Genomic DNA, 111,040 nt, shown 5'->3' on the forward strand with positions numbered 1-111,040 from the left:
CATTTTGAACTTCCTCATTCTCCTCGACTGGTCACCTCTCCCAGCCTGCTCATCTGCCTCTCATCAGCTTGCAGTAGATCTACCCCGACCCTTCGACCATTACTCGCCAGGTTGTTATGTCAACCAAAGTGGTAGTTACACTTCCAGGCCAACTTTGTTTATATCTCTAGTGATTCAATATCTTTGTGTTCAGTGTGACTAACCTGTCCCCCTTGTTTCAGGGATCATCACCCACCTCTCCTGTCCTCCATTAACTCCATTCCTCCCTCCTGGATTTATGACTCCCTCCCAGTAGCCTCTCATCCAGATCCTCCTCTAGAATATAAACTCTTTTCTTATCACCACCACCCTGTCTGTGTCCTGTAGTGGGTCCCTCCTGTGTTTACAACAGGTTGATCATGAGGGCATGAGCCTACTCATCATGGATGAAAAGTCCATACTTTAATCTGAAACTTCATACAAGTACTGAATGTATTACATCACCAGTCGACTGAGCACAAGAATAAAATTTAGATATCAAACTTCAAGCAACATGATCACCAACAGCTTTAACAGCTGGTGCTTACAGCACATGACACCCAGAGGATTTCATAAAGGCAGGGGCTGTCGACACATCTCTTCTGTTGTCAGTACACACACCTGAACCAGGCAGAGGAGAATAGTTTATGACACACAGGCTGCAGTACAAGTGAAAACTGAACTGAGCAATCTGAACTTTGGGATTAAATAACTATCTGGAATCATGATTTAAGAGGACACATACATTTCTTACTGAGGATCAAAATCATCCTTGCATAAGACACATTTGATAGTAAACAGGATCTGATGTAACTTTCCTGTTAAGAGATCCTCGTCGGAGGTGATTATGTAAAAGGCTTCTGTTTTGTAGCTCATGTGACAAGTTTCAAGTCTGTGATTCATTGTTGTATTCTTAGCAACTATTTGATCTCATGAAGTAGGAAATGAATTTAAAAACTGTTGCAAAGCTTTTGCAAATTGATCTAAAAATATGTTTTCAGCTAAATCCTAAAATAGAGACATGGGTCAAAGTCAGCCTGAAACTAAAAGTTGAGCAGAGGGAACAGATGGCAGCAGTAATCACATTATCAAAGTCGGTAACATGAGCTTTTTGTTGGCTCTGGGGATTAAAGCATCATTTTGTCCTTCTCGTTCCCAACGCAACATCCTCATATTACTAAACACCATAATCCCTGTTTTTTTTTAGTCCCATTACAACACTGTCATTAGCCTGTTTTTCAACATTAACTGTTCTACAACAGTCAGTCCTGCTCATCAGATCAAACTGAATGTCTCTGTGGTATGATTTCATTTTATGGTTTTGAATTTTCTTTTGGTGCAGACTGTTACTAAGTACTGCATCGGAAATGAACTTCTAAAATCCCTCCGGTTAACCATTTTCCTACAGTGGAGGAGAGAGCTCAAGGAATGTTGCAAATGAATAAACACAAGCAAATTGCGAAGCACTGATCAATTTGACGTGACATTTTTAGGAAGGAATGATGAAAGAAAACCTCTGAGAACTCACTGGGTCACAGAAGCTAGTGGAACACTAACAAACTACAGGAGGAGATGATAAAACGTTGGCATGAGGGGGCTCAGGTAGTCTCTGTCCTTTTCTCCTACAGTATAACATCATTGTACAGGACTGACAGTTCAAAATGAAGTCAGTGATCCATGTGCATCATGAGCGTGTGAAACTACAACAATAAAGGCTCCACCCTAGATATACAGGAATTGAAGAGGTCACTGGGGTTGATATGTCTTGTACACCAGTCGTTAGGGGACTCATCTACTCCGCTCTTTCATAAAAGACACAAGACAGGGTTTATTAAAATTGTATTGATGAAAAACAAATGTCCCAGACAAATGAACAACCTCCCCCTACTTTCATTTGACTCAAGGAAATTGCTTTTTTAATGGCATTTGGAAAAAAATGATCAATCTCAAAAGAAAGCAGTCCATCTCTGATAAGAATCAGAGCGGCTAATGCTGCGAGACCTCGTTAACTGTCCACCATGACGGCTGTCTGACTGTTTGATTATTGTTATTGTTTGTAGCAGCAGCAGCAGCAACAGACGTCGTAGAGGCTGGTCTTTAAGTGGTAGTAGTTAATGTTTTTGTTGTTGTAGGTCTGATGCTGTGAGGAGAAAGAAAAGGCAGAACAAACAGGGGTTGTAACAGCACCACTGTCACCAAGAAGGTATGACCTGTGAGTCATACTGTGTGACCACTTCCATGTCTTTACTCTTATTTTTACAGCATATCCAGTGGAGCAGGTTGTAACAAACTTCTTGTATTTGACATCATACTAATAAATTCTGTGGTATTGTTGAAGTTGGAAACATTGCTATTTGTAATAGACAAATAAGACTACTTTGTGCCAAAATTTAAGAGCTCTAACACAGAAATTCTGCGAGTCACAGGTGCTAAGACAAAAAGTGTTACAACCATACCCAATAAGAAATCAGAGATGTTGTCTTTCAAACATATGTGTTGATGTCATGTGACCTCATAAGAAGAGATCATCCTTTGGGAGAGACTTTTGAGCCATCGCCTCCTCTCACCACATGCTGGCAGCAGAGCGCAACAAACAGATACTGTAAATTCAGTTTGTCTGACAGGTTTAAAATGTGTCTCAAAGTCTGTCTTTTCTGAATCCACTAATCACATTTTTGTTACTTAAGTTTTTAGTCGTCAGAAACAATACTTGAAAATTAGTATTTGAATAGGAAGGTAAGAAGAATAATTCATTTTTGTTTGATGCTGTTTCATTGTATGACAACGCTTGATATGTTTTGGTATCCAGTTTCCCCATGAGATCAGCAAATTCTGCAATTCCACCAGCTTAAAAATGGAGTATCAAACACACATCTTATATTACAAGCTGCACACACACACACACAAGTGCTGTCTGCTGCATAAGCAGACATTTTGACTTTTGCTCTGACTCTGCAGATGCATATGATCCTGTCTTCTTAATTAACATGTCAACAATTCTTTCATGTTTTGCAAAGTGATTTATGCACGTTCCAACAATTCAGACTATGCACAAGAATTAAGCTACATGTTCAAATGTGTGATTCAAGTGAACTATTGAATCTAGGATGATGTGTGTAATCTGGTTTGTCCTCATCTACTGCACAGTTCTTGTATATCCTATTAGAGATAGTGGAGAAAAGACCGGCTTAATTCCACTGTAAGTTTAAACCAGTCTTGTGTTTTCATTGATAATGTTGCTGTAAGTCCACAAGGAGTCTGTGTGCATTAGAAGATGCTGATGTCCAGTGTCACTGTAAATGAAAGTGTCAGCCAGTCCAGCGTCACTCATTTCCTGGTACAACCTCCGCTACATTACATTATATTCATTTGGCAGATGCTTTTTGTGCATGCAGCCGTCAGCATTATACTGTTTTTCATTATACACTTCTTTCCTCCTGTTTAGTTTAGACGATAAAATCATGGCTGGCTTGGCTGAGTCAGAACTTCTCAAGATGAACGAACATGTGCACTGATAAATGTGCTAACTGGCCTTGAACTGTATGTGCAGTCAATGACGAGACATCAGTCAGCCTTAAAATGGACAGAGTTGATGCTATTAGCACTTGTCACACATCAGAAACAAACATAGCCTCTGTGACTATGGTTTTTATTTTTAATTATATGGGAAAACACATAGCAGACATACAAAATGAAACGATATTGAGATGTAAACCTCTGTGCTTCATTAAAGGCACAAGCATCTTGAGAAGAGTCAAGTGAATAGTAAATCATCACACTGTATCTGTGGTATAAAAATGGTTGAGATCAGTCTTTTAGGTCCAAGGCAAAAACATGGCACTGTGGTTTTAAATATAAGCAGTGGATTCAGAAGTGACACATGAGCTAATTGTTTGGCTTTTTGGCTGTTTTCACCCTTTTTTAACAGCTGGGTGAGGACAGGCTGTGATGTCTCCTAATTTAATATAATCCAGGCAGAGAGATGTGAACATGCAACATTATACCTTATTTGACTCCTGCCCAATCCAACCATCTGCTCTTCCTGTGGGATAAAGTGTCAGTGCACCACATATTGACATGTGTAAAATCAAATGAAAAACATGAGGCCTTTTTTAGTGCAGCATTCTCTGAACCCTAAAAAAAAAAGTCTTCTCCGTAATTCAATCACAGACGAACGCTCACATGTTGTTATTTATAGTGTTTCCCACAATAAATTGGATTTTGTTTGCTTTCATTTCACAGTGTATGCTTCAGGATTAAGAGGAATATGATCCTGAGAAATCATTTTAGATTTGCTCAGCAGAACAGACCTATGTAAGTGGAAATAACGAGAGAAGCAGAACAAATTTAGATACAAAAACATAATAGCCTTGAGAGCTCACTCAGCTGTTTGTCATCTCTAAAGTCATACTCAAGACAAAACAATAATGAATACTTCTGCAGATCTGGGCACACAATGCTATTGGACTCAATGAAACAAAACAAGTTTCATAAAGGATGACTTAAGATTTAGTGAAATGTAGATTTGGGTTTTAGTTTAAAAGATGATAAGTAGCCAAGCAGCAAGGAGACACTACGGGTGGAAATGTTTCATGCACGGGCCAATTTTGGCTATTTTGCCTCCATAACATGTCTCCTTTCAGACTGGTGGAAAGAAAACATCCAAAATAAACATTTAGCTTTATTTTAGTTCAGATTTGTGTTCAAGAAGTTTATGCAAATAGGAAACCAGCGGTGGGTGCACCCTGGACAGGTCACCAGACTATCAAAGGGCTGACATATAGAAACAGACAACCATTCACACTCACATGCAAACCTACGGCCAGTTTAGAGTCACCAATTAACCTGCATGTCTTTGGACTGTGGGAGGAAGCCAGAGTACCCAGAGAAAACCTGCACTGACACGGGGAGAATAGAGGGGCTTCCCCACCCCGGGGTTCAAACCCTCAACCCCTGGCTTTCGAACCAAGAACCCTCTTGCTGTGAGGTGACAATGCTAACCAGTGCGTAGGAGAAACAGATCAGAGTTTATTGATCTCCAAATAAGAAAATGATTTATTTCTGATGAGACAAAAAAACAACAAAATTTTCCTCAGGGACACTGTATGTAAAAACATGTATGCAACCGTATCAGATTCTGTTTTATCTTGTGTATCACAGGCGTCATGTAGGCAGCCTCCCTGTCAGCCTACTGTAACCAAAAGGTTGCAAGAAGCAATTTGTATTCTTGCTTAAAAACAAAACAAAAACATAGCAACACAATGTAAAACCAGACACGAGGCAACAACACAAAAGGTTAACTGTCTGAGTCAGACAAAAGTCACCTGAGACTATGTGCTAATGGGCAGATTGAGTCTACCAGATCAGAACACCCATCACATTAAAGGCTTCATACTCTGCTGCAGAGGAATATAAGTTTGTGATGTCAGTTTTACACAGTAGTAGGTGCATCTCAGCTGCATGCCATGTGTGTGTCTGATAAGTGTTGTCTCAGTCTCACACAGAGGCAAAAGCTAAGAGCTTAAATTCATCATGTGATTGGCATACTGTTCTGGTTCTATAGATCTCATCGCTGTCTGCTTTTGTAATGCACAGTGTGATACCTGGTTTGCACTTGAAACCTGCTCATGTCAAATAGTACTTTGGTGGAAACTCTCTGTCCAGCCTTTAAAACACTGCAACCACGCCATCTGTCAGGAATGAGATACACAACGGGAACATTTTTTTTTTTTTTTATCCAAGGCGCATCGACATGTTGAGACTTTGGTTTTCAAGGAAAAAATTTGTCTCAAAAAGACTTTCTCTGGCAACTAGGATCAGATAATGACCAAACTTTTGTTATTGTCTGTCAAAGTCACGCTGGTGAGAACTGTGTGGCTGTAAAATAGCCTATAAGAGACTGAATCACGTGGTTATCTGATCAAAAACTAGTCAAAACAGTCTTATGACTAGATGCTTTTGTCCACAGCTGGGCCTACAGACTTGTAGTCATCTCACTGTTTGCCTTTTTCTCATTTAACTGCCAAAATATGTTTTAATGTGTTGTTTTAATTCAGTTATGTGATCTGTAAATCCCAGTATCTGTATGTCTCATTAAATCACTTTTAACACCTAGTCATATACTTGTGTTTCCTCTGTCAAGTTTATAACTAGAGTAAGATGGAGAAAGATGCCCACACCTCTTAAATTCCTCTCCTAACCAATATATGGCATTGCTAGTTGTCTTGAATGAATTAGCCATTAGTCAGAGGACATCCTGAAGTAATAAACAATTAGCCTCAAAGAAAGGCTGCAAGGCCTATAGACCAGGGGTGCCAAACTCATTTTAGTTAATGGGCCTTATTCAGCCGTATTTGATCTGAAGTGGGACGGACCGGTAAAAGCACTGTAGAATAACCTCGAAATAATGACAACCTTCACATTTTTCATTTTCTTTGAGTGTAAAGCACAAGTACATTTTAAAAACATTAATCTATTTAATAACAGATGATGAACAGCCTGAGATATCTTTAGAAAAGAAGTGCAGTTTCAACAATATGTCTCAGTTCTTCCACATTGAGTCTACGACTCGCCGTCATTACATTTTTCTGTACATTTCCACTCCTGTGTGGTAATGCCAGCATCAGCACACCAAACTAACGTGGAAGCTATTAAGAAAGCAGGTTAAGTTATCTGCGCCTCACAAACCATTTACATATCTTAAGTTTTGGCAGTACCTTAGCTGTAGGGTTCAGCCTAATGTGTTTTAAAATAAAAGTCTGAGACAGATTATTTTGCATTGAAGTTGCTGGTTGACAATATTTTGCACAATGTTCAATATCTTTAAAAAAGACAACAATAAGTATTTATTGTTTTTTCAGAGAGCTGTTTTCAGGTCAGAGTGGTAAAGCCTCTGAAGCAGCTTCTTACATGAAACAGGATACTCATTTAATTTGCTCCTGACAGCTGCACCTCTCAGCCTTCACAACTGCTTCAGTATTAGGTGTGCAAAGTCATCTAGCAGACCAGATTGGACACTTTGGAGGGCCGGTTCTGGCCCTCGGGCATATGTTTGACACCCCTGTTCTAGATAGTCCATTAATGGGTCAGGGTTGGAATTTTAGTGTTTTTTTTAAATTAAGTTAGTGAGATTGTTTTGAGCTTGAGAGCTTCTTGCCCCTAAATATGAGTTTCCTTTTTTTTGCTAGACTATAACAACAAAGTTGGTCACTCTACGGATTTATTTGTCTTGACAGTGTGTTGGATTATGCATCATCATCCTGCACATGCCCAAATCATATCCAAATCATTTTAATTTTACAGGAAATTGACTTTGTTCTTAAGGGGTCATCTTCCCCCATCTTACCCTGCAGTTTTTAGTTTTGCTACATAGTTGACAAATAATTGCCTGCATGGACAGCAATGTTCACAATATCATTTTGTGTAAGCCTCAATGACACTCATCAGTTAACTGTCATCTGTTTTATTAATCTCCCTGTGCTTGTTTGTGTTTGTATGGGACATGTGGTCGTGGTGACGTAAACGCCGACCGGCCGATCTTCCGGTAACGATCCCTGTCAGATGGTGAGCAGACTCCGCCCACCCGGCGCACCCGCACCACAGGCGTACACAGGTGTGCTAACCGTGCAGTAATTAGGGACACATTATATCGCCCTTGCCTTTTGCGGCTTACTTTGCGCCCAGATTATGTGCCGTTTAACTAGTAAAAGTGGAGTTAGACACTCCGTCAATGCACTTTAGACCATGCACTGCAGACAGTTGAAACAGGGCCCAGGTGAATCCAGGTGAAACTGATTAAACAGTAATTATCAAACAGCTGTGGTCACTGTCACCATACTGTGAACGGACAAGACTCTTGGAATTAAACTGTCAAGTTAAGTGTCGCACTTCGGCCTGGCAGAAGCTGAATTCATGTTAACATTTGGATACATGTTAGCTGGCCAAGATGGAGGGAGATGCCCCCCAGTCAACAGGTGCAGTGAGACTAATGCGTGGGACCAGTTCACCACCATGAAGAAGAAAAAAGTGGCCTTTACATCAAATGTGGTGAGTCAGATACATTTTTCTGTCTTTGCTGGTGTCTTTCATGATGATGAAATGTCTCTTTATGGGTTCATGTATGTATTTCACTCCTTGCTTTGTTTTTGGTGATGTTATGGAGGGTTTAGCAACTTCTGTACTGCAGCTTGTTTGTCTGGATACAGATATGTACACTGTTAAAGGGACATTAGTAATGAAATATCATTTGTTGGTTGTTTAGTTTTTTGTTGATCAGTGATTTGTGAATGAGCCTGTGCAGAAGGTCTGCCAGCTGGGTGTGTATTTTCCAGTCTGTTAACTAGACTACTTTAACTTAGGCCTTCTAGACTGTTTTTGTTTCTCATGCATAGACATAAAGGTGTGTAAGTCATGTGTTTGATATGTGCATTAATAACGTATAAATTTTAAAAGCTGTGGATGTTTTTAGTCTTCTGTCTCTTTCAGTACTGATCTGTGTTGTGCTGGAGTTTTGTAGGCTGTATATGTCAGTAGGGGTGTCAAAAATATGGCCCGGGGGCCAGAACCGGCCCGCCAAAGGGTCCAATCCGGTCCACTGGATGACCTTGCACACCTAATAGTGATGTATTTTTGAAGGGTAAGAGGTGCCAGGTTTCAGGAGCAAGTTAAGTTAGCAAGTTTTTTTCATGTAAAATGCTGTTTTATGTGAAAGGCTTTTCTATCCCGACCAGAATACAGTTCTTTTCTTTCACTTAAGTCCGGTGTGGTGATGTCATGTTTACTACACAGGGGTGGAAGTGTATAGAAAAATGCACATGTAATGACAGTGAGTAGTCGACTGACTGAATGTGGAAAAACTAAGAAATATTGTTGAAATTGCATTTATTCTTCTGGAGACATCACAGACTGTTTGTCATCTGCTTTGTAATTGGATTAGCATTTTAAAATGTGCTTCTTTAAACAAAAAAGGGAAAAAAATTGGGGGTTTTGTTACTTATTGGACATTATGCAGTGGTTTTACTGGTCTGGCCCACCTGCGATCTAATCGGACTGTATGTGGCCCGCGAACTAAAATGAATTTGACACCACTGGTTTAAAGGATTAATCCATCAACAGAAAATGAATCCGCAACTATTCCGACAATGGTTTAAGTCAATTTTTCAAGCAACAATATCAAACATTGCTGGTTCCAGCTGCTCAAGTATTGTGAAGATGTGCTGATATTCTTTACCAACTTTTTGGATGTCGGACAAATGGCTGGACGGAACAAGCAATTTTAAGATATCAACATGGGCTCTGGAGTTATAATGGACACTTTCCATTTTACTGACAAACTGATTAAATGTTTACTTGAGAGAATAATTTGCAGATGAAATTAAACAGTGGTCACAGACTTATTTTTGTATGTTAAAATAAGATGTAACATATAAGCCATGTATCTGTGATATGTGCATTGTTTCGTTCTTTTAATGTCAACATTTCATATCGAGTTTGCAACTGGACTTTGTTGGTCACATGACACATGGTCTTACCTTTATACCTTAGGTCTTTAGGTGACCCGTCTGACTTGGCTTCTGCACTCGCTAAAAAGAGTGCTTAGTCTCAGAGTTTATGTTTTCAGTGGTTTAAATATGTCAGAACTGTCACACTGCTTCTTCTTTGAATATGACCTCCTGTAATTTAACCTTTGGTCCCCAATTTAAAAAAAATTACAGTGCACTTATGAAAACAGTCTCCAAAAAATTAAGAGCCCACATTAATACATTTGAAAGAAAACACAAAGGTAAAATGAATCTAATGTTTCTAAGTAGACTCTCTCAGCACTTTAAGAGTCTAGTTTGGTCTGTGTTTGGGTTCCCACAGATGTCCAGATGACTGGTTTTCATGACAACACTCCTTTTCACCTCAGAATAGGCCCCACCTTTTGTCGTATCAGGGAGGTTTGCACTTGAGTGTCAAGAGTGCTCTCCTGCCTGCACATATTGATCCGGCAGACATTCCTTATTCTTTATTTGCACACTGAGTAAAATGAGGACGACTCTCGCAGCATTTATAATTCGTCCTTGGAAAAACAATCTCAGACAAAGCTTTCATTTTAAGTGTAGTTCTTTTTATGTTTCTAAAAGTGATCCTATAATGGATGTGTGCTTTCTCCGAGTACAAACAAACAATAAGGAATTTCATCAGGAAAAGAAAGAAACTAAGAGGCTGGCTGCTGTATCTGTATTCACAGCTGTGTGTCTCACCACACAGCGAGTAGAGACCTCACTTCAGAGTCTGGACATATGATCTTTGATGAGGTGTCTTTGATCAGCGCCATGTCTGGAGTTATTTTCTGAGTGATCTAAAAGAGGAAAACCAAACTGCTGTATTAGTGTGGTTCTGTAGCTGGAGTATCTCCTGAGATAGAGTACAATGATTTCTGTGCTTCTCTGTCTGTGGAATAGTGTGCAACAGCGTAAAACTCTGGGAAAGGATTGTGGTTTGGGTGAGGAAGGAGAGGGCTTTGAAAGAAAATTGCATTTTGAGGTTTTATCCCTAGCAAGGCTCCATCTGTCTCCTCCATATCTACTTGTACTTGAGTCGCTATGTTAGACTTTTCTGGACTGTAGAGACCACTGATACAAAGTTTTAAGAGGTTATATTTTGACTTTATGCTCTAATTTTTTACTTGCAGTGCCTCCCTGCTCATTCTAGTGTGTGGTTTGTTAATGGGAATGTTCATTGCAGTTGTTGGTGTGGTAATGCACAGAGAGAAAATCAGCTAAAACAATCAAGGACTCTGTCTCCTCCAGAAAACACCACCATCTGTCATTGATTCAAATGCCTGAGATCACCTTTTATTATGTTTTGCTGCAAAGTGTCTGACCTTAACAGTGGAGATCAGTCGCATCTCAGCTACCTACAGTCGGCATTAGTTTATTATAACTATGAGCACGATTTTTCTAAACATTATGATGAAATTTTCTTCTAATAGTCAAATGTGTTGTTTTTGAAGGCATTAACAAACAGTATATTTCATCTCTTAATTAGATTTAAGGGAGGTGTTCAAGGTTTAAACACCTGCGAAAGATGGCAGCACAGGAAAAGTGATGTCACTCCAGGTTTCAAAGGGTTAAAATGGCCATAGAAATACACAATTTTTACTGTGTTTAATTTGAACTTGTTGGTCAGTTTTACAATGAACATTCTGACCTGACGAGAGACTTATTGCTGAGGTCGAGAAATCCCACGATCCTTTCATTATAAAGATATTATAAAGCAAAAAGATATTGCCTGGCAAGTCATAGCTCTGGAGGTTGGCACTTCAGTTGAGAAATCAAGTTTAGCTTAACTGGCAATCCTGCATAGTATACCTTTTACTAAATTCTTAATTAAAAATAAGTGGACTTGCCTCTCAGGAATGTGTTGAGCAATTTAAGAAGCAAACTTTGAAAATTAGGCTTGTCAGGTTGCATTGAACTAGCCAGGCGTGTCCAGACCCAATTCACAAAACGCGAATGGGTCTGGACACGGAGTGTACATTTCCTCTATTCCCGAGGGACGGTATCAACGGCTGTCACTCAAAGTGCCCCTTCATGCAATTGGAAAGACGGAAAACCAATCAGAGTAAACGAAATATGTGACGTAGGCTAGTACAACGCCACTGTAAACAGACCAGCAAGCAAGTGCAGCGTGCAGCGTGCAGCATGCAACGGAGATGAGCTGTGATGATGTCTGGGAAAGAGTGTTGCCGTCTTTGCAGATATCCTCCTCACTGTGGACTCTGAGTTGCATGGCTGTGATTCCCAGCTTGGTCGCTTCCCTGACCTGCTCCTCCATGAGAGCAGCTAGCGGAGAAACAACAATAGCCACTGGGTTTTCACTGAGCCCCCTCTTTTTTCCAATCAACGGAGCCAGGTGGTAAATTAAACTTTTACCAAACCCCGTAGGAAGGACGGCAAACACATCCGTTTTTTTCAATAAAAGCTTTAAGTGCTTTTAAAGAAAATATACATTACAAATTACTCAACACATTTACCATCGCAATTTCAAAATCAGTAGCCATGTTGGTTGTTTATGAAATGCATTCACTCCGCTCCTTGTCCCCCCTATTCTGATGATGTGCCTGCCCCAAAGTAATGAACGGTTGTGATTGGCCCGATAAGCTTTAACCGATGCCAGAATGCGCCTTAATGATTGCGTGGCCAGACTGATCTGCGGAGTGAAATCGAATATGAGCTTGTGAGATCAGGATGGTTTCACCAGGCTAGCAGTGAACACCAGACCAAAATAAATCAAGCTGGGTTTGTGTTAATGTTGTGTAGATTGATTTTTTTTTAACAAGCATTACAAATTGAATTAATCTACATGAATCTCATTCATTCATATTCTAAAACTGTGAATACCATAATACCAGTCAACATGCGTACTATTTGAAATATGAGGCAGTGACAAATTAAGTAAAAGCACAAACCAAATTTGTCATACACACTTGGTGTCAACTTACAGCAGTTATTTGTGTTTAACATGTCTTCTTAAGTAGCAAGCCGCAGCTCCATCTTCCCAGCCAATTTATCCAGGAGGAGCAGAGCTTCATGATTATGAGGAGATGCTAAGAATGTGCACATATGTTAATTATACTCAGTAATAAGGGACAAGAGGCCTCCACCCTCCCAGCCATGCAGTATACATTTTAGATGTGACCCCACTGCTGTTAAAGAGCTTTCAGCCCTCCTTTCTAAAGACTGAGAGTATTTCTGTATGACTGAATTCTGTTGTGGGCTCCTGTCAGCTGTTTCTAAATGCTAATCAGCATGCCTGTTATTCAGGCCAGACCATCTGTGGAGCTCCACCAGTCACAGCACGGACTTGTACTTGTTGCCTCTTCTACTACTTTGCTGAGCCAGTGAGCACAAAAGAAATTCATTAAAGCTTCAGTCCAGCATGAATTACTTTTTTTTATATAATCTGTATGAAAGCTTTCACCCTTTCAGCAGTAATTTTTAACAGTTCTAGTTTTTACATCACGATTTTAATGTTAAATTTTAGCTTCAGTGCCTCCGCTTATGTCCCTTACAATGTCTGACCTCCACTGTACTGCCTTGTATCTGTGCAAGTGTTTCACATTCATCTACTGAAGGAGGCGATGTCTCTGTACTTCGCTAAAATCTGAGATTAAAAGCAACAAACTAGATTAGGTATGTCACAAATACGAAAGCCAATCGGCGCCAATTGACGTCTAATACAGGCAACACGTATCGCCAGGGGAACAGACTTTGACACAACACCAGCAAAGACACCTGAATCCTCCAGTGCGGAACGGCATTGTCAGAGAGCGAGTTTGCATTGGCACAGTCAGAGTTTGAGTGTTCAGTTTTTGGGTGTAAACTGGACCATTGTGAACACAATATAACATCGTAGTATTTATTATTGTATGTTTCACAACCACTCACACTGTGTCAGCCACTTTCAGTTAGCTGCCAAGCTAACAAACCATATCAGCAAATTAAAGATGCTAACAAAACTTAGTATTCTGATATGTCTGCTGATAGCCGATTTTGATTCACAACAGATTCCTCATCTGAGTTTTGGGTTTCACTGAAGCGAAAACATGTATGGCTGGATCTCTCTAATGTTTCCTCTAATGCTATCGCTACCCATCTTGATGCACACTGCTCTTTCATTGGTCAACCAGTCACCAAACTAGCCCAGGTAGCGCTGTAACGGCGCTGGTGAAGGCGGAGAGTAAAAGCGGAATCTACTGAAGCAGCCCTCAGGATCCAGAATTTCTCAATCTGCTTTTAGAACCTATCAGAGTTTTTACTTTTTATTTAATATTTTATACGTTTTATGTTGGAAGACCATAAAGGAGTTTTTTATACACTTTAAAGTTTGTCTGGAGGGGCTCTTTAAACCTGACTCATAATTTTGCAAATAGAGAATTTGGCATGAATACACAGTTTTCCAGTGTCTGCACAAAGTTATTGAGCATTATCTTCACTGAGAGATGTAATTTCACTGATTATCTACAGCGTCTGGGTTAAACCTGCACACTGCCCTAAGTGGCGCCAATGACGAGGAGGAGCTGATAAGATGAGCAGTGATAGAGCTGACAGTGGCTGAACTGATTGACAACCTTTAAACTTTCCTTTCCTGGTGATAATCAGCTTTTACTGTCCCAGTATTAATCTACACTGAATGAGTATATGATCAGCGCCCTGTTGCAAACCCAAACAAATAATAATATGAGTAAAAAAAACTTATAATCTCACATCTATTTAGTAGTTCATTGTGATAGTGAAAGTGATAATGCTCATTGAAAACTATCAGTTCAGTTTATTTAATTAGGGTCCGGGCAGCTAAACTGCCAGGACACTATTGTAATCCTAGGTAGTCTTCTTCTTTCTTCTTCCGAGGAAATCATACTTCCCATGGGTGAAAACTGACCAAACTTTGCACAAAGGTCCAGTCTCATGCCAGATATCCTCAGCTGTAAACTCAAGCCAGTAGTCCTGATGGTGGCACTACAGCAAGCGTCTAAAGTTCAAAACTTTGAAAATTCATAACAAATCAACCATACGTGCTACAACTTCACAACTTTCATCAAACTGTAGCCCCAATACTGTTTTCAAAAACTGTAAAAACTTCTTAAAACTATCTCCTCCCTCAATTTTTGCTCAGTTGATACCAAACTTGCTACAGAGCATCTTCAGACTGTCCTACAAAAACTACGTTTCTCAGATTTGTGATTTATCAAAAATTGAGCCTACAGTGCATCAAAATGTTTGACTGTAAACGGTACTGTAAACATATACATGCAAATTCTTGCTCAATAAATCTTCAGTGTTCATGAAAAAAGGACAAAATTCTAGACTCATGGTAGATGATGTGTGGCAAATTTCAGAATTTTATCTCAGAAACTGAATTTTTGACAGCATTTTGAATTTTGCTCTAATGTGAACAATTGGAGTCAATGTAAAAATGGCAATTTTAAACATCAGTTTTTCACTTACAGAGCAAATCAGTCATTGTTACAAACAAATTACCAACATATCCATGCTGTCTAGATGCAATATGTGTATTTTCAGATTTTTGTCTTAATAGCTGAATTTTTTACAGTGGTTTCAAATCTGCCTTTCCATGCACGGATGGCTGCTTTCCTACAGTGAATGGCTTACTCAATTTGTGAAGCCACCGCTACTTGCCAATAAGCTCAGAGCGGTAGATGACCGTCTTAGGTTCCAGAGGTTGTGGGTTCGAGCCTCAACTGGTGCAGAATCCACATTGTAATGTAATCATCTTCTTGTGCTCCAGCTTATTGCTTAAAACTGCCTGAGCGTGACTCATCACTGTGCAGCATCTTCAAGTCTTTTTTCTGCTAGAAAATCTGCCTTCATGAAAATAAACCAAACTTTGCACAAAAATCCAGTGTCAATACTTTAGTGTGAAACCATCTGAGGCTTCTCACTTTGCACATAGCTCAACTAGTTAAACATCAGTTTTTCACTTATGAAGCAAATCAATCATTGTTAAAATAAATTACCAACATCTCCATGCTGTCTAGATGCAATATGTGTATTTTCAGATTTTTGTTTCGATAACTGAATTTTTTACAGTGGTTTGAAATCTGCTTTTCCATGCATGGATGGCTGCGAAACCTGCACGTCTGGCTTAGTCAATTTGTGAAGCTACACATGAATTGTCAATGGCTAATTAGCTCAGTGAGATAGAAATTGATTCTTAGTCTCAGAGGTTGTGAGTTCAAGCCTCAGCTGATGCAAAAGGCAAATTGTGTTGCTAAATTCCTAAATGTTTTCCAATTCTTCTGCTTGTTGCTCAGAATTGCCTAAAAATGCCCGGACCCGACCCATCACTGCGCAGCAGCTATAATCTTCTTATTGTCCTTCAAGCAGAGTTTTTCCATCAGGGCACCTTTTTCTAAACTATAAAAACACAAACAATGACACAATATAAGACGTTTGTAAACTACACACTCTGTATAGAATATAGGAAGAAAAAAGTGACTGTGAAAGGCCTTTTGTGGTATATTTGAAATGAGTGTATATATTTCATTTAGAATAAATAAAGATGGTCCCGATGGGCTCATATAGATTTTGGATTTTTGTGTGATTTGTCAGCCTGAAGTTTCTGACAAAGGAAGGTTGCTGCTTACCAACAGTTTTACAGCGATGTTGCTCCATGATGAATTTTGTACATTTACACATTTTCAGGACTCCTGTATCTGTTATCTGACAACGTAAGCTGTAAAGATTAAGAGTCTCTGTGTGTAAGGTGACGTTAACAAAACGGGCTTTAATCAGTTTCCAGACATGTGAAAGGACTTTTTATTGAGCTCAGTGATTGTGTGGTTTTCCACGCTTCCAGACACCAGACAGTTGTTTATTTTTTTGTTTGAGAGATCACTGACAGAAAGTAAGTTCCATTCAGTGAGAAAGCAGCATGTTGCAGTGAGTGTTGTGTCTTTAGTACAGTATCTAAACAACCAAAAACAAAACCACACTTGTATTGCAACATTTTTTTGAGAGTGTACAATTTCAATGGTTTGGACTTCAGTCCAATCTGTAAATGTCAGACATGTTTCCTGCTCCCTCCAAACTTTGTTGTCAATCGCTATTATTTACTGTTTTGTTTAAAGATCAGTTTTGTGAAAATCAGAAGGTCTGGACAAATCTGTAAAATGAGGCCAGGCCTGTGTCCTTCTCTTCATCACTCATTCACTGTTTCCTAAATGACAGACACTTTTATATTGAGAAATCAGACACTAATAATAATCATCTTTTTTGCATAGTCACTGTCAGGGACAGAGTTGACAGAAGTGTCAGTATGGGACTATTAAAAGTGACTCAGCCATGGAAACTGTTTTTGCTCCACTGTAATTGTTGAGGGCACTAATGGATAAATGTCACACTCAGAATTTGGACACTCAAATAAAATGTCAGTCAGTCAGTCAGTCAGTCTTGTGCTATATAGTGATTAGGCAGTGATTTCAGACACTGCCCTGGTGTACACATATTTGGCTTGATTGTCACAGTGCTGTGATGAAAAGGAAAGACTTGAGTGTATTGTAGCTCTTATTGTTCGACCATCAACACGCACAGATAAGCTGCACCAAGTATTTTTTTTTTTTTTTTTTTTTTTTTTTAAATTTTCTTTTTATTTGGAAAAGCAAATATTTACAGTTTCATTTACAACATTGCAATCATTCCCTGGACCCCAAAAGTGTCATTTCCCTTGGTTTGTCCGCCCCATTCCCCTTGGTAATTGGGTAGGGTGAAGTCCAAGTGTCCTTTCCATGCTGCTCTTCCAAGTTATTTTAAAGTCATTCACGTATTATATCCAGTGAACAGAACCAGGGGAGCTCACTTCCTGAGGCATCTCAGTTTCACACACAGTGAAAACAAATAAAACAAACAGAAAAAAAAAAAAATCTTAAATAGAATACTTATTCAAATGGTACACACAAAAGTATTTTAAATGAAGAGTGGATAGTCACAAATTACAAACAGCCTCAAGTGAAATCAGATCTTACAGGTTTTGTGTACTCAGTCCTGCACCAAGTATTTTTGATGATGTTGCATCGGAACAATGCTACCGGACATAAAACGTGATTAATGTAAACTGAAAACATGTTTACAATTGAAAAATATACCCATAGATAGCGCAGTGTTTGTGTCCGAATGAAGCATTTTCCGATTAAGACGTGGGATATGTCGGTATTACTCAGGTTTAGGCGCATTCTTTGGGCTTGTATACAGCACATTCAGATTATGCATCTTAGTTGGGGTTTTTACTGCAGTTTGTGACACACAGCCTCTTGCCTCTTTACAGGGAGCTCTGTGCGTTGTCATGGAAACATCGTACACAAACCAACTCTCCAACAGTTTGAAAGACTGGAATAGAGATGTATGCTCAAAAGAAAGTCCCATATTTCTGGTCGGAAGGAGAAACATACCTACATTTCAACATTATGAAAGACTTAGATATTGAGGTATGCACAAATATCTAAACAGAGACCTTTTTTTAAGAAGGTGTTTGAAAGAGTGAAAGAGTGAGGTTGTGTTTGCAAGGTGGAAGAAGTTACCATCGTGTGCAAGTATGCATGTAAACATAGTCCTTGATGTCAGTAGTTACACCTGTGCATTACCTGCTGACATGACATATCAAAATGTCTTCAGTGGAAAAGGACTATGACTGGTTATTGCAGGGTTTTCTGCAGGGAGTTTTTCAGTGATTGAATTAGCAGATTTAAGACTCTATATAATGTTTTTGTTGCATCTTCATTGATGCAGGTGGATTTTTAGACAGTCGGCAAATATTGCCCAAAGATATTTTAAGATCTTTCTGAGATTTGAAGCCTTTTGTATTGACAATCTTTACTGTGTATGTACATAACACAAGTTAAAGGGGTAAATGTCCCTCATTAAATGTGCTCATTAAGAACAGCTCCTGTCATATGTAAATGCCCCTTGCATTGGACAGGAGCAACAAAATCACAAACTTGCTGTTTTGATTGTACTCCAGTCTCCGCTGTACACTGTGTGTGTGTGTGTGTGTGTGTGTGTGTGTGTGTGTGTTTCAAAAGGAGAAATGGTGTGACCCACAAAAGTACTGCAACACAATCCATCCCATTGTATGTGAAACCAAACTTTCCCATTAGGTGATAAGGAGAGGGGGGATACGGCGATTGTTCCGAAGAAAAGATCCTGTGATTTTTGCCTGAAGCAGAAAGCATTCATTTTTATTGAGAGGAAGATAATTCAGTGAATTTCACAAACACCTGATCTCATCTTCATGAGTTTTTCTGTAACTGATACACCAAGCACACCCATGAAACCCTCTATGATGCACGATAAGAGAGTGTCTGTGTGTTGTTGGAGGAGATGGCTGTAATATACATACTTAGAGCTCTCATTTCATCACTTGTGGGTGTGGCAGCTTTTTCCACAGATGACCTGAAGCTGTTAAACACTTGTAAGATGTTATACGGTGTATCATTCCACTAAAAAACTGAACACAGTGCCACCAAGGGAAGCCAGGCAGGGAGCTATGGAGAGCCAACTGAGAAGAGTTTGTCTAAAAGGGAGTGTAACTAGAGCTCCTTTTGGCAAACTGAATACCCACTGACTTTGATCCAGATTAATTTATCTCCACAACTGTTGTTGGACTGACAAGACATTTTGCACAGACATTTATGGTCCCTTCAGGAAGAATTTATATGACTTTAGTGATTCCCTGCCTTTTCGTCTAGCATCACCAGGTCATAATTTAAATGTGTCTACGAACAAACCAGCAACAGTCCCATGAGTCTCAGCTGTGCTTTGCAATTAGCTCAACCATGTTAGCATGCTATAGTTAACATTAGCTCAAAGCACTGCTGTGCATCTGCATAAAGTCACTAGCATGTCTGAAAACTCCTGTTACTGTGAAGACCATTTTCTTAATGTTACTTTTTTGCCCAATTCAGATGTATTGCTGCAAACTGTGGTCCAAGACTGCAAATGTAGTGACGTGGTTATCAAAACGTCAAATGCATTACTTGAACTTTAAATTATTTTGGGTTCCCGTTGCACAATTGTCTTCACTTTTTGCACGACTGACATAGTAAGCACATAGGCTTAAAGTTGTCGTGCTCAGTGAGGTTGTCGATTGTGTTGAACATCTTTGCGGAGGCCTGCAAAGGTCAAATTTGTAACACAATGATTCCAAGGTGATGAAATGTTGGAAAAAATATGGAGTACTTTTCTCCTATTTGATGTCTTGAGTGTGGACTTTTTGTTATTTTTGTTGATGATATGAAACGTTTTGAGAGCACAACACAGTTTTGTTGTATCACCCATTCTCAAAAGCGGGTCTCTCGTTTCTAACAAAGCATCTGAACAATGGAGGAAGACTGTAACCTAGACGTCTAGACATCTTTTGTCGATGAAACACCCCCCTAGACAGCTGGGATTATGTCGATCACTTTACAGTTTTGTCCACTCCAGTGCTGATAAGTGACCAATTTTCTGCCATGAAAACTTGAAATCTACATTTGAATCTACTGTGACTGTTATACAAGTTGGCCACCTTGCCAAAGGGTGTCCAGGGGTGCCATGGCCAGCCTGATACAATTGCTGGTCTTCTCACAAAAATAATAAAAAGATAACCGGAGGCCTCTTTGCGGTGTTACGTCTGCAGGCTTGCTGCCAGTAAATGTTTTGTTCCTTACAATCTATGTATTCCTTCAAATTAAAGCCGTATATTTGTCTTTTTAAGGAAAAGGACAACTAGCCTATCGGAAGAACAATGAATCAGAAGTGAATCACACAAAAAACAGCTGATTCCTTGTGAATGACTTTAAATGGCTCATTCGGATTAGATAGATTAGATATCTACAACACCAGTCATGATGTGGATTTATGAGATTTGGTAAAGAAAAGCCCTAAACACTCTGTCACTCTACTAGTTGTGACTTAGCTCCTCTGATGAAGGTTACTGGAGGGTAATGAGCCCTTTGGTGACAGATCTGGGCTGCATCAGCTCCTACAGGAGGTGACAGGCCTTGAAAACACTCGGAAAGAGGTTGTACAGTATCCCACAGGCGAGGTCCCGGGGTCAGCACCCAGCCTTACAGGATTAACACACCTGCCACCAGCACAATGAGTTCTAATGAGCGCACACTGGCGGCTCCAGTCTGTTAGCAGCAGGCTAAGTGCTCTCTGAGTGGCTCACACCTCAGCGCCGGTATTGAAGTCCTGGCTCTCGAGTCAATACCTTCATTAGTGACTTCATGGCAGATCACTCTCTGAGGCCGAACAAAGGAACAACAGGAACACAAAGTGACACATTCCTGGGATTAGAGAACTCCAGCAGGTCGTGCCATTAAAAGAAGTTCTTCTTTTTTCTTGACGTGCGAGGAATTTGCTTTGACAACAGCAAAACTAATAAATTTCAGTGTAATTACTTTGAAGAGTTTGATGTAGTTTGAAGTAGTGTTGACATATTTCAACATATTTGAGTCATTTTTGTGCTCAACACATCTTAAAAGTTGAAAGTTCACATAACACTGGCAGAAAATGGAAAATTTGCTTTGTGTGTTTTGGATATACTGCTGTTTTCTCCAGGACATGATGCTTTATTATTCATAGCTTTCACCATTAGCAGGGTCTCTGAGGTTGTTACTGTCCATTAGCTACGTGACTTAAGAATCACTATTAATTTTAGCTGGTACAAAATACTACGTTTCATCTTACCCAATCAATTGGTCGATGGACTTTTTAGGAAATAGCAAATAGCGAGCTGTCAGCCAAATCCATCCATCCAACAAAAGTCTTTGGCCCCTCAACAAAAGCCAAAGTGCATCAAATTATAGATCACCCATTGAATTTTAAACTAAATTCACAGTCCCAAAAAATCTTGTGATCATCATTCACTTGCAGATACGACCAAGCCGTTTTGAATCTTCAACCTGGTGGGTTGCTTCAAATTCATCACCAATGTGGCTGACATGGACTTTTTTTTTTCAGACCCATCGGCCACAAATTTTTAGTTAGAATCTGTAATGATTCACTAGTATTTGAAGTACTGGCTTCAGCAGGACCAACAGGTGATTAGTCTGAATTTTTATTTGCAGCCATGTTGGTGTTATGTTGGCTTACCAGTTGCCGTAAATCCTGCTGTAAAACGAGCATTGTTAAATGTTGCAAGAGTGAACAACGCTCACGTTCAAGTTCATGAGTTACAAACGTGTGTGTTCAATTCATTGTTCCCCAAAAATATGAACACAGTCATGCACAACACTGTAGTCAGCTGTCGACATGGAACACTGTTAAGAAAGTTGATTTAAGGCAACAATAAGAACAGCATTTTCATTCAACCATAACTGTTACAGGTTACTGTTTATTGAGTGTGGATAACCTAATGATTACAATTGAAGCCTCATAGTGCAGCTGCTGTCTCTCTGTTAGTGCTCACAAACTAAAAGAATATGACAACTGCCCTCAATTAAAACCCAAAAACAACATGTTTTATAAATCTGTTTTATTCTTAAAAGAAATAAAACGTTAAAAACAAAATGCATTACAGCATTTGGCTGCATCCTGACTGCATCTTTAAAATCTATGTTTGCCTCCCATTGAATAATGCTGAAAAAAACTGGCCCACTATTGAACCTAATTACTGATCAAGGGTATATGTTAAGGGCAGCATGGTGGTGCAGCAGTTAGCATTGTCACCTCACATTAAAAGGGTTCCTGGTTGGAACCAGGGGGTTGGGGAGTCCATCTGTGTGTTGCGTGTTCTTTCTGTGTCAGCATGGGTTTTCTGCGGATACTCCGGTCTCCTCCCACAGTCCAAAGACATGCAGGTTAGGTTAGTTGATGACTCTAAATTGGCTGTAGGTTTGAATGTGAGCATGAATAGTTTTCTGTTGCTGTGTGTTAGTCCTGTGATAGTCTGGCGACCTGTCCAGGGTGTGCCCTGCCTCTCCCCCAGTGTCAGCAGTGTTTAGGAAAAAGTTGCGGATTCCAAAAAAACACTGGGCTTTGAGTGGCACAAATGCTGTAACAGATGTTATTGTCTGATGGTCTAAAACACCAGTCTCCAGAGTCAGTGTCTGGTGTTTCGATGGGCCCATTTACCTCCCCTCGTGCCTTCCCTTAGCAGACGTCCATGCTCTTTAACTATGTCAGTTGCTCTAATAGAGCATCTAATAATGAGGTGGATGGGTTTACATTGGAGTTGGTGGAAAGCTGGGTGCATCGCACACAGATGCTTAACAGATGCTTATCCCTGATATGGCTCAAGAATTTTTCAGATTTCTCTCAGAAATTGGAGAAACTCAGATTTCTTTCGGATTAATGAACTCAGATTAATCCTTGCTGAGCAGTAACCGAGGTTTCTTTCTGCGCTTCCTTTGATTTTGACCTGCTGCTACTAAGATAACTCATTGGAATATTGCCCTAATCAGGTTATAATTGAATTATCAGCCTTTGTGTAAACACAGCACCTGCCGACATGTGAAAATCTCCTCTGAAGAAGATATTCTTCAGGCTGTCTTTTCATCATTTAGACAGATTTGAGGCATGGAGAGAGTCCCACAGCTCTTTATGGCGTTAACTGAGGTGACATAATGATTTAGTGGCTGTGCAGAGACCTCTGGTCTCCTGCTGTTCTCGCACCACCACATGAAACCCTCCACTCTGTCCATGAAGAGCTAGAGTAAAGTGTGCTTCCTTCACTGGCTCCTACCTCCCTACTGTTCACCTTCATGACCTCCCAGCAGAAAGAGTCAGATGGCAGCGAAGCTTCAGTAACTTTAACCTCTGATAAGATGACCCGTGAACCCTGTGATGACCCCAGAACAAAGACTGTGACATTTTCTTTGTTTGCGTCTGGCATGTTTTTGTTAGGATGCACAGGGATGTTTATGCACATGCCAGGAAGTTATAATAAAGGGCCAAATTTTGGATATACTTGTGTGATAAGGGAGACAAAGAGGCTATCAGACAGGCTGCAGGAAGCTCTGACCATAGACACAAATGTTTAAAATTAGGAGTAACATTCCTCAAAACCTTTTTGTCTTTTTAATCATGCCAGCTCAGCGAAAAGCTTCAGAGAGGGACACTTGAGATTCCTGAATTTCCTCTTGAGTGGCTCCAGAGTTCGGGGACACTCCTCCACACAGTCAGAAGTAGACATTTATGCAGCTCCCATTCAGCGATGTGGGAAACACTCCAGACTTCACCTCAGCTCTGAAACAAAGGACGAGGAATGTGCTCATGTTTTCCTCTGAGAATACTGTACGTAGTATTACATTCACACTCATCACAGGTCACACAAAGGGTTTTCTTCTATCAGGTCAGGCTAATTTATGTTCCTCTGTCTAACAAAGTGGCAAATGAAAAGAGAGCCATATGAGAGAGGAGAGTGCTGCTGTGTGTCAAGAGGCAGGAAGGCTGCCATTCACAGGGCATGTAATACAGTACTTCCCCTTGTTTGACAATGATGCTGTCCTAAATTCAAAGGACAAAGACACTTGAGATGGCTGTGTGTGTGTGTGTGTGTGTGTGTGTGTGTGTGTGTGTGTGTGTGTGTGTGTGTGTGTGTGTGTGTGTGTGTGTGTGTGTTCTTGTACTTCCATCTTTGTAAGGACCAGTTTGAGTTTCAGACCTTGACACTGAGGACATTTTTAGGAAACTGAGGATATTTTGGCCTCACTGCTACAAAGAGCTGTTTGAGGGTTGAGACCAGGGTTGGAATGATTACAAAATTCACGGTTCACTCGAATACAACATGGTGGTGTCATGGTGGGATGCATTTTCTATACAGTAACAAGTATAAATGCCAGAGAAATTTGCTTGATTTTTACCATTTTTATTAAACATCCATCGTAAAGTATTATGTTTATAACCATGAACAATGATGGAGTTATACCTGCGTTACTCATCTTGTGGGGTGTCTTCTTAGCAGCATACAAAACGAAAACTGTTCAACATAAAAAATAAAAAGTAGTATTATAGTTATAAATATGTACAAACAAAAAAGGCAGTTCTGTTTCTGAATTGTTCCTTGTTTTTTTTTTTTAAATTTTCAAACGTTTTAAAACTAACATTAAAATTTGGGCTTACTACTGGCTGAAATGGGAATAGTGAACATTACATACACTACATACATTACATTCAGCATGTTTGTAAAGCCTGCGTTTTCCACCACAGACTCTGGTCATATCTGCGACTATAAATGTAACATTACCAATCATAGCAATGATTTCTTTTGCTCTGTTTGTATCGGCTGGGAATGGCTGCCTAATTGTATGGGGATAACTTTAGCATGTAGCCTGTGTTGCTCGTTGTTTTCGTCTACTTGTAGCTGTTGACACACTGGGTGCAGCAGGAGTAAGTGAGTTGACATGCTAGTTTTAAGAATCACTCGGTTTGTGATGCGTGCCAAACCAAAAACCTTGTATCAAATGGTTCAGTATAAATACAGGTCTTGTTAGAGCCCTACTTAAGACAGTGAAAACAGTGCTGTGATTAATGTGCAGTTAGGTGTAGGCCCATAACCATGTAGTTATGCTAAGGTAAAGATTATGTTTTGGCTTAAAATACAGGGTTTTTTGGGGCACAATCCCCACTGGAAAAGCAGTGACATCTCTATAGAAAACAACCGATTTTCGTATCACTATCTAGGCAGTAAATGCAGCATCATTATAGCGCTGTCCCTGCCGACGGGTCACTCCAAGACACTCACTTTGGAGCCTAAAAGCTGATTGAAACACAGCAATGAGTCTTTAAAACATAGCCTTCTTCTGCCCTCCACCTCCTGATGACAGAGTCAGCTCATATACTACGTATCTTTATAAGGGTTGATTTGATCCGTATAAATCGTGCAGGAGTGCAGAAACGTACAATGCCAACATTTTCTTCTGGTAACTGGGTTGTTAATATACAACATTCATCTGAAATACCAGTCCCAACTGACTATTTGTTAGTTCACTGTCTTGTAGAGTTTGTATCAGAATCTCAAAGCACATTAAAGACAATATGAGCTGTGTCATAAATGTAAAACCTGTGTTAAAGTCTCTGTGATCAACAGGTAACATCTTCATGCAGCGCACAATAAAACAGGAGCTGTGAGCAGTAAAATCTTTCTAATTGCTTTTCCAAACTGATTTGGAGAAAGAGATTTACCTTTGTTTGATCTGTCGAGGGCTAAAAACCATCACTTTGACGGTAGGTGGTTACAAACTGCTGACAGGATGGAGAGATGTGCCTGGCCTTGGAGGTAGTAATGTAAATCCTGCTGTGTGGAGCTGCTGGGTTTCTGTCAGTCACATCTGCTGCTCTGGCAGCGGATTAACACAGCAGGTTGTTTGGTCTGTGAGTTATGGACATTATCTGTGGTAACATGGCTTGACTAATTAACAAGTGGTCATTTTTTGGGTGGAGTACTCCTTTGTTTTGTTTTGCTAATAATTTGAGTAGGAACTTAAAACACGTCTGGATTGCTGGATAATGAGACATTGCCTGTCAATAATTTGAGATAAACACTAATGAAAATATGATTGTGATACTAAACAACGCCAAACCCACACTGCTATGTAACACAGCACACTGGGAACACACACTTTACCCCAAATGATCCTCCAGTATTCATACATATTGACAGTTATGTAACAGTTTGTTTGCTCCGTCACTGTATATACTGAGAAATCACTTTTAACATCCTGTTTTCTTCCTGTGGTTTTCAATAATTCAATACACCTTTTATTTAGTAGGCATACAGCTCCTGGGACACAGGTAGTAATGTAGACTTCAGTGTTGTCTTGTGTATCACTGTGTATTCAGGTATAAAGCAGCACATGGGCGGGTTTATCAAGGGTGGACACTCTATACCCTATACTGCTTCTAATCCTGCTTTAATGTTTTTTGTTCTGTAGCACCAAGCCTGACAGTCTTTAAATGACTTTAAAGAAATGAGCAGTAGTATCATATTTTCTGTCTTAACTCCAGATGGAGGGTGTTTTTCAGTGGCTGCAGCAGGGAAGTCACAGATTGTACCATACTGAGTATAAACAAAGCCTTTTTGTTTATGTAAAAAGGCCTTGGACAGTGTCTCAGGGCTACAAATCATATTCAAAGCTTTGTCGTCAGTAGGTCACAGAGTTCATATATGTGCAGCAGCACCACGATACAAAGCTGAAATCACACTGAACCCTTTTGACAACATGTAGGTCTGCATTTGATGTGGCTCAGTGTCATCGTGGCTGATGCCTGATCCACCAGGGCCATTGTCTGCGTCAATACCAACCTGGCATCAATAGTTATCAATGTCCTAAGTTTGCACACTAATTTTCCACTATTATTCCGAATATTACAGTACTCTGAATTTGATAGGGGTCGTGTAAACAGCATATTTGATTTGGATATTTAGAATTTGGCCTTTTTCTGAATGAAGCATTTTCTGATTAAGACATGGGATATGCTGGTATTATTCCATTTTAAGGAGCATTGTTTAAACTTGTTTACAGCACATTTAGAGTATGCATTTCAACTGGGGTTTGTTCCACAGTTTGCGACACGCAGGCTTTTGTCTGTTTATGGTAGACTCACAAGTCAGTCTTTAGACGCTTTGCTTAACTAAAGACTGATGACTTTCTCCCTGATTTTGCGTTTAGATGGGCGGATACAATTTCAGAGTTTAAAAAAACTCCCTACGTTGCAGAACCAATAGTAAATCTGCAGGGCGGTCCTTCGGTGGCTCGCTGAACTCTTGTGCTTGTAAACATAGTCCCACTAGAAACAGGTGTAGCGGTACAAAATGGCTCAGCGTGCTCGCAGAAAACGCCATCAAAGTTAGTGGATGTTTGTCGCGTTTGCAGTGACACATTCTCGCCAACTAAAAGAAACAAACATAATCTTTTACAAGGCCATGACTCATCCGTCCAGCTGGACTATAGAGGGAATCGCCTTGTTGTTTACAAATACTTCCGGGTAGAAAACCAGCAGAGCTTTTAGCTATATATATATAGCCTATATATCACATTTTTCACATCACTGTATCACCGTTTGGACTAATCCGAAGTTTGTAAAGTCTATAAACACAAAGATTGAACAAACATTACTATTTCTGTGTGCACGTTTAGCTGGGCTAACCATTAGCTGTTAGCCCTGTTAGCCGTTAGCGGTGTCTGTAATAGGTAATAACTCATTAAACGGTCCGTGAAAAAAATATCTTTTCCAGCGGATATTTTAGTTACAACATGATTGAGCTAGCAAAGCAGTTTTGTGTTGCTATGTGTGGTATTTATTCAGTTTTGGGAAATCACGATGTCTAGAAAGCATCAGTGGCTGCAGCTGACAGGGACAGCTAACACTAGTAGCAAAGCTAACATCAGGACGTCATCTGTTAAAAGCCTCCCGTTGTCGGATACGACATGAAACTACTCCAGTTAGCTCAATAATATTGTAACTAAGACATCCGCTGGAAAAAATATTTTCTTCACGGATGAGCACACGTTTGATAAAACGGAGTTAAATCTCTCGGCATCCATTTTGTGTGTTTGTTTCCTTGCGGACGAGAAAAGGGGGAGCTCACATTTCCGAGAAGGCGTGTCCTTTTCAAAAATGCAAGAGGCGTTGCTTTGTTGCCAGCCGTTTTCGCTGGTGTGTTAAACACACTTCAGAAAGGAGTGTCCCCAGACTATCAGAAGGCGGAGATCTCTGATTGCCTGGTGGCGAGACTATGTTTATGGTTGTTTCTGTGCATTGTAATGAAAGCGTTGTACAGAAACCAACAGTTTGCAAAGCTGTGGGGTAGAGATGCATACCCAAGAGAGAAGCCAACATTTCTGGTCGGAAGAATAAACACAACTTCTTTTAAATATTATGAAAGACTTGAATATCAACAGGTTTGAATATGTGCAAAAATCTCAATACCAACCTTTTCAAGCAGGTGGTTGATGTAGTGAGAGGGATGTTTTTGGCTTTAACATCTAGCCCAGGGACTGCAGCTGAAAACTAGCAACCTTGCTAATGCTGGCATACTTACAGTTTTATGCATGTTTTACTGTCCGTCACTGTCGATTAGTACGCATTGTCCCTACTCAGATAAACTCAAAGTAAAGGCTGTGTTTGCACGATTGAAAGTCTGCCACTGGTGGAAAACTTACAAGTGACTCCAGCCCTTTCTATATTTTGACGTGGTAAACATGCTAGGGCACATAACTTGGAGTATGCACAGCTGCATGTAAATGGGAATATCCGTGGAATTTGCATTGTCATCAGCCATGTGAACAGCTTAGTGTGAATATTGTCTTTTTCAGAATAGAAGGAAAAAATTGAATATTTAGTTGTGGAGCGTGAGGAAATGAAAAGTGAAGGGGGGGGGGGGGGGGGGGGGCAAGAGAGAAATTATTTTTTTTGACCTCATAAAGTTACAGTCACTGGGTCTTATCAAATGTAAATTATTCTCTCACTAAATCAGGGATCAAAACACTTCCGAACACACATCTGTTAACTGCAACAAAGTTTTCCTGCGATAAAAGTTTTTTTCTGATTCTTTGTGTGTTTGAAGATGTTGTTGTCGGCACAGCTGTGTTTGACTTAGGAAAAGGCAGGGGGACTGTGCTGGTGATTCATAAGACATCAAAGACCTAAACCAGCCTGTACTGTGTTTTCATTTGGGTAAATGAAGGATGAAGCCTCTCTTGTTTATCAGCAGCTGGCAGATGAAAAGTGGATGTTGTGTGCTGCTGTCCCAAAACTTTAATGGCGCATGTAAAATACACGAATAGCTGAATTCAGCTGTGAGACGATTTTCTCTCAATATAGCTCAACAGCAATCATTCTGCGTCAGGACACATAATCATCTGGAGAGTACAGCTCTCACAGTGTGTGTCTCTATCAGACTGTCTGTGTAAAAAATGTCTTATCATCTGTCAGAGGTCATTTCTGCTTGTGAGTCGTCCAGGACACAGAGCAGAGCAGCTTTCTGTTTTGACTTCAGATTTTATTATCACTTTATGATTCACAGCAAAGAGGTTGTCTTTATCAGTCAGCGTCTGGGTCACAGTGAAAGCTGAGATGTTGTTTACAATCTTGCAGAATAATCCTAAAGACCTTTGACTTTGTGTTTTGGCTGCATCGCCCTGCTGTCTCAGAGGTGTGTCTTAACAGGGCAGAGGTTGTGGAAATCGTCTGCTTTTGGCACAGTTTGTGAGTTTGGCTTATTTCATACCGTCATCTCATGTCATGTCTTAACTGTGCACCCTGCAGTCCTGACTCAAACATCCAACAGGTTTTAAATGTCACGTTTGTTTTCAGCTTGTGGGTCATTGCAAACAGAAAGAAAGGGAGCAAATGAAGTCAAGCTTAAAAACAGGATTTATTTGTATGTCAAACAACTTTCTTTGTGAGATTAAAATGTATTACCCCAACAAATAAAGACTAATAGTTCTTAAACCAGTTTAAGGAGGATGTCATAGAAATATATGAATATGTGTGTAAAATAAATGCAGTTTTTATCAATGTGGAAATATTATCACAAACTTTAGTTTACTTCAGAGTAAATGTGATCCCTGAGACTGTAGGTCTTTTTCAGTCAGAAAAGCAAGCTTCCTGGTAAAATCCTAAACCAGTGACTCCCACACAGGGTGGCTGTCTGAGTCCTGGCTGTGCAGAGAACTTAAGCCAGTGTCTGAGTCGTCGTCGTTCCCACTGTGAGCTTTGGACAGACCCCTGGCCTGCTCCACCCACTCACTCTTCCTCTCCAAAGTGCTCATCATCCCCATCTTATCATCTGTCCCGTGGCTACATCTCTCCTCACTGACTGTCCCTTCCTCTATGTCCAAAGTGTTCACTTTCTCCAGCAAATCCCTCATCTCCTTCTCCCTCGCCCCGCAAATCTCCTGGGTCAGCTCTAAATCACTCCTAATAGCTTCTAAATCCGCGTTGAGGCGCAGACCGATGTACAAACTCGCATCTAGCTGTGTCCTGATCCTCTCCTCTTCCAAAAGCAGCTCGTTTTCCGGTGCTGTGTCTGCCCCCGTGCCGGGGAGGGACGGTGCGCCCTCGCCGGGCTCTGCGTCTTTGCTCTGCAGCTCCTCTTTCCTCCGCTGCATCCAGCGGTGGTTCAGCTCCTCCTGGATCTGCACCGTGAAAATGTCTATAAGGGCTTCCTGCTCCCACAGCTCCTCTTGTAGTCTAACCACCTCCTCACACTGCCGGACATACTCTTCAAACTTGGCAAGAGTCTCTGGTGAACCCACTGTGTCTCTCTCCCGGCTGCACGCCGCAACAGCATCCACTAAATACGTGTCCTGCACATAATTAACACCGTGTCTTTGAATTCTGTCCAAATGCACTTTAGCCTCGCACCTCTCGATGTCTGCGTCCAGCTCTGTGAGCCTCTGGATCTGCTGGCGGATTGTATGATCCTGAGAAATCACCAGGTGAACCAAAGTTTCCATCTTTTCAGCAGAGGACGCGTCTCTCTGCGCCCTCTTCTTGTTGATCTTCTCCAACTTTCTGAAAGCTTTCCGGACGATCCGACGCTGTTTCTCAGGTGAGATGCCACCCATGGGAGACCGCCCGGCGGTCCCCTTGGTGACACAGGGGCTGTGTTTGCTGGGCACCACACGCGCCTCTGCGCTCCGGGCTCCGTGGTTCGCCAAAGACGCCTCACTTCTCACCAACACAAACTTCACATTTCTCTGCTCCTCTCCCCACGCCAGCCACAGCCGTAAAATCTTGGTTTTGTTTGGTAAAATCCTCTCGAATCCTCTCCACTTCTCCACGATGCAGTAAGACTGTGGGCATGACGCTGTGGAGAGGCCGTGCTGTGATTTCTGCTCCTCCAGAAGAACTTGGACAACATCAGCGCAGGTTGTGCGCTTTGACAAGCCGAAGACAAGCTTCTCCTCTCGGCAGACCCACACTGATATCTTACTCTCCTCCCGCTCCATCATGAATGTCTGCTAAACTGTGTTACTTATAAACAGAAATAAAATTTTAAAATAGATTTAAATCCGCATGTCCGGAGAAAAGCGCAGCCGTGTCCATGCTCATCTCTGTGTGCATGCGCGCTGCGCCCCAGACCCATGTGAGGAGTTGCTGATGGAGCTGCAGGTCTAGAGCTTCATGCGTCCTCCTGTGCACTTTGCTGAGGCCAAGTCAAGGAAGGAAACACTCCGGGTGCGTTTATGCTGCGTCCTCACGAGACTGCCTCTGCTGTGGTCACATGACTGCCACCAGCAAGCGTCAGTAACCAGATGCTGTGATTTCTGAGGCAGGTTGGGAGTTCATGAGGGTCCTTGTGCTCTTGAAACGGTAACTTCAGTGTACATCATGAAAATATTTAAATAAAAGATGATTTATTGTGATTCATGTGTTCAGATTTAAATGAATGGACACATGATTATGAATCATATATTAAAGAACATAATTATTTAGCAGTAAATGAAAAGCACTACTAAACCTGAATATTATTGTGTCAAATGGCAGTGAAAGTTCAAAATATAGAAACTTATTTTTTAAAGGTAGGCCTACAGTATGTAATTCTGGAAAAAGATCAACCCAGTCTCATTCTGAAGTCGTTGAAATCCAGCACTTGGGCAGTGACTTGTGGCATCAGACACTGATGAACAAAAGCTATCAGGTATGCACCTGCTCTATCCACTAAGCCACTGACACCCCTCAATGACATGTTTTTGTTGCCTAAACCCAACCACGTGTGTTAATTTTTTGAAGGAACAAAAATGCCAGTTTGCGGTGTTGTACTGAAGTAGTGCTTTTATTTTGAAAGAGACTGTAAATTTCCTGTGAAAACCGAAGTGTATTTTGAAAGAAGACAGGCAGAACTTGACAGGGGGTCCCAGAAAGTCAACAACCATTGCACCCAGGGTACCTTTCATGTCGTATCTAGATGTAGAAAGTCCATGACGAGGTCAGAGTGAGAATGTGTTGAAAAGATAAGTGTATGTTGAGTCTCATTCCCAGATCGTCAAATACCGATGGTTTGGCAGTTCAGTCCCACTACCAACCCAAGGTCATCAGCATTGAGTCCATCAGGAATGAGTTCTAAATCCCAGAAACGAGTTGGCATATTACCACTCCTGGTTCCCTCGTCTCAAAGTCAACGGGGTTTTGGTTTAGATGAAATAAAGGTCTGTGGTCAACACAAGCTTAAGAGACTTTAATGTTTTGTTATGTGTCTTAAAAACATGGTTGTAATAATCCAATGGGAAAATCTCATTGGCTATCTCATGAGGGAACCAGTGCAATGCTAACTTCCTGTCTGCCTACAGAAAAACGTCATACCTGGAGCACTCTATTTGACGACCTGGGAATGAGACTCAACAATCACCTGTCTTTCTTCAGAATGACATACTGCGCCTTTTAAGCTGCATACAAGTGATTTTGTGATGATTATTATTATTATCATTTGTAATTCACTAGCATTTCAGCTTTGGTTTATTCTGCCAACTAATGAGAGAAACATCTGGCTCAGCTTGTTTCGACTGTTCATTTGCAAACAGTGAACATGCAGACACTACAGAGCTGCTAACAAGCTATAAATAATAATAAATCTCATATAGCACCTTTTTAAATCAGTGTCTCACCTGGAACTCCTTCCTGTAGACGCCTCTCTGTTTTCCTCTTATCTCTGTACACTCATGAAGTTATTAAAAATTTTTCAACTGACAGTTTCACCTCATTTCACATCTGTTTGTGTCCTCTCATCTTTCTATTGACTTTATATGCAGACATGTCACCTTTTAAAAGACACGCCCTGTAAAGCTGCACAGAGACATGACGTGTGATGATGTTAACATTAAACAGATATTGTTTAATGAGGCTCTAAGTGTTTTAAGATAACGTTATTTCACCCTTACATTTTGACCTTACGCAGCAGCAGTTTGTGATTCTGCACATTGTAACATCCCAGTGCCATATTCAAATAATGAATATCCATCATGTAACTTCAGACAGGAGCCAAAAAAAATAATTTTTTTTGCAGTACAAGGCTGTGTAGCAGAGACACAAAGAATCTTACGATCGAACTCATTCAGAGATGTGAGTGAAGCAGCGATGACCTCTCTTCTGTTGGATTTCACTTTGTGTTCAGTGATCTGAATATTCAGGGCCAGTTTGCTTTTGTCGACATGAGTGAGAGGGGACAGGTATTAGACTGTGTAAATGTCACCTTCAGATTCGGGTGAAGATATCTGAAGGGTTGGAAACATTTAAGTATGAAAGAAGGAGAGTGGCTGAGTATTAATGCTGTACAAGTGTCAGCTAAGACTGTCAAGCTTTAATTGGTTGTCCTTGATACTCAGCAGTGATGTGTTTAAAGGCAGCTGATGTTATTTTACAATGGTTTAGCCTAATTCATCGTTCTTGACCCTGTTCGTTTTTAATTTACCTTTTTTCTTTCTCACTGACAGCTTTCAGATTTCAGCCTTGGTGAGTCTTGAATGCATGAGCTTGTATTTCAAAACAAACAGCTGCTCACTTTGTCTTCAAGAAAGGCCTGTACGAGGTGTGTTGGGTTGTCGATGCTGCTGCATGTGCTCCCGCAAGAGGCAATCGTATCCTAAGATATTATAGTGCAGCTTAGTCGTAAGGAGAAAATGTCGGCATTTTATCTTTCTGCAAACCACAAATACATTACATTTGCACGTTTCATATGTTTCAGAAGTGACATAGCAGTTTACATGAGCTGACTTGTCATCTGAAGTTGGAGGAGAGGGTGGACAGCATGACATCTAGACCTGCCAAACTGTTGACCAGTGTTCGAGATCAACAAGCCACAAAATTGGTTGTTTTTTGGTGACCTTTCGCTGTGTTTTTTCTGTAGCTTTTTAGCCCCCAAATGTGGGTGTTTTTAGGGAACTGTTGCTATGTTTTAGCCCCCAGATGTGGGTGTGTTTTAGTGACCCATCACTGTGTTTCCAGCTCGGATATGCCCCCAGCGCTGGGTATTTTAATCCAAAACATGATCTTCTCTGAACCATAAACCAAGCGGTATTTGTGCCTCTACCTAACCACACATTAACCACTGTGTTGTTAAACATAAAGTTTCAACGTATCTGCCATATAATAACGTAGCTACGGTTTGGAGAAATGTACAATGCCAACATTTTTTCTGGTGATAGCACTTTGGGCTGTATAACTAACATCTATAGCCAAAACCTTTGTGTAAGACGTGTGCCAGTTTTGCACTAGCATCTTGTGGTGGTACTGTGTAAGATTTTGTTTTTAAGACTTTGGTGGATTAGTTAGTTAGTTAGTGTGTGTGCGTGCGTGCGTGTGTACACAAGTTTCAAGTCAAGTCCAAAGTCCTTAAGTTTTAGTTTCAAGTCCTGAACAAGTCAAGACGTGCTCTTCACAAAATATAACACAATTTTAACAACAGCTGACTAACATTAGCATAGCATTAGCTTGCCAATGATGTTTACATTAGCCTTGACTGACCGTTCTTTGTGCACCTTCAAATGTTGCGTGTTCGTCTTGTCATTTCTTATCATTTTATTTGATTTTATTTCTGAGTGCCGCAGCTTTTTTTTTTTTTTTTTTTTTTATTGACCACCTGTAGTGTTTGTATGAGAACAAAATTTTCTTTGCTATCATTTTTTCCAACTGGTGCTCAGTAATGTTACAAAAGTTCTTCCTGGTTCTCTCCTGCAGCTTGATTGGATGCTGTCAGATTGGTTCAAACAAAATTGACCATCTGGGGAATTAATTGTTGTCTTGCTGGAGATGAACAGCGTTAATAGAAGATGATTCAGGAAATGAAGGGTAATGAATAGATTCATGGCACATATTCTAAGTTTTCTTTACTTTATAATCTCAGGGCTTAGGAAGGTTTCAAGTGTTGTTAAGTCAAAGGCTCAAGTCCATGTGATGTCATGAGTCATTTGTGTTGAAGTCCAAGTCATGTTACAACTTTTTTTTATTATTTCGAGTCGAAATTAATCAAATTTGTGACTCGGTCCACACCTCAGCCATTCAGACAGAGCCTTTCCCGCCTCCTAAGATTTACTTGAGAACCGCAGGAAGAAGCTGATATAATTCCCAAATTATCTGAAAGTTGTTTTAAAACAGGGGCTTTAAATTGACAACCAAATCAAGGTTGTTGTCGTTGTTGTTTTGTTTTCATGAATGTTTGTGAACTCAGCAGGAAAACAGGCTTCATTATTATTAATATTATTATTATTATTATATTGTATTTTAGTTGACAAGCACATTATCCAGTGATACCTGTAGTTCAGATGGTCTGCATAATTATTGGTTATTTTATCTCTTAACTATTTCTGCTTTCACGATACTTTGATAGCAGTGCGAGAGGTTTGCTTTAAATATCTCATGTGACTGCACTTAAATTACACAATATATAATACAGCTTACTGTTGCCTAAACTCAATGGGTTCAACTCAGAACAGGGATCATGATGCATTTGCCTTTAATTGAACAATGTCTCCCTCTGGTGATGGTTTCTGTTACTACAGTGATGTACATTAAAATATGCTGCCTTTATGTGAAACAGGGGCATGGACAGTTAAATATAAAGCGAGGGACACGCTCCATCTGCTGTTGATGTGAGGTTTCTGCAGTTAAAGAGTTAAATGGAGCCTCAGTCTGCACACCATCACCTAACACTGCTTTTCTGATTGAATAATCAAACTGCGCTGATTGCTTCAGCGCCATAATTGCGTAAAACTGAAGTGACAACAGAGGGCAATATATTTTCAGATTTATTTAACTTCAATATTGCATACATACAAAGTATCTAGAAAGCTACAAAATATCTACTATTATCAAGAAGGCATCATAATGTTACGGAGCAAAGACAAGACCATATGCAGAACACAGAAACATAGCAGAGCTTCTTTTCTCTCCTTTGCTCCAACACTTTGCTGTCATGGATACGAAAAGATATCACACATCTGTACCAAGAAAAGCTAAGATATATAATTTTGTACAAAGCACCTTTTTACAAAAAACTGCACACAAAACCCAAATGTGTGTATGACAACTATATGTGAACTATGTGAAAAATCACTTTAAAGCCACCATCTGAAAATGGTCATAAAACAAAAAGGTACCAGTACCTACTCTTTCGACAGAATTACAAATAACAAGAGCTAAACTGCTGATATGTTTGTAGCATGATTCCTTGACTTTTTTTTTTTTTTTTTTTAATGTGTCCATTTTCTCTTCAAATGGTCCACCAGACATTCGTGCCACTGAAGGCATCAGTCCTGCTGTTTTTAGCGTTGAAACGACATGTCAAAATGTACCAGCAGTGCAGCAGCAACATCATTACCATCTTATTGGGCTTGCAATATACAGACAATGTCATCACAAAACCAAGTACAACTGTATACAAGTACAATAAGAAAACATCTAAGTAATCAATAAATGTGAACAGATACACAGGGTAAACGTAAGAGGGAAAAAAAGCCTATTAAACTCCACAGCGTCCACAGGACTGTGGCAAAATACTGAATGATTGAACTTTATCTGCATCCACCAGAGACATTGTCTGCAATTATTTAGAGCTTCTTCCATTAAAATATTTTAGATGATTACAATTTTTTTTGTAAGAAACAGTAAATGTTTGAGTAGCTATGGTCCTCACGGTGAAAAGTATTAACCTCGACGGCCTCGTCCACTCTAGCAGTTGTGAAAAATGTGTTTCTGAAACGGCGTCTCGCACAGGGTTTCAGATTCACCCAAGCTGTTTTAGGATTTGTAGTGTAGAATCACTATTAAATAAACTTTCACTTTTCGTCCTGAAAGATAAATTATAAAAGCTTGTGTCGGTCTCTCGTCAACATCACAGCTGCGTCTGCATCATCAAAGGTAACATTGTGATGTTTTCTGTGGTTTTCACACCGTGCGACGCGAGGTCGCAGGAAAGAGGAAACCATAATGTTTTCAAAAACCTTTTTTTTTTTTTTTTTAATACAAAAAAACACTTGAACCTGCAAGTGTGCACAAAGCAGACAGCTGCAGCGTTCATTCATACGAGCTAACATCCTGCATGCAGTCAGCGGCTGTACGTTATCAGCAGGTCTATCAGTCTTTGACCTCAAGCAAAGAAATAAAGGTTCTTCAAATACATCATTTGTGAAATCAATTTACAATGCCATAAAAATTAATATATCATTTCTTTAATTCACCTGTAACCAGCTTTCCTCCCGCTGTCATTACTATCCTTTAAAAAAAGGCAATGTGGTGATTAGTTTCACTTAGCCTATGTCTCATTTTTTGGTCTAGCAACATTTAAATTTTTAATTTCTGTTTGATCTTTTTGAAGCTGGAAATTTTTAAACCAAAGGCACTTCCTTGCTACCATGCAGGACAAAAGATTGACTGTATCTCTGTATTTTTGGTCTTTTACGACAGGAAAGGCAGTCAGTCTGTGTTTATAGTACACTCTGAGAAAGAAGGCTGATATTTTAGGAACACGTAGCGTCAGAGAAAAATAAACCTGTGTTGTAACTGTCTGAGCTTAAATTTGCTTTATTTAACATAAGTGTACTGCCTCTTAACAACAATAGAAAACTGTATTTCTTGGATTGTACCAATCATACAAAACATAATTTCTCAGATGTGAAGATGTACCAGGTGATATAGCGGTAAGTTATTTTTGCCTGATTGATCCACAAGACTGATTTTAGACTTAAAACAAAGCGACGGGTAATGTTAGAGTGTATTCTAAGGCACTGTACATCTACACTTTGGCAGATAGTATTGTGTTTTTCTCACACAATCACGCAAACATATAAAGAGTCTTCCCGCGTAGAGATCACAGTTTAAGTGGCATCTTTTGGAGTTCTCACAGCTATAACATGTTTAAGGCTCGGGATCGGTGTAGGCCACAGAAACATGTGAACGTAGTGTGAAGGCAGCAACACTCTGGTTTGGAGTTTCTCCCAGAGGGGAGAGATATTCTGAGTCTTTCAAGGGGGGGCAAAGCCACAGCACACTAAACAAGGCCTGCTGTCTACACATGATTTATAGTGTTGTGAGTATTTAAAGTGTTATTCTAAAACCACAGATCTAATGAGAAAAAAAAGTGAGCATCACTAAGGCAAGTCCAGGAAGGGGGACAAAGTGCTTTTGGACAAGATGGGAGTCTGGTTTGGGTTAATTTTCGCAGTAATTTCACCCGACCTAAATCTAACAAATTCTCCTATCGGCTGTCACAGAGAAAGGTTTGCAGCACGGAAATGCTTAGCAGATGGTAAGACTTCCTACACGTATGGAGCTGATGCAGGCAAAATGTTTGTGGTATTTTCACAGTGCATTCATTCTGTTGTTAGTGTCTAAGACTTGGAGTGCGTCACCAGGGATAATAAATATACTACTGAAAGTTCTCTTTAAAGAAATAGTTGCAGTATACACAACCACTTGCTTCCAACTGTCTATGTACTGTTAGTTTAGTTTCTTTGGAAAATCTATTGGCTGTGGGTGCACGTCTGTATATCTACAGTGTGTACGTTCATGAACAACAGACACACGAAACACACTCAAACATATTACACAGACCACATCAGGCTGCTGAAAGAAAAGGCCAGCATCCTTTTTTTTTTCTTAGTCTACATAACAAAGCAGAAGAAGACGACACACACATTTCCATTTACCAAAATGAGCCTAGTAAATTCTTTAAAAACGGCCACATTTAAACCCAACAGAGACCAACTCAGCATATTTTTTAAAACGAGAATTCCCGCATTTAAAACATAAAACAACTGTACCGCAATTCACAGCTGCAGTCAAATAACAAATACTTTATATTAAAACAAATTTTTAACAACTGACTTCACCCGATACCATGACCAAAAAGCATTGTAGGTGTGACTTTCAGATAGAGGCACTGCCACTTGTCTTGAGGTTGGTTAAGTCCATGAAAGAGAGGGGGGAGGGATTAGGGGAGGGGGGAAGCTCGGAGCCTCTCATTCCTTTACCAGTCTGTAGATATGATGCTGGGCGCCGTGCTCACTGTTTGAAACCTCAAACACACACGCCATACATAGCAGCGTCTCCTGGGTGTCCCTATTCGTCACCACCTGCAAGAGAAGAGTCGTTATTTTAGTTTCTGGTTCGAAGTATTGAAGGAGATGCTGTAATGATACATGCAACAATTCTGCCACACAGCCTGTCTATTTATTACATCTTGCTTTTATTTTTTACTGCTTACAATCAATGACTCAGGTGTACTATCAGTGTTGTTAAACTGTGCAATATCTATATTTCCATCAGTCAATAATGTAAAATCAGTCAGTCTGCTTCTTATTATATTGCTTTGTGTTTTTATGCTGTTTGCTTATTGTTCTGCTCTTACAGTTTACTTACTTTACATCTTTACATATTGCTTTGTATTTTATTTTTTTCTACTGATGCTTCCTGTTTGCACTCTCCTTTGCTGCTGCCATGTTGCAGATTTCCCAGCTGTGGGCTCAGGGTCTTATTTCCCCAAAACAAATAATCTTATATAAGTTTACAGTGTTATTTTAAGTGCTTTTCTTCAAACATCTTTACGCATTTCTCAAAGTGGTATGAGTTTCTTAAAGGGACAGTTCACCTCAAAACCAAAAATAACACATTTTTCGTCTTACCTATAGTGCTATCTATCAATCGATATAGTTTTGGTGTGAGTTGCCGAGTGTTGGGAATATCAGCTGGAGAGATGTCTGCCTTCTCTCCAACATAATGGAAGTAGTTGGCACTCATCTTGTGGTGCTCAAAGTGCCAAAAATACATTTGATAAACTCAACAGCAATGTCTCTTTCCAGGAATCATGACCTGGTTACTCGAACTACACCTGCCATCCCTATCACTGCACAGAAGGAAGCGTGCATCTACTCATGGATGAGAGGTTTGTGCTTGTGACAGTGCAAGATGTAAACATTAATGGCTTCCTCCTAATCTGAGCTGTGACGTTTGCTCAGTGGTGCTAGGTGAGCTAGCATAGATGCACACTTTCTTCTGCACAGTGATTGGCAGGTGTAGTTTGGTAGAAAGAAAATAGTTCCAACGTGAAACAGCTCACAAGGTCTGTGGATTATCTTGAGTAACCAGGTCATGATGTCTCGAACAAGACATTGCTGTTGAGTTTTTAAAATGTATTTTAAGACGAGTGCTTTCTAGTTCCATCATATTAGAGAGAAGGCAGGCATCTCTATGACCACTATCTTAACTTGGCTACTTACTCCAAAGTAATCTAGACTAATTATGATTACACTTAAAAGTAACTTAACTGTTTGTAAGGCCACACTGTATTAAAAATGCATAAATACCAAAAACATAACTGTGGTAAACGATACAAAAGAAATGTTTTATATGTAGAATCCTTCAGTATGAAAATGTAGCTTAATGAGCAGTTAGTAGTTGCTGCTGTTCAGGACAATAACCTTTTACCATGTATTAAACCTAAAATCTAGCAGTGATGTCCTCACAATATTAATGAATATGCACTTCATCATTTCTGTATTAAGCTTCATAAGCTAATAGTAAAAAGCATATACACCCTGGAATTAAAAAAAAGATATAAACACTGGAATCAGATCATGAGGAAAATGCCATTTCAGCTACAAGAGATTAACATATTATTAGACTGTATGTAAAGTTCCTTTATTCTGACACTGTGATCATTATTTTCTGGGTGAAGGCAGCCTTTTATTCAAATCAATAGTTGTTCAATTCATTTTTTAAATTTAGTTTGTTTTTCCTTTTTTCCCCAAATGTTAACACAAACAATAAAACTTAACTGATGTGCATCATTTTTGGTTCTTGCTGCAGATTTCAGAGCTTTTTTAGGACGCTCTCAACCTTCTACAAATAGACAGGAGGCTCTCATTAATAATCTATGATCATCTTTAACATGACGGTTTGGGAAATACCTCTTAGGGCTAGGATGAGTATAAATCTTACAAACCCTTTTAAGCTGAGGATTCCTCTGGGCCCTGGTTGCTATTTTGAGTGCACATCCCCATGTAAAGATCTATGCCTGTCTTTTTGTGTATTTCTTGCTCTCTCAGTGGTGCTGAATGACACTTTAAGACCCCATGTGATGGCTAATAACGGGGGTTCCTGCCCCCTCTTATCCTCCCTTTTCCCCTGCAGATAATGAGGCTCCTCACACTGTGTTTCATCCCCTGTGGAATGAGAGCAATGTAAAACCAGCGAGAGGATCTCATCTCAAGGTCCAGTCAATCCCCCCACACACCCCCCTTTTTTTATAAAGCCAGCTGGAGCCACCAACACACCCTAACAGCAAAGAGAAGAAGAAGAATGGGAGCCCTGGTGAGGGATCTCGCCCGCTCAGGTCAGTGTGGTGATTACCAATAAGATAGTGAAGTTCTCCAGCACGCTGTTCATCATATATTTCTCTGGCAGATGTTTTAGTTTGTGGATGAAGTTGATCATGTATTCACACATCGGAGACCGGCTTATCCGGTAGACAAAGCGTCCATTCTCAAACCGTGCATATTCAGTCTGAGGAAAAGGTGGACAAAAATGAATTAATAAAAGTAGTGTGTAGCCTAAAAACACAAAGGTACAGTGTAGTTAGGTTTTAATTCATTAGCCACTGTTCTGATCCATAGGATGACAAGATTTGATTTCTTACCTCAACTTTCTCGACCACCTGCTTGCCAAAGGAGCAGACCTTCGTTGAACACGTAATGGTCATGTTCTCCGAGCTCTCATACTGACTCGTGACTCCATAGAAAGATCCAGTATCATCTTGGATGTTGCAGTTCAAGTCAGCCTGAGGGCCAGAGAAATAAGACAGCATTCAGTGGCAATTAATATTTGTATTTATGGTTCAGTTTACAGCAATAAATACACACAACCATATTAAAAGAGGTAAATACAGTGTGTGGAAGTGGTGAAATAAAATAGTGACACTGGCAATATTCTTGCCATTTTTTTGCACACCAGACAGGAGAATAAGTGATGAGGCAACACTTTAACTACAGCGAAACTGATTATGTTGCAGTCAGCGGCTAATTCTGTTTTGATACAGCAACTTTGTCAAGTATTTCATATAACAAGTAACAACAGGCCTGTCTATATAATCATTCTTTGTTAGAGTGAAAAACAAATTTAAAACAATTAACAAAAAGATCAAAGAACAAATTGAATTAAGACCCATTCATGTACATTATCTGTAACATACCCAATTAAACTTTTAAGATATCAGTAATCGCCCACAGATATCAGTCTGTAGGCGATGTTTTGATTAAACCCCCCAAAAAGAAGAAGAAAATAAATTCATAAAATGCCATTTGATAACATGATTCAGATCTCAACCCAACAGTGCAACGAATCACTGTGTCAGCACTCATTGGCCTGCTCAAAAAGATTACATGTGCTAGAGGGTATAGCTATAACTATATTGGCTGATGGTAATATTTTAAACCAAAACACATTACATAAACAAACTACCTTGATATATATATATATATATATATATATATATATATATATATATATATATATATATATATAAAACTTGGGGGGGGGGGGGCAGTAGAAACAAGTTGTGAACACAACATTAACATATCATCACCTATGAAGTTAGCTATGAAGATATGGTGTTCATGTTAGCAGTTCATGTTAAAAGTTGCTTATTTACACATCCAATAATCATGGAGCAACATTATCAATCATTTAGAGTTTTGTTTGTGTCCACCTGATGAGTGTAAGTCCAATATTCACTTTCTTTTAGCTCTGTTTTTGGTCTCTACCAACTGCTACCTTCTTAAAAAAAAAAAAACCCTGCAAAGATGAGTTTATAATACATACTGTGTACATTTACTTTGTGTTTACTTGGCCTTTCAGAAGAAGTAAGAATTTGTTTTAAATGTGGTATTTACAACTTAGTTCACACGTACATGGGTAAATTTAAAAAAAAAAAAAGGCAGACAAACTGTGTTTTTGGTCACTGAAAAAGGATCTTTTTTTAAAACCCCTTTTCAGGGTGAAGATGTTCAGAAAAGTTTTTGGCTTTAGATGTCAGAGTGTGCGCTGTTATCTCCTTTGTGAGCCATCACAAATGAGGCTACATTACGTGCAATGGCGAACAACGCCAAAGTAGTGCTGGCTCTAACCTTGCTAACAGGACGTTATACATGCTTATGCATAAATGTACATTCACTCTTCCACTAAATTGAGGAACAGAGGAGTCAGAATGCACGACAGAGGTCACTGCTCCAGGTAGCCTTCCTGTAATAGCTTTTTTTCAGGCTTCTGATTGGCTAACATCTTCTTATTCTTATTTGCAAGATTAGGTTATATCACCACCTGATGGTTTGGCATGCTCTAGACAGCGCTTCAATTATCTGTGTGATCAAGTACCCATACTACCATACTATATGTCCTAAAGCATAGTTAGGTCAAATGCAGTATGCCAAAAATACCAAGATGTTCTACTACATCCTGTCACATTTTGCAGTATGCAAGCTAGCATGCTTTTCTGTCTATTCTGACCTACAGTCCTCAGCGCAGCAGAAAAAAACACCACATTGGCTGAGCTGCAAATAGACGACTTGACAGCTCATTGACGGCTGATTGACAGCTGTTAGATGTGGCAATGATAGATGACGGCACATTTAAGTGACTGTCGAGTAGTAGCCTAATAATAGAAATATTAATGTTTGAGTGAACAAAATAATCATAAGGTTACCAACAACAAAAGGTCATAACTAGACATACATATGTAATTACACTGTTGTGACTTTAATAGTTAGAATCTGCAATGTATGTAGTTATTACTGAAAAGTTAAAACTACACACACTGCAAAGTAACAACAGCAGAGCTCTCTGGGTTGACCTACATCCCTAGTGAGGTAAATGGCGTTTTGATTTATATCCGAGGATGTATTAGCAGCAGGGTCAAAGTTCAGGGCGTAACGTTATGAGTAAAGCAGTATGTCCCAGTTGTGTGCATAGTGCATGCAACAGTACATACTTTTTAAGGGCAGCTGCTGTACCTACTAAAAGTAAAAAGAAAAAGTATGTGATTCAGAACGCACCCTGTGTTTTTGTGACTTCATTTGGATGGAGATTTTCTGAAACGGTGCTTCTGTGAATGGCATTATTTTTGAGAATGAAGGAAGGATGAGAGGAAAACCACTTTTTCAAAAATACCCTTGTACATGTGGACAAAAATGTTAATTAAACCCTGCATTAAGACTTTCTTTGTCACTGTCTAATCAAGAGCTGTCGAGATTAAACATGTACATCACATATCAAATTAGAGGATCTGGGCCACTTCTGAATAAGCATGTAAATGTGTCCATATTGGAAACGAGATTCTAAAAAGGATTAAATGAAGTTACGTTAAAGGACTGATTTACAAGGTTGAACTGGTCTGCTCCCGGAGGGCAACCTTTCTATGCCCTGAACATCCTGTTCATTATGGATACAAAAAGAGGAGACATCCTCCTACAACATTCTCCTCCTTCATTAAGCAAAGCAGTTATACATTCATTATTGTGCAGATTCTGTCTTTCATTTGAAATTTAGATTGGTCGGTCACTTCAAAAGGAATTTGAGGGGATTTGGTCCAAGTGCATACGACCCTACTTTGTTGGCTGCCGCTAGTTAGCATTTTGCATCAGGGAGGAAATACATGCAATGTTTAAACAGCCATTAGGAGTGCAACCAGGTCACTCCATTGTTTGGAGATATTACATTGAATTAGTGAGTGCTTTGATCAAAAGCTCTCCTGCTATGCAAGTCCAAATATAGCAGAGTGCATTCTGCAAACATTAAGAGAGCAATCTTCTCTGTGTAGACTGATTACACCCAATCACTGAAGACGAACCTGAGCACACTGCTACTGATTCTGCCATCAAACATTTCACAGTGATATTAACACTGATGTGTCTAAAACGCAATCCTGCTGCAACACTGCCATTTTATATAATACTTATTAATCTTGTTAATGTGGCCGACAAACAGCACTCACCCAGAATTTTATAAGGAAGAAGGAATTCTGGGGACCTTTTCCGTACAGCTCCTTCAGCCCTCCTTTCTTCTCTGGGAATTTGTCATAAATCTGACGGATGTCTACCGACTCCAGCAGGGCGTCACTGTAGGAATGATTTGTCTGTCCAATATGTACAAATAGGTGCTTGTTGTACTGAAAGAGAAAATAAGAAGTATTAGAAGCATGTACATATACAGCATGGTGCTCTATTTCAGGTTGTATCAAAAATAATCTGTAAAAGTAAAACATCAGTATCCAGAGAACATAGAAAGACAAACAACAACCACAATGAACAAAAGGCAGCTAGAATTAGATTGGTAACAATACACCCTCATGATGATAACCCTACGCATCATTGCTTTTTATTTGGCTGTCTGCATGCTTTTATGATGTACAAATTAGGAAATCTCATTCTGCTCCACTTAAGCCAAAAACACACTGATCCCCACATTTGTATTAAACCAAGCTGGGGACGCCCGACTGCCTCAGCCAAATTCTATAAGCTCATAAGTTGTGAATTTATTACAGGCAAGAAAGCCGTGAAACCACAAATCTAGATCTATCTGACAAAGATAGGGCTATAGCTGTGTGTTAAATTAGGCAAACTCATAGGCTACGCTCAGACTGCCGTCATATTAAATTTGTTTCTCAAATCGAATTTTAATACAGACTGTTCACACTGATATTTGCAGGTGATCAGATCGGCTTTGTGTGTCCAGACAACACCAACCTATTTGCATGGGTTGCTGTCTTTACGATGTGGTTTATAGTAACGCTGGTGATTCGGCTCTCCAATGCAGAAGCATGAGACAACAATGACTGTTTTCAACACAGAAAATATGGATAAATAATGGGAAGGCATTTAGTGTCGGATTTATTAAATGGATTTATTTTACAAGGACTCCAGAAAGTCACTGCAGGTAAAGGCTGGACTACAAATTCTATAAAAGGGATATGATTACACCAGGACCCTCGTTGGAGAGATTCATAACGTTAGTAACTATATACAGTACAGGCCAAAAGTTTGGACACACCTTCTCATTCAATGCGTTTTCTTTATTTTCATGACTATTTACATTGTAGATTCTCAGGCAGGCAGGCAGGCATCAAAACTATGAATGAACACGTGGAGTTATGTACTTAACAAAAAAAGGTGAAATAACTGAAAACGTTTTATATTCTAGTTTCTTCAAAATAGCCACCCTTTGCTCTGATTACTGCTTTGCACACTCTTGGCATTCTCTCGATGAGCTTCAAGAGGTAGTCACCTGAAATGGTTTCCACTTCACAGGTGTGCCTTATCAGGGTTAATTAGTGGAATTTCTTGCTTTATCAATGGGGTTGGGACCATCAGTTGTGTTGTGCAGAAGCCAGGTTAATACACAGCCGACAGCCCTATTGGACAACTGTTAAAATTCATATTATGGCAAGAACCAATCAGCTAACTAAAGAAAAACGAGTGGCCATCATTACTTTAAGAAATGAAGGTCAGTCAGTCCGGAAAATTGCAAAAACTTTAAATGTGTCCCCAAGTGGAGTCGCAAAAACCATCAAGCGCTACAACCAAACTGGCACACATGAGGACCGACCCAGGAAAGGAAGACCAAGAGTCACCTCTGCTTCTGAGGATAAGTTCATCCGAGTCACCAGCCTCAGAAATGGCAAGTTAACAGCAGCTCAGATCAGAGACCAGATGAATGCCACACAGAGTTCTAGCAGCAGACCCATCTCTAGAACAACTGTTAAGAGGAGACTGCGCCAATCAGGCCTTCATGGTCAAATAGCTGCTAGGAAACCACTGCTAAGGAGAGGCAACAAGCAGAAGAGATTCGTTTGGGCCAAGAAACACAAGGAATGGACATTAGACCAGTGGAAATCTGTGCTTTGGTCTGATGAGTCCAAATTTGAGATCTTTGGTTCCAACCGCCGTGTCTTTGTGAGACGCAGAAAAAGTGAACGGATGGATTCCACATGCCTGGTTCCCTCTGTGAAGCATGGAGGAGGAGGTGTGATGGTGTGGGGGTGTTTTGATGGTGACACTGTTGGGGATTTATTCAAAATTGAAGGCACACTGAACCAGCATGGCTACCACAGCATCCTGCAGCGACATGCCATCCCATCCGGTTTGCGTTTAGTTGGACGATCATTTATTTTTCAACAGGACAATGACCCCAAACACACCTCCAGGCTGTGTAAGGGCTATTTGACCAAGAAGGAGAGTGATGGAGTGCTGCGGCAGATGACCTGGCCTCCACAGTCACCGGACCTGAACCCAATCGAGATGGTTTGGGGTGAGCTGGACCGCAGAGTGAAGGCAAAGGGGCCAACAAGTGCTAAACACCTCTGGGAACTCCTTCAAGACTGTTGGAAAACCATTTCAGGTGACTACCTCTTGAAGCTCATGGAGAGAATGCCAAGAGTGTGCAAAGCAGTAATCAGAGCAAAGGGTGGCTATTTTGAAGAAACTAGAATATAAAACATGTTTTCAGTTATTTCACCTTTTTTTGTTAAGTACATAACTCCACATGTGTTCATTCATAGTTTTGATGCCTTCAGTGAGAATCTACAATGTAAATAGTCATGAAAATAAAAAAAACGCATTGAATGAGAAGGTGTGTCCAATATTATATACAATACTGTATATCATATCATATAAGACAAAGTCAACCCCGGGTTAACTTCTATAGTGTCCAGTATGTCAGATATTTCTCATTAGTTCAGCGCTTGATGGTGAAACAGACTGGCAAACGCAGCTCAGCTGAAAAAGCTCTGCATCAGCGATAAAGTAACGTTACACAAGAGACACTCTGAAATCCAATTTAAGCAGCTACAGCATCTGGACTGAGAAGCATCTGTAGAAATCTGATTGTAATCATGTTTCAAACCACCTCCAAATGTGATTTGGAACTAATTTGCAAATACTGCATTTGACACTTATTTATTTATTTATTTATTTTTTTTCTTCTTTTTTTTTGCTGTCCAGACTTTCCATCAATCTGGATACAATGTGGATATGTCAAAAACAGATTTGGGCTGGCAGTCTGAACAAGGCCACAGAGTAAAATTATTTATTTTCTCTAAGGCTAATGATAGATGAGCAGAATCCAGTCCTGACACACATGAAAAGCAACATTTCTGCATCAAAGGCATCTACAATCAACCTAAATTCATGAAAGGTGAGTGTTTTATTCTATTTTTTTAAAAAATATGTTTGCTCTATTTCTTTAACTTTTCAACAGAGAATATTTGGATTTGGTTTTACAAAGTGGATAAAAATTGTGGTCTGTTGAACCACAAACCCACAATGCATCACAATAAACACAAAAAGGAGCAAATCAGAGAATAACATTGGATTTTCAGAGGTTCGTTGCCCTCGTCGTGACTGTATGAAACCCTGTCATGTGGCGCTGCACTCACGGGGCAACCTCACTGTCATGTAGCCTTTTGGGCAAATGCTTCAATTTTAAGCATTAAGATAAATATAAGATTTAAGACTGTTGCCACTTGGTGTTAATACCAAAATAAAGCACAGTAGAAAATGTGGAGTAACACTTAAAAAATTGCTAAAGCAAACAAGAAACGTGAGACTAGAAGCTGCTGATGTGTCAGCTCACACTCAGCGAGTCTGTGGATCGTCTTGCTGAGCTGAAGTCTGCAGCATAAATATAGTTCTGGCATGCCTTTTAAGGAACTGATTAATATACAGTCCTTCATTATTTCTGCAGGTTTTCATGCTGTGTGTCCCTACAGGCCAGGCTTCTCCCCTCTCAGCTTGTTTTGGCCTCCGCTCAGCTGACTCTCTGCCTGGGAAAATGTCCCAGTGTATTCATAGAGGAAAGGACTGGATGATAAGAGGTGGGAATGAACACCATGAGATAGTGATTATTTCACGCTTTAGTATTACTCTCCACTCACTGAGTCTGGGTCTCTCTGTTGCTCTAGGAAGGCAGAGAACTCCACCAGTCGGAGTTTAGATGTACCGATGGAGCGGCCCTGCCATGCTGGTGCCGTGGGAGCTGGAGCTGCTGTGGGCTCGTAACCTGCAGTAACACAACAATAAGAGAAGAATTACCCCAGACTGTGGGCTCTCTTTACACCACAGCAAGATTATGATCATTTATATAACAAAAAGAAAACCTCTGTGTTGTCTGAGAGGCTTCAGGACCAAGTTGTCCTGATGTTACTGGCTACAGGCCTCTTTACTTCACAAAACATTTACCAGTAATTCACAAACTGTACAACCAAAATTAAATAAATATTTACATGTAAATTACAACTGCACCTGCCCTTTAGGTCACAACAGTGCAATACATTGGGGACGTCTCTCAGGAGAAATTTGTATGAACAGATTTGCTCTTAACCTGTGAATGAATTTCTTTATTTCTAATATTTCTATATGTAAGAATAAAATACACAACTGGTCAGAGCCTTGGTCAAATATTTATATTGTTTGGGCAAGTTCTAGGCAAGCAATGAAAGATTAACAACTGAAACTGGAAAAATACCAATTATAAAAGTTTTGTTTTTTCAACATTTTTTTTTTTATCACAAGTGTTCTAGTGTAAGAACAAAAAATAGTCACACTGTGTTTAAAAAAAAAAGTCTCCAACGTCTCCATGAAATTTGTATCCACGGCTGACAGATGGTTTGCTTTCTAACTTGGAAACAGAACGTTTCTATTTTTACTTTGACACAGGAGTACCCATCTGAATTACAGACAGCCCTAAATCATAGCAAACTTTACACAGGTAAGAATAAATCAGTGATCTGTGCACATTGTTTGAATTTGTTTGGGTTTTCTTGATTATCTTTATTTTTATTTAATCTATATGAGCAAGATTAAGGTTAAAATAACTTTACGAAAGTGATTGAGTGCTAAATAAGAAAAAATATTGCAAAAATTTGGGTAAAATAAAATATAAAATCTATATATACCCTTTGCCTATACAGATAATGTATGTCCATGATTGATAACTGCACAGGACAATCGCAATACACACAGTGTGCAGCCTTTTTACTTAAAAAATACAGAATTATATAAATATTATGGGGCTATATATGCTGCATGACAGGATTTTCTGCAGTTTTATTCATTTCTGCCTTCCAATAATAACATTTTAACAATATTTCATGCTTAAATTCTAATGATTAAAAACTGCTAAGAAAACTTAATTGATAAAAACTGCAGTTGCTGAGATGATTTTGATTTTAGTCTCAAGGCAGATCCTCAAATCCCAACATTTACTGTCCTCCTCCCTCCTGGAGCTGCACTGTAGATAAGGTCATCTGGGGGGAAATGTAGGTGGGTTCAAAGTATCAAATCCCGCCTTTATTGTTGCTGCTATCTCCCGAGCGCTAACCTCACTCTATCAACACGTTTGTTTTACAGCGAGACAGTCTGCCAATTGTCACAGCGAGATGAAAGGAACAGATTTAAGTGCTCAGAAGTTTCTGAAATGCACATGTGGAGATGAGTGAGCCTGAATACAGGAAATAGCTAGCACATTTAGCTATGTTGTGCACATTGTTGGTGCTTTGTCCAATAATGGAAATGTGAATTTGCTTTTCAAATTTAGCAGTTGTAAAAAGTTTAATGTACATTTTGGGTCATTTTTCCTTGATAGTGTTTAGGGTAAAGTCTTACTTGAAATGGCTGTTGTGACTGGCTGGATGGGATAGGCTTGCTGGGTGAAAGGCTTAATACTGGAACAGAGAATGACAGACCCATTAGAAAAAACATGACTATAGCACACTAGATTCTTGTAAATCAAAGTTCTCTTTTTCTGAAGTGTGATACTTACTCCTGTGAGGATCCTGGCTGACCAGCCGATATCATACCCTGCCATAACTGGAGAATAACGTTCATTAATAGACACCAAACAACAAAGAGTATACAATTGTGAGCAGCTGTTAGCAACAAGATCAAAATGGATCTGAGCTCCGTGTTCAGTGGATGCAGTTATCTTCACTACCACTCCTTTTGATCATGTGCTTATCTGATAGGGGCAGTTGTGCAAAGCTGTGGTGTGTAATGTGATTTGGCCCGGGTGTCGGTGCAGTTGGCCCCATGGCTGCCCTGGGTGAAGCTGGACAGGATGGATCAATAGCGGGGTGCCGACAAGGCTCTTACCCCTGCTCCAGGGAAGGCTGGGCGCGGGATGCCTGGCAGGCCCAGCTTGTTGTGAATAGCCGTGGCAGAGACGATCTGAGCCGAGGACATGGAGGCCATGCTCTGGAGGGCTTTGTCCTTCACGGCCTGGTCCTTTAACAGCAGTCACAAAAGGCTTAGCACTCACACAGAAGGGGGAGGTGGGGCGTGTTGCAGAGGTAGCAACAAACAACACACTAAAAGCACCATCGACCTTTCTCACAACAGTAAACAGCAGGCGGGTTAAAAGGAGATACATGTGCATCACTATTTAAGTGTAGGCTTTTTTTTATAGGAATGTGCCAAACAATGGCAATTGAATTCCAGTATACAATGCAATAGCAGTGGTATGCACTTAAATGAAAGTTTGCTTGTTTTAAAAAAAAAACTAATTCAGCAGCACTTCTATCAAGGTTGCATTTGTCTGCATGTCAAAACACATCTGAACATTGTAAAGAATTTCTCAAGTTAAACTAAAGGACACCAACCCCACTTGGTTAGAGGATAAAGAGGATAAAGATGGACAACATTATAGCTTCCTCAAAGTGAAGCCAAAACATCTTGACTGCCCCCTGGTGGCTGGCTGCAGTACAGGTCATAAACCCCGCCCCCTCTATGTTAGCAGATTGGACATTTGCCAAATTAAAATATCAAAGTACTCATTAAATTAAAATTTTCACATTAATGTATATTTAAGTGTTAACTTTTCTTCTAAGTTGAGTTGTAATTACTTATTAATGCTATAAAAAAGGTCACAATCAGTGGGGCTGCTCACGATTGGTTGGAAAGGTGCACAGGCAGGAACTCGATGACGTGGAGATCACTACTGCGTGGACTCTAGCTCCAAATGACGTCACCAGCACAAGATAGCAGCGGCCATATTTGGGATATTTTAGCTTCATTTCGTACAGTAGCAAGAAGTAAAGACATGTTGTCGATTTTTATGTACAGTCACTGGAGCTACACTGGCTTATGTTAGCTAAGAAATAGAGTCCGCTAACGTCAACAAACAACGGGCACCCTCCACTACACAGAGTACACACATGCTGTATTTCCATTATATACATTTTGCAGCAGCAGCCCGGAGATGGACCGGTTTACTTTTGTCTCCATCCAGTCTTGATACATTGAACATCGCACATGTGCAAGCTGCAGCAGTTCAGCGAGGTAACAGTCAACGCGCTGTTTGCACCGGCAGTGTGGCCCCGGGCTTATCAATAGTAGCAGTCATTTAAACTTACTGCACTGCTGCTAGCATTACGCCATGCTTGATTTAACATTGCTGTTCAGCCATTTTATATTTTCTGATCACTTTAACGGACATACATGAGTGATAAAAACTGCTCAATCCAATGTTACAGTCTGTTGTTATGGTCTGTAAATCGTTGCAGTTATTTTATTTGCCCCACACTGATGCAAAAATACATTTGCCAGTAATTATCTACACTGCATATCACTCCAGTGATGAAATAAATCCATGTCATATTTATTTTAGATTTTATGTCAAGTACAGTAAAATACTGATTTCCCAGTTCAAGGAAATGGCTGCTATGGCATACAGTGGTTAAATTAATGCATGTTCCACAGCAATCCTTTTGAATTTGTTCAGGCATCTGAGAAATAGGGTATTTTCTTGTTGTTATTATTATTAATACTATTACACAGCACTGAAGTGGAAAATAGACTAATTTAAAAAATGTATTATCATTTTTAAGAGAAGATGATTGAATAAAATTATTTAAATATCATTAAGTCAAGTTTTTGATATCACTTTGGGGTAAATTCATTGTTATATTAACAGAGTATTAAAATTATCTTAATAATTGATAAAATGGTCATTAGATTAATCAACTAATTTAAAAAATAGTCTTTACATTAACTGCCCACATTAGTACCATGGATCCACTGGTGCAGATTTCAATTTAGAATAACATTACAGATAGTAATGTTATTCTAAATATGATCATAATTCATTTTCCAGCCTTCTATAAACATGACGGCCGTCAAACATGATCAGTATGTTATGTCACCGTTTTTACTGATATCCATGTGCTCACTTGTGCCTGCCAGGCCCACAGGACGTGTGCTGGGCTTTGATGCAACTTTTCGTAATGGCCAAACAATGGAATTGTAACTTCCTGGTTGAGCACGTGATGCCATTTGGACCCAAAAGACTTTCTCCTATATACTTTTTTAAGTAGTTAAAACCCCCGACTTGAACACTGTATCCAGTTCTCTACATCCATGGTGACTGATGAGTGTTAGCATGAGGAACAGAATCCTGACTGCAGGTCACAGCCACCGTTCTCATTATTAACAAGGATTTTCTGAGTTACATACAGAACCTTATTGGATTAGTAATTCATAGATCAACAGAAGCAAATGCAAAAGTGCACTGTATGTTGTGTTGGACATAGTTCTTTGTTAACGTGCATTCACAAAGTTATTTAAAGTCCTACTGAACCTTCTGAATTCAGTGAAAATGCTGCAGCAGAGTGCACACTGGGGCAACCCATACACACTAGCAAACCCATGCAGACTCACTGGTGGCAGAAGCTAAAGGTAAGCATGCTGGCAACAGATGCTGGTGGAGCGGAGTCAAGCTACAGGATGATAATAGTATGATGACACAAAGAGACACCAATAAACTGGGAAAACACTGGGCAGCAGCTATTGTACCACTATGGCAGGAGCACAAATGCAAAACTAGCAGCTGAAGGAGGCAGGCCCTAATAAAAGCAGAAACAGCATCACAAACAGAAGATAAATACTTACCATACTTGTAACCTAAATGCAAACAAACCAGGGTTTTATTGTGAGTACATTAACACCTTTAAACTGTTTAAGTCTGCATGAAAAGTCCAAACATCAAAAGAAAAAAACACTCTAATTTGAGAACGTCCAGCCTTCTTCACACAACACAACACCAATGTGTAATGAACACTTAATAACAAAGGATTATGAAATTTGTATTTACAAATTATTCTTGGTCTCTGTGGCGAATGTCTTGCTCTCTATAATTTTCACAATCTGATCAGTAGTCATCACTCGAGACAAAACAACAGAACAGTAATGTAATGACTGTAATTTTAGACAAGACCAGAAACAGCAGGTTTTCACTGATGCCCCCTGAAATGAAGGGCACACTTGTATTTCTTTTTGCCCCTGAACTCTAATTTGCTTTAAATGAGAAAAGACAGGGATTCATACAAAAGCTGTCTGTTTTTCTTCAGACAGCCGCCTGTGCCCTTGAAAGACCAGGCATTCGTGTGGCTAGTTGCCTGTCTGACTCTTTCTGTCTCTCAACACACACACACAAGCACACACTAACACACTTGCACACACACAGATTAATGAGGGGTCATTAATTCGTGTTGAATACTGGGAGTGGAGCAAAGTGTGAAAGTCAAAATGTATAGTCGGCTCCCCAAGAAAAGAAGAAAATGGCACATGGCTGGGCTGTCCTTTGATATACAAGCATTACTACATAAAATACCTTAAATTACAGGTCAATATTATTCAAGATGACTTCTTTCACAATGCTTTTCTCCCATTTTAATCTGCTATTGTGAAAAGCTTTCTGCAGTGATTTTAACAGAATTCACCATTGCTGAAATAAGTGACAAGAACGCTCTGAAATGACGACATCTGAACTGGGAGGAAGGAAGGAAAGCGACTGACAGCCAAGGCATTGTGAGAGTCTGGAGTTATCAACAGATTGAAGGAGGAACAAGGAGGCAGAGAGAGCATTTCAGAAAGAGTCAGCCATCAGACCGATTGCCTCGGACCCTCAGCTCTCAGCCACTCACCAACAGCCAATGCCAGCATGCTTCCCGACATTTTGGATTTTACTTTTTTAATTATTACAAATTTGCACAAATTAGAAATCAGCGCCTGACCAGTAAGTAAACCAAGCCAATATACTGGGTGGTATGTGGGTCAAGAAAATTTCTGTACAAAACTGCAGAAAATATTTTAAACATGCAGAAAGTGTCATGATAATTAAGTTTTTTACCACCAGAGAGCTCTGACATTTTTTTTTTTTTTACTTTATTTTTAGGAGCTTCAGGGAAGGTCCACCACTTTGGTCCAAATAGAAATACCTAAAAAAATCCTAGATGGACTGCTATGAAACTTTGTACAAATGTTCATGGTCCTCAGAGGATCAATCTTTAGAATAAGACTTTTTTCCTAGCGCCACCATGAGGTTCATATTTGTGGTTTGTCAGTGAATTGTAAATAGATGGTCATGAAATTTGGTCTAAACACTTATGTCCCCCTCAGGATGAATTGTGGTGACTTTGGTAATCCCTGGCTTTTCATTTAGCGTCACCATCAGGTAAAAATCAGTCCAATACTATAGTATATTACCAAAAAAAAAAAAAAAAAAACCATGCCAAACTAAAGACATTCCAATCATGATCAGCTGCACATTTTGATTAGGGCTGATGAGCTAATGTTTGCATGCTAACAGACTAAGCTCAGATGGTGAATCTGATAAATGTATCTGCAATACATCAGCATGTTAGCATTGTTTTTGTGAGCATGTTTGCATGATGACGTTAGCATTTATCTCAAAGCACTGATGTACAGCCTCACAGAGTCACTAACATGGCTGAAGACTTGTGGTCTTTGCACACCAAGTCCGTATTCGTCACGTGTGTTTTTTAACCTGTCATCTCATAAAAACAGTTACGCAAAGAAGTCCGGTGTGTTTTATTGTTCTATTCAACGTAAAAATGCGCAATATGACACGAAATGGAGTCGTTAAACGGCGAGGATTATCTTGTGGTCTTTTCACGTCTTGAAAGTAGAAAAACAAAAAACAAAATATTGCCTCCAGACTATCCCGAAAAGAGATCCAGGGCATGGATAATTTTACCTGCTGATAAAAGGAGCTGCAGAATTATGTTGGTTGTGTTATTGTTTCCAGGTGACTTTTTTTTAGAATTTCAGAAGTCCAGTTTAATACGCAGCTAGTAATACCAGAATCACACATTCAGAAGAAGACCACCAATCTCTGCGATCCAATTGATCCAGAACAGCAGCTGGTAGTATGTCAGGCAGACACACTAATGCACACACAAAGATGGATGCAAGAAATGCAGTAATCTAACCTGTTCCAAAAACCGTAACTTGAGACGAACGTTTTCAAGTCACTGTGTAAATGTGATTGGCACAACGTGAGGTTATATTGATTCCTAAATGTGCGCCGATTTCGAACGAAAAATACAGACTTGGTGTCCAAAGGCCTTTACTCTTGTTCTGGCCACAATTCTTTCAGAAACAAAATTCAGGGGATGTAGACCAAAAATGTTTGTGTGTTACGTGTCATCAGATTTGTTTTTAATCAGCCTCAAAAATCCAGTATCATTCAGGCTCTTGTAAAATTATAAAACTAAAATATAAACTACTAGGTACTATTTGCGTCAAAGTGCTTGATATTAATCCTTTCAATAATTGTCATACTAAGTCATGGATATGATGAGCAAAGGCCCGTAAAGAAAAGTGAATAAATGTAGAGGAAACCAAGAGGACAGGACAGTGACAGCATGTCTGAGTGAGGATAAGAGAGATGGACTGAGAAGGTGGGGGGTGGGGGTTGGGGGGGTTAGAAAATGTGAACAGGCCACAGTCGGCAGAAGATTTGGGTTAGAGGGAATCAGAGCACCAGGCATTCACTCTGTCACCACGGGAAACAGGAAGTTAAGACTCACAGCAACCAACAAGCCCAAAAGCAGAAAAGCGCATACCTTTAGCTTGGAATGAAACTCACGAGATTTCCTTCTGGCAAGAACCTGAATGTGACTAGACACCTGCGGGGTAGGGGAGGGGAGGAAAACAAAGGAAGAGCCTGTAACCATGGCAATGAAAAGCCCCCTGCAACTGGGCAAAGCCAGACGTACCTTAATGGCAGCTTGGATTTCTCGAACTTTCTTTCTTGCTAAGACCTGTATGTGACTAGACACCTCCATTAAAAAAAACAGAGAAAATGGGAAAAATAAAAAAAACAAGAAAAAAAAGTACAAAGTGATTTATACATTTCTTTGTTTTAAAGACACTTGAGGGAGAAAAGGTGCATAATAGAATCATCTCCAAACCACACACCAAGCTAACAGCCAATAAAGCGTTATGCTGTGTGTTGTCGTCACTTAAGTGAACTGATTAAGGAGGATGCAGGCCCCTTTAGCACATATTAAGAGCACCCAGATGTGATCTGCTGTGTGTTGAATGAGAATTGGCTAGTCTAGTATTCTTAAGGGAGCTGGGCAAGGCATTTCACCGGCCAAGTTTACCTTCCAACGTTCACACAGTGCAAAATTATTTAATATTCTCACATGAAACATTCAGCAGTGCAAGCAGCAGTTAGACAGAGAAGTAATGTGTGTTGATGACAGGTTTGAGGGGTGTCTCTGACACTATTCACGCAGATCACACCCAAGGTGAGTTTTCTGGCAGGAGTGAGGTGATTTAACAGATTATAATCAAGTGCTTTCACTGCAGATAAATATTGACGTGATTTAAAATCTGGCATTTTCTTGCTATTCAGGCTGACACAAAAACGAAAGGTGAAACTACTAGTCATTAGTTGATGAAGACAAAATTCATCAGCTCTATTTTCCTCACTTTTCAGGGAAAAGTTTCAAACATTCTCTGGTTGTAGCTTCTCCATGTAAGGGTTTTCTGTGATTCTTGGCATTATAAATTCAACATCTTTGGGTTTCGGACTGTTGGTTGGAATAAATTAGTCATTTTAAGACAGTTTTCACTATTTTCTGGCATTTCATTAATAAAACAATCAACAAAATAATCAGCAGATTAACTAATAATGAAGCTTAGGGCTGCCACTAATGTTTATTTTCATTTTATTTTAAACTTACAAATCTGGTTTTCATCAATAGTACAAAACAATGACTGTCTACTTAACTTTATATATAGGAGCCCATGGTATAGGATGGCAATCTGAAAACATCTGATGCACTCTAAGTGAAAATTCTTTATTAATTTATGTACTAATATATTATTTTTACTTACTATCATGGCCTTCTACATTAAAATTGTTCTCTCAAATGAACTCAAGACAATATCCTGAGAATCAGGTCCTGACATTGTCTGGAGTTTCCCTTTCACACATGTAGCACACAACAGGTGTCAGAAGTGTTCTCACCTACTGGAAATACTCTGGTTTAGGCGCCTGGGTAGAGTGTGCAGAAGGCAGGACATAATGCAGATTAAACCGCAATCACATTGCTGGTTCATAATCTGATCATAAATAACAGAGCATTCTGATGTTCCTTTAATTTGTCTGACGATTTCAGCTTTGGCCCTCACCAACAGAAGTTCTCGACATTCTTGTTGCCGTCTTTGTGTAAATGACCTCGTCTTTACCCTTCGATGTTTATTTATTTTTCTGGTTTTGCATATGCCACATGACAAAGATGTCATTAACACCCCCACTCACTTTCTCTGGACTGTTGCCTGCTCTTTTCACACGTGTTCAATGGGACATTACACAGACTTTGTACTAAGGAGCTGGCAGGGTAAAGTGGCCGATCCAACTGATTCGGACATTTGCGTTCTCACGTGAAGCTACTCTGAGTAATGTCTACATCAGTGGTTCCCAACTGGTCCAGCCACAGGGTCCAGATTTCTCCTTAGCCATTAGTTCAAGGTCCACACAGTTTAATACATTCAGTGTCATACTTGTGTTTCGCCATGTCATCGAGCTAGTTCGCTGTCTCTGTCAAGTAGCTGTCCGTTATGCACTCACTCTATGGCAGGAAACTTTGAAATAAAAACGCTGTTCCAGAAATACACTGTACTTAAAAATAAAGTTTGTTTTCTACATGTGAACTGTGACCCACCAGTTGGGAACCACTGGTCTAGATAGTTTCAGGTTTGCAGTGCATGTGTGAACGGTACTTTAGTTAGCTGGACAGTCATTGTTTTTTTATTCTTTTTCAGCTACTCGCCCTGTTCTTAACAAGCACTGGATTATTTTTTGCAATCACCAACATCTGATTTCTTGACCCAGTGCAGCACTCCCTATTTTTTTCTTTATTATCAATATGTTTTTTGTTAATTGATTTGTTATTTAGGCAAGAAAATGTCAGACAATATCAAAAAGTGTTTCCTAAAGCCTAAGCTGACATATTCAAACCGCTTGATTTGTCCAACCAACAGTCCAAAAATTTGCATCACTAAAACATTTGCTTAAAAATCAACAAACGATAATTCACATATCAAAACTGCTGCTGATTAGTTAAATCTCGATGGACTTACCAATCAGCTCTAATGAGAATTTGTTCGTTGCAGCTTTAACATAAACAACACAGCACTTACACACATGCATCATGCATTTAAACTAACCATAGAAACAGATGTGTGTTTCTCCCCGTAGCTGTAAACAACTCCCTTGTTCTGATTCTGTGTCGAGGTGACTCGTCACAGAGAAAGAAACCAAACGCCTCTCTGCCCCAGACTGATCAATTCACACAGTGATCAAATGTCACTGTAGACATTGGTTTGTTTATCATTGTCATTCAAGTCAGTGGTCATACAGGGGATTTCCTGTTTAGAGGGAAGATCAGTCTGTGGGTTTCATACTGGTACTGAAGCACCATCAGAGCTGCTCATTATCTGCTCATTTGAAGACAAGAATCAGCTGTAAGCTCTGGTTTATTTTAGTACTACAAATCCCATGAGTACAATCAAGACCCTGAATTCTATATTGTCTGTATTACATATGACATACTACAGCACAGACTAATGAAGTCATCACAGCTCGATTCAGAAATCTGAACTGTGGTTAGAGTCTGCAGTGCACACAGTGTGTTGCAGAAGACAGGATGCACTTTCAGCAAATACTCTCTTTGATCAGAGATGATCCCAATCTATTAAGGCTCCCACCTTCCTATTAATACAGGCTTCTACGCTGACCAAGTGCACGACCTCCATGGTTTAGTCATGAGGCAGAACACTTGCCCTGTTAAGCTTTTCAAATGCTCATAAATTTATCGTAGCTACTTTACAGTGGGAGATGAAAAGCTGCATTTTAAGATATTAGCTTTTAACACTACTACTGCTACAGTTCTTTTAGAGTAGCCGTACTTAAGCGTGACAATTTTGGGAATGTCAATGCAGAGACATCTGTTCATGCAACACAGCAGTGACAGGGGACTTGTCAGCCTCAGAAGTCCCCTCGACAGCTTAGCATTGTGTTATTTTCTTACGGGAAACAAAGGCAACAGTCTGCACACATTCAGATTTGACAGCCCTCTGACACTCATGCAACAGAGACGTCTCCTCTCTTGTCTTACCTGCTTCCGAGTCCTCGTCTTCCCGGTCCGGAGCTTGATGTATCTGGCTATCAGTTCATTTCGACCTGTGTGAAGGGAAACATGAGAAATTTGCTTAATGAAAAAAATACAAAATATCTCCAACAAAAACCATTAAACATTTGAAATATTATATTAATTAATTAATAATATATATATTAATTTGAAAATTAAATATCAAGGCAGGAGTGAAATATTTTTGCAAGAAATTTAGAAAAACATACAGAAAAACCACATCATAGCAGCAAACACTGCTGTGACGTAAACTCATGTAGTCTGTAGGCTTGTTTGAGCTTCGGTTTGACAGCAAACACCACACTAAAACATCAACCGTAAACAAAATAAAAACAGATAAGTGAGTTTATGGCTGGAATCTGTCACCACCTGAAAAACAGCACTGCTGTTTTATGCCCGTCACACTAACTACTTTTGTTGGACGACATATTTTCCTTGAAATAAATGTCATAAATGACATTATTGTCATTTGACGTCAGTGATATAATGATAATATAATGGGATAATAATACAAGTACACCCTTTAAAAGAGCAATTAACTTTTAATTAGACAGGAAATGACAGGAAAACATGTCTCAGCATAGTTTTTTCTCTTTGTTCAGCTTTGGCGATGTGAAACAGTCACAGCGTCCACATTATAATGGTTGGGAAAAATCCTGCTGTTTATTCTGGTATCATTTAAAATGTTGGTGACATTTTTATGCAAACGAACACATGTAAACACAACAGCAAAACCATACGATATATGGACATTACCTAGATTGTTTTTGTTGAGTCATAATTATTGTGACATGCCCAGTGCTGCTTCTTCTTTCCTTGGTGGGATGGTATGTGATTTTTTTCTTATGATAACAGTCGATTTTGTCTTCCTGTGAAAATTTTAACTGACTGATTGTAAAATGTCAGATGTGCTCTGAGTGCAACAGCTATGTTGGTTTTAAATTTAAGATGAAATCATGGCTAAAATCAACCCAATCATGTACCCATCACACAAACATCAGACCCTTGATCTAACGCTGTGAAATCTTGTTATATCTTAGTGTTGTAGTTTTATTGTTGTTGCTACTTTTATTGTTGCGATAATTTGTTGTTGTGTTGTCTTACTATTGTTATTGCTGAAGCTGTTGTGTCATGAATATGTTCTACTTTGTAACTGTATTTCTTATATAATAGTGTCTTTAAGCTGAGCTATTATTCTCTGTTTCCTGCCCAGGGACTACAGATGAAAATTAGCTTATAACTAACTCTGGTGCAGCCAAGTAGCTGTACACTGTCCCTGTTAAATAAATAAAGTCATTTATAACCAAAGGTCAATAAATACCTTTAAATATATACATTTTTAATAATGAATATGTATAGGTGACCTATTAATGAGTGGCTTTAACCATAATATTCATTATATAGGCTAGGTCATTCCATAGAAACTTATCAACACCTCTCAGTTTATGTCAGGGATTTTCTTGAAAAAAAAAATCATGTGAAAACTTTTTATTTCAGAGCCCCATACATACAGAGCAGCTTTTCTCCTATGGAGTCCACCATGTTGTTCTATAGCAACCCAGAATGGACAAATCAAACAGTGGCTCTAGTTACAGCCATTCGCATTTTCGTATGGGCCACTGTAGTTCTCCTGCACACTTGGTTTCAGTTTTGCAGCCTCAACACTGCCACTAAATCCCACAAACTGGGCCTGTAAATTCACTGAACCTTACAAAATCCTTTAGCTCTACTTAAATGCTTTTTTTAGCTTAAAAAATTAAAAATGTCAAACTTCAAAGTGTTTGAGGTTGAGCTGTAGGATTTTGCAAGGTTCAGTGAATTTAATAGAAGTTTTTAGATCTTTTTTTTCCAAGAAATGCATGACATGAACTAGGAGGTCTCAGTGAGTTGATACGAAATGACCAATAAATTAATTCATAAGTTACGACTTATCTAGGAAGTAGCTATAGAACCACACACAAAGCTATAAAGCAAACCATGAGGTTTATAACCATATTTCGAGTGTATGCAAATCAGACGGTATGTGCATCTCCTAAACAAACCAGATCCAGCTTCCCTGTGAGAACACCATGTGACATTAGCATGAAAAAAACTCGCAGCAGCACAGCCTTTCAAATTAATCTAATTCAATCTCATTCTCTTCAAAGCCTGACGCTTTGAAAGGAAACAGACCTAGCTGTTCATACTATTACAGAAAATAATGGCAACTGAATATATTGGGTTTAAAACAGTGCAGCTCTGACTAAATTATAATTAAAGCATAGCTTTGTAGAGATTTCCAATTAACAACGGCTCCAAACATTCTTCTGCCCTCAGCTCTGCTCTAATTGCTGCAGCAATGCACATGACCCCTGTTTAGCCCTTTCATATGGTAATAACATGCCGCCAACCAAAACTATTACACAAATTATAGGTAAGGAGGCATTCTAATTATGTGTCCAGCTGTAGCCAACCAATACCACGGATCTGCTGTGCTCCTCTATGAAATGCACCAAATCCTCAATATAATGAAACATTTTTCTACATTCACATCGTTATCAATTAAAGACCTTACTTTTGTAATGACACAATGAGACCACAATGTCCCGCACATGTGCTAATGAGCTGTATCTTAGGTAATCAGGAGAAAAGGCATTCTCCATCAATGGCAGCCCATCACGGTTTTCAACAGATCACAAGAGCACATCTCAAAAGGTAGAAAAGAGCAGGATGTAGGAGACATGTTGCATGAAAAGACAAGACAAGAAAACACTGATAGATGTTTCTATCTGCTTGTTTTCTGTATAATGGAAACAAAAGGCGGCCAGTGGGAGCATCATCTTGTGATGTTCAGGGCTCTTGTGTGCTCATCAAGTGTGCTAAATGAAAGACATGTTGGTCTGGGTATAGCAGCTTCAAATACAACCCCCAAAATGCATTCATGTCCATATGGTAAAGCTTCAACTTGTGATTATTCAAGGCTTGTAGTGTGGTCCATAAAACATGAGCAAATACTGAAAATGGCAACTGCTCATTAGTTCATTATGACTCCAAACCCAACACTCGGAAACACAAACATATTCAGGTTTTTCAGAAGATCAGAAAATGTTTACATTAGCGAATCAAGAACCAGTGAATTTTTGCCAGTTTTGTCTGATAATTGATCAATCTCTTGATATCTTCATAAAGTTTTCATAGTTGTCTTTGTTGTTATTTTTTGCCTATAAACCAACAGGGTTCCCAAACATTTTTAATAATGAATTTTCAAAATGTTTCCATAACATTTTACCCCATTTCCATGACTTTATTTAAGTAGTTGGAAATATATAGAGAGATACAGCCACACATTTATAAAAACTTACTTCCCAGGCATTTGCAGATAAGCAAACTGCTCATCACTAGGGGTGGAGGAAAAAAATCGATACAGCAGAGTATCACAATATTTTTGTGTGGCAATATTGTATCGTCACACAGTATGGATTTTTTTAATTACATAAATTGTGAATATTAAAAATACAAATTAAAATGTAGGTAGCCGCCTACAATAATACAATGAGGGTTTTTTTTAGTCCACTAGATACATTTTGGACAAAAATGGCTGAAGTGAGATGAACAGACTGAAAACTTTATCCTATTAGATAATATAGATATTGACAAAGTTTTCCTTTGGGGACATAATTTACAGTTGAAAATCGCAATATATCACAAAATATTTTTTTTGCAATGCTCAGTATATCGCAACATATTTAAAATCGCAATAATATTGTATTGTGACTTAAGTATCGTGATAATATCGTATCGCAATCCTCTGGTGATTCCCACTCCCACTAAACACCACCTTTACTCACTCGTTAAACAACTAGCTGCATATGCCAACAGACTGAGTGGCACATACACAAAACGCACCTTTTTATGGGGAAGAGATAACTGATCATATAGATCTCAATGCATTTTGTGTTTAGATTATAATTTTGACAAGTTTGTATGTATTTACTTCTTGTTAAACAAACATTTTTTGTGGACATGTCTACAAATTGTTCTGCAATCCTGCCTGAAACTGAGCGCTCCTGATAACTCAATCAATTAAGATTAAGCGTTGTCATGTCTCTTAAGGCATTTGAGCAACAGTAGTTTTTACATTAATAATGGATGTATTATGCCACACATTTGACATGTTTTGGTATTTTTATGAAAATATTTCAAATAACAGCCGAAATAATGTGTTTCAAAACTTTTCCAAACATTCTGTTGATTCCACATCATCTCCAAGCCTAGAAAAGTTTTTAATTTCATAACTTTTACAAGAATTTCATGCTTGGGGAAAGCCTGAACTATTAAATTTATCAACTATTTCAGTTCTACCACACTGATTCCTTCATATCACCTCTCCTCTGAAGCTAAAAGTCGACTTCACGAATTAAACCACTTCAAAAAATATGCTAATTCTAATCATGAAGAAGTTACTAAAATTGTCTTTAGTACAGCAATTTTTCAGGCTGATGTAGTATTTTAAAGGCTCCTGCCCAGTAAAAGGTAAAAATCTTTCATCAAAGCTCTGAGGCTTTAAATAAAAACAGGGTAAAAACTTGTCAACAACGTGAGATCTTTGATACCTGCAGCACCTGGCTGCGTGCCACACCTACACATTTTGTTGTTCCACTGAGCACAGAGGGGGGAGGGGGGGTTGGCTTTGTCGTTAAGCTGCAGTTTGTTAAAGGTTGACCCCGAAGCTGTTTTCACACTGAACATGTAGGCAAGGCCAGCCTGACTGAACCCAGCCACGTGACCTCACAGGACAAATAAACAACATCTGGGGATTTACAATGCCAGCCTGCCTGTCCACAGCGCCTGCAGTGTAAACTTTACCAGATGAAGCGGGGGCCTGCACTATTTTCAATCATTCACACACACTGTGGAAACATAAGATGACAATACAGGCATTCATGCAAACTCCTGATTCCTAGATCAAAGCACACAAATGGCCAGCTGAAAGCTTGCTTACTGTTGAATAATTCATTCTTTTCACCAGGCTGGGAAAAAAAAGCTCAGTGGGTCCTGGCTGGCCTGCATTTCTTTTTTTCTTGCCTGTGTTTGCACTGCAAAACAACAATTGGTGAAAAAAATTGTGACTGTCCACATGCAAGACTAAAAATGCTGAAGACACACCTCTGCTTTTCCCACCTGAAATTCATGAGGTGCAACATTTTCCCACCAACTAATAAAGAAATTGTCTTCCACAAATAAAACGGTAGTTTTTTGTTGTTTTTGTCTTTGTGGCACATAAAATCTTGATATGCTGATTTTATAATTTACAATATTAACTTTAAATCTAAATCTGCTTTCCCAAACTAGTTATCAAACTTTAACTGTTTCCAGAAAAGAAAACCAGATCAGGACCAGTTTTATTCTCATTTATGTTTGGTTCAAAGTTCTATGATGCAGAGACATTTCAGGTTCTGACATTTTTGTTTGATGGAAGTCTTCTTACTTTACTTCCATGAGTTCACATGCATTAAGGAAAGTTTGTGCACTTGTCATTTTATCAAATCCTTGTCTGAAAATTAAGATCTCTCCTTAACTCTGCAGTAACAGCAGCACATATGAAAATGCTCATAATAACGGTCACCAGCACTGCTGATTAATTTAACATCTTACTGTTCGTTTGTTGGAGATTTTGGTGTCAACAATACATCAGAAATCCTGATTGTTTTACAGGAAGGGATCCTGGACCTGCAGCCAGGTGGAGCCACAAACACCATCAGTGGATACTGAGTTTAGTAGAGAGAACTCTAATGTGATATAAAAAGTAAATTTGTGTAACCTTGTAGAGTACGATGCAAGCAGCAAAGTTTTCAGAGCTTTTAAGTTTTACTTAAAGTCTCTGACCGCTTAAAGGGACAGTTCACCCCAAAATCACAAATACATAATTTTCCTATCTGTAGTGCTACTTATCAGTCCAGACTGAGTTGCTGAGCTTTGGCGATATCGGCCATAGAGATGTCTGCCTTCTCTCAGACATAATGGAACTAGATGGTGCTTGGCTTGTGCTGTTTAAGCACCAAAAACATACGTTCAACAGCAATGTCTCTTTCCAGAAATCATGACCCAGTTCCTCAAGATAATCCACAGACCTTGTTGTGAGCAGTTTCATGTAGGAACTATTTTCTTTCTACCAAACTACTCCCACCAACTGTATCACTGCTCAGAAGGAAGCGTGCATCTACTGCGAGCTTACCTAGCACCACTAAGCTAGCTAACATTACAGCTCAACTGAGGGGGACGCAATCAATGTTTACATTTGGCGCTGTCACAAGCACGAGCCTGTCATCCATGAGTAGATGCACGCTTCCTTATGTGCAGTGATACAGTTAGCAGGTGTAGTCCGGTAGAAAGAAAATAGTTCCTTTAGCTCTATAGGTAAGAAGGAAAATGTGTATTTTTGATTTTGGGCTGAACTGTACCTTTAACACAGCTATTGATTAACTGTATTTAATGTCAGATTCATCACATGAAAAATGGACAGTCAGTATATTAAATTAAGTTTTCCTGCAAAAATAAATTAAAGCATTAATGCCTTTTTATTTTATAACATTTTCATTAACTTTAGCTAGATTACATTGTCTGTAGTGTCCGTCAGCAAAACCTGACTTAAACTGACTAGTTTTTTTTACACTTTGTGATTGGCTTAAAGATTACACGTTCATGCAATGCAATATGTCACTGGTATAATTTTAATAGGTTTTTCAGGAAAAACAAAACAGTGCAAAGCTGAACATCTAAACTTTGAATGTGAAGAGAGATCTTACAGTCCGTCCTGTCTACTTTTTGCCTCGATGGTTTTTTCTTGCATTAGTTTGCATTACAACTGAGCCCGTTTGTGAATGTTAAGTGAAGTCCTGCAGTTGCAACGAGCCCTGGAGAGGGCTGTGAAAATTAACTCTTTCTGGGGTGTTCCTGTCACTCAAAGCAGCAGGAAAAGGATTAAATATTTATAGTGTGACCCCTGAGCAGACCCGTGCTGTTAAGCAGCTGGAGGAACCCTCCACCTGGCCAGACTGAACTCTCCTCTGAATCTCAATGACTCTGGAGGATCTGCGACTTGTGAAAGGCACTCCAGCAGCAACCCCACAAAGAAATGGTGGCTTAACCCTCTCTAGACTGTCCCCAAGTAGCTGGTTCCTCATTCAGTCAGAAATCCAATTTGGCCCTCAGCATCCTTCCTCCAAGGAACCTGGGACAGGCTCCCTCTGTTGTGAATAACAATGGAGTGTATTGTGGACCAACCTCAGAGATACCACACCCAGAAATAATTTCCCATAACCTCCCGAAAGACCTCCAGAGTCTAAAACAACTTTTTGTGAACTTAACTGTACAACTGTAACAAAATGGCTCCCTGAATGCCGGTTACACCAGTGTGACACTTCGGCAAGTTGACTCCACTGACAGTATTCCTCACATCATTTGGAATATTCAGAAAAACAATGGTGTTTCATTACTGTTATTTACTATTAAATAATTCTAATGAAAAATTATACCAAACTAGTTAACAGGTTCTTTTATTGAGAATTTCTCCTTGTTAAAGCAAGTTTAATTATTTGGAACAAAGTTTTTTCTGTTAAACCACATCTCAAAATTGATGAAAAACTGAAATTTTAGACCAGGTACCCAAAGTATGTAGAATGTATCAGACATTTAATTTAATGCTTTTTAAAAATTAAATGGTTTTTAAAACCCGTTCAAGACACCTTTTAACCAAATTTAGGACAGATTTTTGAACAAATCACTTATGTTTACTTATGTTTTTGCTACTAAGGACCTGTGGACACCCTGTAATATGTAGGTTTATTTTCACATTTCAACCCTTTATATTTAACTAAACCAAATTTGCAGCATATCATCGACCCATTTATTAAAAATCTTATTGTGTGAATATTTTGTGAAGGCACTAATACTCAACCCTTCAATATTGTCACAATATCAATATTGGGGTATTTAGTCAAAAATTTCTTAGATTTTCTCCGACGTCTAACCCTGAACTCTGAGTTGATCAACTCTCAGATTTCTGTAGCAGAACTGCTGATCAGAATTTGTTCAATCAACTCTGAATTAAACTTGTGCGCCGTGAATGAAAGAGCCATCATCAATGGAGCGCCAATACGATGATTCACCATGGTAACAGGTAAATAAAAGGCATTGTCTTCATTTTAAGCCAGTGGATGTAGAGACAGACTTTTAATGCACGTATATGCAGACTGTGCTCATTTATCTTTAAAAGAGTCTAAGTCAGAGTGGGGGAAAGTGTCAACGAGTTAACAAAATAACATTTAATTCAGTGTTCCATTAATTCATCATTAAGCCCTAGCCTTCATTAAGATTTAGATATAGGCTATTTGTTCAGCTTTAATCTGATCCAGACAAAACACAGGGACCAGCAGCTGAAGACGAACAAAGTAGAAGATTTAAAAAACATATCAATCAAAGACGTAGAGAATTGATTGTGAGGTCACAGTCTGATCCAGGAATAATGTGGCTGGTTATTGTGGTTGGTGACAGTAGATTCTAACTTTAAGACATCTATTTGGATCTTTGGCTCAGATACAATAAGTGACTTTATTTCAGCTACTTCAACTTGAACATAGTCACTACTATGCTGTTAAAACATGTTCAGACTTTTAAAATTCTCAATTTCAAACCACACTCTGCAGCTGCACCACGATCCTGCTCACTCAGAAATAGTGACATATAGTCTTCAATGTTGAAGGAATTATGTTCCATCAGTGCGACCAATCGCATCATGAGTGACAGAGATAGTTATTCACTGACCCAACATGCTAAAAGTTCATACTGATTTTAACAGTTTAAACTGAAATTACACATTAGGCCTATGTGAAATAAACATTTAAGTGGAACTGCGCTAACAAACTGAAAACTGTCTGCAGAAAAAAGCAGAGGTTTTAAACAATGGCAGATAAAGCCAGAACTGGATTTGGATTATGACAATTTGTGGATTTGCATTTTTATAGAGGTATTTTGAGTGTATGATGTCATTTATTTATTTGTCTTTTTGTGTTTCTTATTGCTACGCTGGGTATAATGTTGATTTGCCTACAGTATGTGCAATTTCTTACTCTGTGGGACAATTAACTTAATCTTGATCTTCAATGTAAAACCCAGAGTTTCCTTCAGCTCAGGATTAACTAACTCACGAGTTTCACTAAACCTGCTTTCTGGAATACACCCCTAGTCTCTCTCTACCTGATAGTAACTGAGTAACAGAGTGGCTACGTAAGCTCAAAAACAGGTTGCCACATACGTCCAATATTTACCAACTGCAAATGACTTTACTTCATACACAGAAATCCCATTCAGACTGTCTTTCTACAATTTAACTGCACGTATGTCAATTATCATTCACAATTGGGGGCCACTCAAAAAACCTGGTGGAATCCAAGTAATGGCACCACGATTTGGACATTTACTGAGTTGGTCCACTCTGAAGACATCCATCCAAAGCACAACAAAAAGATTTTCTCATCCTTGACTTCTCCCCTTCTTCACTACCAACTCCAGATGGAAAAAGTGCAATCATTTTCTCCGCTGATAAAGATGTGATTCACTGGAGTTATTTGTAAAATGCATTTATACCCTAAAATCCTGGAACAACTGTGTTCAAGAAATAGTCAGTTCAACTGTAAGAGCTATTAGAGCCACTACAGGCGTTCTTTTTACATTGTTGTAATTTTCTCCCTCGTTCACCCTGTGGATGTGAGCTGCCTCACAGTAACACAGACATGTACAAAAGAATGAGTGTTTTCCAGTAAAAGAAAGTGAGAGTCTCACTGTTTAATCTCAGCACAACATATGTGGTGCACTCTGGTTTCTTAAGGTTTCTCCCAGTGAAGAAACTGGTGCATCCGTCTGTGCACAAATCAGAATTAGAGCTGCAACTTCTGATTATTTTCATTGTTGATTCATCTTTTGATTGTTTTCTCAATTAATGGATTAGTTGTTTGATCTATAAAATGCCAGAAAATGGTGAAAATGTCAGTCAGTGTTTCCCAAAGCCCAAAGTGATGTACTCAAATGTCCACAACCCAAAAATATTTCATTCAATGTCATAGAGAAGGAAAGAAACCAGAAAATATTCACATCTAAGATGCTGGAATCAGAGAATAGTAACGTTTTTTCTTTAAAAAAAAAAAAAAAAAAATACTCAAAAGATTATCAATTATCAAACTAGTTGGCAATTAATTTAGTTGACAACTAATCATTACAGCTCTCATCGGGATTTACAAACATTTGAAGTTTCTGTGTGGTAAATAACATTAAATAATACTATGGCAAAGTTTCCATCCTATGTTAATCATTTGGTTGATATGATATCAGAAAACTGTGAAAAATTAAATGTATTTGAAAGTCTTTTTTTTATTTGAATACCCAAAAATGTTCCGTTTACCATCTTATATGACAAAAAAATGCAGCTAACTCTTACTTATGTTAAGCTGGACCCAGTAAATGTTTACTAAAACAATTATCCAAATAGTTGCAGATTAATTTTCTGCTGCGTGACTACTCTTTGCAGGTGTAAAAGGGATATTTGCAAAGCTTTATCAAATCAAGTTGAAAGGTATGAGGGGCTGTGATTACAATCCTTGTAATTTAAGTAATATACATTTTTTGAAACATCTTCTAGCTTTTAGACATATTAAATGTGCTAGAATCGCTAAAAAGATCATTTCAAGGCCATCAGACACAGAATAAGAAAAACTAAATCCAGCTTTAATCTGCATGTCCCCCTTCACCCCACTATTTCATCTGTGCATTAACAGACTTTGTGAAATCAATACAGAATAAAATAAAAGAAAATCACATAGCACAGATGAATTTTACATTAGCAAAGTCTAAATTTCCATGATAACAGTAAAGCAGCATTGAATCAAACACAAAGGTCTGTCATTGAATTCGCGAGCAGAGCCTTTATGCACCTGTGCAACATAAACACTGAGGCTAATTTAAGTAATGGCATATTAAACAATTTAACTGGCTTGGTTTTCGTCCTTTGAGCAGCAAGAACAATACTTTACTGCTCTGCTCCAGTTTTTTTTCTTTTCCTCTTTTTAAAAGCATCCATTTCCTGTAACAGCACTTTTTACTAATGCAGGCACAACCACAGTCACATCTGGCCCAGCACTCTGCCATGAGACGGCGCTAGGCCTGGCCGAGAATCAGTCGGCAGATTGCCTACATGTGTGTGGCTTCCACCGCTCGGCTGTCTCTCTCTCTGCAGGGCCTGAGAGGGCAGCCTCGCAGAACAGAGAGTACACATGTGACACTGCCCAGACTGTAAGGACTGATCTATCATTAACCCTTCATTCAACTCCTCATTTTCTAATCAACACTTATTACAGAATGATTAAACAGTTCATGTGATGGAAATGTTTTATTGCAACAGGTTGGACTAATATTTGTGACCTGGTAACAGCCATGCTTTACTATCACATGTTATTTAATGTAATGATTTCTAGCTAAGCTATAGTTTAAGATCATTCATGGACAGTTTGGAGAGATAAAGTTATCCACTGTTATTTCTTTTAATATTTTGACACTGCACACTAAAGCTGCAACGATTCGCCTGATTAATCGATTAGTTGAAAATTAATCTGCAACTATTCTGACAGTCGACCAAGGTAATTTGTTTACCTAAAGAATCCTGCAAGCATTTCAATTTGATTTATTTTTCACTGATATAGCCAAATGTTAATTCCTTTGCTCTAATTGCACAAAAAGTAGTGCTGTAATATTGGATGTTACAGCGACTGTAATAAATACAAATGCAGATCCCAGTGTTCTGATTCCATAAAAAATGCATATGGTGATGTGTTCTTTATACTATGACACTGTCTTTATAAAATTAGATTGAAGAAATAACAAAACACAGTATATAACCTAGCCTGCAGTATCACAATATATTGAATCATAACTTCTGTATCGTGCTACATATCGTATTGCCAGATTCTTGCCGATACACATACCTATTGTAAAGTAACTATTTTGGGAAAACTCAGGAAACTCCAAGGTACTCTTTTTGGAAAAAATAAAAAGCCTTTATTGTTATGGCTTGGTCATCTTAAACCTTTAAAAACTGCGTTTCAGCATACAAGCCTCCGTCAGGGAGTCAAACAACTATTACTATGACTATTTTGGGGGGTTGGATTGTGGTAAGACAAAACAAGACATCTGATAACATCACCTTATAATTTAGGAATTAGGTAGGCATTTTATAGACCGAGCATTAAATCAAGAAAACATCTGGCAGATCAGACAGCTATAAAAATAATCATTAGTAGCAGCCCTACTATATGTCACTAAATCCTCAACAATACTCATTTTAAAGTGAGCAACTGATATGTACTGCTGAAACAATCAAATAATCATTTAGTCAACTGACATAAGTGTCAACAATTTTTACAAGGAAAAATACCAAATATTTGCTGTTTCAGGCCTCCCAAAGATGAGTTTTTGTACTTTTTATAACATCAAGATGTTACCTTGAGCTCCAAAAACTCATGATAGGCGTCTGTCACTATTTTTCACAGTTATTTACAGCAGGGATGGGCAAGAGTGCCCAAGCACTTAGTTTGGATGTCAGTATTCATTGAATGTACCGAGTATTCACCGCTCAACCTCCCACATGTGAACATGATTTTTACAAAAAAAAAATTGCCATTTAGTTGGGTAAAATATTATTTCCTGGTAGAACTGCTTGCATCCCGCTGTTGCTTTCTCTGTATTTCATGAGATTACCGCTGCAGGAATGTGAGCTCTGCACTGGGAGTTCGCCCGCAACACGCACACACAAAGTGATGGGGCTAACTGTCACATGGCTAACATTAGAGTCGAGCCATTACGGTATCCATGTGAGTTTGTTGGAATAATAAATGGCTTGGTGTCGGATGTTAGCCTCTGCTGCTGTGTAGCTCGTGCTAACTGGGCAGAGGGACAGCGACAGTCCTTCAGTACTGCATCTAACATGGCAGCAACAGAACATTTGCTGATTTTTCTTATGTTAACTTTGAATGTATGGATAAATAAGCTAAATGACGCCTGGATGTTCAATAAATTAGTTTAAAATTGCACTTGTTTTCGGTTGTTGGCCTATTTGCATTCCTATTCTTACATTAGACCTTTTTTTGTGAGTATTCGAGCACTCTATAATAATTTAACAAGAGTTCTGGAATATGGAAGTTATTTAAAAAGTACATCCCTAATTTATAGAGAAAATAATAGTAAATCTATCAAAATATGATCAACAAATGAGTTGATATTTATAATAGTATGCAGCCCTCATCAAATCACCTCAAACTGTTCATAATGACACGAGGAATCTTCCTGCAAGATCATTTCTCAATTTTTAATAAAAATTTGACTCAGTCTGTTGGTTGAACCTTTCTATTCAGTTTCTTTCACTTTAAAGTTATGTAGACCAGAGCCCAGTAAGTGTTTGTTTCTGTGTGTGTGTGTGTGTGTGTGTGTGTGTGTGTGTGTGGTAGGCCAACACAATGGCCCCAGCTTTCCTGTCATCCGTGATAGATGACTCAAGGGTCTCAGGCAGACATTAGCATCACAATAGGCTAAACCAACAATATGAAGGCATTCGTCCCAGGTTTTGGGAATAGCAGGCAAGGGCAGGAAGCCTTTTACTTGCAACATCAATGGGAAACCACCGCTTGCCAAGTGGAGGAGAACCTGTGACTTGTGGCTCGAAGGAAAATTGACAGTGCCCTCTTTTTGGGGGGGTGGACACACCATGCTATCAGTTTAGCATTGTGTTGGCCCTGGCTGAGAGGCCAAAGGCTATGTTGACGACCACTTTCCTTCATGGGAATGAATAAAGCATTGCTGCTATGGTGAGAACACAACATGTCGGTCATGTAAGCTTAACAATTACAACTAAATATAAAAAGGTCTGCAGCCGGCCAGACCCTGCAGGTGTTTCCTGAAATGCAGTGCCAATGTGTTTGTTTTAAGCGTGTTTACAAGTCTTTTCTCTCCGTTTAGGGATAATGCAGGTCAGAGCGACAGAGCACTCGGGAGCCCTTTAGCAATGAAATGTCTTGTGGAAGTCAAAAGATAAGATAATATCTGCTGATCATAACATCTGACTCCAGTCCACCAGCTGCTTGTTAAAAGAGCTTTACCGTATTGTCGGACCCTCGCACTGGAAGCGTGGGTCCCTAAGAAAGACTTCAAGGCCAGATGTCTCGTGTGACGCCACAACGATCACAAACACTTAACCTATTCTGTGAGACACAATGGAAATCCCTCTTCCTCTCTCTCGCACGCACACAAACACAAACACACAAGCACGCACACACAAACCCAATGCCTGCGGGCTAAAACGGAAAAGTTGAAGCAAATAAAAACTGGTTCTGCATTTATGTATCAAGTATTTGATTCAGTCCCCAGTCATGTAAATGTAATACCCAGGCAGTACAATGTACACACACAGTATGATTTTGGCTTTTAACTTGTCAGGAATTCACACATTCTAGATTCAGTGAAAGGTGATTATTATGGTAATCTCTTAACATGCTCTAATTTACACACATAGCAGTGTTTTTAATGTCTCGTAAAATTCTCACAAGCTCTTTCAGTTCTGGCCTCGCATGTACATGGGTGTTCCTCCCATATCCACAGGAAACAACTCTATTCAGTCCTCATTTAGACAAGAAAAGCAGGGACATATAAACAAGAAAGCCTACAATTAAGAGCACTCCATTTATTCTCCAGCCTGAGAATTTCTGAACTGAAGACGGATAGAAAAAAAGACACTGTGTGGGGTTTGCTATTTTGTGTGAATCTATTTTTACTCTTGACAATACATTTTCCATACACTGTGATTTTAAAAACCTGACTCTAGTTCATGACCACGGAAGCACTGCCTGGGGGGTTTTATTCTTTGTCCTATGTGCTTTTATTTGCACAGAAGGCCACTGTCTTTTCATCTAATAAAACATCTGTCTGGTGAACAAAGAGCTTGTTCAATCAACTTGTATCGGTTTCCTAAACATAAAATGGTACTACAGAGCCCAAATCTGCAAATAAATTTACAAAAATTTCAGCCAGTTCTCATTCCCAGGGCGTCAAATACAGATGCTTTGTCACACCCCTTTGGCGTGGTATTGTGCCAAAGGCAGGCTTTGGTGTCATTATAAGACACCCTGGGCTGTCAAGTAACTCCACTGTAAACATCCATGGCATTACCTGACACTGAGAGCAACTGATGTAGTATAAAGAGAGAGAAGTCTGCATAAGACAGAAGGGAGTGGAGATGAATGGATCAAACAAAATAGGACTTTCATCCAGGAGACTACAGTTTGTGTCCTGTGTGACACCAAAAGTCAATGATGCTTTAATGTAATGTCACACAATTTCGTGTGATGTTATAAAATTCACATAGTGTCGTCACACACTGATGTTACCTTACAAACAAACTTTTTTAACCCAAATCATGATGTTTTTTCTAAACCTAACTAAGTAGTTTTGATGCCTTAACCTAACCGCAATCGTTGACAATGTGTCACGTGTATTTGACGACCTGGGAATGAGAACGGGCTGGTCATTTTGTTTCATTGACCAAGTTTCTGTCCAAATTTATCACAAAAGAATTCACAAATTTCTAGAAAATTAGAAAAAGAAAATGCTAATTAACGCGTGATTTCCATCCACTACTGTTGCACATATTAGGAGTTAGGTGAACTAAGATAAATAGTTGGTGGCGCTAATTCTCCAGTTGCATGCCCTAAAACCACCTCAAAAAAGAGGGCACAACGAGATGGCATAATTAAGGAAGTGCCGGTCAAAAGTAAAATGATGCGAAAAATGTGATGGAAATATTTAGGTTTGTTTCATGTATCAATTGGAGAAAAACGTTATAGCCTTAGACTTTAAGTAAATAAGTACCATTCAGGATTTAAAAATCCAGCCGCAACACATTTGAGTTCTCTACATAATGCAGTGTGCAACTGTAATTAACAGCTCTTTAAAAATCCATTTTTTTTTTCTCTGGACACCAAAAGAAATCAATACTTAACTTCAAATGACCTTATTGAGCTGGATAAAAGGCTTTATTGCAGGGGCTGGGTCAGGAGCGGTTGAGCTAATGTGTTGGTTGAACAGTGGGGGCTTAAAGGTGAGGTGTTCTCTCAAAATCTTACAAGACATCACAAAGCAGCAGGTCACTAACCTGAGCCTTCCTGGAGACACTGAGAGGATTACAGCAGCCAACCTCTGCTGAACTGTGGCTGTATTCAGACGGGGCTGAGGAGGCAAAGACAGCCTCTTTATCACTCAGCAGGTCCAGCCCATTCTATTTCCTCTCTCCCCACTCTACACCTCTCAAACGAGGCCAGAGCTGAAACCCGCTAGTCCCAACTCTGTGCAATATACTCACAGGGGACCAATTTGCACAGGCAGCCCTTGTCTGAATCACTCTATCAATTAGAAGCCACTGTGTTTATCATCACATACATTATTGTAGAGGCTGGCCTGGCCATTGTGTTGAGGTGTGCCTCTCAGGAGAGGGAAAGGGATGAAATAAACGACCAGGGAGTGAAGCCACAGTTGGACAGGCTGCTGGACTAATCTGAAAGGACGGCTGTAATTATGAGTCTCCCGAGGAACTGGTTGTGTGGCGAGTCCAATGTGTGAACATGGCGCTAACAGTCAGGAAGGTGCACTGCCCCCCTTCTCCACAACAAAGTAAGACACTGAGTCAAATCAATATTTTCAATCTCTCAGGATCAATTCAGCATCTGAGCACAAAGGAAGACATGTCGGCTGTGACCAATATGTATAAATGAAAAGTCAAACTTTGTGGTCATGATGGGCTCTTCTGTCTAACGTTCTTTTGTAACCATGAGCACAAGCTGAGGGAGTCTCGGCTGAAAGTTGTAATTGAATCCAAGTTTGGAAAGAGGCAAGGCTCAAAATAGTTAATGGAAATACCCCTGATAGTCACGACATAATAAACATGCACTTACGCTTACATTACAAGGATAATACAGCACTGAGTATGATAATTTTATGGCTATGGTTACAGTCTTCCTTTGTTTCCAGGGATGCTGTTCAGTGTTGAGAGACCTTTCTCTATTCCACAAACAGCAGAGAAAGAGATGACTGTCTCTGTTAGCGCTGGAGTGAAGTCCCTGTGCTCTAGATGAGAGAATAACACTGGCATTCAGATTCCATTCATATGTTGATTACACAAAATGGTCCCATCAGTATGAGATGATCTCATCAGAATAAAAGTGTTTCATCAATGGAATATGATGTAATCAGCACGAAACAGATGATTTCTTGAAGAGAGCACTAAAGTGACACTGCATCTTTAAGAAACCCAGAGTCTCACTGTGTTTTAGTCAAACAAAAGCAGCCAATTGGGAACGTGCAACCTGAAACCAGAAGCCCGCCTCAGAGGGCCTCACACAGACCTCAGAGCAGGGACACACCCCATGTACTCCTGATTCAGGCAGGCAGAGAGCCACGGCCTGCTATCCAACCATTCAGTGCAAACACTTCCACACAGACGGTCAGAAAATCACAAACATGGACTCACTGATCATTTTGTCTTGCTTCTTTCCAGCAATGCAGTTCTGGAAATACATACAGTGAAAAAAATACTCAGACTATGTATCTAAAGTATTGAAACATAATCAAAAAATGTTAATTTGGGCTACACATTTGCATTCAGCAGCATTTTGATGATGACTGGACATGCTGTGTCAATTATAAAGCCCCTTTTATGCTGCCTGTTGAAGGCAGAAATGTCACACCGTTATTCTTTATAAAAAGTACAATTGCAGAATGGAGGGACAGAGTTGTCTCGCCATGGACAGGACGGGATGGGTGTGACATTCTGATGACGAGTTATGTGTGCAACCCAGTGCTGGGAGATCGATGAAGCAGCTAAAGGCAGTTAGCGGCTAACTCAAAGAAGCAGAACAGCAGCTAAGTCCTCAACTCTCAGCCTGTGAAGAGATGCAGCATCACAGATTTCCAACCTAATAATCTCAGTGCCTGAGGACTCATTGCTCCAGTAGTTAAGTGTGATATGTTTAATTTGAAAAGAGACCGCAGGGGTGTTGAGAAGGACATCATGTGGGTGGGTGTTTGTGGGCAGGTATGTGTGTCGAGGGTGGGAGACAGACTGTTCACAACATTTGATACCTCTTCAGTACCAGTAATATAACTGTTTTGAATGAATAGTGCTGATAAAAACTGATCAGGAAAAAAAAGAAATAGAAGAATAACAGCACTGAAAATGTACGCAAAGAGGTCTGAGAGCTCCTTCCTGTCAGAGCAGAGGATGAGATCAGCCTCCATATAACAGAGATGCTAAATTATTGTTACTGCCATGTCATGCCATTGTTATTGTTTATAAAGTGCTGCCGATGCATGTGTTATATGTCACATTAGAGGCCAATGCTGCTGTGTTACAGCTCACACCCGTGACGCCTCTTTTGCATTCGGAATGCTGATGTGCCATCTAAAATCACACACAAAGGGAATTCATAACGGTCCTATAGCACAATCTCTGTATAAAAGGGCTTAGAGGGAAACATTGTCAAAATGAAAATTTCCAATTCCTTATTTCCATGGCCTTGAAAAGTTTAATTAATATTTGCGAACATGAACTACTCTCTGTCAAGGCCAAAGCGGGAGAGGTGAGTCTCAAACTTTTGCAGTCATCAAGTATAAAGTCTGGAGCTGCTCCGTAGACAATTTATGGGAGCCTGATTTTGTGGATCCACAGAATTTGTTTTCTTTTTTATACTCATATGAATTTTATTCTATTGTGGTGTTCTCAGTTCTGAAGAGCCCGGTCATTAAAAAATCCAGCACTTGGGCGGTGACTTGCGGCATCAGAAACCAACAAAAGGCATCCTTTAACGCCAGCATGATACGCGGCTGGTTGCTGTTATAGTTTTAGAGGGGAAAACGCAGCGGAAGTCCAACTGGGGCGGGTGGGAGCAATGGTGGATGAGTCCAACAAACACCGACTTTTACCCAAGAGAGCACTGTTCGCATCCTGTCAGATTCTACAGCAAAACCCTATTCTTTTTTCCAAAACCTAACCATGTGCTTTTGTTGAAAAAAATATCAATATGTGATGAGATCGGAGTGAGAATGTGTTGTTCTGAAACAGAAAATGAACCCATATACTCAGAACATTCCCCTGGGTTCGCTTAGTGTCATCTATGACATCCTTCCCAATTCTGTCTATGGAGCAGCTCAAGACTTTATACTCTGACATCACCTATTTGACTTCTAGCACTCTAGTTGTTGGATTTGGAAAAGAGTTGTTCATGTTTTCTGGTATTTTTGGACAGTCTTGGACCATAGGAATAACATGTATGAATACTGAAAATGGACGTAGTTCCTCTTAAAGTCTACAAACTTGCCATTTCAGATTTGTGCTGCAAATTTTCCCTACATGATAAACATGGGAAGAGCATATCCACTATGCAAAGCAAAATACAGAATTTCTGCCTCAGAGAGTAATCTTTTTTGTAACATCAAATCCTTTCCCAATAACATCTCTTCACAGTCTGCTCTGCATCAGCCCTGCTTACACCTTGAGCCCCTCCATCACCACTGTACATGGTAAGCACCCCTGCGAGGCTGTGGGCTGGATCTCACACGAGCCACAACATGTTATGCTTGGTCACCACAACATGGACATGAGTAAGAGCTGAAATCTGGCCGTCTGAACAGACTGCCATGAAATAATATGCACTTCAAAATCAATTCTGCTGCTCAGCAACGGGGGAGCTTCTAAATGTAGATCCATTTTGGGGCTGAGTCTCATTAATTGCACTTTCTCAGAGCCACAGACACACACATGGGTCATAAGCTAAAGATACTATGTAGGAATCAAACAAAACAAGCACAGTGAAATCAACCAGATCTCAAATCATCTATTACCAGGCTGTTTCTGTCGGCTGTTGTCCAAATATCCTGACTAGCGTCCACTGGGCATTTTAGACCCATGTGTGCAACTCATTTGCAGTGCAAAACAACAGGTGCAGAAGGACTGTCAACCAAAAAGGTTTATCCAAAGAGACCTGAAGAGATCCCATGAAAACATACATTATTTGAGTCACACAGGTCAGCTGTTGTGTGCGCCTTGAGCCCTGAATAATGCATCAGCCCAAATTAAAGAGTGTTTTACACCAGTGGAGAGACAGGAAGACAAACTGATGCACCTTTCATATTTTGTGTATGACACTCTCTGGTGAACATGCTTTCAAATGATGTGGACCATTCATATGAGACGGCTGTCACTGGTTAATCTGGAAGTCTGTAGTTTCCATACACATCACTGCTGAATGGCAGAATTACATAAATCAGATCAAACAAAACTGAGTTTCTGTTTAGTTTCTATCTCTGACATGCTCTCGCTCATCGGCTCTGTCTCTTCTCATAAACAACATATTAACATCAATAGCATTAAACTAAAGTCCTATTTGTAAACAACCCACTGGCCAGAGAAAATGTTGGCCTTGGACATTTCTGCAAACCATGGATATACATACCAAAACACTGTGGTTGTTGTGTGGTTCACTTCAGGCCAGAAAACCATTTGGTTATGGATGGGAAGAGATCGTGTTTTGGCTTAAAATGCCTAGTTTGGGGGGATACAATCCCAGCAGGAAAAGCAGCAATGTATCTGTAAAAAATAACGGCTTTTTGTGGCACTATTCCCGTCAGGTCACTACATAACTCCCATGAACCTAACAAGCTGGCGGAAACATGGGTTGCTACAACACCCCACGGCTGGAGCCTAAAAAGGCAGACAGAAACAGCAATGACTCGCCAAAACACAACCATATTTGTTGTTTGCTGGTTTCAAACAGTAGTCCACGGTAGTTTACAGCTTGGCAGCCATCCATCCCCTCCATACATCGCTTTAGAAATACTGATGTGATAAGTATAAAACGTGCAATGTGACGTATTCATGGTTTGCAGACACGTACAATTCTAACATTTTCTTCTAGCGACCGTGTTGCTGTAATAGAAACACCTGCTGAGTAGAGAAGTGTCAGATGTGTGTTCCACCCTGTTAGGTAGAAGAGTCACAAAACCAGGTCGATTCGTGCTTGTTGACCCATTCGCTTCAACTGTAGCTGCATGTTCGATCCCTGTCACTGTGTCATGTTGAAAGACATCTCCATAGCGACCCAGGTTGAATAAATAACCAGTCTGTCACAACCCAATCCTTAAAAATCATATTCAAAATGACTTCTTCCCTACCTCATCATACCTGCATCAATACTATTTACACTTGCGACAGTTACTCCTTTTGAGGAAGACATAAAATAATTGGACTTTTTTCACTACCATGTGTGTGAAAACACGGTAGTCTTGCACTGACAATGGCAGGGGAACAAATGAGGGATTATTCTGGAGGTGTGTGATGCCTCTCCTGCAATGAAGTTCCTCACACTCCATTCTGCGTGAATGTAGGTGACTCGGAGAGCCTGAGCTGATCCCAGAATTCCTCATTATCTGCCCAGCGGGGAGGATCAGGTCCGCTCGCTCTGTCTCAGAGCATGCTCGGCCCGGTGAGACGAGCCCCAGAGGAGCACAGTGCTGGGCCATCGGGGGCAAGCCAGGTCTGCTCATTATATCTAACTCATCCTTGGCATCTCTGCAAACCAAGTGCCACTTAGTTCCCACAGGAGGGGTCTGGGCTGGATCACTGACGAGATGGCAGAGCAAACAGCAGAGTGGTAAAAGGAAAAGCTTTACATCAAACGACAACACATGCGGACAGGCGCATACTGTCCAGCACTCCACATACGACGTGAATATTACAACATATGGGGATATCACACTTACTTGGCGCCAGCGTTTATTTTCAGGATAATATGTAATTAATGGTAATAATGCTGCTGTTTGTCAGAACCAGGTTAATACCAGGTATAGTGACACAGTATAAAAAGTACGTTAAGATTTCCATGCCTCTGCCATAAGTGTTTGAAAAGGCAACAGACTGCATCATATACAGCAGGCGGACTCGCCTCTTCAGCAGCAGAAACAAGACAAACACAACATGGGTGTGGTATAGCCTTCAAGTAGAGTATGTATTTACATATTTATTTGTCAGTAGATAGAATAAAAAGCAGTTCTTCCCTTTTTTTCAACAGTAACTGAGAAAAATTCACCAATGTCATTTAGCTTGCGGGGCAAGTGCAAATACATAACTCAATGAATAAACATACAATTTGAGTGAAGCGTGTTGTTTCATTTATCAACTCTATTTCTGGGATAAATGAATGCAGCCTAGCACAGCAGGTGGATTATGCAAGTGCGGAGTCTTGGGCCTTCGGCTAGGGGCCAGTGCCCTCTATTTCCCTTTACTTTTTTAAAAATATTATCCCAAGTTAACTCTGGGGCTGTGGCAAGTGCCGGCTGGTGCAGCCTATGCGGATGTGGTGTCTTCCATTGCAGTCACAATTAGCCTCAGAGAATGGGCATGACGCCAGCCAACACTGGTCTCAGCACATCCAAAACACTTCAGGTAAACACCACAATAAGCTAAGAAGCAGAAATTAGAAATTGTTTTGTACCCCAACACAGTTGCTATAGAGACTGTTGCTAATTAACTGCACTCTACCCCAGGATAACAAAGGGCTTAAGGGCACTCAGGGCGGCTCCTCTTGTGATGAGCTCTGTGTATGGAACACTATGCCATCCCCAGGGTCTCTCAAATACAAAATACCTGTCTCCTTGTAGCCAACTTTCATCTCAGATGCCATGAGAGGTTTGGTGTGGTGTCGGTCTGAGGCTGTTTTAAACCCAATGGACCTGGATTAAAGCCCCATATCAGCCTCGCCATGATTAGCTGAACCCTTCCTCTCTTAAAAGACAAATCGCTGGATGTTTTAGACAAAAATCAATCCCTTGTAGCAGCATGAAGGACCACTTCATAGGTTACTTATCATCTCTGACAGCATTGCAAAGAATTGCACTGTTAGCAAGGAGCCTTGTGCAAATGGAAATCCGAGGCATCCTAAAAAGAATACACATTCATGCAGCAAACAGAGCATCTTTGTTTTTACTGGGGGCATGCAGCCAGGGTGTGGATTTCATTTAATATTTTTTCCAGTTGAGATCTCTACAGTAAAGCTGCCTTCATACATTCGGCAGCTTTTTTTTTTTTTTTTAATTTCTTACAACAATACATCTATCGTCCTGCACCCCATAGTGAACAGGATAGGTGTGAGATTTGTATTGGCTCACCTGTCAGACTTGGTGTCTGTGGTGACGAAGCAAAGTACTTGAATCTACAACACTAACCATGTCAAAAATGCCTCACGCACCAAATTATTTTGCAATTAAATAGTGAAATCTGACTTTTAGTTTTAAAATATTTTCACGCATTTGATCAGTCACATGCTGCAGTGAGAGACGTTACATTTTTAATCTTTACAGGGGAGGTACTTTAGAGTTAAATAGGAAAAAAATTAAACCATTTCTATGTAACAGAACATGTGAGAATGCCTTTACAGAAAATTTAAACATCTGTTTGCTTATTTTGACATAAAGAAAAATAAGAAAATGAACAACTGAGTCAAAAGCAACACCATTAGAGATTTTATAACCTTTTCTAACAACAAAAACAGTATACAGATATGTCTGAGGAATAGGAGGAAAAATAAGGAATTGAACCACATTCCAAGCATTCCTCAAAAGATTCAAAACACGGAGTACAGGGGTGCTCCGACCAGGATTTTTGTGCCTATTGGGTCTATTTGAAGCCTTCTATTTATTGTGTAGCAATCTTTATTTATTTATTTTTGTATTCTTACCTGAGTTTGATCCTTTTCGTACCCAGATCTATAAAAAAATACTATTTGTATGATTTTGCTAGCACTAGCATGCTTTGATTCAATGCAATTTGTGATAAAACTACTACAGCAGCAGCTACAACCCATACAGTCTGTGGTGTGGTGAAGTCGAGCACTTTGTTTTTAACTGAGTTCAGCAGTTTAGCGTGCCGAAATGCCACCAAAATATTCAACAGTATAGCTTTACTACACACCTGAAGAGGAAAAAGGTATCACATGAAGTACTCTATGGGTATCGGTGTACCTTGGAGGGTACTGGTAAACATTACCCAACCTTAGCGTCATGTAGAGAAATTGTCTTGCTTGTTTTGCGTCATCTGATCCGCCTTTATAGAGACTACCAATCAAACTATTAAGCACAAATAGCGTCTGCTAACAATCGGCGGCTGCTAACAATCAGCGGCTTAATCTGAGCACCCTTAACTGAGTTTGTTTTTAACACAGAGGTAATCCATACAGCCGGCCACTCCCTACAGCTACATCATTTCTAACTTGTCCTGATGCCTCTAAATGACACAATTTATAGTGCTAGAGACCATGAAACCATCCAAAACACACTGTACTGTTCCTGCTCTAATTTTATATTGTGCTCTAAAAACGGACTTAATATGTTTAAAATAAACTGTGGCTGCATTTTTTTTCCTTCAAGAAAAGACCCGTGGCACCTTTAGCGCCTTCCTAGCTTTGGGGGATTGTCACAGTTCATGGCATGATGGGATTGGCACTGGGATGCAGCAACAGTTGCAGGGCAGAACAAAAAGCCCCGGTCCCCAGAAAAAGCACCATTACATCAGACTGATACCAATCTGTCTTCTGTAACAGTCACAGCAAAACTCTGATATGTTAAGAAAGGGAAATGCATCTATAATTCTGCCTTTAATCTATAATAAAAAACATTAAAAATTGTACCTCCCCTGTCACAGTCAACAGCTGAACACTGGTGGTCAGCAGCTGTCATTATTTTGCATCATGAAACCGTGTATCTTTTCAGTTTGCACACTCGAAGATGTAAGAAAATCATTTTGCTCTTGTGTCAAACAGTTCTGACTCAGTAACGGTAGGACAGACAGCCCTGTGATTCAGCTACTGGTGAGACAATGTGTAACCAGATACAAAGCACATCTGGCAGGACCCAACTCTATTCAACACTGCAGTTGTCTCTTCAGCACATTTTAAGGTAGATTCAACACCACAAAAACTAAACACGTCTTTGGGTTTGTTATTGGGGGTTTGAATGTGTCTTGAGCAACGATCCTTGTTTTGAGAAAGAAGACTTGACCGTTTCAGTTTGTGAATTATATATTTAAGTCTTGAGGGCATTTTCACACAGTAGATTTCAGTGGATTGTGTTTTGCCTCGGTTAATGTCAAAATCAATGCCAGTTACAGTAATTCTTTATAATTTGATTGTAGAATTTTAAAGATAAGCAACTAAAATCTATATTTAAATTCTTGCATTTTGCCATTTGATGCAGTAAATGTAAATCAAATAGAGTTTCTACTTGCTCATAAACTGTCAAAAAGAATATCTGACAAATATAATGTCTACCAGAAAGCTGAACATTTGCATCATACTGAGGATGTCCACTGACTAACAGCAAGGCTTGCACTTAGTACTGCTCATTTATAACTCCACAAAAAAAACCTGCCATGCTTTAATCCAAAGCAGAGGGACAGCTTCTCTGGCAGCCTCGCTCTGTGTGGGGACGAGGGAATTGGAGGAAGAGACAGTGGGGAGGGTCCTGTTGTCTGAGCCCACATCTTTGTAGTGGCAGCTGAGGGGTTTCACTGCAACTCCTACAATTTACATTTCGTTTGGCCGGAGCGGGTCACATGACAGCTGCAAGCGAATGCTCTGAGGGGCTTTCTGCTTTCACTTGACACTGACTGACTGGCTGTGAGACGGTCCAACACCACAGAGAGAAAATATTCCCTCTTTCCATGACATCACCCAGCCAGGAATGGGGGAAATGGAGGGAGGAGAGGGGGCACAGCTGGTGGCAGCCGCAGTACCATCTGCTACTGACTAATAGTTCATGCTGCTTTACTTATAAACTTGCACTTCTGTGAACCAGTATAGTGGTCACCATCACAGAGCACATCACAGATGAATTTGACAGTCTTAGAATATTACCTTACTGGACACAGCCACGTATTGATGCTTTTATTTTAATTTAAAAGAATATTTTTTAAAAACGTTTATTACATTTCTTGCTGCAATGTAAATGAAGTGATAGATACCACTCTTATGTATTTCTGATTTAAAAAAAACTACAGCAAGAAAGCAGAAAAAACAGTCCTGTGCACAACCACCTGTAAAAGCACAACTTGTCTTTTTTACACTTTGTTTATTCCATTAAAAAAATAATGAGTTACAACATGTTAATTAGGGAGCTTTAGAGGTGCTGCTAGGTTGATTTTGTTTCCTTTGGTCAGAGCCAGGCTAACTGTTTCTAGTCCTTATGCTATGCTAAGCTAAGCTAATGAGCTGCTGGTTGTGACATGAGTAGCAGTGATGTGCATAAACTTGGTCATGTTTTTGGTGAACAGTGAACTAAATGTATCTGTTTCCAACGAATGAATGTAAAAGTCGTTAACTCTAACGACATCCGTTGCACGTTTTAAGAGGAAGGAAATGCTGTTTGAGGGTGGGAACAGACTTTTACACGCCACCTGCATGGCTAGTGCAACTGGCAATTCAGACAATGCAGCCATCGGTACTGCCAAAGCCAGTTTATGTGAACATTTGAAGGACTAATGAAAAAGAAAAACCTCAAATTTCTTATCCAAATTGTGCCCGCAGGGTCTTAAAAACACAAGTCTGAATGAAGCCACATTCAAATCTGAATTTGGAAGGACACATTGAGTTGAAACATCCCACACACATCTTGAGAAATACCTGCAAGTCAATGCTGAAAATTCAAAAACAAAACAAAAAAACGCATCAGAAATTAAACTAGCTGAATTTGGGGATTGTTAACTTAAACTAAAAATGTGAACTATGTACATGAACTCATTTTAATTTGCGTGAACTGAACTTTGAGCAAACTCTTGTGAAGTGTGAACATGCAAAACAGCACTGATGAGTCCATCTTCTCATTGAGCTCTCAGCAAGAAATCAAATAAAGGTATTCCACAAAATGTTAAACTATTCCTTTAAGCTCCCTCAGTTTTCACCTTTTAAAAAACATGCAACTACACAAACAATGCTTGGGTTAAAACTCACACGTACACACATCTGTACTCACCATACATCTTTCCCTCATCAGAGAGGATGATCTTCCGGCGTCCACAAGGAGGATATATGGCCAGGGCCTCCTGGAAGCTCTGTTCAATATCAGGGCTCCACACCCCCTCCGCATCGTTGTCCATGGGCTTGTCTGTCGAGTCACTCATCCTCTCCATGTCCTCGGCAGGGCTCTCACTACCGCTCCAGCTGCTGGGATCAATTGTGGCGGTTGGGCTCTCCAAGCTGACGCCTGGAGCAGACTAGGGAGAGACCTGGAATTCCCAAATAAACAAGCACAACCAAACGGTCACCCTCCACAACAGAACAGCGGACATCTGCTTCCAAACACACACACACGATGGAAAAGAAAAGAAAAAAAAAGAAAAAAAAAAAAAAAACAGAACACGCTGTTAGTTCTGTTAGTTGAGAGCACAATATGGAGCTGAAGCAGCCAAACAAGCTTGGACATCGCCAAGAATGTTGCTGACTTGATTTACGCTGGATGTTATGGGTTTAAACAATTGAGCGTTTTCTCCCATGGACTTTTAATACTTTGATCCATTCTTACTAAATGACAGAGCACTAAATAGTCACATTTAAAACTTGTGTCGAGATCAGAGAAATGCTGAAAGATAGACTATGAAGGATTTTCCTAAAAAACAATGACCGGACTTATACTGAAATAATCCCTCTAAATCAGCACTTATCACCCACTAGAAGTGTGTCGTAGTGTATTTATCTGCAGACAATCTGTCCTCTGCCTTCTTAGTTTCTTCTTATTGATGTTTATGGGTGTGTGCCCCCACAGCGCTCAGGTGAGGGCGGGGCTTTATAAAAAGGTAGCGACCAGGGTTTCATTTATAACCTGAGGTTTCTACCGTTTTTTTTCCCCGTTAAAGGGTTTTTTTTGGGGAGTTTTTCCTTATCCGCTGCGAGGGTCATAAGGACAGAGGGATGTCGTATGCTGTAAAGCCCTGTGAGGCAAATTGTGATTTGTGATATTGGGCTTTATAAATAAAATTGATTGATTGATTGATTGCTTAGGATCCATACTAAAATATACGTATGGGCAAAAGCCAAAAATGGTGTGCATTTCAATCAGGCTTCCACCTCACTATCTGTCACCAATCTCCCGTCTCCAAAATGTTCATACACATGGGTCAAAGTTTCTCCCGTCAAGTCTGTATTTAAAGTTCACACCTTTGCCATGGGAAATGGCGTACGTCTCTTTCAGGCCTTGTTTTGTGCGTATGCTATGTTTATAAATGAGACCTCAGGTGCCAGGCCATAAGCAGCAGGCATCCAAGAGACACAGCGCAGAAAAAATGCAAATCTAGCAAGGCAAAACGCCAAACGAGAGTGAATCTGGGATTGGCTTTTACTTTCACTTTCGCTGGCAGGTGTTTACATAAAGAAACCGACAACCTTGCATCGTAAACCTTTAAGATTTTCTGAGTAATGCACCACCTGCCTGAGAGACTAGGTGAATCCATGAAACACTGTACAGTTTAAAAAACCATGGAGCGGGTGAAATTCACCCTCAATTCACCTGTGTGGTTGCTTTGAGATTTCTGTAATTTAACAAGCTGTGACAAGTATCCCATCAGATTTGTCACCCTAAAAGTTGCTGAGCAGCATTTAAGACTTCCCCAACAGGTTAGACCATAGCTGTAGTTGTGACCTTAGGTGTACATGTGTGGAAATCTGTGATTGTGTAAAAGACAGAAAAACACAATGTTCACAATGAAGGGAAAAAGGCAGTGTTATGGCTCATGTCGCCAGTCAGCCACAGCCATCACACCATGACGGCATACAGAAACTACAGGTGCAACACGTTGGCAAATCAATCAACAGAAGATTACTCGGCAACTATTTTGATAATTGAATAATTGTTTTAATCATTTTTTTAAGCAAAACAGCCAAAAAATTCTGTTTTCATGCTTCTGAAATGTGAGAATTTCATGTTGTTCTTTGTCAAACATGATGAACTGAATGGCTTTTGCATTTCTGAAATGTTGGTCGGTTGAAAAGATGTCACCTCAGGCTCTGAGGAATTACACAGCATATTTCACCATTTCTGTTTTTGTTTTTTTTTTTTATCTGCAAAACAATTAATCAATTAAACAGGAACATAACGGGCAGATTATCTGAAAATGAAAAAATCGTTTGTGCAGCCCCAGTACAAGTCAGACACTCGAGCCACACAGAGAAGCCAGAGGAGGTTTTTTCTTTTTTAAGAAGAAGGGGAAAAAAAGGCTGGAGACCTGCAGGCATCACAAGAAAAGTACCGTTTGCAGACTGTGGCTCAATCCAAGAACCAGCCCCCTTTGTGCATCTTACCAAGCTGCTCACACAGCTGGAGAAAGTCTCATCTCACCAGTGGCTATTGACAAGACCAACAAGCTCCTGGGTGAATCTGCAGCTAATAAACTAAAGACTGCATCATTATGCGGTGACAGCATCTGGAGCCCAATGAGTTGCATGTCCAGTAACATTAAACAGAAGAATATCCCACATTTTATTGGAAATGACTATAACACACTACAGCTTCATGAATGCTGGGCACCAGAGAACCGTGTGTGTGTGTGTGGTAAAATGAGATTCAGCAGTGTTGCGGTTAGTATAAACTGTGTGGCCCTCATGAATGGAGAGCATTCTGCACATAATGGCTTAAGCTGCCACAGAGTCCGACCCGGGACTTAAGAGACTTTGACAGAGTTTATTGGGGTGGTTGAATTACATAAGACAGAAACATCAGAATTTAATTCAAATGTTTTGTGTTGAGTGTGCCGTGAGAAGAATATAACTCATTATCGTGAGTTTATACTTGCACAACTTTTAGAGGCAGTGGTGTGCTGGCTCGGAGGGTGGATAAATCGCCAAACTGGACACAGCAGACACGCCAACAGTTCTATTTATAGTTCACTGGGTCTGCGCATGGGTCGATTTGTTTTGTGTTGACATGTATGGTCCGCATAGTCATTGTGCATGGTCATACATTTTGGGCTGCATATAAAGAGTCTGCTCAGACCCTCTTTATGGGAAACAGGCCTTTGCAGCCATGCATGTGCGGAAACTCAAGTTTGACTTTACAAGAGATTAAGTGCTATAAAGTTATTAGAAAAAATAGAAGGAATGTAAAAGTTTTCTCTGAGGACTTTCCAGTTTTTTCATCAGATTATCTTGCAAATGCAAATGAGCATCTTGAATGTGTCCATGCAAGAAAAAGGAAACAGCAAACAAACCGGCAAATTCCAAGCATGTAAGACAAAACTGTCTTAATTATGGGTAAATAAATAATGCATGCAGGGCAATGAATGTTTGAAAAAGCTTGCTCCGGGGCACAGCGACTGAACACAAAAACATGACAGAATACAATGACGGCACGTCATCTGAAAGGCAAGTTCCCAGAGGGACTAGGCAAAGCAACAAGTGGATAAGACATCCATGAGTAAACTAAAGAGGGAAGTCTCTGACAGGCTTCATACTCAACACTCATTTAGGCTGTGTTTTTCATTGTCCAGTGCAGCTGTCTAGTGTAGCTGCCCCTGCTTCGCTCACACTGTGCTACAGGGAGTGTTATTTTTTGTTTCACGTCTATATTCACTTAGAAACTGTAAGTACATGATTCTATATGGGTGTTAGAGTTGCTGTTGGCACCCTCTCTTGTGTTTAATGCTTTCTTTGCATATGCCAAGTAGGATGTGTGTTCCCTGTTCAGGCTTGGTTCCAGCAGGGCTCTGCCCATCCCACTTCCTGCTTGGATATCTGGAGATCCTGATTGGAGCAGCACCTGTCCAGCCCTCCAGTAGGAGTAACAATTCAGGGGACCTGTTATAAAGACTTTCTTTGCGACTGAGATTTTATTTGAACAGCCCGCCTCTATGTCTCTCTGTGTTGTGTCAAACCAGGTAGACACTTGCTGATTATCTGAAGACTGGGTTATTTATAGTTTCCACTGTTGAAGCACTGATCGCACACACCATTAATATTCCCATGTTTGGAAACACTAGATACAGGGGTGCTGTTTCCACTGTGGTTTGTAAGGTCACATGGTGAAGTTTCAGCTCTCCTTTGGTTTGCTTTAGACAAAGTTAGTAGGTGCTCTTATTTTAAATAGTCCTTTTTTGGTTATATTTGTTGTTTTGATTTAAACAGCACCCACTGGCCCTTTCTTTTCCTTTCGTAGTATGCCGCTTTATTTGTGTATGTAAATTTCTAAATTCCTTGTCAATAAATGTCAAGTAAATGATTACCAGCTGCAACAGCGCTGCAATGGCTGGCATCGTTTTCAATTTGTGAGTCATTGTATGTCATTATGGCACGAGACACCTACTGTAGAGGGAACTACCACAGAAGCCGTTGTGAGTATTTTGCCCCATGTTTTTTATTTTTATATATCTATCTGTCTGTGGACAGATTTTGTCATTGCAATAGCCTCAAAACTGTGCAAGATGTAGGCATGAAACTTTACAGGTGTCATTGAGATCAAAATGAAGGCAGAGTTCGAAGATGGGTGTGGTCTGAGCAAGGGGGCCAGAAGTAAAGGAAGTAGGGAAGGGGGCATTGGCCACCCCACTTTACGCCCCTGGCTCACATTCGTTTCAAGTTGTGGATTGCCGTTTCGTGATCTCATCACAAGATGGTCTCTAGTTTTATTCTGTTTCCCCTTCCCTAGCAATCTGGATCGTAATTGGGCTGTGAGCACTGTCAAATGTTTCTGAGTGCACAACAACACTGTGGCTGAACGACTCCAGCGTGCACAGTGTGTGATGGGATGTGTGAGCTTAACACACATCTGGTGTAAAATCAAGTGACATTGTCCTCCATTTTGCATTTTTACATGCAAATCAAAGTCACGCTGACATTCAGTAACATGCCGACTGTAAGTAGAGCGACTTTATCTGCAGTCGAGCTCAAGACAAACAGAAACAGATTGGACTTTCAATATTTCAAGAAATCTCAGAGTTTGTGTCAGCTGTCAAACTGTTACTGCCTTTATTCAAGATCCAAAATACTTTTATGTTTTACTTCCTGTACTAACAATTCACTGAGGTCTCTCTCTTTTCTCAATCTCTCCCTTCTTTCCAGACAACTGCTTCCTCCCTGAGCAGGATCCTATTCAAGCAGCACAAGCTGTCAGGAAGTGGGAATAGTAGCATATGTTTCTTCCAGCATGTCAGTTCATGAGGGGGAAAGGGGGGATGGGAGCAAGCTGTTGGGGGAAAAAAAAAACTCCCAGAGAGCGGAGAGAGCTTTTACTGAATTCCGTTTTTGTGTGCCGACTGCTGACACAGCAGAACTAACTCACAAACTGATGAGGGAGGGGAAAAAAATTCCCATTTCAACCACTAACAGGCTGGGACTCTTTCTAGATGTGCTCCTCTCATCCCAACCAAATGATGAACTGCACTCGTATAATCACTTCCAGCTTACATTTTCACAGCAAGATGGGGCTCTGAAGAAAATATTTGTTTCTATCATCATCAAAGTCCAAACATTAAATTACATTGATACTTGTAACAGCTAAAGCACTGTTCAAAATGCTGTGCACATTGCACTGACATTTCTTTCTCTAAGGTTGCTGCCAGCATGTTTCAATAAAGCTTTATAATGTCTATTCTACTAAAACATCCTTGAGCACAAACTCATTTCCACAACTTCAAAACTATAAGTCTACTTTTATCCCAAAGTTGGCAAACATTATGTGTATCTTTCTAAAGCTCGTTCAAAAATAGCATTTATTTTCTATGAGCACTGGTTCTCCATTTTATTGTATAAAACTGCACCAGCTCTCCTATCAATAAATGCTGGAGCTACAAAGGCTGTGCAACATCTCAATATAACCATTGTGCCTAAACCAAAATCTGTTTCAGAGAGCGTTTAACGAGGCAAGTAAAATGTCAAGAATCTTGAAGTAGCTAGATCACTGAGTGTGTCCCAAATCACTCAACATGCAACAGATAAACATTAATACTTCTCTTTTACAAAAATGACCCGATAAACAATGTTTCTCCTGAGGGCTTTTCTCTAACATCAGATCAAATGTGTCTTCAGGATGCTGATTATCATCTGAGGGAAAATAAAACAAGTCAACCAGCACAAACAACAAACCTGACAACACTGGATAAAATGACTGTTCAATGTGGGAATTTTGCTCCATTTTTCTGCCTCACCATTCTTTATAAAAGGCAAAATCGCTGAATGGGGGGACATAGTTGTCTTGTCTTCAACCAATAGCGGGGGCAGTACAACACCGAATCAATGTCAGCGTAAAAGGGACAGGCGGCAGGACAGGACCATGGACGGGACAGGTGTGACATTTGATGACGTCTTGTGCGTGTGAACTCCCGCCAGGAGGTTTTTGAAAGCAGCTAGCAGCAGCGAGCAGCTAACTCAAAGAATAAGAACATCGCAAAACATGTCTGCAAATTGTAATTACTATGGGATACGGAAGCTCCTTACCCTCCGAGAAGAGAACGAGATCATCTGCGAACGGTAAAGGATGGTTATTGCCATGTTATGCCATTGTTATGGTTTATTAAGTGCTGCCGACACATGTCATATGTCACAACAGAGGCTGACACTGTTGTCACACCTTTTTTGCTTCCGGGATGCCAGCTTATTCCTCCCTTTTGCACCAAAAGTAGCATGTGTTAGCTGTTTTTTTTTAACCTCTGCAAACCCACTAAAAAAAGGCTACAGACTCCTTTCCCATTGCCAGTAGATCAGTGCTGCGTACATAGCTCAGGAGCAGACCAGCAGACCAATAAGCCTTTCAGTGTGTGGTTTTTTTTTTGGTGTGTCACGTTCAAAGTCATGGCCAGGTTAGGTCGGTAAACAGTAGAGAGGAGAACAGAGTCCAGTGAAAACTGTGATTACGTCTTTTTTTTTATATATCTCTTACTTCATCAGTAATCAGTCTCTTTCAAACTCGGTGCAGATAAATTTGGATCAATGTTTGAGTGCTACTTGGGTGTAGATGGACAATATTTTGTGGTGGCACCTCATTGCATCTCGCCAGTCAAGTAGCTAAAATTAGTACGTTCACACAGGTGTTGAGTTCCCATCAATACCAATCAGAGGCGTAGGCGATAAATACCTGTGACTACTACGGAGTCATTTGACCCGGGTGTGAATGCCAATTAAAACCTTTGCCACTGCATTATAAAGCCAGATGTTAGCAGGTGTTAGTGGGTTTTTGTGTAGTGGAAAAGGGGATATACTGTTTGAGATCACACACTGGAGCTGCGTGATGCCACCATTGTTTGGTTCTGAGTAAAAATGCAAAAGTCGCATTAAGAAGGGACCTGTAGCGGCCCTTTAGCACAGTCTTTGTATAAAAAGGGCAACAAGCTAAATCTGAAGTTTCACTCACAAGTGAAGTAATAAAAGTTTAACCTGCAAGCCACACAGACGTTCTCAAACTATCACTTTTACATTTTGTCCAAGAACAACCCAGCTGTGTGTCACACATCACCTCACATCTACTCTTTCCTTTAGGTCAAACTGGTAGCTGTTTTTTTATTCAAGCAGCACAATGCCTCAAAAGATGTCCAAATAATGTTTCTGGCTCCTTTTTTTTTTTCAAACTATCCTGATCCTTTCTTAAACACTGAGAATTCATTTTCAACAAAATCACAAAGTGTCCTCAGTTTGATAAAAACTAACTTTAACTTTAGCTTGGTGGCCGCGAATAACAGATTTCTGGAGAATGTGCAAACTAATCATTTATATGAACAAGAATAAAATATGAGCGCAACAATTTAGCAGTCATGAATAAGTCATTGAAGCATTTGATAGTCATTTAACGTATGGAATCTTAAATTGTTGGTAACATGATGAGAACTTCTGCTACGAAAGGTTACATGTGTTTACATTATATGTTCAAATTAATGCTACTCCTTCATTATGACATTAACTGACTCACTGTGCTTTGTACTTTAGAACCAGTTCTTATATAGTGTACGTGGGTTCAAGATATTTTACTGTTTGGATTTTACTGTTACTTATTATTCCACCTTTTTTCATTCATTCAACTCTTGTACCTCGATGCTGCGCTATTGAAACTACAATGTTGTTTATAAAATGTCAAATTATTACCAATATAATGTGGGATGTGGAGGAGGAAATGAGTGTTTGCAGTGAGGGAGGAAAAGGATGTGGGGTAGGGTTATTTATGTGTGCAGAGAAAATGGTGAGTGCGTACTTTTTCTTTTACATACCAGTAAACAGAACATCAACAGACTGATGTATTAAACTGGTAACCCTGTTGTCTTTATCTTCTCATGTCAAATGAGGATGGGGTTTGTTGACTTGTCCCCGTACAGACAGTGAAATAACACAGGATAAATGTCATCCCCATCCTCAAAAAAGGATTTGTTTCTTAGCATCCCGTGACATCAACTGGATGCTTTTGCCGTGTGCAACATGTATCTAACGTGGCAGGGTTGTCAATGCAGACGGTCTCTTAGTGCCTCAGAATCTGCGGACTAATTATGTCCGTCAAAAGAAAGTATGAATGTCATCCATAGAAACACTTGTGGCTTACAGATAATTGCATACTTCTGTCTTTGCAGGGCGAACACCATAGAAATGGTCTTATTTGTGAGATGCAGGATGGAGATGGCCTGCGATGCAATAAGTGAATGTAGTAGCTAAGCAGAGTAGTAGCTGTGACATGGCATTATGGGAAATTACACTTACCGTGAGATTACATAAACCACTCACCAAGCTGGAATCCAGCTCCTTAAATTAAGAGAACCCATTTCACCCATCAGACAGAGCAAGGTAATGAAATAGCAGATGAGAGGTCTCAAATGTAATTTTCCATGTGGAGCTTTTGTGCCGTTATCTCAGAGGGTGCAATAATGATTCTGTGAATGACTTTTGTGCACCCCATAATGGCCCACAGTAGTTAAGGCCACAGTGTGTAAAACTATAATTACCATGTGATTTCAAAACTCAACATTTTCAGCTTGCTGTAAAGACATATTCCGGCCTTTGCATAATTATTAAAAATATTCCATTTTGAAATACAAGTAACGAACTATGAACATTTGCAATGACTGAAATTCCATTTAGATTTTGAACAAATTAATTACCTCAGGAGAAGCATGTTTGTGGAATCAAGTCTTTGACAGCAGGTCTTTGAGGACCTTGAGATGCTGTTACAGGGCAAAATAAAATTAATCAAAAATCTATGGAAGTACCCTTTGAATTTATTTAGAGAGCTTTACCACACAAGGTTAAGTTGAGGCATGCAGCCAGTGTTCAAATAAATAAAAATCAACTAAACAGGTGAATGTGAGCCCTGGACTTTAATTAAAAAAAACTGGAGCACACACTTAACCTGCTGCAATTTCATTTAAGAAAATATAAAGGGGTGTATGGCTTGGAAATTTTTAATTACCACAAACATGTCAGAAACATCTCCAAACGGACTACAGTATGTCACCAAACTACACAAGAATGTCAGGACAAAACTATTGATTCTGTATTGGATTTTTCCTTTAGGTTTCATGAATAAATCTACAGGTTTGGAGTACAGATGAATGAATAAACAAGGTTTTCAATACCAATTTCCGCAGGTCCACTGGAGAGGCTAGAAAGCTTACTTATGCCGCCTCTGTTATTGGCAATGGCCTAGTGTTTATTTCATGCCTCTTTGAACCTGCAGGCTGAGATGCCGTGAATCTGTCTGATATCATCCCACTCAGATCTGAGGCCTGGATCCCACCGCCCAACAACCATCAGGCCACTGTGGGATCAATCTTTGTTTGCCAGAGAATAGGATTGATTTACAGGTTCTGTCAAAGCAGCCCTCTCTACCTGCCGCAGACTGAGAAACAGGTAGCAACAACATGACCTGGACAACATCAGATATGTCGGCTAAAGGTCTTTCACTCTGAACAACAGAGGGAAGATTGACTGTAATTCGAAGACACAAAAATTTCTCCTTCTGAGGATACATCCTCGTCCTGCCAAAATAGAAAAAAACACAATTCACCATTCAAACATGAAATGTAATGAAAGCTCAGAAGACATTTGCCTATCAAAAATTTGCAGTGCATTCCAGACAGCATACGCCCATGTCACCGTGGTGTGGAGTGCGAGCGGAACACATAAAGCTCAGGAAATTAAAGCTGTAAATAAAGGTCCGTCAGATAAAGGATCTCCTGACAGTTATGAGAGCAGAGCAGGCCGAGAGCTGGCCGCTGGCTCATTCAGGACGCGTGCGGATGGGCATGAAAAAACAAATCACAGTGATGAGCATGAAGGCCACCATTTGCATTTGGCTCTGCCAATTCACACCGACTTTCATCTCTTTTCTTCTTCTTCTGTAGCCATCATTTATCCCCTCATATACTTCTGTCTTTTCTGTCTCTCAGCATCCATCTTTTTTCTCTCCTTTATTTTTCTCACACTGGACTCATCAGTCATAAAACAGCCTCCTAAGAGGTGCTACGCAGACAGCTGAAACTGCCAAAATCAACTGTGATTCAAATGATTGTAGTTTTTTTAATTATTACTTCCCAATTACATATAGTGTGACTGTATTTTGGGAATGAATATATTCTGAGATATGATAGTCAACAGGTTCATTTGATGCTAAAACAACATATTGCCTAGCTCTAGGAAGTTGAGCTTTTTTTGGTCATTCATCTGTTTATTTGTACCTGAAGCACAGACTAAACAAAATTGTTTGACCTTAAATGTTAGTGTAGACAGTTGAGACTAAGTTATGGTACATAATAAACTTTATAAATCTCACTAAAGGGCCTATTAAAACTTTTCACAAGTATAAACAGAATAACCAAGGGAAATGTCACTAATAAATGAAGACTGTGAACACAAAATACCATGGAAATGAATAATGTCTGCACACAGTATACCAATTCAGCGCAGGTTGTTTGCCTTTTAAACTTTTTAGCCATGCACAGTTTCAAAATACTTTTGATCAGGTCAGCTATGTAAAAAGAAATCAAAATCCTGTGACTTCCTGGTATTTAAGCCACCCTTTTCACCACTCACCATTCACCAGCAGTACATTACACTCTACCAAACTAAAGCTAAATCAAAAATTATTTTCCTTGATAAAGCTACATCGAGGACACTGGCGTCACATGACCTTACTTATTTTGAAACTATTGCCTATGTCACAGAAAGTACTGAGAGTGAAACTTGTGTTTTGGATGTTATTATCATACTGTCGGTGATGTGTTGGTGTTTTTAGTTCAGTGCTCTGCACAGATCTGATACCTGGCCATCGACCCACCCATCGCCATCTCCTGCAATTTGAAGCTGGTGCGCCGCCTTTTTCTTGCAATGTCGGTGGGGGATGATTTTGGTGCTCTCTGAATTCAGCTCAAGATGTGACATTTGTATGATGGTTTGTACAAAGAAGACTTAATGTAAAGATACATATACAGCCTATGGTTTTACAAAGGTGCTTAAAGTTATTTTTTTATTTTCCGGTACATTTTCAACATGCTTGAATATGACCGCTATTAGAACCATATAACAACAAATAAGTTTAAAACTACAATTTGTCAAAAACACAAATTTTACTGGAAACCTCTCAAGTGACCAGCTGCAGGTTCCCGGGGCTCACTACACTGAAAACCTATCAACATCACTGCTTATCCTGCTGTGCCATAAAACTCTATTATTGTGCTAAAACTGGTAAAAACGCATGAATGGGTCACATCGCTGGATGATATGTTCCTTTTATGACATTGAACGTGAGCACTGTAGTTTTGACTCAGTCTTATGTGCAACATTCTGCTGTGTTACGTATTCACGAAAGCACTAAGTGCGTATCAATCCGCAGCTGAAAATAGTCTCCAACAGATATTTCACTTACTGCTGTTGAAGGAACTTCTGCTAAAAACTACAGTGCCCAGCTGTTCTAGAAAATCATTTAGACTTTTTAGAAAATTAAAATATATATTTGTGACCTGGTGATTTACATCTTTAATAGAAACAAATAGACTGAGGGCCACAGACAGGAAGTCGCAAAATATAGACACTATCCCACTGCACACAAAAAAAAAACACTCAGGCCTGGCTTTTGTATTTAGAAAGGTAACAATTGGCATTCACTTCTGGTATAAATGACTCTAGGGTTGTCATGGATATTTATTGGTTCCAGCACCAATCAGCAGAGATGGAAATACAACACCCAGGTGGGCATGCTAATTTTAGCCCCTTTGCCGATGCGATACAATAACATGCCACCACAAAAACACCATCCTTCTCCGTTCAAGCAGCACTCGAATATCGTTCAAAATTAAGTCTGCACCAAGATTGAGAGAGAGTGAATAAAGTCACTGATATAAAAAAAAGTAACCGTCGTGGCATTTACACTGGCCTTCATGCTGCTTTCTACTGCTTACTACACTGTTTTCCAGCCATGATGTCGAACGTGACACTTCCAAAAAAAAAAAAAAAAAAAAAAAAAAAGCATACTCATCTGCGTACACCTGTCTTGCCTCCTGGCAATGGCAAAGCAGTCTATTGCCAATTTAAACAGGTTTTCCTGCGTTTACAAAACCCGCATACACATGCTTATTTTGGTGAGAAAAAGGAAATATGAGAGATGGATTGGCACACCTTTAGTTTTGTTCATGCTTTTTGACAAAATATACAATATCAGCAGCTTATCTATTAATTTGACTAAACAAATTATTTAAAAAAAAAACATGGGATAATGAAGATGTATTGTTTGTTGTCAGCACAGCTAACCTTTGTTGATGATGTAATTACAAACCAACAAGACTCCTTGTTGAAAATGTCTATTTGGGTCCATTAAACAGACTAAACAGAGACAGAAAAGTTTGGACAATGCAGCTCTCCATCGCTGTGTCCCGGCTCGGATTCCAAACTAATTTACCGGGCACAGCCTGCATATTAATGTTGGGAGCTTACCCTCCAGTCTATCTGTGCCTCCACTGAATCCAGGGCACCTTCAGGGCAGAGAGAGAGCCTGCCTGATCTGTGTCAGCCATGATAACAATACAGCGACCATTGATGAAAGGTCTTGTGGAAATTTATTACAAGCAACGACTGGGGAACACTGTGCCAGAGAGACTGAATAACCCACATTTGAATACAAGCCACAAATTATACACAGTTTCAGTAAATGAAGTGACTGTGTGCCTTTGTTCCATGGGTTTCCTTTCACTAGTGGAAAGCTGAACACCACCATGGCCAGCACTGAGAAAGGAAGTTGTTGAAGCTGAGATTTCCTGCTTTCATTGTGGTTAAGAACTCAAAATGTTTATAGTGGTTTCAGAAACTGACTCATCTAATGATTCATGGAGTACATATTGCTTTTTTTCATCTGTGTATGATCATGAGGCAGCTCATTTATTTGTCTTTTTATTCCAAAGAGGAATAGGTAGAAAAATACACGTCCCGGCTTCTTAATAACTTCTGAGGAGCTACATGTCAGTTATGAGTGGTTAAGACATTACACTGTCTAAATGCTGTTTTCCAAGAACGACTTTGATTGCCATATGGTAGAAATTACAAGGCTGTAATATTAAAGTGGTAAGCCTTCAAAAGGGTCAGAGAAGTTTAATCATTCGGTGCTTTATGTAGAACTAGAGAGGCTCAAACATGACTTGTTCCTTTTGAATGAACGGGCGCTGCTATAACTTGAGCAAAAACGGGAGCAGACAAAAATACAGCCTGTCTTCCATAAGTATGCACAAAGAGGAAAAAAAACTGTGTTGCACTTACTAAGGTGGTTGACAGGGCCAAAGTGCATTCGGTAGCTGGCAGTCATTTTATGGCTGCAGTACTGAAGCAGATTTACTAAGATGACGTCAGTGGCTTTGAGCCAGCTTTTCCTTTTTGGTGGCACTCTCCGCTGGCCTCAGTGGGCCCTGCTCAAACTGCTGAGCAGCAGCGCATACTCTAAAATTCCCTTTCTAGACCAGGGTTTACCTCAGGGCACACACGGTCTGGAAGCCTGCAGGAGTGTCCTCTTTTTAAAGCGTGCTTTGACCGCAGAGAACACTGATGTTTTGATGTGATTCTATCCCTGCCACACATCACATCTAATTACACAATTAATGACTCTGTGTCCAGCTTCAATTACAGATCACAGATTTTTTTTTTTCTAGCCTGGAATTTTCATAACAAAAAAAAAAAATATCGTGTATTATCATTTCAATTAAAACATGGGACACATAATGCGCTCACATTCCCATGAGGAATTTCACAGGCCCCTCACTACAAATAGAAAACATGCCTTGTTGCACGTACGTTTGTATTTTCAGTCGGGTGAGGGCTTTATTTCTAAAATCAATATCCCGTTCATACCCGAATGGTAAAGAGTGCAGCCCAAAAAACAATGCAAAAGCTGAGAACTACAAAAGCTTTTAACCGTCGTCAGTAACAAATATAATTTGAGACATGAAAACATCTCATCAAAACCATAACAACTAATTTAAGTGTTGACAAAGGTGCAACCGACAAACCAAAATTGAAGACAGGGAAATAAAGATGTCTCATCTGTGCACAAAAAACACCTGCTAAATAAGAAATAAGACTGCTTCACATTAGAGTGTGTCAAATTAATTGATAACCTGACGGCAGTTACCATTTCAATTATTACACTTCCGTATAAAATGTATATTTGCATGTAGCCATCCAAACTCCAGTAAAAATAATAATTTTTAAACTACTACAAGTGGAATTAAAATGATATTTTCTAACGAGACTCCATCCTGAGAGTATGAATACATCACTGCTCTAAGGCACCTGTTGCACAAGGCACGGACGACACAGGTGCTTCTCCTCAGCAGTGAGTTATGACGCTCATACACAGACTGCACCTCCTAATGTGCTATAATTAAAGACAGCCAGGAACCATTTGTGGTTATTCTAAAAAAATTAAGCTAATGACAATTTCAGGGGCTAAAGGGACAGTTTGGATCGTCTCTTCGGTGTCATTCATAGATTTAGCCTCACCGGCAGTATCAGTGTTTATTTACAACACTAAGTATGTTCCCTGGTGTCATAATAGCCGTGTTCTGTCAGTGTATGCAAAGCCTGCGCTGAAATAAGAGCTTTAAACAATTTCAAATACATGAAAATGTATACAGTAAGTAGACTAATGTGAGTGCACACATGATGCCAGGCTCATGAGACAAACACAAGCATGCACTGATATTTGCCATGCTTTCTTGCGAAGCATAAAATGAGCAAAGACGTGCGATAAATGTTTGGCCAAAATATGGTTTTCTTAAAGTCAGCAACCCTCAAACAATATCCTGCTCCAGTTAGTAACACAGTTCAATCTGTGCTTCACATTAGCACATTATTGTGTCCACACAGAGCTCACCAAGGCAGCAAAACCTGAACCAACACTGTAGTAAAGTTATCGTCTGTGTAGCCTATGATGCAATACATCCACAGTCTGTGTCTGCTTAAATTTCGCTTATGCATGTCATTAAAAAATAAATACAAGTCAGTGTAAAGGGCTGGGATTTTTTTGCCATGACTGATTCCAAATTATTTAAAAGTATAGCCTTATCATAATACACACAAAGACACAGGCTCAGTTTCATCATAGCTGCTAACATATCTATGTCATATTCTCTTTAACAAATTACATATGGTGCTTAATGTGCAGCATCAAAAAGCAGAGGGAGTTAAGAAACTCCTGGTTCCAAAGGTAAAGCCTCATACAGTCAAACAAAGACAACATCCTATTCTTGCACAAATGTTATGCAGGCTTTCGTCCAACAGGTCCACTGGTTGCATAAGCTGAAAACAAAGCATCTATTTCTACCCCTAATTTTTTTTCTTCTCCCAAGCCAGCAGATTTACACTGTGACATGTCTGGGGTTACGCCTGACTGCAACTCAGACTGTTTCCTGGAAATGATAAGAGCCCTTTCACGTTAATTAAATACAAAAACGTTGTCTTTTTCTTGTCTTTTTCTGTCTCATAAGCAGCAGTTAACTGCAAGAAAACGCATGTTTTACACTATAAAAGCAGAGAACGTGTGCACTTGCCATAACCAGCTGCTTACACATTAAAAACAAAAAGGGGTGGGAGGCTGTAGGTGCTGTAGCCAAAAACTTGTAGTAGCAGCAATAGTAGTAGTAGGGATGGAAAGTGGATTTTGTTCAAGCTTGTGCTCAGTTGTGTCACTTCGTCTGCTACGCTTGCAATAACACAAAACTCTAAGTTTCACAATCTTGTTTTTAAGAGAGGTATTATTTTCCTGAACACAAGTGAAGCCATGAGATGTCAAGATGTGTGTGACTACAGCTGACTTACAAATGGCACAAGTGTAGAGCTCACAGGAGAATGGATTTCATAACTCACAGCTGAATTAACGAGAGACACCTTGATTGAATCACAGCAGCATATCTGAGATGTGTAAACTGTGGCCTGACGACCTGACCAGGCTGTTTGTTCAAAGCAGCAAATATCCAGTGAGGTGTCAGGGGTACAAAAAAACCAAACAAATGGAGACTAACCAAAAAGTCTGGCACAAAGACTAGATCCTTCAGTGTTTGGTGCAACAGGGTGTACACCCACTTTTTAAGCCAACTTTACTGTTGCTAATGAAAGCTTTGGGACTTACTCTCATCCCTCCCTTTGCCTTTGCATAACAGCCTGTGTAATTTTCCCAGAGTCCTCAAAAAAAGTTATGAAATCATTGTCAGGAGTGAAATTTAGTGACACACAGCTGGGCATACAGTTGGAGGGAATTTTAGCTGAGCAGGCACTTCCCAAAGTGGAGGAAGGAAAAGGGAAACAATGAAGGAAACCTCAAATAAAAGCTGCACAAACACAAATTAATGCTACATTTCCACTTTCAATCAGACTTTAGCTATTTTTATACGATTTTAAAGCACTAAAGTGATGCAAACACATGTTTAATAAAGCAATATACACCATTGTTTTCTTTAAAGTGTAAGTTTTGAGGTGTAAGTTGCTCAGACAGGAGCTTTAATGCAGCAAACAATACAAGGAGTTTAAGCTAACCTTTCCCTCCAGTTCACTGGGTTCCGTTTAGAGTTACAGTAACAACATGGAGCACGCACACACACACACACACACACACACACATACACATACACAGTGCCGAGAGCGCTGACAAACAAACATTAAAACATGTACTTACACAGAACTTCGACGGCGATTTAAAAAAGCAAAAGCAGCGTGTTGAAGCAACAAGTCTCTCCACCGTGCTTTCTTCTTCTTCTCCTCCGAGGTGGTCCGTAAATGCTCCGGTGAAATCTCCCAACAACTCCCGGCTGAGCCAACTACGGAGGAGAGGAGAACAGCAACGTTTTCAATCGTCATCTTGTCCAAAAAATTCGTTATTCGTGCCGTGTATTTTTTTTTTCACTTCATCCCGATGCCGCTGGGACTTTGTGGGGCTCCGACACGGGAGCAGCCGGCCTGTGAGGCTCTTTATAGGGGCGTATGGTCGGGCTTCTTCACAAAAAATGTGAAAAATGTCAAAGATTTTCGCTGCTATGTCAAAGCTACAACAGTGAGTGTTCAAAGTGAGCACCCTGTTGCAAACAGCGACCGGAATCGGCCATGTATCTGAGCGATGGAAACAGTCGACCTAACGTTACTTCACGACATGGGAGAAAGAGTAAACACCTAAAATAAGCCGACATTTTTTTTCCTTAAATAAATAGTCCAATATTTCCCAAAGACGTCAACTAAAACCTCCACGAGCAGAAGTCTACAACCAGTTTGGATACCTGCAACTACCATTGAAACTTACCTCGTTATTGATATCTCATATACAAATGTCCCTTTTCTGAGTAATGGGATGTTACGGGGTATTTTTTTTCACTATGTCAAGTTATTCTGGTGTTTCTGGGCCAGCCAGGAAGGTGTAGGTGAATCGCTTCGCGCACTGACAGAGATGCGAAGAATGCTCGGAATGAGAAGAGGAATGAAATGAACGCAAAGAGCGAGTTTGCGCCGGGGCGGAGCGAGAGGTGGCGTCATCCCGAGCCCAGCAGCCAGCCTGGGCAGCGGCAGCAGCAGGAGGGACAGGGAGGGTACAAAACATCCCGAGAACTGACGCCTTCAGGGACACCGCCGAGCTCAGATTTTACAGCATCGATCCGAACACACTTATCAGTGCAGAACAAAGTCCCTCTCTGACAGGGGTGGAGGAGGTGTTCACACCTTTACACTGAGTCAAAGTAGCAACAGTACGGTGTAGTTACAACTGAAATTATCAACATTAACATATATTTAAACTATTAAAAGTAAAAGTAGCAACTCTGTGGCGTAGAAATACTCAGTTACAACTGAAATTATCGACATTAAAATATACTTAAAGTTCTCACAATCTGAGATATGTCTAGATGTCTAGATAGATAGAAAAATAAAATAAAATACAAATAAAAAATATTTTAAAAAAGTAAAATACGAGAAGACAAAAACAGATCAAAATAAAACATATGAGAATCTAGAAATATAAACAGTATACAAAAATAAGTAGTAGCAAAATTTAAAATATACAAGAGAGATATACAGGAATAAAATAAAAAAGATGTAAAAATTGCAGGAGTTAAAAAAAAGAAGCTCAACATGTCTTATATTGCATTGTCACTGGTTACTATATTCTTTTATTTTTGTATAACTCTTATTGATTGATTTAATACACCTCAGTGCAATCTGCAGGGTAGTTAGTTAGCTGCCAACTTTTATTATCTGTTTCAATTACGGTTTTTTATCTTTATTGCTGTGACTCCTGTTTCTTTGCATTTATTGAATTTTTTTATTTTATTGTTTGTTTGTTTTTGTTTTTTTTTGCTTGAATCCTACATTGTTTTAAATCTGGGATCATCCATTTTGTAAATTTGTTTTAAAAAGTGCTTTATAAATGAAGTCTAATAGAAGTAGTAGCAGTAGTAGTAGTAATATTGGTAGTAGTAGTAGTAGTAGTATGCAAAGTGGGCCATTTAGACTCCTGTGTATTATATTACTGGATTTTAAGTGGTGTGCATCATTTTAATGTTGCAGCTGGTTAATGTGCAGCTAGTTTAAATCAGTGTATATACTGCTGGATAACTTAATCGGTGGTGGGAGAAGTACTCAAATATATTGATATATTCCCTGAGTGAAAGTATCAATACTACAGTGCAGAAATATACAAGTTAAATTCCAGCAGTCAAACTCTTACTTGAGTAAAAATACCGAAGTATCAGCTTCAAAAATAAAAATAAATATATCAGTGGTTAAAGTATGGGAGGCTACTATGTTCACACACACACACACACACACACACACACACACACACAAAATAAATAACAATTACAATCATCATCATAATCATAATCATCATAATCACAATAATAACAGTTGCCTCATTTCACTGAATATAATTAAGAGCTGCAGTTACATTTCAAATTAAGGATTTAAATACAAAATTAGTTTATAAAATATGATCCATAGTTACAGATTAAACACCAAAAGTATATGAAGTAATTAAAATTAGCTTCACCTTGACCGACAAGAACATTAAAGCTTATTATATGAATACATCAATAATAATCCAAAGTTATAATAGTATAACATTAACAGTAGCCACTCTGCATTATAAGTACTTTTGTTTTTGATACATCAGGTACATTTTATTGCTAATGCTTTTGTATTTTTCAAGTAAATTATTTGAATACTTCTTCCACCACTGGATTTTTGGATATCCTACAAACTATTTTAACAAAAAAGCAACTTTTCACATGTTAAATGAATATGAGGTGATAAATTCATATACAGACGCATGTAATTAGTTTGTGGTATGTAGAATATTCATATGAACTTCACAAACAGGACAGAAAACATGACCTCCTTGGCAGCATGCAACAAAATTATCACAGTAACATAATAGAACACTGGACCATTTGGCCGGTCAACCAAAGTGCACCAATGTGATGGGACAATCAGCATTTTTTTTCTAATAAAAGAAAGATATTTAGGGGGGAATTTGTACATTGATTGATTGTACAGTGTATACACATGCTGGCTGGCTGTTTTACATAATCACATACCATTAATGCATCTGAATCACCGTACAAATATTCACATTATCTGTACCATCACTGTACAGTTAGAAATGAATTACAACTGTATGAAAAAAGTATGTATTTAACTTTAATTATCTTGAATGATGGTCTGACAAAAGACATACAGTGCCATGTAGTACCAACTTGAATATATTTAGTGACACAAGATAACTTGATCCCCAGATGTAATGTGAATTCACAAAATATACCAAACAGTGTGATTTGCTGTCATGGTTTCTGTGTTGTCTAACATCCCCTTTCTTCTTAATCACTTCGTTCGTTTATTCTTTATCAATCAGTTCAGGGCATCAGTTTTTCCCACTGGACTTAAAGGCATCAGCTGACTTCACAAGACAGGCCAAATTCAAACAGTAGAGAGGAGGGGAGTGTTGAAGGCAGGCCTCCATGCACATTGGGTGTGGAGAAACTTTGTAATCACCAGCCTAAACAAACTGTGGCCTCCAACTGGGTATCACTGAGAGCATACAGATAACAAAGAAAAAAACAGCTGATAATATGTCTATGTCATCAGCACTGTGATGTAAGTATTTCACACCATGCAAAAAATTAATGGCACATTTTAGTTTATTCTGTAACCATACAGTCTAATAAATCTATATTCTTTAAACAATCTATGTTCATAGATCTGCTATGTTTTTATAAAGGTTGAGTTGGAAAGATTTACAAGTGCAAGTTCAAACACTTACAGACAGAAAACCCAGTCAAAGACACATCTGTGGTCCTGTCTGAACAAGTCATCCATTAGAAGCCAGTGTTTTGACACCAATCCTTCAAAAGAAAAGGATCTATGAAGACGATCGACTGCCCCTGTGAGGACATCCATCAACACCTTTTAACACCTGTCTGTGCACGTTTAGCCAAGAGAGAGACAAGCGGGGAGGTGTGTGATTTAAATGTTCTTCACACAGGATTGTATTTCAATGCATTTTTACTGTCTGTCTCTTTGTCCCATAATTTGTTGAGAGTGCCCTTCATGATACAGCTGAGCAGCGGCCATTTAAAGTTAGCAGACAGATTCCTTCCTCTATTGTCCTGACTGTTCCCTCAATAACAAACTATTAATCATCAAACAGCAGCTGTATCTAGGACGTCTTTAATGAGAAATCCTCCAAAGATGAATGCAGCAGTATGTAACTCCAGGAGCTCAGATGTAACAGCAGTCATTCATCAGCTGACAGTGTTTGAGCGCTACATGTTAAAAATAATCCCTCCTTATGTGTGTCAGAAGTCAGAAAATGCTCTCATATGAGAAGTCTTCAGTGTTAGTGCACCAGGCGGAGAGTGCATTTTGTAGGTTACTGAGCCAAATGATTACAGTTAAATTATGGATATATGAATTCCTGATGTTCTTATCTCTCCCTGTGCGTGTGCACTGTCCTTATATTGTATTCCATCATTCCTGCATGAAGTGAAGGAGAAAAAGACACCAAACTGTTCACGCCAAAACAAATAGCTCACCCATCCAGCCCACCCTACAGTACTGTATATACGACGCCACTGTTCATGCACAGGCACTCGGCTGTTGTGTAACAGGGTGTGGCCACAGGAGAGCGGGTGCAGTGGTACAAGCTGTATAGGTGGCAAATGAGACAAGGTAGATAATTGTGTCAGCGGGGAATAAGCCACTGAATGTGAGAAAAAGTGGGAGAGTCACGTGTTTGAATGTATGTTGATGTTCCACTTATTAGAGACAGGTCCACACCTCTGTAAACACACACACACTTTTGTCAGCTTTTTACTTCAACATTTAAAAACAGATACTGTGTCATTTGAGTACAGCAAAACTTATTTTCTTATTGCCGTTATTTAATTTAAGATCATTTTGTGTAGTGTGTTGAGCAGTATCTCATAGGAGGCATCCATTGCTATTGCTAATATTTATAAGTCTAGCTGTTATTTTAGACTCCTGCAATCCTACTTGTATGCAAATTTCTTTGATGATGGCATTTTTTATCGATTTATCACTGTTGAGTAATTCATCTTTTACTTTTTGGGTTAATGCGCACATGGCTCAGGAATTAGAATGGAAGGATCTATGACCCAATTAACCTTTAATCTTCCTACTCTGCAGGGCTCAACACGAACTTTGCAACATACCCTCATTCAACAGTCCGTATGATATCTAACTAATTAGCGCCCCGCAAATGACATCGTCATGACACAATGATTAGATCTCTTAGATTTAGGAAAAGACACATGGTTGGGCCTTAGATTGTGTAAATAAAGGACCTAGTTACTAGTGCTGGACTCCTGTTCTGAAGCCTTGAGTTCAGTATTTTGGCTGTCACCATCTTGTTTTTTGGAGCCAGCAGTGACCGTATTTGGATGACAGGGTGGAGCTGTGGAGGAGCAAGGGGTGGATCTGACACTCCGCAGACAGCCTGTCACTCAGTGTGGCCATGCCCTTAATTATGCCGTAATAAAATTTAAACCGCTGAGTTACACATATAAAAATGAACCCCCCATCTAGTTGTCATCAATAGGCAAATTAGCGTGAGGATATTTCTGATGTAAAGTTGGTCATTTTAAATTAGGTGTCGACTCTGCTTTGAAGCCAGCCTCAAGTGGCCATTCAAGAAACTGCAGTTTTTGGCATTTCCACTTTTTCAGCCCCGGAGGTTGCCAATTGGGTTGGGTGTCGCTACGTTACCTATTTAACTTTAAGTTTGGTAGGTTGAGTTTAGGAGAGTAGGTTAGGTTTAGGAAAAGAAACATGGTGACGACGTACCTTAAAATAACATAAAGTTCACTTGCAACATGGGCACCGGTCTCCTGGGGGAAAGTCCTTTGATTGTTTGACCCATTCACCATCCCAACCTG

At 39.6% G+C, this 111,040-nt stretch overlaps 2 protein-coding genes across 9 annotated transcripts; both read right to left on the minus strand.

Annotated features, from left to right (window-relative positions):
• Nucleotides 1-29,864: 29,864 nt before the first annotated feature.
• Nucleotides 29,865-33,210, minus strand: rassf10b (Ras association domain family member 10b). Its single transcript, XM_033611500.2, has one exon. It carries the CDS (start codon nt 31,463-31,465, stop codon nt 30,128-30,130), a length of 1,338 nt encoding a protein of 445 aa, XP_033467391.2. The 5' UTR covers nt 31,466-33,210; the 3' UTR covers nt 29,865-30,127.
• Nucleotides 33,211-35,025: 1,815 nt separating this feature from the next.
• tead1b (TEA domain family member 1b) lies at nt 35,026-106,130 on the minus strand. Of its 8 annotated transcripts, XM_033611023.2 has the most exons (15): nt 105,901-106,124; nt 105,283-105,424; nt 88,150-88,402; nt 60,976-61,040; nt 57,562-57,624; nt 57,409-57,471; nt 54,431-54,442; nt 51,638-51,769; nt 51,309-51,355; nt 51,152-51,210; nt 49,423-49,547; nt 45,487-45,660; nt 42,139-42,279; nt 41,853-42,005; nt 35,026-39,577 (listed from the first exon to the last, which is right to left on the minus strand). In XM_033611023.2, exons 3-15 carry the CDS (start codon nt 88,304-88,306, stop codon nt 39,464-39,466), a joined length of 1,305 nt encoding a protein of 434 aa, XP_033466914.2. In that variant the 5' UTR covers nt 88,307-88,402; nt 105,283-105,424; nt 105,901-106,124; the 3' UTR covers nt 35,026-39,463. The 8 variants fall into 8 exon arrangements, with proteins under 8 accessions (XP_033466914.2, XP_033466754.2, XP_033466990.2 ...); XM_033610863.2 differs by having other exon boundaries at nt 57,409-57,624; nt 105,901-106,130; XM_033611099.2 differs by lacking the exon at nt 54,431-54,442.
• Between the last annotated feature and the right edge of the window lie 4,910 nt (nt 106,131-111,040).

Source organism: Epinephelus lanceolatus, chromosome 2 (assembly GCF_041903045.1).
Source record: "Epinephelus lanceolatus isolate andai-2023 chromosome 2, ASM4190304v1, whole genome shotgun sequence".
Taxonomy (NCBI): Eukaryota; Metazoa; Chordata; class Actinopteri; order Perciformes; family Serranidae; genus Epinephelus; species Epinephelus lanceolatus.

Excerpts from the sequence above, each read along its gene's own strand:
- tead1b (XM_033610863.2), bottom strand. The coding sequence starts at position 88,306 with ATGGAGAGGATGAGTGACTCGACAGACAAGCCCATGGACAACGATGCG. Across the intron at positions 61,041-88,149 it reads TGATGAGGGAAAGATGTATG|GTCGAAATGAACTGATAGCC; the intron begins GTGAGTACAGAT and ends CCCTTCACACAG. Across the intron at positions 45,661-49,422 it reads AACAGAGAGACCCAGACTCA|TACAACAAGCACCTATTTGT; the intron begins GTGAGTGGAGAG and ends TTTCTCTTTCAG.
- rassf10b (XM_033611500.2), bottom strand. The coding sequence starts at position 31,465 with ATGATGGAGCGGGAGGAGAGTAAGATATCAGTGTGGGTCTGCCGAGAG.